Genomic DNA, 115932 nt, shown 5'->3' with positions numbered 1-115932 from the left:
ACTCTTCTTCTTCTCATAAAGCTGAGATAACAGCAAATAGTGAACTGTGTGGCATCAATCTGCTCTGAGTAACAGAGCAGGAGGACTCCTCACCTTCAGTCATCATGAATCACGAACCATCTGCTCCTCAAGGTTGTGTGTGTGTGTGTGTGTGTGTGTGTGTGTGTGTGTGGGAGACAGAAGAAAGTGTGATAACAGCCCGTGAAGAGGAGACACTGAATCACTCTCACAGCATCTTTCTGCTTCTATGCAGTATCCGCAGCCTTTGACTCCAATTTTTAGCCTCTGAGGACGACTCTATTCTCTATTTAGAAGCTAAATAGAGCACTTCAAACTGTTTTTCTTTACACAGTTTGAAGCTGAAATGTAAAACCTTGTCTTCTCTTGGTAACTAGGTTGAGAGTAAAACCTCTTGGCCATCAGTGAAATTGTGTTTCACAAAAGTTGTATTTTACAGCCTATTTTAATCTACAGGCTTTTATTAACACTGAAGTTTAAAACCTGTTAAACTTTCATTTTAAGTTGAAATATGCGCAGGAAATGCGACACCAAACATTTAACTTGGTCATTTCTGGACAAAATTGGAGCCTTAAATGTTGTTTGTGCCTCTCAATCTGCCTTTACATTAGTTAAGAGTCCACTAAAAGTAAGGGTGTGAAATTCAGCAATAAAGACCATCTGAAAAATCCACACAGTTGCTTTTTTATCATTTCATTCAGTTTTATTACAAACAAAAAAAAAAAGAAAGAAAGAAAAAAAAAGCGTCATCATTGACATGTTTCACTGCCACTCATCATTGGATCGGCACCACTACATACACAGTGACACAAGATACTCAGAAATTAACACAAAAAGTCTGGAGAGAGGACAAAGTAAAAGTGGAAAAAGAACTAAGTGCTTGTTTTTGACACAACGTTTTAGTTCAGGGGTTGCAAAACCTTTGCAGGAAACATAATTTGTAAAATGGACTATTTCCTGGGAAGATCCGTGTAAAATGTCCGGGATTTATGGGATAAATGAACTCCTACAGTAGCTATCTTCTTTTGATTTTTTAACTTAAATCAGACTCTGACTAGGATTTACAGGTTGACATCAGGTTCTTAATTCAGTTTGATGACTTTACATTTGTTCAGCTATGTTTATTAAGGCGTTTTTTAATGATGCGTTATATAAAATGGATTTCCAGCCTCTGATGTTCCAGATAATAACCAAGTATTTTTTACTGGGGTTAGATAGTATACATTTTCTTTTTGCTCAGAGAAGCATTTAGGGTTACATATGGCCTAGTTTCTATATATGCATATGTCATTTGCAAGCCCCAAATCTAAAACGTAAGCAAGAAAAATTAGATTCTTGTAATATATCTACCTCTGAAGTTAGCTCAACTTCTTCGTTTGCGTTCTCTTGTAATTATAGGACAAACATGGCAAAGAGGTGCATTGTGTGTCGCACATACTGTATCGTATTTTTTTTTCATAGTTACAAAAAAATGTCTCTTTTGGTAGAAGCTCTTTCTCAAATAGCAACGGCGAGAACAACAGCAACATCGACGACAACAATACTCATAATCGCGAGAGTAGAAACACAAGAGAACACGAATGAGCTGTTTAAATATGCAAAGTATATCACAGGAGTTTGTAGAAAGGAATAGAAACTTGGAAAGAAAAAAAAACAGGAAAACAGATTGATTGAGAGAGAGGGAGGGGAGGGAAGGAGGGAGGCGTCAAGAGGAGTGATCAATAGGTTTTAATAACACTGACTTGCTTATGAAAGGTTATAAACATTCATAGGAGGTTTCTGAAAAATAGCGTTGTCGCGAGGCCTTTTCTGGAACAAACCCCCAAAATACCTCAGAGCTCTGTACATACACTTGAACCGGGGCGGCGGGATGGGATGGCAACAAATACTTAAGGTGGAGTCCTGAATATAATTATCATATCATACTTTTGCTGCGTGTGTTTATCTGAACGTGTACCATCGAAAAAGAAGCAAAACAAAAAGCTGGAGCTGTGCTTGGAGCTGCTTGGACTGAGAAATAAGAGGGTCAGCCTCTCTGGGAGAATCAGAAACAGTATTTAAAACGACTGTAGGCACAGCTTGACACCACTTTATTTTATTTTTTTTTTCCGTTCCACGAGACAGCATTATTGTGATTAGAGCATGCTTCAGGGGATGGAGTGCGGCGGTAGAAATGATTTTCACATGCAGCTTCCTGTCAAGAGTTTAAGGACCAGGCGAGGAGGAGGAGGAAGTTTACATGGTCTATTGAGAGATCTAAAGGTTTCTAGGATTGAGGTCGGTGTGTGTAAGTGTGTGTGTGGTGTGTGTGTGTGTGTCGATGAGGTTAGAAGCATCCCAAGAGGAGGAGGAGGAGGAGGCCTGTGTGAAGAGGTCGCTTATGAGGAATATAATGGTTTGAGGCAGACAAGAAAAGGTCACAAGAAGTTATGAGACAATGAGGACTGTATGTACTGCTGGTGTGTGTGTTTGTGTGTGTGTGTGTGTGTTCATGGACAGTAAGTGCACATGTGCGTGAGTGTGCTGTATGTGTGTGACTGTAGTTTTTTGGGGAGGACCAGTCAGCAGAGTAAAGTTTTAGAAGACTTCTTGGAGAGAAATTGAAGATATGGTTGCAGCAGATGGGTTTCAGTGTGTGTGTGTGTGTGTGTGTGTGTGTGTGTGTGTGTGTGAGTGTGTATGTATGTGTAGTCTAGTCGTCGATACAGATGACCTCTCCGCTGCGCTGCTCCCGCCGGTTGATTAGCAGCTCTGCTTCTCGCTCCTTCTTTACAGACATGGGAGGCCCGTTCAGCACTGCAGGGGAGGAGAGAGACGCCAGAGTTCAGTTCTGTAACTTTGTTTTCAAATGTTTTCTCGCTCAGACTGAAAACAGAAATACATACCAACAAAATAAAAACTTTGTAGAGACCGTCCTACTCTGTACCTCTTTTGGAGACGTATGGATGTAGGAGTATGTGGATCTATGGATGTAAGAACACCAAGGCTTGACTGCAAATCCCCTCTGTTAGGTGCACAGGTTTCCAAGTAATCAATTACAGTAAATCAGACCATTAGAGAGGGGTTAAATATGCTCGTCGTTTTTTTATTCTTATTTTAAATATGGTTATTTATCTGTGTACTTTAAATATTAAATGCATTGGTGAAAGAATCTGGAAATTAAAATAGAAAAAAATCATAAAACTACAATTTGTAGCTCAAACACTCAGTAGTTTAACAATTTCTTCTTTTTCGCTTGTTTAACGTGTTTCACGAGTTTAAACCAAACCAAACTTTTATTGGAACTCAATGAAAACTACTGGCCTTTTTTCAAGGTTCGTACAGCTTTATAAGAGTTAAATTCAAGCACTTTTCAAGTACTTTCAAGGTACCTAAACCATAAATTTCCTTTCTGAGAGCAGATGGTTGATTTTTGGGTTCACACGTGATTATTTCCAAACTTTCTCTTCATGAAATCAACAGAGAAATATTTTGTAGTGGAGCTGACAAGGGTGACAAGAAGTAATATCCTCTTTTGCAAAGAGCTAAAAGGAGAGAAAGTTCATGGGAAATACTGCCTCAGTTTTATTTTGGCCTCAACAATAAAAATATCTCTGGCGCTGAGAGGGAACCTGCCAATCATCTCACTCTTGTTTATTTATGATAATGAAACTAAGGTATCAGAATTCATTATTAAAAAATACAAAAAAGTAGCACCTTTAAAATTATTATTTTGCCACAAATAAGCAAACAAACTGCATCCAGGCTTGCTTGATAATACTTTGATAATCTTTTTAATGAGCAAACTTGCATAATACAGTACGTCAATATATCATATTACATATACAGTATCATGTTTACAATTATGATAAAACCCCAGAATGCATAACTGTTAACCTGGAGAAAGTGAGGCCAGCAATGAGTACACACACACACACACACACACACAGGCAAATAAGGTCACAGACACACAAACGCACACATGCATGGAAATTAACTTCTCTCTACACGACTGCACAGCTGGCCAGCAAAGGGATCTGTGCTTCCCACATTTGTGCACGATTATGAATCTGCTCGGGGAGTGGAACGGCGAGTTTAGCGCTCCTTTCAAAACAAAGCCAGGAATAGAGTAACAGCGTACTTCTCTCGCGCCATGGGGAAAGATAAACTGTCATAACACCCCTGTGCAGATCAAAGATGTGATAAGGAGTGTATTGAGCTGAAGACGTTTGTGGGGGGGGGGGGGGGGGGGGCTGTAAATGTGTGTGTGTGTCTAGAACCAGAGGGGGGACCACTTATGGGAAAACGTATGGCATTTCGCCAGTGGAGGCCAACAGAGGGGATGGAGGGAAAGACGAAGAAGAGAGTCAATCAGTGTGTATGTGAGTGTGGGGGGGCAGACCAAATCTGATAAGAAGCAAAACAAATCGAGGTAAAGACTGGGTGAAAGAGCAGGAGGAATTATGGGTGCATGGAGGAAAAAATAGGGAAAATAGAGACGTGGACGAGCGATGAAAAAAAACAGTGCTCTGAAACGGAAGAGTCCAAAAAAACAGAGCCTGACCGACACGTCGATATTACAACAGTAAGAAATTGCAGCACAGAAATGCCAAAGATGTGTTTGAGGTCATTTAGAAGCAGTGTCACCATTACATACTTTGTCCACCAGAGAGCAATGGCGAGTATATTTTTCAAATCTAAACTGTAAAACGCTCAGTTCACATCTAGGTCATAACTGTTCAAAAAGCAAATTTTAAACGATCCTTACTGAAAAAAACCAAAATGAGACAATATATTTTGATCAGATTTTTAAAAAACTTCTTAAAGTTATAATCCTTAAGAACCCCACTTTTGATACTATTTATGACCCATATTTTTCCAATAATATCCATTCAATGTATTTACATTCTCTAATTACCTCTCTACATAGCAGTTTTCAATGTTAGTGGCGGAGTACGCCATTCCCGCACTGGATTCAAATGACCCATCTACACACAAGGGATTCACAGGAAACAACGCAGCATCCAGTTTAGACATTAAAGACATTGATATCAGCCTCACTGTTTACTCTCAACCACAACTATAATCTATGCTTTTGCTCCGAAGCAGTCACATGAAACGCAATGTATTTGTCACCGAGGTTAGCGCTGACTGCAATGTTTCATCAAAAATGTGTCTACAAAACAAGACATTTTCAGCAGTTTTTGAGAGCGGGTCCGTTTATTATTGACTGACCTTTTTTATGAAAACAATGTGAGTTTGTTTGGCTGCACTGTAAACAGATAGACCAGGCCTCAGAAATATCCAGTATGAGTTGGGCATATAAGGTAAAGAAGCTGTGAAGATAAAACCGGAGGAGGAATTCAATGAGGCACTTGTATTACACCAGATAACAGATTCCCTCTGCGATGTCCAACATCGTACATTTCACTCTGCCACCAAATTCACTCTTTTCTTCATACAGATGCCTCGCTCTCTCCAGCCTGCCTGCAGCTTCACAGTAGCAGCTACATTGTTAGACAGATAACATTTTCTTGTTACCAAACCAAATTAGGTTGGCAGTGATATTTATTACAGTAAAAATGATAAATCCAACAGCCTACACCTGGATATATCTCTATGAATTCCTAAAACTTAAAACCGTTTTATTCGTCTACTAGGCCTAAAACTCTGGGACTGCACTGGATGGATCATCTCGAGTCCAGAGAGGCAATAAAAAACATTCCTGGCCGACATGACAGCCTGTGTCTCTCCCTTGTAGGTCCTGCCTACTATCTGATAGAAGTGAACGCTGCCATCTTGGCAGGAAACGCTGCATTTTTGCTTGCTAAAAAGCTTTGCGTGAGTGTATGAATGCCAAAACCTTCTGTCTCTGAACTGTCAACTGTTCAGGAACTTAAAAAGCACAGGCTTGATTTTAGAATTAAGAGTCTGTCCAACTGAGACTTGAAAGGAGTTTCATAAATCCATGTGTTGCAAGAGTTTGGAGGTAAAAAATGTTTTTGCATTCATGTCTCTGCTCCGCTGTGTGCATGCACACGTGTGTCATGTTTTCTTTTAAAGCAAGGTATCGCACCACAATACCTTTTAAAATACAGATCAAAGTGTGAAATATGAGTATTGAAAACTATATTGAGAGTTGGCATAAAATGCTCAGATTTTTAGTCTTGGTTTTTCTTCTTTGATCAGATATTTAAGGATTTAAACCTGCATTATCCAGTAGACACAGCACAATAGCTTAGCATTCATTTGGAGTCATGTTTCTCATGCACTCTCATGTAAGTGCAATATTCTCTCCTTTTAGCTCTATTTTGGTGTCCACCAACTCCTGAAGGAATTATCTGGCCCGTTAGCTGCTAAATGCTCCGCTATATTCACCAGCTAGTCGCTAACCTTGTTTGGTGCTGGGCAGGTAGCATACAGTGGGTCTATCAGAGCTTTTTCACTGACAGCAGCTGCCTGCAGCTGGAAATGATATTGATGAGAGCGGTGAGACTGAACCAAAACAGTTAAGTTGCGGGCTGTAAAACCAAAATAATGAGTGGAAAGATGCTAAAATGTTCTATAAAGCTGAGAGGAACTGCAGCATTGGGTGATGACTCAATGTCGGTTTGTCACTATGAGGGTCTCCTTTCACATTACACCAAGTAATATGACCCATTGTTAATATAAAATAATCATATTCAGGCAAAATTCCCGTTGAAAAAATGAAATGTTTGAGAAGTTTAGCCTATTTTGTGTAATAGAAAAAAGTATTTTTTCAGTAAAACATTCTCCTCAAAGTAATATATCCAAAAATGTATTGTTTTGGAATTGGTTAAGAAACCATATTGGCACCAATATCGAAACATTTTAAACGATACCTAATGGCAGTGCTACCATTCAAACAAACACATGTACACAAAAAACACACACATGCAGCATTTCTCAACATACACACATACAGTATAATTCTCATTGCAGGCCGCACCACTGCCACACGTCTCTGGTCTTTACACTTCAAGCTTAAAGGGAAATACCACTCAATTTTAGCTTAAAAATATGTCCTAGAAAAGTTTGGACAGTGTCAGCGGTTGTTCACTTCACTTTCCTCCAGAAAACGAAGCAGAGGAGTTCGTCCTGCTCTCTAGTCTGGGATGTCACGCTGATGTACAGCTCTACTGCACACACACTGAGCTGGAAAAACGATGACCAGAGTGTTTTATTTTCTCGGGGATCGGGGGACATTTTCCAGCGTGGAATCCATCACGCTGTCACAATAAAGAAGCTTAAAGAACAAAGCGAGTCTCCCTTTTTCTATCAATGACAGATAACAGTCTTTAGCTTTGGGGAAGAGCTGCTCATAAATACTGATTTCTGCTGTGATGAGGCCTAAAAACAGGAAATGGAGTGATATTCCCCTTTAAGTGACCCCCACAAAAAAGGTGCAATAGTAAATATGCTTTGTAATACAGTACATATCTCAACACCAGTCCGTCAGACTGGGTCAGAGCAATGTTGCTACTGATTGTTGGACAAAGGCAACGTCTAAGTTTTTTTTTTATATCTAAGGTTCTTGCTTCTATGCTTGGTTGGACTCAGGAATGCTAGGGCAAAAAAGTCCATGGGAAGTAGTGTTTTATACTTAGAAAACTCTCTTTTTTTCCCCCTGCTTTTCTTTTTTGCAAGATAATCTGAGTCCAGTTCGTCCCTTTCTATTTCGAGTTTCATCTGCCTGTGCTCAGCAGATAAATTAAGTTCTTTGCAGGTTTCTAGGTTGTGTGTGAGGTCCATAGTGTACATTTTTGTGTGTGTGTGTGTGTGTGTGTTTGAGTGTTAGACTGAGAAAGAGAGACGGAGGAGTGGAGGACTGTGGAGGAATGAGGGAGTACAGGGTCAGAGTGAGGGGACAGGCTTGTTCAGTCAGCCGACAGATGAAGAATTGATCCGGGGGGAAATCTTTCCGCCGCAGAGGGAGAAGAAGAAAAAGAAGTCTCGAGAAATCTGTCTGAGGAGGTATTAAAGGAAAAAAAAAATCTTCCTTTGTTGCATTTCTCTCCATTCCATCCTTCATATCTGAATTCCTGAAAACCTGTGATTGCATTAACATGCAGTCCGTCCCCCCCCCCCCCCCCCCCCTTCGGTCTCGAAGTAAGATTTTTGAGCTTTTTTTCAGTAGCGCCTTTTCTCTTTGCTCGAGGATTTGTTTGCTCCAGACAGGTCATCTCTCTTTTTATTCTATTTCTATGCCTCATTTTCCCCCCACGCATCATTAGCGCTTCATCTCGAGGCCAGCTTTTCACCTCTCCCTTCTTATTTTGGACCTCCCCCCCCCCGTCTCTGTAGTTGATTGCTTGTTTTCTTTTATGGATCAAAGTGCCGCCACTTCTTTTTCACTTTTCATGTCCCCTCCCTTTTTGCCTCCCGTCCTCATTCGATCCTTCCAGTGAGCTTCACCTCTCCCTTTATATTCCTCACATTCTAGCAGTGTCAAAGTGCTCTGTCCTTGGGTCCTTTTTGGTCAGGTTTTTGTCTCCTTTTCAGCATCCACTGTCTCTTTTTCAGTCTCCATTTTTGTTACATTCCTGGATGTTTTATCCAAATGTTCTGTCTTCTTTCCCCTCCGTGAGTCCCTCCTCCCCCTCAGGGTTTCTTTGGTCGCCCATTGCGCGGCAAGTTCTCCACCGTGTTGCTCAGCCGGTACTTGACGATGATGCTGTGCACCGTGGACTTGGGCATCCTCAGCTCCTGCCCGATGGCCCCCTCTGACTTGCCGTCCTTCCAGAGGTCCACCACTCGCTGCCGCTGCACCACATCATGCTCCTTGGTCTTCTGGCAAGCAGCAGTTGGCCCTCCGGCGGCTCCCCATGCAGCTAACCCGGTGGCCCCAGCAGCGGCGGCGGCTTCTGTGGGGGCAGACAAGCGGCAGACTGTAGTGGAGACTCGGAGAGGGGAGCAGGATAATGTGACACTTTACTGGTCCCCGTAGGGAGTTCTCTTTTAGTTTGCCTCCCTCCTCTGCAGGGAGGTCAGAGGTCAGGGGGGAGCTACTGGAGCTGGCGGGGTTCAGTGTCCTGCTCAAGGACACTTCAGCAGGGCAGGTGCTTGCAGTCATGAGGGCTTGAACCAGTGTGCTCCAGTTGAAGGGCAATCTCCCTAATTGCTACGCCCCTAAAAGATGAAGTTTTGTCTAGAATGTGGGACTCCTTTTAGTGCAGATGAGTAGCTTCCTCATGGCAGTACTGATGGCTGAAACAGGTTTTCCAAAATGCAATTCAAGATATTGAGCAAATGCTGAGATATTGCCATGTGTGAGACAGCACAAAACAATCCTTCATTGGAGCATTTGGTGTATCATTACATTTTGTAGCAAAGTTCACAGAGTGCAGCTTAAGTAGTAGATGTGAAGTTAAGAAGTGGCACGGCAGAAATGCGTATTTCTGGACATGTTTTGTGTACTCAAGTGAGGGAGCTTCTCTCAGGAGAGGGCTATTAATGGAGGAAAGCTAGGAGGTCGCAGAATCAGAGATTTTTGTTGTTTTAACTCCGTCCATTTCTCCTGCTCACTTTTTTCCCCTCCCTGGCTGAGTCTAAAAGGGTCAGGAACCAGCGCGACCCCAATCAAGACCATAAATGTGGCCTCATTTGCTGCATGCTTGCGCCCTGCCAGAGTTCAGGATGTTCAGACTGCACTCGGCTCAGGTCGGCCTGTGCTCAGCTCAGCTGCTCGCCGCGAGGCCCCCGCAAGCAAAAACCCACAGAGCAACACAACTCGCGCACGACTATTTCTGAACAGCCGGCGCTGGGGCCCAGCCCTCCGCCGGTTCACAAGTCACAACACGACGTTTACACAACCAAACTCCTTCTGCGGTTTCTGTCGCTCTCAAAATACCTTGGTACAAAGTCCGAATGTTTTCTTGGCACGGCTGGATTCAGACAGGCTGAGCATAATGACATTTTCAGAGATAGGCCCTGGCTCTCTAAAATGCAATGCCTTTGACAGATGTCTCAGTCTACAATTACATAAATCAAGATACAGCGAGTGAGAGGCAGGCACAGCACCGAGAGAGCTGGGTGTTGTGGTTTTTAGGGCAAAGCTATTGGGGAATATCAGGTTTTACCAGTTATCTCTGCCACATCTCTGCTATCTAAACATCTCCGAACACGAATACACATGCAGAGCGGAGAGTTCGTCTGGAGAGCATATGCTGTTACCAAACTAATTATGAGAAAATAAATTCACAAACTGCCAGTGTGCTCTGATAGACTGCAGGCGAGGGGAGTTGGACAAGAGGCCAAAACAGAACAGATTTTTTTTTTTATGATTTTAATTCTAAAGCTTTTAACTCAATAAGTAATGAGAGCCACAACAGGACTTTAAAAGAGAAAATAAATATGCTTGAAAAAGAAAATACTCCTCAGACAGGTTTGATAGCACTCCAGGCTTTGCTTTATTGTTGCACAATGTGCCGAGTATTGAGGTTTTGAGGTTGGACATGTTAAGGGATGAAAATGCCTTAATATAGCAGAGCAGCACGTTTGTGTTTGATTCTGGTAATGTCTATTTCAGGTGTCTCTCTGGCAGCCACATCAGAAACTCTGCTACAGATGTTTTTTTTCCAATATGGACTCCTTTCTGGATTTTGAAGGTTTCACAACTTAAGCTGCTCAGGGAGATAAAGTGTCTATTCAAAGTGCTTAAAACGGTGCTGCTTTAGAAGCCATCAGGTAGTTCTTTACGCCACACATTTAAGGACCATATTGACATTTAGGAGTTAAATAACACTGTATTTAAACACAAAACTATAATACATAGATTTTTTCCTGAAATACACAATTCCCAGAGTCAGTTAAATTGATGAAGCCTGAACATTTTTTATTTTCTTTGCTTAAATGTTTTTCCACAGCAACATAACCATATAAAGATGGAATTCCACAGATGATATCTTTAAATAGAAGCAACATTTTGGACTGGTTTTGCCCATCATCAGAACAAGTTGCCAAGTAATCAAGTCCAGATCTCTAAAGCTGGATTTGTGCTTCTCTGTCAGGGTGTCGTGGAGGCCCTGTAGCTCTGCTGGAGCTGATGTGCACCCTCTCAAAAATGTAACTGCACTGAAGATACAGAGACCACAAGAACTGTGATTAGCGAGCTTGGTCTGCTTGTCTTTTTTTCATACAGATTTCCGATGAAGTGAAGTTAAAGGAGCAGATTTAGTATTTCACCTACACAAAGCTGTGAGACTTATAAGAGATGCATTGTTAGTATGGCTCAAGCTCCAAAAACACTGGATCCTACTTTTCCCATAATGCAACACAGTCTTTCGTTAGGCCCTCCTCACCTGGTAAATGCCTGAATCTTTCAAACTCCCTGTAATGCAGGCTTTCTGCTAAATTGGCAGTCTCCAGGCCCAAGCTGAGATAACCCTGATGACATCACTATGATGTCACCAGGGTTGTTTTCTCCTCCGGAGCCACAGAAAACATTATACAGCAGTTTTCACGGCTCCTAGTAGTGCGAGTAAACAGAACTTCATGTGTAATATTGGCATTTTAACATGAGTACTCCGATACATTTCCTGTCCAAATCTTTCCATAATCACTCTAAATTAACCGGAAAGACTGTACACGGGCATCCTTCAGGTTTACAATATATGCACAACATGACCTTAATAAAGCACTAAATATACTGTTACTGTGGAGCTACAACAATCAACAGGTTCAATTCTCTGCTGAGCTATGAATCGGTTCCCGTGCCAGAGGCAGCTACAGTGAGATTGCAAAAACACCTCCCCACAGAAGCATAAATCTGGCTTAAATTGCCAGCTTGCCAAGTGTCAGATCAAACAAGCCGGTATTCTTGTGTAAATGACCTTGAATACTATAATTACGGATGCCTTAATACTTTATGATGTTACTGCTTGTAACAACTCTCTTTCTCTCACACTCACAGATTCACAGCACTTGCACTGGCAGGTGAAGCCTAATGTTCCCGAAATTACTCTTAACTGACACCTTAAGTAGTTTCAAAGTAAGATAAAACTTTTTTCAGCACACAAACAGTGTATATTTAAACCTGCTTGTGGTAGCTCTTCAAATCAAAAGTATATCGACTGACTATTAAAACCCAAGCATGGCATTTTTTATAGCTACGCCTTCATACAAGATGACGTCCAGATTTATCTGTAATTCAGTCTAACATATTTCATATATTTGAAACCCTTGAGATCTTAAATTCTCCGGGTTTGAGTGACAGTCGTCTGCACAACTTCAGTTTGTAACGATAGATCCAACTCCTGACCAAGCCACTATTTACAGTAGTAAAGGATGTCAATGGAGTTTCAAACACTGACCTGATAGGAAGGATCCGGGCGGCATCTGACTGTAGTTGGCCCCTCCCATGTGTAGGGTGCTCGGGGGGGCGGGGGTGAAGGGGGCTCCGTAGTTCTGAGGGGTTGCGTAAGGTCCTGGAGGTATGGGCTGCACAGAGGAAGAGGAATTATGTGCATGTAGGATGGAATTAATAAAAATAGAACATATAACAATAAGTGTAACGACGTGACAGTGATCCGACGGCATTGCTCTCCTTCCCTGGAAACCTTTTTCATAAACTGTAAACCTTACTACTCCCCCCGTGAGTTCGCTTCATTCATTCTGGTCGGTGTTTACATTCCACCGGAGGCCAACGTGCAGGACGCACAGCGCGCACTCGCCGACCAGATACTGGAAACGGAGCAGACCAACCCAGACTCCTTAGTTATTGTCCTCGGTGACTTTAACAAAAGTAACCTCAGACATGAACTCCCAAAATACAAACAGTTTATTAAATGCCCCACCAGGGAGGGGAACACTCTGGATCACTGTTACACCACAGTCAGTAACGCTTTTCACGCCGTCACCCGCGCTGCACTGGGACACTCTGACCACGACATGGTCCACCTGATTCCCGCATACAGGCAGAAATTAAAACTTTCTAAGCCTGTTGTGAGAACTTCGAAGAAGTGGACCAGTGAAGCTGCAGAGGACCTGAAGGCGTGTTTGGACTGTACTGACTGGGATGTTTTCAGGACTGCTACCAACAGTCTGGATGAGTACACAGAGGCTGTGACGTCATATATCAGCTTCTGTGAGGACTGCTGTGTACCAACTCAGACCAGGGTGAGTTACAACAACGACAAACCCTGGTTCACAGCAAGACTGCGACAGCTGAGGTTGGAAAAGGAAGAGGCGTTTAAGAGTGGCAACAGAGCAGAGTTTAAGGAAGCCAAGTACAAGTTTAGCAAGGCGGTGAGGGAAGCTAAACGACTGTACTCAGAGAGACTACAAGACCAGTTCTCCTCCAACGACTCTGCTTCTGTGTGGAGGGGGCTCAGGCAGATCACCAACTACAAGCCAAGAGCCCCCAACTCTGCTAACGACCGACGCCTCGCCAACAGCCTCAACGACTTCTACTGTCGCTTTGAAAGACAATGGGACAGTCCTGACACCATCCCCCACACCATCACCCACCAGCTCCAGCCCAACAGCCCCAACCTCCTCATCACATCTGGGGCTGAACTCTCACACCTCCTACCACCACAGCTGCCCCCCACTCCTCCAGCATCGACACCTCTGTCTGTCCTTGAAAGAGATGTGAACAGGCTCTTCAAGAGACAAAACCCCCAGAAAGCTGCTGGACCAGACTCCATCTCTCCATCCTGCCTGAAGCGCTGCGCCGATCAGCTGTCTCCGGTGTTCACGGACATCTTCAACACCTCACTGGAGACATGCCACGTGCCAGCCTGCTTCAAGGCCTCCACCATCATCCCTGTCCCCAAAAAAACAGGGCCCACAGGATTAAATGACTACAGACCCGTCGCCCTGACCTCTGTGGTCATGAAATCATTTGAACGCCTGGTCCTGTCCCACCTCAAATCCATCACAGACTCTCTGCTGGACCCCCTGCAGTTCGCCTACAGAGCCAACAGGTCTGTAGACGACGCCGTCAACCTGGCTCTACACTTCATCCTCCAGCACCTGGACTCCGCAGGATCCTATGCCAGGATCCTGTTTGTGGACTTCAGCTCTGCCTTCAACACGATCGTCCCGGCTCTTCTTCAGGACAAGCTCTCCCAGCTCAACGTGCCTGACCCCACCTGCAGGTGGATCACAGATTTCCTGTCTGACAGGAAGCAGCACGTGAAGCTGGGGAAACACGTCTCAGACTCGCGGACGATCAGCACCGGCTCCCCTCAAGGCTATGTTCTTTCTCCCCTACTCTTCTCCCTCTACACCAACAGCTGCACTTCCAGTCACCAGTCCGTCAAGCTCCTGAAGTTCGCGGACGACACCACCCTCATCGGACTCATCTCTGGTGAGGATGAGTCTGCCTACAGGTGGGAGATTGACCATCTGGTGACCTGGTGCAACAGCAACAACCTGGAGCTTAACGCTTCAAAGACAGTGGAGATGGTTGTAGACTTCAGGAAGAGCGCAGCCCCACCCGCCCCCATCACCCTGTGTGACTCTCCAGTGGACACTGTGGAGTCCTTCTGTTTCCTGGGCTATATCATCAGCCAGGACCTCCGATGGGAGCTGAACATCAGCTCCCTCATCAAGAAAGCCCAACAGAGGATGTACTTCCTGAGGCAGCTGAGGAAGTTTAACCTGCCACAAACAATGCTGGTTCACTTCTACACTGCCATCATAGAGTCCATCCTCACCTCCTCCATCACCGTCTGGTACGCTGCTGCCTCCACCAAGGACAGACGCAGACTGCAGCGTATCATCCGCTCTGCAGAGAGGGTGATCGGCTGCAACCTCCCATCTCTTCAGGACCTGTGCTCCTCCAGGACCCTGAGGAGAGCAGGGAAGATCGCTGCCGACCCCTCCCACCCCGGACACCATCTGTTCGACCCCCTCCCCAGGAGGCTGCGGTCCATCAGGACCAAAACCTCCCGCCAAAAAAACAGTTTCTTCCCCTCTGCAGTCAACCTGACGAACATACCCCCCCGAACACAAACACTACTTATACGTTATATTAACGTACATCACCCCTGTCCCCCCTGCGTTACATTAACACACCCACCCCCTACTGGACACTTTACTTTATTCTGGTCACTGCACTGTTGTTATTTATCTTATCTTATTTTAATTTTTATTCTTATTTTAGCTTTTATATTCTACTTATTTGTTATCAATACAATAGCACCTTCAGACCACAGCAAATTCCTTGTAATGTATGTTACTTGGCAATAAACAGTTTCTGATTCTGAAGAAAACTAAGACGAACCACTTTTAAAGTTATGTAAACTGACAAAAAAACCTGCTGACTAAAGAGTTGAGGAGTGAAAAACCACAGGTGGGTGACAAGATAATGGGCTCTGTATTTTCATTGGCCGTCCTCCATCTATTATTTTTCCACTGAGCGCAGGCAGCTCGAGCAGGTTTCAGCTTGTGAATGTGGCAGGGTTTTTTTTGTGTGTGTGTGTGTTTAAAAGCAGGCTGCTGACCGGGGGGGTGTGCGTCTCAGTGCCCTTGCTGGCCAGTCGGCTGAGGATGCTCCTCTCGGACATTTGGAGGCGGGCGGCGATGGGCGTGACTCTGGCCAGCGTGGCCGGTAGCCGGGTCACGTCAGCCTTCATGTCACTCAGGAGCTCCTCCAGCTGGTTCAACACTGCAATGACAACAACAAACATCAACAACTACTGACTCACTGGAAGAAAGACCTGATGCTTCACTTCTGATCCATATGTTCACATTTTAGCTTCTACTTCCTGCTTCTTTTGTGCCTGTTATTAATCATTTGACAATTTATCAGGATACTTTATTGATTAATGCAGAAAAATGTGTCTTTGTTTCCTTCTGAAGGTTGATGCTCGGGAGTTGGTATGTATTTAGTTACTTCTGTATCATCATTAGAGAGGTAATATTATTTAACTTAATGTCCAGGGTCACTTCAACTCAAGAAGCTGTTGGAAATGACTGTTTCTGCACTAAAAAGTAATAAAAAAAATGTCAATATGTGGCTTACTATCATTTATAGGGTCTAAAAACTATAAATAGTCTGTTTAAAAGTCTCAACTTTACAGAGTTTGGGGGGTTTTTCTTTCCAAAAAAAGCACACTCTATTTTTACAAGAGATTTCTGTTCCCATCCTTTATTATCTCGCCACTCTGTCACCACATCCCTACATGGACTTAATCACTGATTAGAAACAAGCAGAGTAGCTTTGCAATTTGATTAAGTTCACATCCGCTATGTGCAGAAATACAAGACAGGAACAAGAACAGTAGTGCAGTATGTATCGAGCATGTTATCCTTTCTACAGAACAATATAAACATGGACAGACTTGCCAGGCAGCCAGTGAAGAAATGTTTGGAACTATCACTTAACATGGTGTAAGCTTATCTGCTGCTTGGCTTTACTAAAGTCAGCTTCAGGCAGAGTGATATGGTCGCTGCAACAGGAAAGACTGATTGCACAACAGATGAGATGTCTTGATGTGTATCTCTCTTTTTATTGTGATTATCGGTCTTCCAATCTTTCCTCAGTTTCTCTGTTTGCTTCTTTCACGCACATTGAATTTGTTTCTTATTAACTGTACAGACAGATATGAAAAAGAGATATCTTTAAAACAAATTATTGGCATCACCCCCAACCTTTGTGCAGGACAGCGTTGGCCGGTTTGTTGCCCGCTAGTGACTCCTTGCTGAGGTGCTGGTGTGACTCCGCGAGGCACTCCACCTCAGCAAAGCGTGCATTGAGCGCCATGGCTGGGTGGCTGGGGTCCTGGGTCATGTTCAGGTAGGCCGCCCGTCGCAACTGCTCCTCTATCACCAGCGCCTGCTCCAACAGCTGGACAAGAAAGACTGAGTGGATAAATGGCACTGAAATGAATGCCTGGGCGTCTATTATAAATTTCTATAAACAAACGGTGTCCCAATTCAAACTGTTTTCGCAGTTCATTTTCTTTCTGAACTAAAAGGAAATGATGCTGTACTTGTGGTGATGTACGTCAAAAAACGGTGACTTTGGATTTAAAAATCCAGCATAACATATATGCTACTATTTTAATTTCACACTTTGCTGATATTGATGTCAATTGCACGTTTAGTAGAAATGAAACGAAATTATTCACTCTTTCAGTTGTAATTTCAATGCATTTGGTCAGATTTTATGTGATGTTGCAGCCATATCATTGCATTTTATTTTTGTTTGTCTGTTAAAGATGTCATAATGTACTAAACATAAGGACCAAGAGATTACTTTCATTGTAAATGTTATGATGACAAGCGTCAATTTGCTAAAACAATACCGTTGTTTCCTTCAAGACTTCCTTTTGTTTAACTCTTTAAAAGTAAAAAAAACAAAAATCTTCCCATCAAACACACAAAATTCTCAACATGGCCTTTTATTGTACAAAGATGTTTTTTCTAGTTTATTTTTATTTATAAGCCATTTTCTCTGTTGTTTTACACCATTTTATATGATAAATATAAAAAAGAAATGTCTTAATCAATTTAGTTTGAAGAAAAGTTTTTAAAAAGTCAAAAAAGAGACAGAAACCAAAATGTTTTACATGTTATCCTTGGTTTTTTTTGCTCTAAGATCATCCTCAGCTGTTTCACCACTATCAATGATTTGTTTTAATGTTTTACAGCTGTGAGAAGCTCCTCCATTTCCGTTGTGCATTGCATTGTGGGATACTACTGTCATTTTTCCAGTGTGAACACACTACATACTCTAAACCTGCTTAGAATTAGTATCAAGTATAGAACTGGGTCTTACAGTAAAGTTGCAGTTAAAGGGTGATAACAAACATTGCAGTTTTATTTTGGCAAATAGGGAGAATTCATCGGGCCTTATTTATTGTTGTCCCAATTTGTGATTTATACTAATATGTACAATATCCATCTTGCCAAGAAAAAATGAAAAACAGCAAGAGAATGAGAGAGAGAGAGAGTGAAAGATGTGAGACACATCTTGTGCACGTATATCACAGAAGAGCTCAGTATCTTGTACAAAACTAGATTCCTGCACGCTGCGCTTGCATTCATCAAATCAGTACCTCAAACTAACATTTCAGTATCTTCAGAGAATGAGCTCTAGAGACTCTATATAACTTAAGCTCCTCCCCTGCACAGCTGACACCACTGATTGCATTGAGAGGCGTCAGATACCGTTCATGATCTGAGTGAAAACAAAGACAAAAAACGAGACAAAAAAAGCCTTATGACCAATGAAGAAATTAAATTCACTCACACGAAAAATCCTAACATGAGCTACTTGGTGTATTCGACAAAAAAACAGGAACCATAAAGTAAAAAGTAAAAATCATAAAGGAGCCAATTTTAGATTGAACTCAATCAAAGGAAAATTGAAAAACAAATGTATATTCCTTACGTTTCATGTAAACACAGATAAAAGAGACAAAAATGGTAAAACAGGTCTTAAAAAGCTCTCATAAATCTGTTTCTTCCCTCTGCCCCCTACTCTTATTATATTTTGTTTGAAAACGGCTCCAATCATCTCTTTCTCATACTTTTCAGTAATATATCAGTGTCTTGTTGGCATGGCAACAGTAATGCAAGCATTTCAAGGGAAATTAAGCTTCATACAGTGATTCTGTAATGGGTGCGTGTCCCGTAAAAGTGGTTGTAACTAAAACAAACTAAGGTGAAATTGGTGTGAAAGAGTTTCAGCTGTCTTGTGTGTTCTTGTTGGCTTTATTTAAAAAAGAGATAACAAGAAATGAAGAGAGTAAAAGAGACAGAGATGCAGTAAATGAGGATGTTGAGGGCAGGATCTGAAACATGTGAGCGGCTCAAAAACAGGATGAGTACCAGAAAAGCAGCGGTCAGCAATACCATCCAGCCAATATGTGGGTCCAGGGGCATCTGTCATCCAACCATCAAAGTCAGGTGATGGAAGTAGGGCTAGGTTTTAAACCTTAAGACTATTTTGATAGCAACCTACATGTCAGATGCACTGAGTATTGAAAAATCAATCAAAACTTTGCCCCTATTTTATTTGGGCAAAGTTCTTGTATTTAATGTTTGGGGTTTTGTACATTGTACATTAAAAGGGTTTTGTACATGTTTGTATGGGAAAAAAGATCATGTTATTAGTACAAATAAAACAAAATAAAAGAGCTGAAGTAGGTGTCTCTACTTCTGAAAGTTGAAGTGCAGCCTTACCTTGAAGCGACGAGCCAGGAACTTGTTCTTCATCTCCAGGAAGTTGCCTTTATTCGCCTGCGATTTGAAAGGCTCATTGACGATGGCAAACTGGGGATCGTTCTGGATGTCCTGCCACCGGGCGTAGCCGTGACTGACACAGGGGTCAAGGGTCAACACTTTGGGTAGAGATAGCGTGAAGCAGCACTGTGTGGGCCGAAGTTTTTTTGGCAATGCAGAAGTAAAATCACGTAAAAATTAAAGGAGTTCAACATTTTTGAAAGTATGTTTATTTGCTTTCGTGCCTTGAGTTAAATGAGAAGATCCACACCGCTCAAGTCTGTGTGTTAAGTATAGAACTGGAGCCAGGAGGGAATTAGCATGACTTAGCATAAAGCCTAGCATAAAGAGCAAGGGAAAACAGCTAGCCTAGCTCTGCCCATAGTTCAAAAATATGCGTCCCAGCTAAAGCTCACAAATTAATTTTTTGTATCTTGTTTGTTTTATTTGTACACAACCAGAAATGACAGGGAATTACGTGTTGTAGCTATTTTGTGGAATAGGTCTCTGTAAATGAACGATAGTAGTAAACACCTGCAACTCCTGGGAAGAAGAAGCTACAGCATGTAACTCCTCCTTAAATGAAGTGTCATTTCTATTTTTGCATGGATTAATCAAATGAGATATAAAATGTTAATTTGTGAGCTTTAGGAAGTGTTGGAAGGCCTATTTTTAAACTTTGGATAAAGCCAAGCTAGCTGTTTCCCGCTCCTTCCACTCTTTATGCCAAGCTTACCTAAACGCCTCCCGCCTCCAGCTCTAGCTCGCTTTCTTAGCGTTTCACTTTCTTAGAGTTAGGTGAGAAGATATTCAATATAAAGTTATAGCCAGCAGCCAGATGGCTAACAGCTACACTGGACAGCAGGGCTAGCTGTTTCCATCTGCCCCCAGTCTCTATGCTAAGTTAAGCAACAGACATGAGGATGCTATCTGCTCATCTAACCTTCAGAAAGAAAGAAAAAATGTTTATTTTCCCAAAATGTTAAGATCATTCTTTAAGCTGATGTTATTAAGCAGTTATTTTCGTACAAAATAGGTTTCAGGCAGCTTCTGAACAAAGCATTTCTAACCTTTTAGTTCAGTCTAACTGGGCCTCTGCATTAGCTCGCAGAATAATGAAAACAGAGTTTTATGTGAATGCTGCATGGCCTTAATTATCATAATAGAGGGAACAACATGAACTAAATGAGCCACTACATCAGCTTCCAGCAGACACAGTTTGCTGTTTACTGAGCTCTGGCTGGCTTGTTGACTTATTACACTGGGCTTCTGCCGGCTGATAGAAAAATAAACACACCGGGGTCATCGCCCGGGCAACTGCCGTCAAGGATACATCACGATTCCCGCCAGCAGCCAAAAGTCGTGTCGTCGGTGCCAGATCTCGTTCATCTTCCCCGAGGAGATGGCAGCCCGCTCCTCATTCTGCCAGAGAGTGTGCAGCTCTGCGGGGTGAAGCCAACACAAAGTAAAAATGAGGTTTGGTCTCAATGTGCTTAGCTAGCTGAAACCTGGCTGCAGGTGTTTCCACCGCACAAAGAGCTTTTCTGGGTTTGTGATCAAGGTGAAGATAATGTTGGAAAACTAGGGGAATGTTTTTTTGTATTAGTTGTGAATTTTATGTTGTTTAGACTGTTTAGTGACTTGTTTGGACAACGTAATAAGTAATTTTCACCTTTTCACCTTTCTCTCTTCATCTTTCAGGGATTCTCTTGTATTTTCTTAAAAAATCTTAAAGTAGAAGTGTCTAAGCTACATTGCATTTATTTATTGAATAATGCAAACAGTTCTTTGTATTGTTCTTTAAATTCTGTACGTCCACTACCACATGGGTCAGTTAAATCTACTCCACTACCACAGCAGGTAAATCAGTACTGACCGGTGAAGCCGCCATCTGCGATGTTGAACATAAAGCGAGGTCGCTCAATGGGAGGCTTCCCGTTACCCTTGGGCGCCTCTTCCTTCGCTGCTTTGACTTCTTTCCCAGCATCCTTTTCACCTTTGACTTCCTCTGTTAGCAAGAAAGACAGCAAAGGTGTAATTTAGCCAAATAAATCGTGCTTATGTATTTATGGCAGCTTACTATCACAGACAGTGAGACGTACCTTTCTTCACGTCAGACACCTCTGTCTTCTCCTTGGCATCTGTCGCCTCCGTTGCTGTTTGTGTTTCTTCACGCTTTTCTTTGTCTTTTTCCTTCTCTTCCCCCACCTTTTCTCCTTCTGCAGGAAAAAAACATTACAATTATGTTAGCAAGGCCTCCACAAAAAACCTGCTTCATCTGTTTGTGACATATCAGCTTATTATCAGGTTGTTGTTTTTACCTGATTTCTCTTCTTTGACCTCTGTGTCTTCCTTTGTCTCGTCTTTACTTTCCTCTTGTACTTTTTTCTCCTCCGTTGTGTCAGTTGTTTCTTTCTTCTCCTCCTCTTTCAGGTCACTCTCTTCTTTGCCTTCGTTTTTTTGACTAGGGGAGGTATTTTGTGATGTGTCTTTTGTTGAAGAGGAAAGCTATGGAAAGTAGCACAACATGCTGTCACTCGCAGAGTCTTCAACTTTTCATCAGTTAACTGAGAAAAACTGTAGAATCGAATTATCATTCATGATTGATGGCCACACAATTTATTCAGTTTATTACATTCATATTTATTTGTAGTTAATTTAACAGCCTTTTTGCTATTAATTCCATATATTTATCATTTTGGATGACCATTTTCCAGAGCATACTGTAGTGGTTTTGTTTGTGTTTTCCTATCTTACAGGCAGCCATTGATTTTCACATGGTATGAAAGCATGGATTATTTCAAGTCTGTACTGTTTGCCACTTAATAACAACGTCATTTTTGATTTTCGCGACCAGAGAACTTGACTGGAAGGGAGAAAAAATATACAAAACCGATGTCATGCCTTAGATAATTGTTGAAAGTAACAGGTAACACAGGACTGTGACTTAAAAGGAGGTAGTAAAGCTTTAAAACCTTCAAGATAAAATTGAGATTTCATGAAATGGAATTTTGCAGAGATGCAAAAACAGAAACATATATTAAAATGTAATGTTAAAATGCATTCATTGGCTGATTAAGAAAACACTGTAATTGGCATCTGAAAACCACAGAATGTACATGTTTTAGCTGTTTGTTTGAGTTTGTTTGTTTTGTGTCCCACCTCCTCAGGGTCTGCAATCCTGTTGCTGTCCACCTCCTTCCCTTCATCCTTCTCTTTCTCCTTCACTTTCTCTTTCTCAGATGGGGCCTCGCTTTCTTCTTTGTCCTCCTCCTTCTCCCCCTCTTTTCCGTTCTTTTCTAGCTTGTCTGCAGGAGCAGGGGTCGCTGCGCACGTCCGGGCAAATAAAAACACATTCAGATTCAACTCCAACTTTATAACTGGTGCCATTTACACATAGCGCCCCCTGCTGGATGTGGTGAGTGTGCTTGCGTATGTTTGGTTACCTGGCTTGGAGGTGCAAGGTGTGTTGTTATAGCTGGCTTCAGGGGTGGGCGTGGAGGTCTTCACGACAGGAGAGGAGGCCCTGGAGGAGGTTTTGTCTATGCTGACCTCAGGTTTGAGCTCTGGAAGACTCCACCGCCCGTTGATGTGCTCAAACTCCTGGATCTGGACACAAAACACTCAGCAAAATAAAAATCTTGGCACACACTCACTTTACCTAATACCACCTTATTTAAACTCACCACCCACATGCCCTGTTTGCCTGGCAGTATATCATACATTCCCCCTGGCATAGATAGCAGATCAGGATGTCAGCAGGTTTCAACAAGTTGGACTGAAAACTGGATTGAAGATTCAAGTAAACTGGCAAACTCTGTAGTAGGGTAATCTGAACATCTTTCAAGATGTCATGGGTGATTTCTTCACTAAAAAAGACCCCTGACATTTTATTTAAAGTCTCAAGACTATATTATCTTTGTCGTTTATTGATTTAAAGATATCTTACTACTTCATATGGGCCAGTAGACACCCTGCTGATATAGAGGCACCCTATCAAAGTTCTATCTTTAAGATTTCAATGAAAGCAAACCCTATTTTGCAATAGCCTTTCAATGTATTTATATTTAGTAACTATCTCTCTATATATCAGTTTTCATTGTTAGTGGCGGAGTCCACCACTCCAGCACTGGATTCTAACTGATTACCTACAAATGGGGGATTCACAGAAAATGTTTGTAATCCAGCATTAGTGTTTTTAATTTTATACTTTTATTGTGAAGCAATCACAGGAAATGCAATGTATTTGTCACTGAGATCAGCGCTGACAGCAATTACAACTTTAAATTTGCACAGCTTTCGGTCTGACCTTCTTCTTGACGAGAGACATGACGCCGATTCGGGTGAGGACCGGCTGCCGACACAGGCCCTCCCTCGGCACGCCATCTGCGAACGTCTCTGCCCCATCAGCCACTGGCTCGCATAAGTGACGCATAAAGAGAGACACGTAAGCTCTGGCGAAGAAGAAGAGGAGAAATATGTGGTTCAAAGGACGGATAGAAATGGAGAAAGGTTACGTCTGAACACTTTAGAGCAATACAGTTTTTCCTTACTTGAATTCTTTCTCGGTCTTGCCCCTGAGGTCTCTGACCAGCCACTGAGAGGAGAAGGCGTCCTGAGACGGCATCCCCCAGCGCATCACTGCGTTCAGGAAAGCCTTTCGCTGGCGAGTGTTAAAGCCCAGCACCTATTGATGGAAATTACAGTCTCTGTTAGATATTCCTGAGCAAAGCTGGCACTGTCAGGACGGTGGAAATAGAGCTGCACTGTTAAAATGTGTCTGTCAATTGTTATTATTCTGGAAGACCTTAGATGAAATTGACAAGGAGATAACATTTCTTTCATTTTCCTGCAGACGTCCGTGTATTTCTCAAACTTCCCAAGGCCTTATTTGAAAAGGTCTAATAATGCTAAAATAAACGTTGAGACCTCGCTTGAACAATGCAGGCAGTAATAATCTCGTCCACTATTATCAGGATGATAAATGAGCTTGGAAGGTTCAGAGTTGTTGGAGATGTAATAGCTTTGCTGCCATCTCCAATTTAAGATTGTTAGAAAAATATCTGAGTTCAAGTTCAACTTAACACAAAGCTGACAGATTCCAGTAATACCACAATAAAAGAAACCCACAAAAATGAAAGCAGAACTGATTCCAGAGAGTTGTACAAACCTCAAGGTTGCCTCCCACTCTGGCCAGAAGAGGAGGTAGAGGTTTATCCCTCTCGTTCCTCAACTGGCGACGCGACTGCCTTCGACCTGCAGGTAACAGGAGGAGACAGAAAGGATGGTAAGACCTTTCTTAAAATGTATAGTTAGTAGATTATTTGTACATCAACCAAGAATCAAAAACTTCAGAAATGCTTCGAGCATTTTCCTCCAACTGTCTGAAGCATAGGGGGAGGAGGTGGATGGCGGTTTGCTTTCTGGCAATCTAACTTGTCCGACTCTGCCAGGCAACTGTAACAACTAAATCAATTTCAACCTGTAATTCAGCACAGACCCGAGTGTGTGCGTGTCTGTTACAAGCAGCACTGCTCGGTTTGATGTCTCTCTCCTTACCTTCTGGCCGATCGTCAAAGTCCTCGTCCTCCTCCTCGGAGCCCACTGAATACTCGGACTGGTTATCTGAAATGTCAGCATGCCACTCTGAAACAGCACATGGTGGTCTGTCAATAGGCCAGGCCCATTCACTTCCACTGTGCAAGCAATAACTCAAGACATGTCATCTAAAATCCTACTATTTCTACTAAAATCATAAGATAAGAATAATAAATCTGTACAATAAATTAAAAATATAGTCTTTACTTTCATGTTAGAAATCATTCTCAGATCATGTGAGATTTTAAATCCAGGGCTTCCCAAAAGAATCTAAGCTCCTCTTGTGGTGCTAACATGATCCTTATACTGGTGTGATTGATATAAAACAACTTACAGGAGTTCACTCGGCTTACTTGAGCTTTTTAAAGACTACCAGGTCCAAACCTGGTCCCTACCTTGGTCTTCCTGCGCAGCGTCGTTGTAGTTGACAGGCTTGCGGTTCCTCTTGCCTTTACCCAGTTTGCTCGCCAGGTCCTCCTGCTGCTGCTCGTAGTGATGCCGCAACAGTTTCTCCCAATAATCCGGATCCACGTTCTCCTCCTGTTTGATGATCTCCCGCTCGATCTCCTCAATCTGGAGCATCAGAAAAGTACACGGCAGTTTTCTCAGATAGATTGTACGCACACACGGACACGGGCAGATTCTTCAGAGGTTTCTCACTCTTCCACCTGCGCTGAATTTATGCTGCAACAAACTATTGGCAGACTTCTGAGCAAAGATCTAATGTCTCTAAAATTACTCTCATATTACAACAACATACATACATTTTCATATTAAAACAAAACGCCCTACTGACAATACAATTCAAGAGCTACACCATGTACACAGGCCTTTGAACATTTGCTACTGGGCTGCAAGGAAACGATATGATTCGACAAAAACAGCTAATTTACAATTAAACTTTATAGGCGAGTGGTAATTATATTGAACTTGGTGCTGCATCGTTCCCCCACAGATTTCCTTCCTTATATCATCAGTAAACTAAGTAACCAGTCCAGCAGCACCACCTCTCAGCTTTCAGCAGTAGGTAGATTATTGTCTTGATTAACTGATTCATCATTTGGACAATAACAATTCAGAAAATAGTACAAAAAATTCCCAAAGCCCAAGTTGATATCTTCAAATTGTCTGTTCTGTTTTTGCTCTATTCAGCAATACATGAAATCAGTGTGAGGACTCTACCTGAGAGTTGCTGAGACGCCTGTGTATTTCTTCATTTAGTGAGTAACCACAACAAAACACAGACATTTTCTCGCTCTTTCTGTCATTTTCTGACTCGTATCAGTGCTAAAAAGGCTGCATTCACATAGTGCTTTTTGCTTTTATCCAAAACAGACCACTTCGACATGTGGACCACAGCCACCCCTACAAAAAGAGAGAGAGATCATGCCAGAACTGAAATGAACATGATTTGTGAACATGCATGTGAACCTGCAGACAATATGGGAGTCCCATTGTCTACATTATCTTCCAGTGTGTGTAACTATGGTATGTGGAGAACAACACACTCTGAAATAAAGCCCCAGTCCTCGTCCACCGTCCACAGGATAATATTTGTAACATTCTCCTCCCTCTCACCTTATCCTCCTCTCGGACCATGTACCGGGCCACTTTAAAGGAGCTGAGGTACTCGTTCATGTTCTGGACGTCCGAGTCGTCTGTGGCGTCTTGGCTCCGGTCCAGCAGCCTCTCGATGGCAGTGCTGTCGTAGTGGATCACGCTGCCCTCGTCCTCCACTTTATCCCTCGAACTATTCTTCATACCTGCCACATGTGGAGTTAAAAAGTGGTAGCGATTTGTCCAAATTTCACAAATAAAATGTTTCTTGTCAACCAATTGTATCATCAATAACACAAAAAGAAGCCAAGCATGTCCTGTGGCCAAATTCCTCAAGATGAAAGGACATTAAAGTGAGTGTTTTTGACAAAATAATTTCATGCAGAAGAAGAAGCCTGCCAACTCTTCCCTATTAGAATCGATCCCACTCCAACTTTCACCCAAACATTAAAGCTCCAAATTCCTACATTATTATATTTTACTGAAAATCCTGATTTCCCTAGACAGATTATTCATGTGTAGTTGTTATTTTCACATTGAAAGAATAACCTCACCTTCTATTTCGTCCTTGAAGAGCTCTTCGGTTCCAAACTTGAGGATGTCGTCCAGTTCCTGTTTGGTCATGGAGCCAGCTTTGGATCCCAGGCCCGGCCGGACCACCAGGTGGGTCAGCATCATCTTCCTCTTGGCCACCTGGGTGATGCGCTCCTCCACGCTGGCTCGCGTCACAAAGCGGTAGATCATCACCTTGTTGGCCTGCCCGATTCGGTGGGCTCGACTGAACGCCTGCGCAGAGACGGGAAAAAGCCAAAAGATTAAGCATTTAATCATTTCCCTCGTCAGCGGCTACCAGTTTATAGTACCTGTATGTCATTGTGAGGGTTCCAGTCAGAGTCAAAGATGACGACCGTGTCCGCTGTGGCCAAGTTGATGCCTAAACCTCCTGCTCTGGTGGAGAGCAAGAAACAAAACTGACAAGCACCCGGAGCTGCAGGCAGAGAGACAGACCGAGTGTGAGCTAGTAATATCATCTTTATATGCAGTATATATATATATATATATATATATATATTGTCATCTTTAAGGTGGCCATACATTTTTCACTTCAGGAGACGTTGAGGACATGTGATGCGGCAGTTCCTCTGTACAACTACAGTTACATTTCCTACATTTTTGTGCGAGGATTTTTCTTCCCCATGTCATTGTTTCTGGTCAGTGGGGTCTAGTTTGTGCAGTGCCATGTCATGCAGCAGCGCTCTTTTTTAATGCTTAAAATATTCATATTTATTCAAATATTTTGTGTATTTCTGTGATATCTAGAACCTCTGCGCAACTATTTTGACTTTTGAAAATAGATTTGGAGGGTCATATTGTAAGTGCATTAAAACTGATTTTATGCCTATACTTTCTCTTGTCACGTTGGTCATTTGCCAAGTTTTAGTAAAGGTCCCTAATAATACAGTATTAAGTTCATAAATACAATTTTTAGTAAGAGTAGTAAGTAGTAGTAAGTGTTTTTAGCAGTTTGACAGGGTCATTGATAAAGACCACTGATTTAGCGATCACTTCACATGGTGCTTTATAAGATTTAAATCTTGCTAAATTCACCTACAGCCTCTGTTCTGTTCACTAGGCATGGGCATTGAAAGTATTATATCAACCACGCCTATTGATCTAATTCTTTATTGATTGCTATATCATTCCCTTATTGATCAAGGAAAATCACACATAAACGTTTAATGGTATTAATTTAGATTTCTGGCAAAATCTAGTTTTGTTTAGTCTATATTAAAGTGATAATAGGGAAAATTCTAACAATTTGTTTGCAAAAAAAGTTTTCTATTTAGTTATTTCTATCCAAGAAGTTTCCTGGTGCGGCCCTAATGGCTCGTTATATTTTAATATTAGATTACCTGGGGTAGTGAATGTACCCGCTTCAGGGAATGCAGTATTATTCAGGCTGTATAATTTAATGCCATTTGTTGCCAACAACTGCTTAGTGAACACAGCCAAGTTCCACATGAAAACAAACTCAGCATGCGACCCAGTGCTTATCATCCTTTGTAGCTCTCAGACATCAATAACTACAGTGACTGGTGTTACAGCTAAATCCTTCTCAGGAATCTGTCCGTTTGGCATCAACTCAGTTCTCATCCTGCTGCCTGACCCCCCATCTACTTGCATTTCCATCTTCTCAGCAGTGAAGAACAGCAAACTGGAAGTCTAAAAAAAACCCACAAAAAAACCCAGCAATGCAGTATTGCTACAGTATTTCCATTATGATAAATCTTCATTACATGTTTCTTTTAGATTTCTGTTTTATTTAGCTAGCTGTTACTGTTTACTAGCGTTAAGTTCCAATATTTTTTGTACAGGTTAGGAGGAACTCTTATTGTGAAGAAACAGTAAGTTCTGCTGTTGTCTGCTTGTAGTGAGCATAAAGTAGTTGTCTGTCACTCTAAACAGTGTTTTCTTGCAGATTAAAATGCATGATTTCTGTCAGTTTCAGGGAACTACTTGATAATGGTGATAATGATGTAAATGCTACTCAGTAAGGCCAATGTAGAGCTTACTGCACCTTTAATGACTCCACATCATCCAGTATCTCACCATTGAAGCGGTCAATGGCCTCTTGTCTCAGCGCTCCTGTGACGCCTCCATCAATTCTTTCATACTTGTAACCTTCATGGTCCAAGAAATCTTCTAGTAAGTCCAGCATTTTAGTCATCTGTGAATGGAGGAGAGACAGAAAGCTGGTCATGAGCGTTTGCATTCATCTTAACTTGATTACCCACGCACAGTTGGAATCAGTCTGCTGCTGAGCCTTCTGGAGGTGTCATGGAACTAATTCAACATCTGTGGAAGGGGGGGGCGTCCATCTGGTGTGTGTCCATGTGAGTGTGTACCTGTGAGAAGACCAGTACTCGGTGCCCCTGCTCTTTCAGTTTCCTCAGCATCTTCTGCAACAGCGTCAGCTTCCCAGAGGCTTTTGTGAGAGCTGACCCCTCGTAAGCACCGTTGGGGGTTTTTTGGGCTTCCTTCAAGAACACACAGAAACAAACCACAGGGTTTAATGGGGTAAATAATAGTACACGGCACATGAGTCTCTGCTGTATGATGTGACAACAATTCTTTTACTTGCTGCCTTATGTGATGTCTCATAAAAATAAATAAAAACTATAATTTTAACCATATGCTACATCTTAAAAGTAAAAATATGATACAAAAGCATTACTGAACATAACCACAAGGTGTCACTGTTCTGTAATTCAGGAACAAACAGAAGGTACATTGTTTGAATTTAACGTAAGGAATTATGTAGCATTGATTTTTTCCTAATTTTCTTTGTATTTGTGAAGAGTGTGTGCCTGTGTGTTCTCACCATGGAGGCAACAGGGAAGAGGTAGGGGTGGTTGCAGCACTTCTTTAGGTCCATCATGATGTTGAGCAGGGAGACCTGGTTTCCTCCGCCTTTCGAGTTCAGAGCCTCAAAGTTCTTGGTCAGAATCAGCTTGTAGTATTTCCTGTATTTAAAAACACACAAGGACGACTGATAAAATGATAACCTAAGGGCCATAAATATTTGATGTAAACCACGTATCACACAAAGAGAAGATAAACCTCCTTCCTTTGTCTCCTCTCCGCCCTCCATTGTTCAATTTTTAATGAAAATATCAAACATCCTGAAGAGTTGCTGAGGAATTGTCTAATTTTCTACTTCAATATTACATTAGATTTACAATTTATGATGTGATGAAGAAATTAAAGAGACCAATTATTATACATGCAGACTCTCTGACTGCTGCTAAATATAAGTATAAAGATCGCTATGAATCCCTTTAAACCACATGAATCAGTGGCAAATATGGAATTTTTGATTGATTAACTACATTACATCTTATATTTATGCCATTTTCAGTGTAAGGCTACTTTCATAGCACATTTTTAGCTGACATAGCAGCCGTTGGTCTTTTCAAAATTAAAATAATCACAGCTAATTAACCACGGTTTATGTTATTTGCAGGTAAAAAGAGAAACAATGGTTAAATGTAACCCAGATGTCTCTAACTTTTCAACCAACTTTTGCCCAGTTTTCACCCAGATGTCCAGATGTTTTGACATGCACAAACAAACCCATGCTTACTGGGAATTTGAAAATTTCTCTACTGCTAGCTAGAGGGAAACGTTCCCCAGTTTTTTCCCAGTTAAAAATCCCCAGCCTATATCCTCATTTCCCCCTAAACCCTCTCGTGTGTCGTACTTCTGCATGGGGCTCAGCTCCACTCTGACAATCAGCTCGGTCTTGGCGGGCATGTTCTTGAAGACGTCAGCCTTCAGCCTCCGCAGCATGTGAGGCCCCAGCAGGTCGTGGAGCTTCTTGATCTGGTCCTCCTTGGAAATGTCGGCAAACTCTTCCAGGAAGCCCTCAAGGTTGCTGTACAGAGAGATGGACTGGGTGAAGGACCGGTAAATAATATGTCTTAAGCAGATAAATTAATACGATTATTACGCTTATCGTGTATGTGAGTGTGAGAAGTCGTACTTGAAGCGGTTGGGTGTGAGGAAGTTGAGCAGGTGAAACAGCTCCTCCAGGTTGTTCTGCAGAGGAGTTCCTGTCAGCAGCAGCTTGTGGTCGATCTTATAGTCATTCAGACGCCTGAAAAACTGCAGAGACAAGAAAAGTTAAACTCCGTCATACATCTGCAATTATTTTTAGAAACATGTTTAACAACATTATTCTTTTCTTCACTGGATGTAAAGGCTGTAAAAGTGATACATGAGACAAACAAAAAATAAACATATAACTGTAATGTATTTGACATAATTAATTTATTGTCATTATAACTATATATTATAACAAACATAGTTTATATATATAATCACACTTGTCACTATTGTTAACAGTTATACTAGAAGCCAGTTGTTACATCCGCATGGTGTATTACTGTTTAAAATTATTATAGGTTTATTGTTTGTTTTCCAAACCTTTCCAATGCCAAAAATATGTTCAAGATGCGGTTTGGGGAGTGTTGCCATTACATAGTTTGTCCACCAGAGAGCGCTTACAAGTTTACTTTCCAACTATAAAATGTCCCACTCAGTGCATATCTTTGTCATCATACTTTAAAAACCAAATTTAATGACTCTCAAAAATGTATGTATTAAATTATATACTGTAATTTTTCTTACTCAAATATCTGTGGCTTTAAGTTGCATTACGGTATATTAACATTGACACACACATACACACACTAGCTACAGCACCTTGGACTGGTTGTTCTTAAGGCGGTGAGCCTCGTCCACCACCAGACAGGCCCAGTCGATGGACTTGAGCGCCGTCTGGTCGATGGTTACCAACTCGTAGGAGGTCAGCAGCACGTGGAATTTGATGGGAGCTTCTCTCTGCAGGAGGATGAGAGGGAAACGAAAGAGGAAGGCGGATGTGATATTATGTGAAGATTATTCCATTATTTGTTTTTTCATGTTATGATATTGATATATTAATGTTTGATGCTATGGTAACAGGTTTAAATTTGGCAGATGTACTGAAAAAGAGGTCAAAGGAATCTTGTTTTATTCTCCATGTCCCTTCAGGGCTTTTGTAGGAGGTGATGAGAACATTATTATCACAATATTAATGAGAATATTTTTCCAATATCAATATATATCAGATTATGGCAAATTGTCAAATGGTTTCCATGGTGTTACACTGTTAAACGGCACTACATCAGATTTAACTCGTCACGTATGTAAAACAAACTAATTCTGTTACTTCTGAGTTATATTTTGCCAGGAATTATTAAGAGTTTTCAGAAACAATAACATGATGTGATCATATAATTATAAAAACTCACCCTCAGTTTGAAGGCCTTCTTCCCTCCTTTGACTGCCGTGTCGTCGAAGGAGAACTCGTTCTCTCTGATGATGGCTCGGCTGTCCTTGTCACCCGTGTACGTCACCACGTAGAAGTCGGGAGCCCACATTTCAAACTCCCTCTCCCAGTTGATGATGGTGGACAGCGGAGCGCTGACCAGGAACGGACCTTTAGTGTGACCCTGAGGGGCCGAGGAGAAGGCAGAATTCATACAATCTGTCAGTGTCTGTCTTCTAAACAAGAGAATAACAGAACCAACGGACTCCACTACCTCTTTGAAGAGCGAGTAGAGGAAGACGATGGTCTGGATGGTCTTGCCAAGGCCCATCTCATCTGCCAGGATGGTGTCTGTGCCCTGAGCCCAGGAAAATCGAAGCCAGTTTAGACCCTCCAGCTGGTACAGGTGCAGCGTCCCACCCGTCGATGTGACAAAGTCTGGCTGCTCCTCGTACTTTATCGTAGGCTGAGGGGACAAAGAGGAGTAATTTGAAAAACCTGACTGGGACACAATTAATTGTAGTTATACCAGTATGAGACGTTTGTGACAACATTACAGTATTATGAGTTTTGTTTAAAGAGAATATGGTTTCACTTTATAGGGAATGGGTATCTTTTGAGAGTGAAGGCGACATATAAGTAGTATGCGTAAGAGTCAATTCAAAACATTAAAAACAAAACTAGTACCCTCAATTTCAAACAAAACAAAACCTGACTGTAACACTGAAAAAAGCCCCAGAGAGTCCGCAACAAAAAAGCAAAAGTCAAACATCCGGTTTGGTGTAAAATACTGACAGGAGGCAGCCATGAATCAGACTTTATGAAACAGAAACTGAAGTTACAGTTGACTCACATCAGTAACCGGTGAGGCAGGAGACTCCTCTTCACCCTCCTGACTCTTGCTCCTCATCCTCCTGGGTTTGTCTGGGTCCTCCTTCATTATTGCATCTCTGTTGGACGGCAAGAAGTTATCACTGAGTTAATACGTTAATCAGCCAAGCAACAGGGGAGGGCATGTGTAAATGTGAGGAACAAATGTGGATATTTCCAACAGGTCATACCTGTGCCTCCAGTAGTTGCCCTTGTAAATTGCAAAGTCAGGGATGTCCAGGTCATCTCTCTCCCAGGTACACTGGTCATAGGTCAGGTCTCTCCATTTGACAAGGTAGTGGTACGTCCCCTTCTTATCCACGCTGGCAGGGAGACACACACCGTACAGTGAGTGCTTACATTATGTGTACAAATGTAGCAACTCTTATAAACATAAATAAATCCCATTGGCTGACCCTGGATTGCACTATAAATCAATGACAATATACTCAAAAGGATTCAAGGACTTAATATAAGTAATGAAATACACACAGAAGACCAGATGCTGCACGCTCACACACAAACAGAGTCTCTCACCTGTGGTTGATGATGCGGTGGATCATCATCCACTCAGGCTTGATGCCATATTTGTAGTACTTGTCTTCCAGGATGGCGTACTGGGGGTCCTTGGCCCTCCTCTTCTCGCTCTTTCCTACGCCGTTTTCGTCCTCTCCGCCCGACCCGTAATCCAGACTGGGAGGCTCGTCCATGTCGGTCTTCCTCTGGTAGTTTCTGTACATCACCGAGTGGAAGATCTCCAGCTGGAAGGAAGGAGAGAGCATCGGAGCCATTTACTAGAGGCAGCTTGAATTCTTCTGCCAAAATTCTGCATGCTCCTCACTCTTGACTCTCTCTCACCTGCAGCTCTGTGATCCAGGTGCAGTGCCAGAAGGACTGCCCTGTCAACTTGACAAAGAACTCCCTCTCGGCTCTGCCCTTCATGGGTGGCGGCAGGGGGGCATCAGGTGGGGCGTCAGGAGCCGGGGGAACGGGGATGGGAGGCGGAGGTTCACCCCATCGCCAGTGGAGGATCTTCTGGACACGACCTTTGATTGGCGGACACTAGAGGGAGAACACACTTACTAATTAATCCTGGAAACCAAGAGCTAGATATGTCAAATAAATTAAGCTTTGTTGGTCATATACCTCACATTTACAAGATCAGATTAATGCTAAAAACAGACTGTAACCCTGTTGCTTGAGTTCATTTAAAGGCACTAACATACAGTTATCATATCAATCATACAGCTTTATGTGACAGAAGGAAAACAACAATGTAAAAACTCCAACGTGAAAGTCCAAAAAATAGGAATCTCTAACAGAATGGACTCCTTCCATCATATATCAATACGTCAACAATTAAACTAGAGAGAGAACACAGAGAGAGAGAACACAGAGTCCTGAATAAGATATAAACAGCAATGAAATGAAACAGACGCAGCTCACCGTGCACCGTGGACACAGCCACTCTCCGTTGGGGATCTCTGGCAGCGGCGGGTTTAGACAGTGGATGTGGTACGAGGAGGTGCAGGTGTCACAGCACAACAGCTCACCTCCGTCTTTACACACCCGGCAGAACTCCATGTGGTCGTCGTCCTCCTCCTCCGCCCCAGCGGCAACCCCCGCACTGACCTCTGATATCACTCTGTCCTCGCTATCCTCCTCGAAATCCTCAAAGTCCTCGTCCTTCGCTTCCCACTGGATTCCCTCTTTTTCCTGGTAAAGGATGAACATAAGGAGACATTTGATTGATTGGCATCTAAATTGTCCTTGAGCAAGGCACGCAACTAGCTGATTTACATAACACTATTCCAGCAGAGGGCGATGTCAGGAGATGTTAAACAGATTTGTGGTCCCCTTTTCCTGCACACAAAAAGCCTATTTATGCGTAATGGAGTATATTTTTTATATATATAAGTATATATTCAAGTCTTGAGGAAAGGAAGTATTTAACGGTGGCAGCTGATGGACCTTTCCTTTGTGCAGAATAAAAGGTGAGCTTGTGGTCCCCCTTTCACAAATTTGCAGCATCTACGTATACAAAGATCTAAGCATCTCCTGCACCTCCTCGTACCACATCCAATGTCTAAACCCGCCGCTGGACTACAATTTATTTGTTTTCAACAGTGTTTTTTCAAAACTATCCAGTAAAATGCATAAAGAAAAGCTAAATTTTGTTTTACGTATTTTGCCGGCACATGCACACAACAACTCCACTAATCATTACTGCACCCTGCATTCTCCACCCACAGCACCACTTCAGGTATCTGTCTTTGTCTGGGCAGGATTGAGTGTGTCTAAACGCAGCCAACTTTCCACTGAGATTTGTGATGCAGCTACAAAGCGTCTATTCATCTGGCGCTCCAAGCAAGTAAAAACAAACCACTTTTAACTGTTTTTCTTTTTTTGTCAGGTAGACATGTCGCTTGGAGATAAATATGCGAATAAGGATGCTAAGCGAAATCATACATAGAAAGCAGGAACAGACGTGTTCAGCTGTACTCACGCAGTGCGGGCAGCTCCACTTGCCCTCGGGGGCCTTGTCCAGCTCGGGCTCGAGGCAGACAAGGTGGTAAGCTCGAGGGCAAGTGTCACACAGGATGATCTCTCCCCCCTGCTGACACACCTCACAGTAGTCCTGATGATCAGTCTCATAGCCGTCCCCCTCCTCTTCACCTGGGACTGGAGGGTGTGAGACAACACGGGTAGAAAGACAGAAATGTCTGAAACATGTCTGAAATTTTGTTTTGTTTGTTTGTTTTTGCTTTGTGCTTACTTTTCTTCTTTTTCTTGGCCGGCCGTCCACGCTTGTTCTTCTTGACACGGCCTGAGCTGTCGGAGCGAACCGAGGAGCTGTGAACGCTGGAGTCCTCCTGCTCGGACTCATCCTCATCCATATCCTCGCTCTGACAAAGGGAAAAGGAAGAGTCAAGGAAGTGAAAGATAGAAAGATAAAAGGCGGTAAACAGGTAACAGAAACAGGAAAAAGAACGCAGAGGCTTTGTACTCACTGAGCAACTCTTCTTCCTCTTGGCACCTATAGGCGATAGTTTGATACGGATGGGTGCCATCTTTTTAGCCTTTGCTGCAGCCTTTTTCTTGTCTGAGACTCGAGGACTTTTACTGCGCTTCTTGTAGCCAGGGCCTGGACGAATGAGATCATGTGCAACATTTGACATAAAAGAAAGACAAAGTAGTGTTAACAAAGGAGTAAGAGTACATGAGATGTCTGTGACCCATGGTACACTCAGTGTATTGTCTTTCATTAGTGTGTAAACCACAATGAAAGCAAACAACAGCTGTTCACGAGGCATCAGCATGAGTTAAAGATGATTATTGTTGTTGTGTCACACGCTGTCCTGGTGGTCTAGTCAGTTTTCACTGGAGACTATTTTCCCACATCCCAACAATCAAAACTGACACACAAGCAAAAGGAGTACAGGGAGAGGAAGGCAGGTCAAAAGCCCACCACTGACCTTTGCCCTCTTTCGTCTTGGCCTTTCTGATCGGTGGCGGCTGCGGTGGTGGCTCAGGCGAGGCGGTGGCTGCGGAGACCTGCTCTGCGACAGCGATCGCGGCAGCTGCAGCGGCCGCCGCGACAGCAGCGCCGTTGCCCTTGAAGGGGTTGTTAGAGCTGAACTCCCTCCACTTGGCCCCCAGGATGGTCATCATCTTTGACATGGGGATCTTAGGATTCTTTTTGGCTATCATCGGCCTGGGGGCGAGAGGTTAGGGATTCATTTACAACTGCTTTGGAGAGAGAAACCACATAGGCAAAACTCAGAAATTTAGACTTTTTCAGTTTACTTTGTTAACTAATAATGTTTTCATTTTTGCTGAGTTATATTTATACGTATTAGTCACAGGAATGGTTTGTATATAAAATCTGCAGTACTTGTTATTGATATAACTGCAGTCATTTGGTGAAAGAAATACAGGGAGATTTTCACTACAGCTCAGTCTGCCAGTGGAGATGAGACAGCCAACATATACATGCAGTGGACATTATGGATTACTTATCAGAGTCGAAGCAGATGAGTCAGCCACTGAAAACACTGACAGCACTAAAAAGCACAACTAGCTGGGCTGATAAAGACACAGCTGCCAGAGGAAGACAGAGGCAAGTAACAGTACTTCAACCCACGCCACCTGTATCTGTGTTAATACGCTGCTGGTAGTTTCACCACGGACAGTTTTTGTTGAATGGTGCTGTCAGTGCAGAAGGAGGCTTTTAATCATAAATTCTATATTTCATAGTTTAAATACACGCTGTTTTTTAACATGTACATATCATCCTCATCATCATTGTCAATCATAAATCTAAGAATACTGTATATACTATACTGTATATGTAGACATGTATACATGCATATACTGTACATAGCCACCTACTTAATGTATATAAAGTAACCTTCTACATGAATCATTCAATATCTCTTTTTGCACTCTGCATTATTGTATTCTTGTTTACAAATTACAGTCACAGTTTGACTTGTATATAGACATTGTATGCTGTTGTTCATTGCTGCTTTTTATATACATATTGATCTATTTTTTCACCTACTTGTATGTACATAATAGTTCTATGTTTATTTTTTACCTATGTTTGTTCGGCTTTGTCTATTTCTATCTGTCTTCCTGAACATAGAGATCAATTTAAAACCAGAGTCCAATTCCTTGTTTGTGTACACATACTTGGCCAACAAAGCTGATTCAGATTCAGATTCTGAAATACATGCGTTCAATAAGCAGACCTGAAAAGTAGAACCATAAACAAGCTCACACTCCAAACTGGCAGTGACATTTAACCTTGCACCCTGTGCACAGAAGTACATGTAGGAACTGCGGGACTCAGAAGAAGAGATGTGGGACTATAACGATCACAAACAAAACAAAAACTTTCCTTTACTTCCTGAATCCTCAATCCTGTTCTGAGCAACAGCATATTTAACAATAAAATCATGAAAACTATAAAAAAACAGATATTAAGGGACATTTGAACACCCCATCCTGCTACCTCAATGTATGTCAGTAGTAAGTATGTGATGTTTGCGTGTTTTGATTTCAGCAACAGCAACAGAAAACAGTCCACGTCAACACAAACAAGAGAGAAATACTGTACCTCATGAACTGGCTGAAGGCTTTGTAGTTGGTGAGTTCCCTGTAGTCCTCCTCTGTGAAGGTATGATCAACATCCTCCAGACCCCACTCCTTCGCCAGCTGGGCCGAGGTCTTCTGCTCCATCGGTTGCTGAGGGGAAACCACCAATCAGACCAGAAACATGATGGATCAAAGAAGCGTGGACCTGTCAAAGATGATTTAGATTCTTTACCTTTGTTGTTTCCTCCTGACTGCTGTCACGATCCCCATCGTCTTTTTTCTTCTTCTTGGTTTTCTTCTCTTTCCTTTCTTTATGTTTCTTCTTTTTCTTTTTCTCTCCTGATCCATAGTCGCTGGCTACGCTGTCCGAATTCTCGCCGTAGTCTCTTTCTCTTTCTCTTTCTGAGTCTCTCTCTACATCGCTGTCCTGAAGAGGAGAAAATAAAGATGGTGAAATGTAGTCAGGAATGTAAATAAAAATCAAAAGTATCACAGCTTAACAAACTTACAATCTTCTTGCGTTTTTTTGCTTTGACAGGTTTCCCCTCTTTGTCTTTCTTCTTTGTGTCCTTCTTTTTCTTCGGCCGTCCTTTCTTCCTGCACGGGACCTCTCTGTCTGATATCTCTACCTCTTCGTCTGGGAGGAAGAACAGAGGAGAGACTGAAGCGTGAAAGAAAGACAGCTATCAGAATCAGATGAACAATAATCTTCTCAAACGCTTCCCAACACCCAGCTAATCCCCTACTGAGCATAATTACACACAACAAAAGCTGCACGATAGCCACGGCGGCTTCGGCGACCTCTGACCTCTTCTGAGTTGTGACACATGCTACATTAGATGCAGTTTGTCAGAAGGGCTGTAAGTACATTTGACAGCTTGGTGGTTCCATAACTTAGAGATGATTAGTTTATGGTGATGCAAAAGTGAACGGCACCTTTTGTAAACAAACTATCTCTGCTGTTATTTTGCTGAAAAGCTAGTGTTACTATATTTTTAAAACTTTTCATTTAAGGGAATACAAATATTTAAAAACCTCCCTCCTGTCTTATATCATAGGAGACTCACAGCCACAGATTTCATCTAAAATACATGAGTGTATCTCTGCTTTCAGGGAGCAAATGATGTGAAAATATCAGGCCACTTATTCCCCATGGGGTCCTGTGCAATATCACAACTGCGGGCAAAGCAATTTAACCTGCAACCTGACCTGGCTTGGAGTAGAAAATGAGAAAGACAAAGAGAAACAGTCCCAGCCTCAAAAGACAGAACGCAGCAAAGCATTAAAGCAGAACCAAATTGTGGGCTGCGGTCTGAGCCGTGCAACCAGCCGGTTTGATGGGCTGCAGTTTGTCGGATTTTATTGTCTGCCTGCCTTTGTTGGTGAGCGCTCCCACCAGCAGCAGCAGCAACAGCAACAGCCCCCCACCTCCTCCTCCTCACTCCCACCCCGTCCAACAACCAGCCCCGCTTCCCGCGTATCCGTGCAGCGCGCAGCCGCCGAAGAGACGCCGGGGGCGGCGGCAGCACGCACGCAGGGCTCGGTGATTCAGAGGCCGCCAGCGGGACGGTGCGGTGAACTGGAACGACTTCTATCCCGCTGTGCAATTCCCACACCGGGACCCCGACCACCGCTGCTAGAGGTCATAGGGGGGTTAAGGTCCTCGTCTAGAAGCCCGACACTAATTTATCTGTCTGGCACGGCATGGCGGCGGTCCGTAGTCGAGCTAATTAGGTATAAAGACAATGCAATGGATGACTCCTGTAATATTCACATTAGTGTCCCGTTTATCTTTAATAATCTCATATTTTCTCCCTCATGACATCTGCATTGTGACCTTTAGGTATTTCTCTTACATCTGCATTGCATCCAAACCAGATTATTACCAGTTATTATATGCTTTTTAAATAATAAACTGCAACCTTAAGGTTGCTGCACTGCTATTTTTTTTTTTTTTTTTTTACTTCTGCTGTTGCAGTGTGGTTAACCAACCAACCACTTTCTGCACCCTTTACTTTCCCTGCAAACATCATGCAGCTCCACATTGTCACAGAAACTTCCAGAATGTCATATGCATTCAGTCAATCATCATTTTGACAAGATCAATCCTGGACACTGCTGCCGAGAGGATCAACTCATGCAGCAAAAGAGAAAAAACACTCTTCTGTTTCTGTTGAGTAAAATACTTGGATACACATTTAATAAAGCTGTTATTCAGCTAATTAGTATGCTAAGCTATCAGAGAGAGCTAAACAGTCACACCTTTCTGGCCTGTAAGTGAGCAGCATGCAGCAGCAGTAGTGTCCTATTTTGACCTGTCATAGAGACAATGAGGTAGGGGGGCAAGTTTCTGTCTCGCACCACGATTTCACACTTATCGCCCAGCTTTCATGTCTGCACAGCAAAAACGCATCATCTCCTCCCGAGATGGGTATCAAATATATATATAGCCTCCGGCCAGGAGGAGTCCATGTTTTTTTGCCAGCCTTTCTCGCCGTGAGCTTTCCTTACCCTTCAGGGCGACATTATTACCCTGCAGACCGAGCTCATTTACATGTACATGGCATGCATGTCTGGGAGCTGTCAAAGGGGGTTGAAGGGACAAAAACAAGCAGCAACTTCTGATGGTGGAGAAGTGAGCTTGCGACGAAAAGCAGCTGTGGCAAGTTTAGTTTAAACTTTGTTGGGATGAGCTGGAGGTGGGAGAGGAAGCGGAGTGAGAGAAAATGAGCACATAGCCCGCCACAACAACATCAACAACACAGAAACACATCTGGTCGGCTGTGTTTTTATTTTATCATTTTGTTGCAAACTGGAGAGGAGTTGTGTTTATTTTCCAAAGCGCGCACTCGTCTTTTATTGCCTCTCTTGTAGCTGCAAATATGGCACCTACGGCAACCTATAGCTGCAATAACAGGGGGAGATATAGCGGTTTCATGTGGTGAAACATAAAAGAAATCTGGAGCAGTAGGCTAAGTATGTTTCTATTTTGTATGCGCGCACCCGAGTCCTCGCTGGTCTCTACTGTACCGTACTGGACCTGGTGAAGCTCAGATATGGGGGCACAAACTGCGGGTTTCGGCTACTTCCAACGTGCCCTTTCTCCCATTTTTTTTTTTTTACTGCTACTTAGTGTGTTTTTATTTCGTGTGCGCGCTCCCGACTTTGTCCGCCAGTTTTCTTTACTGTACCTGGCGCGGCTGGTGTTGCAGTTTCCCGAGGCGCCGCCGGCGAGTTTATGTCGCTTGCGTTCTCGTCTAGGTCTCCGTCGTCGTCTTCTTCATCAAAATCTCCTCCCTCGGAATTAACCACCATGCCCTCGTCTTCCTCACAGGACCGGACGGGAGAGGACATTATATCCCTGTCATTGGATCCGTCCTTGTATTGAAAAAAGCGTATTCTTGCGCGAATGTATGATATTTATTTAATATTCAAATCGGCACAGAAAAAAGTGGGGGGCGTTTTGAAATATTTTACACTAGGCAGAGCAACAAAGATGGCCGCCCTCTTATATTTATTTTTTAACAACCCCCCCAATAAGAAAAAATCCCCTTACATAAAAAATGGCTGACTATATTATTTCAGAACGCACCCCCCTCCTCCTTTCTCTATCTCTCTCCGTCTCTCTTTCTCCCTCTGCGCGCCCCCTCCCTCCTTAAAAACGTACACATTGTTACAAGAAAAAAGGGGTGTGTGGCTGCATGTAAGTTACATTGTTACTTGTTTGTTTCTTTTCTGTCTGCCCCCCCTCCCTTCTCCCTCCCTCTCCTCTTTTCTCTCTCTCCCTCCCCAAGTCCGGATCAGTCACGAATCCGACAGACTCGCCTGGTGTCACTGTCACTTGCAAGATCACACGCAACAACTCTCGCTTTCTGCATTGCAGAGCCCGACACAAATCTATCAAATATGGCCACCTTATATTCTCCGGAGCCCCCACCGTTGTATAAAAAAGTATTTTGGAGCAGCAGCAGCAGGGTTGTGTGTGTGTGTGTGTGTGTGTGTGAGTGTGAGTGCTGGGGAGGGATTGAGAGAGGGGGGTTGGGAAAATCTGCCGCAGCCATGCCCAGACTTACATCAGATTGTATTGCTTAAAAATTAACTACTTGTGGTGGGGATGAAAACAATTCAGAGTATGCAAACTATACCCCCCCCTTTATAAACCACCACATTAAACAGCTCAAAGTGCATAATCCATCTCTGATATAGAGGTTAAAAACAAACAGGAGAGATTTTGTGAGTGCTTACTGTAAAAATCATAAGCAGCAGGCTGTCGACTGGATGGCAGTAAGGCCATGGGAATCCCTCCGTCCCATCCAGCCCTCAGTGGCTGCTCAGGGCACTTTTGTTTTGACAAAAGGAATTTCGATTTGCCCGTCACGTTCAAACCTCTCAACGAAATAGGGGTCAGACGGGAGAAGCTGTGGCACCTCGGGGGGATAAAATCTGGAAAATGATCTGCGCTGGATTCAAACGTCTGCATCCTGATGAGCTTCTGGAACATTTTACGCAGTTGAACTATTCATAACTAATTTTATTGCATTTATTCACTTAAAAAAAGAAAAAAGCAACAGCAATGCAATAATCATATTTCTCATAATGACTGAATGTATTTCCTCGATGCAGCAAAGGTCCATTTATTATTAGTAAGAGGCCTTTAAAGCCATGAATCACATGAATATCTCAGCACAGGTGACAATAAGCTCTTCAGTTATAAAATATTGAATTCACTTGAGCTGAGAGTTCATTCGGGACCTTGTAAATAGTAGTTGGAGATAAAAAGAAATCTCAACACAAAGGTCCACTTCTGGAGCTTTTAATAGCACCTAACAGCCTTAAGAGCAAATCAGAAGCCTGTGAGATGCTGTTGAAACCTCAGGGAAAAACTAAGTAAGTGGACCATGTCACATTTTATTTACTGATGACAATCATATCATGTCTTAGAGGTCAGCACAGGGTTAATAGGTCTTTTTCACAGATGACAATTTGACATGTCACAGTAGGAAAAGCACAAAGTGTAAATAATAACATTAATTATGGATAAATTCCATTTAGCTTCAGGGTCCTGGTGTTGTGCACGCTAGCTCACTGTCACGGCTTACTCAGACAATTGAATACAACGGAGCCATCGTTATATTTATAAGTATGTTTTACTTTAATATGTAATACATGTGTAGGCCTACACTACTTTTTACAGCATAATCATGTCAGGCCAGTCACTGCATCTATTAATGACACAATTACTTAACTGGAAACAGCTGGTGATGGAGCAACACTCACCGAGCCTGAACTCACAGCAAAAATGTAAAAAGTTCTGTGTCTTAACTTCTAAGATATGTATGCAGTTTTAAATGCCATTGTAAGCTAGCACTACTTTTTTAGTATTTAACTAAGAATAAGCCAAAGCCTTATTGTACCCTTAAACTAAATAATTTAACCCACAAAAAGGAGTTAACAAATATGCAAATTTGTAATTGTGTTAGGAGGGAGGGTGCCATCACTTTCATGGGATATTGTATGAACCATCCAGAGACCACCTTGGATTCGAGTTTTCTAAGGTATTTTTGCTTTTTCCGACAAGAAACAGGAGAGCAGCGACAAGCGTGTGACTTGTGGCATCCTGAGCACATGGCCGACAGCCCAGCCTGCATCACCGCCACAACACCATGTGAAGCATCACTGTTTGGTTTTGTATCCTCTCTGCATTCTGCCTGAGCGTGTTGCTCTGTCAGCTGCGGCTTTTACGCCAATAACTGCACATCATGTAAACAAGCATTTCAATTACTCCTCTCTCCGCTGCAACAGGTGCCTGAACCTCTCCGGCTCGGCTTCCCCCGCGCCCACAAATGAGAAGAGAGGAATTTGTTAGTGCCTGATCCAACGGCCACATCTGCCAAGAGAGACACCGTGCCCTGCAAGACACACGGGGGGGTGGGTGCATCTGTGCAGGGAAAGTGCATCTGACTCCCCCACTAAGCCTGTCTGCTGTTACCAGATTGCGTGGCTGGCGAGACAGTGGCAGCATGCGTGTGTGTAGTCTATATACCCACATCCATGTGTGTGTGCCATGACTGTGCATGTGTCTCACTATGCGTCTGCAAAAAAAAAGAAAAAGAAAAAGGGTGAAACTAGCCAGGGCTCTCTCGTATGCCGCAGGCCCTGACACACTGCACTACTGTGCTGTGACTACCCTCCCCTCCCACACCCCCCGTGTCCGTTTGGCAGGGAGACATGTCGAGGATGAGAGGGAAAAGCGCCTCCCCTGGGTGCTGCGCTTTAGCTAACCCAGATTTTATGCAGTGTGACACAGAGGAAGACACCGGCTCCTGTGCTCCATTCAGAGCTGAGCTGTCTGAGCCGAGGCAACCCGGAGAGAAGATAATGCTAAAATAACATGCATGCAGCGGCGGAAAGGTTAGCTTTACACATCCCAATAAAAATTTTTAGCAAAAGTATGACATTTTCTTTTTGAGTTTTGTCTCGCATGAACATTATCGGTCTTGTGCCCTTTGAGACTTGAAGCTTCTGAGGGAGTTTCATCAGTGTTTAATTTGCTTGAGAATCTTTCATCAGGTATCAGGTGTCCGCATACATTATGTGAATTTTGAGATTAATTTGTGTAACATTTTTGGTGAGGAACTGCAAAAGTTTACAAAATGTTTAGAAATAATTTACTGAAACCTGTAAGCAAACTTCTTTTGCATGTTTTTGGAGTCATCAAAACAAAAAGATTGCAATCCAGCAAATGCTACTCACCTCCAGCTGTAACAGTGTGATGTCATGGTGTTAATTTATGTCTAAAGCAGCCCCACCTCGTGTGTGTCCTCCCTCCTCGGAGCCTGAGGAAACAAGATGTTAAAAACACATTATTTGTCTGCAAAACGAGTTAGGGATCCATAGGAGGTGGAGTTATCGTTGTAAAAAAATGTCTGCTTACAACTACATTGTAGTTTTTAATAATCCATGTATTGACTGTTTACTGCATATGAATGCTCAATTTAAAATGCCATGTGTAGCAGTCCTTGGCATCAACAATCACAGCAGAGAGTCTCTAATGGGTGCAATCATTTACTCATATGGCATTATGATGACCAGCATGACCAGCATCACTCCTAGCACAGTGAAAACTAAAAATAAACCAAAAAAATTGCTGTTTATTATTCTTTAGGTTAACAGAAGGTAGTAAACAAATCCTTGATTTGTTTTACAGTGTAACATTTTCATTTACACACCTATACACTGCACATTAAATAATTTCTTAAGCAACTCAAAATAACCAAACATGTATATAGACAATAATTAATAATTACTGCTGCTCAATTAGCATATGCAACATTTTCTGGTACCAGATACTATAACACAGTAGCCTTCATTAACACTGCTGTAAACATTTTACAGCTTTTGAGTTTCTTAACCGTTTGTACACGGACAAGTATTACATACCTCGCGCCACTTACCAAGGGTGCAATACTTGGGGAAACGTCACAGACTTGGCTGCTTTCACCTGTAGTGCTGCTAGCTTGACGGACACACTGTTTCTCTGAGCTAAAAACAGCACATAAATGAGCCGAACGTAAGACAATGAAGTTCACAAACAGTGTGTATAAATGTTAATACAAAACCACGCAGTTATGAGGAGTACGTGACACTAAAGTTATAACTAAATATTATGCTAATTTACATGTTCCACGGAGATTTAGTGAGGTTGATGAAAATCTGGCGGGTGATATTCTGCATTCAGCTATACAGGTTCCCGGTTTCACAGCGCGAGGTTCAGGAACGTCTGTTTCAGCTCCAATCTCATCGTCCAATCGTGATGTTCACTGTCCAACGTGAGATTGGATGTAGGCCAATCACGCCGCGGGATGACATTGGACATCTTGTCACGGCCAATGTGTGATTGGATCATGTGAGAGCTGTGCTCCACCTGTCAGGAGCACAACTCGTCAAAGAAAGTGTTAATTCAATGTTTTTATTTTCTTATTAATAGTCATTAGTCAATAGTCGTTATATTCCCATCGGTCACACAAACTAATTTTATCATTTTGTTGTCGAGTGTCACTTTAGTTATACAGCAACTTCACTCAGCATAGCTAGCAATCGCTAACGCTAATTTAACTTACCTAGCTAATTTAGTTTAGGAAAACTGTCGTTTTCTCTGATTTGGGCCCGACGTAGACGAAGGCCTACTGCAAATGAATGCTCAATGCTATGATTAAAGTTTCTGCCATATTTTTTAACTTAACTTTTGGCAGTAAATGCAAGTGGGAGGCGTTTAAATTGGAAGCCACGCCCCCTCCCACCCGACTCGTCTCTGTGGCGCAATCGGTTAGCGCGTTCGGCTGTTAACCGAAAGGTTGGTGGTTCGAGCCCACCCAGGGACGTACTGTTTTGTATTTACATAATAGTTAACTTGCCGTAAATGATCACGTTTTCCGTGATTAGTGGTATGGCTCCACATACAAACTCCCAGGCTGTAAACGTTTCTTCGACACTGTTTGGAGTAGCGATGATAGATGATAGACCTTACAGCTGTGTTATATTGTAATTCATTATCTTTCTGGAGGTAATTACTTCTGTATCTATCCCTGTTTTGTGTTTTCCATTCCGGGATCACTTATTATCTTGTTTTATCATATTTTGTCTTAACTTGTCTTACCTTATCTTTTCATCTCTTGCCCAGGAATGAATGACGCCCACAAATCATTCTTTGTCTAACTGCCCAAAATTTTGTTTCTGCATTAAAATGGCAGAAGAGACAAAATAACTATTCTTTTTTTTTTTTTCAAGAAACAGAGAGAAAGATTTGAAATCGCCTTGTTTAGTCATACAAAGAAAATAAAGGCTGCTCCACATATTACAGGTATAAAGTACCACGTATACAACATTTGGGCAAGTCAGTAAACAAATACACCACAACAGGAGAATTTGTGGTATTTTTGTATTGTTTTAGTTAATAACCTTTCTGGGTATTCATTGTTTTAGCCTTAAATTCTTACATTAAATAAGGTTGTCTCTTCTTTCAACTGTAATATGCTACCGATGTATCCTAATGTTTTACTTAATTTAAAATTTTCATGCTTAATCAGAATGTAATATATTAGCGTTATATTATACTCTATAAGTATCTTGATGGTGTCGCTCCCTTTAAAAAAACGGATACTGTGCTTCCGGTTTAGCTGGTCCGTCAGAAAAATTGCTCCGTAAGCAAATGTAAGAGAAGAAGAAGGTGTTATGGCAACAATGATTGAGGAAAATGGTCCTTCGACTCATGTACGTATGGTTTTAGTATTTTACATGATTTTTCACGCTGTTTGACGTGTCATGACGGAGAGAAACCTGAAACATTTCTTCTTGAAACATTTTACCATCATTAAGGCTTCAGTTGTAGCTTAACGTTAGCCGCTGGCTAACCAATTGGCTAGCTAATACAACTGATCTGTCTCTTGTTAAAACTATATAACGTTAGCCTCTGTTTACCAGATAATATTTGCAGACCTAACGCTACTGAACGTTAGCATCTTTACTGGCAAAATCAGCATACAGTGTCCTGAATGCATGTATGAATAATAACGTCTAACTGAAACGCTAGCCTGACAGCAAAACCAGGTTAACTTTTTAGGGTTGCAAGTAAAATTTGTCTTTATGGTCTTTAATATAACGTCCAAATCACTGTCTTAATATTGCTCACTTTGTCTGACCAGCAGAAAGCAACTGCAAACAAATGTATTAGTATTATTACGAGATGAAAGTGTTAAATCAAACATAATTTTGTTTATCAGCTGATCAATTAATTAAATTAATTAATGGTCGTTTAGTTTGTTGCCTTTTTGTCCACACTCAGGAGCAGTCTGAAGTGTCCTCGTCGTCCCAGGCCAGGCAGAAACTAGAGGGGCTCCTGAACAAGAACATGAGGATCCGCATGACAGACGGACGGACTCTGGTGGGGCTTTTTCTCTGCACGGACCGAGACTGCAACGTCATCCTCGGATCAGCTCAGGAGTTCCTTAAATCCACAGGTAGGTGAAGAGTAAAGATGGCCGAGCAGGATGAAGACAAGAACAAACTTATTTAATCATGCTAAAAACACTGACATCAGTGTGTCACCATCAAACAGCATAACATGCCAGTTAAAGTTGTTGGGAAAAAGTTACACAAGAACATACTATTAAGCATCCTGGTACCTGATAAAATGCTTCTTTTTCTTCAAAGTACCTAGTTTCCTTTGTGGCTGTGAAATATCTTATTTTTGCTGATATCTTATCACTGTAGGAAACAAGTTCACACAAAGTCTTTTTCCAGGAAGCTTTGTTATATGATTTACTTGCTTCACCAACTTGCCCTCTTGACAGCTAGATATTCACACTGATAATATGTGGCTAAAAAACAGAAGTAACGCTTCTTAGGATTTTTAGGATAGCCAATTTAACAGCCTATTTATATTGATTTGCTTTACATTAGTTTGTTGCACTTTTAGTTGTTATGTTGAGCTATTTCAAAATCATATCTTAAAAAGGAAAATTACTTTTTATTGGTTTTAACATATCTTCTTCATGATTCATTGCTGTGATTGGCTTCTTTACTGCTCTCCTCCAAGTTATTTCTTGTAAGGTGACAAATGGTATTAAGGGCAGAGAGGAAAGGATTAGTTGGAAACACAAACAAGTTGTATTCAAAGTTTGTTAGGACATTTATGAACGGATTAATGGTCTTGGCCTGAAGAGCTTTTCTAATCACAGGACGGCACTCTCATATGACTGCCATGTAACCGCAGTGTGTCTCATGTGACATTGTGTGAAATCACCATCAGAGGTTAAATGGAGGTCATCTTCTCAACACTCATCTTCTAGTCTTCCACTGGTGTTTGGTTATTATTATTATTATTTAAATTGCCACAAACATCTTGGTGACTATTCCAGAGGGGATGTTTACTGAAGTTAAATGGCATTTCTACACATTCACATGGAGCAATAACATTTTCTCATAAGATTAAACCCTAAAATCATGGAACATTTGTGTTAGGCACTTTTAATACAGCGGTATTTCCCACAATAGTCTCTTTGACAAAAAGAAGAGAGATCTGACAGGGAGATTCACACCAACAACAACCTGTGATTGTTTTTTTTTTTTTCCCCCTTTCTGTCTTCAGACACATTCTCCCAGGGCGAACCCAGAGTCCTAGGCCTGGCCATGATCCCCGGTCACCACGTGGTATCCATCGAGGTGGAGGCAGACAGTCTGGAAGACGCACAAGGATTCGGAGCTAACCATTGATGAAGCCCTGCCTGTTTGGACGACACTCAGCACTCAGCGTGACTGTCTCTCAGCGAGCCAGCTTGCATGGCCGCGGCTGAGCTCAAAGGAGAATGGACATCTTCGTTGGAGGATTCTATCAGCCGCTTCACCTCTACAGATACAGAACTCCTGTGTCAATATTCTGGATTTAGCCATTCCCTCTATGCTTGAAGATATGTCCATTGCAGTGGCAGCTGTACAACACAGCATGTGTGTAAATTTCCTGGGTGTGTGTGCCATGTGTGTATGAGCAGCTACCTGGATATGTGTGGAAATGGATGTTTCAGTTCCGTGTACAGCAAATGTCTTTGTTTCATGATGTTTTAAAATATATCGCTGTGTTTGAGACTGTGTTGAATCATCCTTGAAAAAAATGGATAGAAAGTTGACATAAATTATCGCTTATATTTTGGCTCAGTTGGAAGTGTTCTATATAATAATGTGTCAGGTGGTACATGTTTATTAGATGGAAACTCTTTTTAGGGCCAAGATGTATTGTGGGTAATGCAGGCACAAGAAAAAGGTAAAAAAGACATCTCTGGTTCTACTGCATCGATTTGAGATTAGATTTTTTTTTAACTGTTGAGAGTGAGTCTGACAATGTTATGAAAGTGCAATGATAAATTGGTGGAGTACTCTTTTAGGGTTAGTGAAGGAGGGACGTTAAGACTGTCCTTAAATTGTAGGACTCTGGGTCAAATACCCTAACGTCTAGCATCTCAAACAATCCACGACCAAGCTTGTAGCTGCAGGGGCAGCTGTTCTGTAGCCGTCCCTTGTATCATGTATTAGTATGCATTACCAAGCATAAAGAAATTAGGACAAAATTAGTTTGTTTCAATATTTTAATACACTTGAGCATGTCAGCTGAGTTCAGTTTGGCAACAGTAAAATTGAAGCCACAAACAGAGCAGAAAACCCTAAAAAGAAAACCCAGAAACAAAACTGTCCCAGTTGATTTAAATACTAAGAGCCTGTCACATTTGGTTCACACAGTCGAGCAGTAGATAGGATTCAAAGCAATCAGTCACTATCTTTAAGCTATTATTGATAAAATAACTTAGTTTGTGCTCAAAAAGAATGTCATCTTAGTTTATGGTTAAGCTGCTGTGTGTCTTTCCTGGCTATAAAACTGGAGCCTCATTTACAAAGTTGCACTTTGATTTTATCTGCAACTTAATATTTTAGTTTTCAAATTGCACAAATATTATCCAAATATACAGTTTATGAATTACAATATGTCGCAGGAATTGCCTAGATGTGTAACTAATGTACAGCACCAGCTTCTGATCAGTATTAACATTTAACATGTGAAGACCTTTTTAAGAAACGAGGCTCTCAGATAGCCATTGAAGACACACTTGGTTTGTAAAGAGTCTTTGAAAGGCTTTTAAAAAGCCTGCAGTAACAATGTCAGGAGTGGAGAAGATGTGGAGTGGTTTTTCAAACAAAGGTTAAAAGTGCAAGTTTTTAAAGACGTGTTTCAAAATGAGTGAAAAGGGAAAAGAGCAAAATACTACAACTCTTGATTCAGTCAATTGCTATACTTTTGTCCAGAATATTGAATTTTTTTTCTTTCTTTCAGTTGACCATGTAAATTTGTAGGTTTTCATTATAAGTTAACATCCACAATGTTTGAAGCTGGATATACAGCCTGCTGAAGATAGAATATTTCCACCCAAACACAGAATTCACACATTATTCCGATTAGAAAGCTGTAGAAAACAAAAAGGGAATTTAAAACAAAAACAATCACAGAATGGCATTGATTTAAGATCCATAGGATTTCAAAACTTTAACACCCACAAGTTTCCTTTAATAGTGCTGTAGTCTCACCTACCTACCATTAATGTAGAAGCTCAACAAAATGCCTCCCTATGTCACCATGTATAAAAATGTTGGTTCTCTAGTACAGAGAAGGTTTGGTCAAAAATATAGACTGAGATCAGTAAACATGTAATTCCTTTTAAAGAATACTGCGAGCAGAAACCGACACAGCGACAGTCCTCCTATGTAATGTCCGAGCAGGAGCTACTGCATTAAAAACAAAAGGAGTCCCTTGATAAAAAGGTTAAAGAATGGCACAAAGAAAGAAATGAGTAATAAGAGTAGACACCCCAAATGTCCCACATCGACTGCTTTCAACCATCACCTTTACATTCCTAAGGATCTGAAGTGTTGATGCATGACTTCATGTTCTTCATTCAAGAGTAGCCACAGTTGGGTCCTTAGTTTTTGTGGTAAGAAGTCCAGATTTTCTCACTGTACAGCTCAAGCCTCTGCTGTGCACGCAGAGCATTAAAAATCAAAAAGGTTCAAGTAACCGACAAAACTGTGTCCAAGCTGGAGCACGAGTTCTGAGGAAGACTTCTCCATAAATCCGCCATTGATCTTCCCCCCCAAAGTCCCATCCAGCCCACAATGTCCCCTTCCACCCCCCTTGTGTTCGTCAAGTCCTCCTCTCTAGTTTTGGTGGAACTTGAAGTGGAAGCTGCCGCCAGACTGAAAGGGGTCGAAGTGGAAAGGCCAGCCCTGTCCTCCACCTCCACCTTGCTGGTTTTCCGGGTCCAGGGGATCCTCGCCGGCGTCAAACTTCTGTCTCATTTCTGGCAAGACAATAGGAAGAATGGAGGGACAAATTTAAGACAGCGGAAGCTAAATCATAGCTTAACATGATGCATAGTGAGAATGAGTTCAAGAGAGACCAGAGAACAGACTCACTGAGGTTCCCTTAAAAAAGACACTAAAACTGTTCCTGCTCATTTGTTCAAAGTGTCCACTAAATTGCTAAAATTATGAAGTAATAATGCCATCTCAGCTCCTGACCTGGATCAGTGAGGACCTCTTTAGCTGACGCAATGTCGATAAACTTCTTTTCCGCTTCTTTCTTCTCCGTCTCGGACTGGAAGTTGTCCGGGTGCCACTGCTGCGCCAGCTTCCTGTACGCCTTGATGATCTCCTGCTTATTTGCATTCCTGAGGAAAACCGAGTAAGTGAGAGTTTAGTTGGAGAGTTTAGATCTGCTCGATAAAGGCGTCTACAATAGATGGCTTAGTGTTTGATGTCAGACCCGCTGGTTGGACTGGTTACCTGTTGACGCCGAGGATCTTGTAGTAGTCCCTCTTCCGAGAGATTTTTAGCAGTTTGTGCGCTCGTTCCAGCCCTTCTTTGATATCGATACTGTCGCTGTCAAACTCTTTCGCCTCTTGGTAGTCCTCCACAGCTGAAGCGAGGCAGATATTAAAAAGACGTTTAAAAAAAATTTATAAATTACAAAATAATAATTGTCTACCACACTTTTGCTGTGATTGTATCTGGACGATACTAAATTTTGTTTTAAAATAACTTATTTTTAAAATCCAGTCTTGTTTTCTTTTCATAAAACAATAAAATCCCAAATTACATAATGGTGAAGATGGGAGCAGCAAGACAGCGTTTTTTTGGACTGAACAAGTTTTACCTGATTATATTCTGAATCTATTAATTAATCCTCTGTATCTGTGTTTTGCTTTCAGTATCATTGATATCCCAGACCTGTTAAAATGGACATAATACATCTATTTTTATATGTGCATGCAAATGCACATTCATTTACACAAGTGTGTGTAGTTCAAGAATCAAAGGCATGCATTATGACTGCTCTGCTACTTGTTAAACCACTTTTTCTATTTTACAAACAGGGCTTATGACAGTTTACTGCAGTGAATTGTCCCTGAGAAGGGTGAGTCCTATCACCTTTCTCGTACTCCTGGTTGAGGATGTAAGCCTCGGCTCGGTCTCGGAGGACGTTGGCATTGCGGGGGTCTCTCTGGTGAGCCTCTGAACACACATCAATCGCCTCCAGAGCCAACTTTATCTAGAAGTGGCAAGACAGAGGGATGATGTGTTGGCAGAGCATTGGGATTATAATTTTAAATCTTTAACTGACCAAACGTCACATCTTCTGTACCATTTATCTGTCTACTGAGCCATTATATGCGGGCAACAAATGACCATCACTTGGCTGGAAATCTGACACCAGAGCTTTAAATGTACAGACCAAAGGTTCCATTCTCTCTCTCACCTTGACAAGGCAGAAGCAGATCCTCTCTTTGGCCAGGTTGGTGTAGTACGGGACATTCGGCTCTGTCTTCATCACTGATTCATACTTATCAATGGCTTCCTGATACCTAATTGTGTGTAAAGAGAAAATTCAGTAAGAGTAATTAAGTAGTTAGGTTGCAAATGCTACTTTTTCTATCTGAAACAGACGCATATTTTAAAGCACACATCTTATAAATATATGCTAGATGGAGGGAAAAGTGTACCAGTCCTACAGAAGCACTTACCTCTCCATGTGAATGAGCTCTTCAGCTGAGTCCAACTGCTTGCTGAGCTTTTTCACCTGCTTGTAGTGGCTGAAACACTCTTTGTCATCCTGGTCCAGCTTCAGACACTCTCGGATGTGACTGCACAGAAACAGACACATTTTGACTTCAGCAAACCATTGCTCTCCAGATGAAAATCAGCCTCATTTGCATGACTCTGCCGGTGAAATCAACGTAGTTTGTTTATTCCAGCTCACTTGAGTGACTCGTGGTGTTCTCCGAGGCTGTAGTGCAGCATGCTGAGCTTCAGGAAGGCAGCGCGGTTGTCGTTGCGTAGCCGCGTGGTCGGCGTCAGATCCTGGATGGCTTTCTGTGGATCCCCCATTCGGATGTAACATTCTGCACGAAGCTCCCGCGACTCAGGATCCCAAGGAGAGATCTGGAGAAAGATGGTGTGAACAGTCATGTGCAAACTGATTCAGCTAAACTGCATAATTATTTACATTAAAATCATTTTTTAAACACATTTTTGTCAGATAATCCAACAATCCAACAAGGAACATAAGATAACAACAGACAAAATGCATGGAAAGGGTTTTTGTTTTTGTTTTTATTTCAGGCGACTCAAAACTACACTTCATTGCAGAGCTGACACACACCTCAATGACTCTCTCTAGCATGGTGATGGTAGCACTATAGTCCCCTTGGTGGTATGAAGCATGGGCCACCTCCTGCAGCTCCTCCAGCTCGTTTGCTCTCATCAGCTGGTCCTGAGCTTCTTCGTGGTCTGGGGAGCGCTGCAGCTAAAACAACAGGTAGATTCCTCCTTTAACCAGATGCATTATTCTGGCAAGCTGCTGTTTCAAAACACTAAAAAAAGGACAGAAGCAAGGATTTAGGATTTAAACTTACCACTGCTTCAAAGTCCTCCCTGGCCTCCTGTGTGTTGCCCTGCTTTAACAGGATATTTCCTCTCTGCAACCTGGCCTGAAAATGCAGAGAAGAAGAAGAAGGAGATGTAGGAGAGCAAGAGAGAGACCCAAGATACAGGAAGAAATATGATGAGCAGATGGACACAAAATAAGGACACAATAAACTTAAGACTACTAGTTTTTTTGGTTGTGATCTGGTGAACTTACGGCCAGGAAGTCAGGCTTGAGTTGGATGGCTCTGGTCAGGTCAGGCAGGGCAGATTTGGATTTTCCCATAGCCAGGAACACTGCAGCTCGCTTGTAGTAGGTCAGGTAATTCTTAGAGTCTCCCTCTGTGAAATATCAACAACACTACATTTCTTGTTTGTAAAAGACATGACTTTGTGGCAAGTACGGAAGAGGACGGGCATTATTGGAGCAGAGACACAGGCTGAAAATGTCAGCCAGTGGTGAGAGTATACATGTGTGTCAGTGTGTGTGTGTGTGTGTGTGTGTGTGTGTGTGTGTGTGTAACCTTACCCACAGCAGAGTGGTAGTGGGACAAGGCTTCAGCCAGCTGACCAGCAGCCAGAAGTTTGCGGCCCATCTCCAAGTGGTGCTCGATCTCGACATGAGTTGCCCCCAAGACCCCTGTAACATAATACGGTGCTAGAAATATACCACTGACAAAGATAGGGCGACTCAATTATAACAGCAGACCAAGTTGTAGCTTAATTTTGTCTGTTGTTTTTGTTTTGTTTTTTTAAGATTCACACTACTTTTCACATTACCGTCGTACATCATAAGAATTACAACACTTTGTTAAGAACACACAAATGATCACAGAATGAATAAACTGCTCATTTATACTGATTTATTGATTTACTTTATACTGTACGTTCAGTGTACATTCATAAATGTATTAATGTAATAAATTATTTTATAGCTTTGAGCAATATAACGATATATACCATGACATGATATTAATTTGCTTAACATCAGAGATTTTGCCGTACTGTTTACACCCAGGAAGCCATTTCTTTATCTCTTGCAAATCAGTGAGCAAGGCTGTTTCATGGCAATAATGAATTTGAATATGATTTTAGGATCAATGTGATGAAGTTCCACAATTTGTCTTTGGTATGTAATTTGCTACATTAGCCAAAACAGACACTCCTGTCAGTTTCTCTATATATCTTGAAAACAAGATTATGCATCTCAACAGGCTTATCCTCAAATTAAAAAGAAAATGTCTTAAATCACTATACATTGACACCACTATATAACATTAATGTAAATTCATTGTTTAAGTCATTCAATAAGAAAATGTTTTTTTTGTAAATGTATTGTTCATTTGAATATCTTGGAGGTGTCCCCTTAGACTTTTTAGACATTTTTTTTCTATTTTCAGACATTTTAAATGATCGGTCGACTTAAAAGAAATAATCAGAAAACAGATTAAACCCTAATTAAAATAAGTATAATCATGCAGCCCAAATGTAATCCATATCACCCTCTCCTAATATTTCATTAATAATTTGTATTAGTATGTACACAGGTAGACAATTATGTTTTTCTTTACAGAGGTAACAATGGAGGTGTGGACTCCTGATGACAGGAAAGGGGGTCGCAAGCAGCGCCTGAAATTACTGTAATTCCACAAACTGTTAGCTATTACGACAACTCCTAAACACCCTTTTACGCTGTTAAGTTTAGCTTTAACAACCTAAATTAGTTTTATATTAGTGTTACAATTTGGCAGCGACTTTAATTTTAAGCAAATCTTGGAGGGGCGGAACCTAATGCAACCCAGGTAAGCTAACGTGCCATGGAGGTTTGGGAGACTTTTAACGGCTAGAAACAATAAACAAGCTAGAGACGTCTAGAAACGTCTGTACTTGTGTTTGAGAAGGCTTTTAAAGGACTTGTTTTTGAATGTAAAGCCAGCCTTACCGTCCAGCTGGATGTCCAGGATGACACACAGCAGTGACAGGGAGCACAGGACCCCGCTGAGTCCTGTCCGCCGACACGAATCCATCACTGAAGGTATTCACACTTTCACACCGGAACCAGCAAACTTAACGGCTCTGCTTTCACGTCGAGTGAAAATACCGATTTGTTTCATTGAAACGGTGATATTCGTTATTAAATCTTCATCTTTTTCCTCTGCCGGACAGTAGGAACGGCTACGACGGTATATTTACGGTCCCAGTTTGACAGTACTCCGTGTGGAAATCAGGTACGCAGCACAAAGGTTCCCCCTAAAATGACAACGATTTAGCAGCACTTTCCCACCTTGTCGGGGACTCACTGGCCTTAACTTGAACTTAAAACATCTTCACGTAACACGATGATGGATAACTTGAACAGCTGACGGCTTGTACACTTTGTACACTAACCTTTTCTGCCTCTGGTATCGGCGTCCCCTCCCTTTCTGCCCTACATTTCCGTGGTTGGCCCAAACACCGCACATCCGTGTTCGCCTGGAAACGTGGGCTGCTCTCATTGGAGAGACTATTTTAACACTGATGGCACTCCCATACCCCTGCATGGGTCAGGCGGGCAGTAACTAAGCTTCGCCACTGTGCATGACGATAGCGTATTACAGCGTGTTTAATGGAAATACCTAGATCAAATAGAACAGGTTGCTCTTGTTAATTCTGCATCTTTACTGAAGAGAAACCGGAAGTTAACTTTATCACTGTGGCTGTTGTTCTGGTGTGGAGGCCTGTTGCTGCCAAATAAAAAACTCAATGCGAGCATTTTTTTTAAAAATATACTACTGTCTCAAAATTGTGAGATAGTTTGACAGAATCCCAAAGATAATCTATATATGTCAATCTTAAAGGTATTTTAACTAAGATATTTTGTCTAAAAATATCAGAATATGCCTTAAAAACATGCCTAATATGGGTGTACTTGAAAAAGGTGAATTGTCATTATTTCCCCAAATTCGTAGAAATATTCATGAGGCATGACCCAGTAAATACCTAATAATTATGACTTAGTATCTTATAATTATGTGACATTTTTTTCATATATATGACAGTGTCTCAGTGTACTTTTTATATGCGGAAAGACAAAACCCTACTTTTGTAGCAAATTTAAATTGCTATTGTTTGAAAAAAGTATTTTATTGACTAAAGAAATACAAAGTCAAACCAAAATGTTTAGCATTACACATTTTATTGTGTGAAATCGTAAAAAACAACAAACAAAAAAGCATAAAAATGAAGATAACTTGCCCTTCACCCTCTTTCGCTATCTATAAAACTGTACAAAACAACACACACAAATATCTGGATCATCACAGTTTTGACCTTCTCGTTACAAATGTCTAGAAGTGTGTCTGCAGATCATCAAATGATTGGATTCCTTTGAACCTAAGTGGCCGTATGTAAATGTATGGTACTAACATCATCGGGGAAACATAAATAGGATCATTGCAAGCATACAGTATGATGACGCGGTGACACAGTGATAAGTAGCTTAGCTTTTTACAACTTTTACAACTTGAATGCTATCATTTCAATGCTATGATCTTTACAGAATACACACTTGATATTGTGATTATATACAGTTCAGTGGTGCTATGTTACTTCCATCAGTGAACATTTGATGGACCTGTTCCACATAGTTGTGGACAGAAAGTGTAAAACCTGAGTATTAGGACATGTTAGATGCATTTTTTCCTCTTTTTTTTTGGACAAAGTTCAGTTTTTACATCCTGCTCAAACATAAGCATTTCGGCCGTAAGTGCTGTTAGCCACGCTTCTGGTCGGTGCAGCTCCAGAATATACAGTTCCCCTGGTTTGATAAGGCAAAGGACTGCAAAACAAGTGAAAACATCAGTCACTGAGGTTGGATGCCTAAATCACCTTATGTCCACAAATCATCAATCTTGAAAGCATTTCATACTGTAGGCCTTTATCACAGCAGACATTTTGACTTGTCATAGCAGGAAAAGGTGTTAGTAAAACATTAACAATGGCTCTTGTTCTACTCATGTGTCCCATGGCATTGAGCCAGAAATACCAGGACCCTGAAACTGAAGCAGCTAAATGGAATTCATCATTCATTTTATTATTTACACCTGTGTTTTTCCTACTGTGACATGTTAATGGAATGTAACACAAAAATAGAGCCTCAATAAAACTTTCCATATGTCTGAAACAAGGGCACTTAGATGGGTGGCTACTACGAACAAGCTCAGGTGATGATGTCCAGTGAGAGCTCCTGTTAAATCCCACAGGTAAATTAATATAGTTTCGCCACAACGAGGCGCCAGAGTGCCATGAATTTATTTCTAAATTAATTTCAAGTTTATCTGGTTCCCTTGTCTAAACTGTATCGTTAAAATGATTTATGTATGTTGCTATTCATTTCCCTTTTAAAACTGTATGTTGATTTTTAAAGCCGACTAACTACTTAGATATTAAATATTCTAGCTTGACGTTATTTATTTATTAATTGTTTAATGTAATTATTTGTAATTTGATTAATTTATACATTTATACATTCACACTGTATATTCATTATTTTATTAGTCCATCTCTTTTAGATTTATATCTATGGTATGGAGGATCTAGAGAGCAATGCAAACAATTGTAAAGCAATGCATCAATTATTACAAGCAATTGCACTCACTATTTTTCTTCTGTGCCCATTTTGCAAGAGCAGGTGAGACAGGCTCCTCCGGCGATGGCGAGCACAGCGGAGCACCAGCCAATGTAAAGTCCTTCTCCTATTTCATACCTGCCACACACAGCAGAGTTTCAGTCAGCCAACACTCGTGTGAGGCCTTTAAGTCATCCCTCTCCACTCCCCTAACCATCACCACCACCATTAGCTTACCTTATCCCAGGATAGAAAGGATCAAAGAATTCCTGAGTGATGTTGAAGGCGTACCAAGACACTGCGACCATTGTGCACACACCTTTTGATAGAAAAAGAAATTCTCTTTAATCATTGAGGAAACGGCTGAGAAGCTGCCAGACAGGTACACAGAGGTCCAAAGTCATGCAGGAGATCAGGAGGAAGTGTAAGGAGGATTGATCAATTTATCATTTATTATCATTTTGGAGAAGTTCCTTTATCTTTTTATAGGGTAGTGTATTAAGGGGTCATCACAGTTCAGACAAACAGCCAAACTTTTCTTAACTTTGGACTCAGTTTCACTGGTTTACACTCACTAAAATACACTTTTTTTCTTGTCTTTGTTACCTTGAAGTATGAAAAGGACTCCAGCTGTGCCAGCAATCCTCCCTTTGAGCACATAGTTTTCCCCTCCAGCCTTCGAACACTGCACTCCTATCAGGGCCGCCACCAGTCCAAGGGTACCCAACACTATCGATGTGATCATCAAGGCACGAGACGCCTGGACGTAACCTGAACGCAGTGTGGGAACAAACAGAAACGGTCACTGAATTCACCATCTTGTCATGAGATTCTGACGTGTTTGTCAGATTTGATGTTGGCCTGTTAACATGTCTTGTTATGAACATTTAAAGTTCAACAGAGCAAAAGTTCAGGGTGTCCAAGGACCCATAAAATCTTGAATTGTCCTTTCTGTACAAAGCAACATCAGTGTTTCATGTAATATAGCTACTTTTGCAAGATAATATGATCTATGATTGATGTTTTGTGCATCAAAGAAAAATATTGTGTAAGTATAACATACCACTCAAAGCTAGCAGCGAAGGGAACTCCCTGCAGTTATGCACCCCGGTCGAATCGGTTGCACATGACATCCACAGGTTTTCGTAGATGGTGGAGGTGGTGATCACGTTCCCGTCGACGGTGGAGGTCCTCCAGTAACGGTTCGGCAGGGCGACCCCCACCATCACCCAAGCAATGAACCCCAGCACCAAAGCCACTATTTCCACAACTGGATCCATGACCCCTCCTCGGCCCGGCAGTCAACCAAAAGTGTATATCCAGATCTCAGTATTTTAAATCAATAAAAGTTGTCATAAAGATCAGAACATCTGATTCTGGTGTGATAGAAAGTGAGTGAGTATCTGAGAGTGCGGTGGTCTGGTCTGCCACTGTGAGATGTGTCCAGCTCTACAGATATGTATAATGATTTATAAGACTTGCTTTCTCTCCTCCCCCCTCCCCTCTCACACATGCTCTATCTTCTTCTTTTTCTTTTTTTTTTTGCATTTTACACCCCTGAAACTGAACAGGTGTTTATCAGCTCACTCTCAGGGTCCAATGGTCATCTGTTGCTCTTAATGACACTGCACTGTGTATGTTTATTAGACATATTCAGGCACGTTTTTTTGCTTTCAAAATGCATCTGATCACAGAATTTTATTTTAGATTTTAGAGCAGATTTTCACAAATCATACAATTGTAGAAACAGTCAAATATTATTAGCAGTTCATGAGATGTTTTTAATAGGTTTTTGTGATGGAGTTTTCGCAAAAAAGTTTCAAATGTTTTCACATTTCATACTGAAATGACGTTAAACACAGTACCTTTTGAGTAAAGCGAACTGCACCTTGTTGGTTTTACTGTTACTGTTTCTCAAGGCTACAAGACACAAGGTCACAATCACTGAGCGTCACACCCAGCATTGTGGAACGTTTTGGAAAGATGTCAACATGTAATTGGTCTAATTGAAGGCCCAAAGTCACAGCTAAAAGCAAACGACAAAGGTGTAAAGTTACACAGGTCATCCTGTAGATTCTGTGTTTGTGTGCCTTCATCAATAATCCCCCTGATAGCTGCTGGGTCAGCGTTGCCAAATCCAGGGCACGCTGAGTCCACCAACACCGATAGCATCAAGATAAATCTTAACCTGCATTTCAGACAAAGCCCTCAACGTGTATCGAGGCGAGGAGATTTGTCAACCAGCAACTGGTTTGTGTAAAGGTCAAGAATGAGGTTCCAGAAATAGACACACAGTTAAACCAAAGTGTTTGTTAACTGTAAATCAACACCAGTGACACAGAAATGGTTGTAATGACTGATTTCTTAATCTCTTTTTAAACAATGTTTTTACTATTTGTTGTGTTTTCTTTCATTAGTCACGCAAGCAGTGTGGCTCTATCAATACTAATGTTGATCTATTGGTCCAACACTTTGGTTTATGAAGAAATACCTGCATAATTAATGACCCATCAGCTTCATCTGTACTCTGTTTAGTGCTGATTAGCAAATGTTAGTATGCTAACACGCTAAACTAAGATGGTGAACATGGTAAACATTATACCCACTTAACATCAACATGTTTACATTGTGAGCATGTTAGTGTGAGCATGTTAGCATGCTAACATTAGTACAGGTACAGCTTTATTGCGATTCTACCAAGTGAGATGTTTCACAGGTATCAAGTATCCTATTTTTCCTCTTTTTTAAATATTGTTTAACTATTAACTATTGTTATTGTGACTTTTTAAATCCCAAAGTCCATCTTGTGAATGAATCCATTCCATGAAAAATACATTTATTAACATCATGGACACTGTGAGGGTATCTGGGGTCATTTTTTGGTCCTACAGGATTGTTGTCTCACTTCGGCCATGGTCACAAATATTAATGGAATATAAGTTAAAAAATAAGCTTTTATTTTTAGGGGAAACCCTCCTTTTATCACCTGGACATCACTCTAAAACAAATGCAGAAATTCAAACCACAGGTAAATCTGAACTCATTGGCCTACCTCATCTACTTTCCCTCCACTTGAGCTCCTCTGAAAACTGGATCCTGCCCCGTCATAAATGTCTCAATTTATGGCCGAGCTGTTTGCAAAACCCATTTTTACAGCTCACTTGGCCACAGCATTGGCTGCTAATGAGTTTGTGTTATTAGATTGCTTATGTCTCGGTGGCTTCGTCTGTGAAAGTATATGTGATTTCTTTGATACCTGGAAAGAAGCCCATAACTTTTTTATGTGCTTTTCAAGAATAACTCATTAAAGAGAGGTGGGATAGGTGAGGACAGACAACATGGAAGACTGCACAGAATACATAAATACAATTAAAAAAAGATATATGTGTGTGTGTGTGTGTGTGTGTGTGTGCTGGTTTATTTACAAAAGGCAATATGAGCAACTACTGTTTAACTACTATCTAAACTGAAGTTAGTTCGTTTTAAGAGATAGAAACAGTTATTGCTTAATTCAAAACCCTCTTGTGGTGCAGGCCTATTTTAAACACTTGATTGAGATAAATTGATTTTAGTCAAAATCTCAAATGTCAAAGACACTCACACATCACCTGATATATAGAAAATCATATATTTATGACCATATAGTGGCTATTTTTCTACATATAATGGAAGTGATCAGCTTTAGAAATCTGAAAATGTGTTATAAACAAGTGAAAAGATGCTTAAAGGCCCTGAAAACAGATTTTCTAAATAGGCTTATTACTATGAGCAATGGGGACCAACAGCAAAACATTATTTTCTGCCAAAATTAAAACAGTTTTGGTTATTTCATACAAGAGATTTCTGTGTTTGTGTTTTTTTTCTGTTCTTCTCACTGGTTCGAAGTGGGCGGGGCTCGTTGGAAAAAAGATGACTTGACATACTTTTCTGCACCAATGAGAATGTAGCAATATTTGAATCAAAATATGATGACGGTGGGTTGGTGCTAATGTTGACAGGCAGCCGTCAATCAAATCTGATGAGACCACTCCCACACAATCCTGATGAAGCTTATCTTGATATTATCTGGATTTATGAGTGTAGAACTCTTAACAAATAACACTTATTTTCTCCAAACTTGAACTTTGATTGTTGAAGATCTTTTTTGTCCTCTCAAAGTCCATGAAATGTTGCTTTTCCACTGTTGGTCTTCCCTACAAGTTTTCTTTTTTTTTTTTGCTGCGATATGATTGCATCAAGACATAAGATCAGTGCAATAAAAAGATAACAGGAAATAATCAAAGCCAGAAATAAATATTACACATTAACTGTACATAAAATTGTGACAAAAATCTAAAGTTTACTGTCTCTCGTTGTGTGCCACTGCCTGCAATAAAATAAGGTGACAGACAATAAACTGCTGTTCTACTGGATTATACAGTAACATCAAATTACTGTGTGATGACATGCGTACAGGATGTAACTTAACCAATACAACACGTTCCCAGACGTATTCCCTTTCTTCATGGTGATTACACATTAATATCTCTCACCCATGTGTTTAAACCAGTGGATACTCTATGAACATTGGCCCTCACAACTAAAACTCACTGAAGTCGATCTGAATTACACTAGCTTTGATGAATCATTGATGTTAAAGTGTGTTTGAACTGCACATTGGATGATCCTGAAGATAATGCCAGTTTTGGTTTTAAGTTTGTATTCTGCTCCTGTTTGGATGTTAGATTAATTGTTTGGGGGACGTCCACCCACCCTGACGTCTGGTTTTCTGTTTTCGTTTGCCCACTCAATCACGTCTTTCACACCAAAGAAGATTATTGTTTTCATGGATCTGTCCCTGGGGAGTTTCGGTCCTGTCAGGCGGGTTAATGAGTAACACCCCACGAGGCTGATAACACCACACACAACTGAGCCTTCCTGTAGTAAAACGGCGACTTGAATCACCCCTGGAGGTCAAGATGTGAGGATGATCGACAGTGAGTGAACTAGGCCAGGAACGTTTCTGTTCAAACATGTACGGCCCAACCTTAGCGCTAAAGCGCTCTTACACGGTGTCCACCAAAACCCTGTTGTAAATTTAATGGAGTCAATAAATAACAGTGATAAGGATGGAATTGTATACTGGACTTTGCTCCATCAACAAAAGCTTCTTATGAAAAGGACTTTGATAAATGGATCAGATGCTAGTTGACTTAAATGGAAAATCAGTTTCCTGGTATTTCATAAAGACATACACATATGTCCTTTTTTATGCAGATGATACAGTTTTGTAGGCATTTAGCTCTTCATCCTCAACAATAATTCATAGATTAGTTAGTCATTGAATCTTATAAATACCAAGACAGGGTTAGATTGTCTTACTTTTACATCCATGTGGAGCTACTGGCACAGAAACAAAAAATGGGTTTCTCATATCAGAATATGGAGACCCAAAGTGTCAAATAAACATTATGAAATAAATTATCATATTATAAATAAAGACTTTAAATGTAACCGTAATATGTGAAATTATCCAAGACCTTTTCCAAACTGAGCTTGATATTATGAAAAGCTATTTGATCCAGTTTCTTCTTACAATAACAGAGTTTATTGCAGGTAATTTATCTTTAATTCCAGCTGTTTTTATTTCAAAATTTCCTATTAGATTTCACAAATACATCTTCCCCAATGACCATTTTATTTCATAAAACGAAAGCTTTATCTGTAAATTCTGTTGGTGTATCAGCATTTGTGTAACTATGTTTGTTGTCTTCTTTCTGCACGTATTTATTCTGCTGTACTCAGCTCTCTCTTGCCAAAGACATACATACCTGTGGGTATGGTACTCCAACACTGAGGTAGTTGTCATTGAACAGCTAACAATAATTCCTGTGAACACAAACCTTCTCTCAGTTCAAAATCATTTTATTTAACAAGATGGAAAACACAACCCATTAAATGTGACACAGGTAAATGTTAGGAAATGCATTTAACATGACAAAAGGTATTCGTTTCCAATAAGTGTGTTGCCTCCCCTAACTTAAAGTCAGAACAAATGAAGAGAAACCTCATGCCCAAAATAAAATGCCAACCTCCTCATTTCCTTCACAGCAGCAGCTGGACTTCTACCAGCTGTATGGCAGAGTCACTGCTAATTCACCAGCAAACAAATCACACTGTTGCTTTTGGCCACTTCCTACTGCACCAATAACACTTTCCTTAACAATACATTTGTTTATGTCAACAATAATTAAACAGACAGTTACAGAACCACATCTGCACTTTAATAAAGATATTTTTTACAAAATGAAAATAGGAAGTTTAGGCTGAGGTCCATACAAACTGAAAAATTAAATAAAATTGAGCTGCACCTCGACTATTCTAATTTATTTACACAAATAATGAGAAAGTGCCATGCTCTGGTGTGTGAATAAACAAGCTAAGTAATGTCATATGTTTGTTGAATCTCAATCCTGTTAAAATGTGAAAACAGGTTATTCACTGGCATTAATCAAACCCTTTAATGTGTTGCAGTACATATTCAACTTCAAACCAAAATGTTGCATCCCTCAAGCTTTTTGCAGTTTTAATTGTTTATAAAGAGGAAGAGTCAGTGTTTCAGTCCAGCAAAAAGAAGACATGTTGTCCCATGTCCAGGTTAGGATTTAGCAGCTCCCTTTGACACGGCCAAGCCGATGAGGCCCGCTAGACCGGCCACGCCAAGGCCGATTCCCCCAACGATCGCCATGCCAACCAAGCCATCTAGATGACAACATGTGAGTGTCAGCATTGTGGATTTATTCCCTCAAACAACAGGGTCAAATAACTGATCAAATTCTGTTATTATGTCACGACTCACCTTTCTTTAAAGCTTTGTCGATGAGTTTCTCCAGCTCCATAGCCTGCTTGTTGCCCGGCTCATTCTTTAGAAGGTTTCGGATGTACTTCAGGGCTTTCTCATACTCCTGGAAGAAGAACAGCAGGAGAGGAGGGGAAATAGAAAGCACTCTTAGATGTGTGCACATTTTAAATAATGCAATCAAATGTGAGGCCACAATGTCAATATTGACTTCAGGAATGATACTCACTTTGAGTCTGTAGTTGGCAACTGCAAGGTAGAACAGGAAGTCCCGGGAGTCATCCTTTGATGCTTTCTGAACAAGTTCTAAGACAAAACAAACAACAAAAAAACATTGATTCAAACTGTTAAATTATGAAAACATACAAGCTCATATGTTACAGCAATCCTCCCTTTGCAAATAGTGAGGTTGCCATGTCTCAAATCAAAGCCATTATTTGTTTAGTAATTGTAACCAGAGCCTGATGGATACATTTTCACAATTAATATTATATGGTTTAATTTAGTATTGTTGCATATGACAGCTGATACATTACAAGAAGTCGCAATACAGATATACAAAAACATGTTTACAGTAAATTAGAAACAGTGTCACCTTTACCGATCATTTATTTTAACATTATGCATCTGATATATTAGATTTTTTTAAACTAGCAAATATCAATATCAGCCTCAAAACCACAGTATCAGTCGGGCTATAATTATGTGAAATTCAGTACTGCAACATATAATATTATAAGAACATTTTGCTTATCATCTTACCCTCCAAGAGTGCAATGCCCTTCTTGATATCCTCAGTGTATTTACTCCTGATCAGACACCAAGCATATTCAAACTTTGTTTCTTTGGAGACGGATCCCTTCACCAGCTCATTCTTATATTTCTTCTCAAATTTCTGTCAAAGCAAAGCAGAAATCATCCATGAAGCGACCACGGAATGAATTAGTGTAATATTAAATTAAATTATATGTTACAGGAAGGGAGTGAAACCGTTTACCAAGATCACGTCTTTTATTGTGTAATGTTTCCTGAGTAAACAAGGGCGAAATTAGTAGTTCCTCTCCAGCTGTTATGGCAGTAAGTTCACAAAAGTACACATCGTTCCTAAACAGTTTTCAGCATGAGTCACACAATAATATTAGCGGACACAACGATGACAGCTTCTGATCATAAACATGGCCATTAGCATTAGCTAGCTAGGTGACGCAACAAAGTATCTTTCCGACACGTCGCTTTTTACCAAAGTTTCAGCATTTACCGAGTGAACACATGCTGTGAGAGCCTCGGCGTGTGTCGCTCATGGGTTTAATATGTGTGTTTTATGAAGTAAAGAGGTTTAATAATGAGAAAACTTACTAAAAGGTCTTCAGGAGCTACCACATCGCTCAGTACAGCCTCCATGTTTCCGGAAGTAGCTTTCAGACCCGCCCACGTTTATCATGTGACATAGATGTTTAAGACGTCATCATCAGATCTTTCTAGTAAAGTCTCGGCTGCATGGTAATAATAATAATAATAATAACAATAATAATAATAATAACGCATGTTTGGGGGGGAAATATGTTTTATTGTTTACCTAATTTGCAGTGTTGCTGTAACACAATTCCAAAATCAAAGGCTAAAAACTACAAAAATACTAAACAGTGATGTCTGAGGATTGCTGTTGAGGCTTCATCAGTTCTTTGCGAGGTGGGCTGGGGTAAAGGCTAGTGGCAACAGTTCACTGAGGCTGGTTTCTTTGTAAGATCCATCCGGCTTGGTCAAGTATACAATCCAGTCTGATCCAAACTGGTGAGAGAGAGAGAGAGATGCAGTGGTGAAGGAGAAAACACAAACATACAAGGTATAGATAGCACCACAGCACCCAAAAAGTATCTCAAATTGAATATAAAAAGTTTCATTTTGTATTTATTATTACCAGCCACGCTCTCCAGCAATAAAATTCTGATGGAGAAATACTAAATCCTTTATATATTTATTTTTGTTTACCTAAAAGTCAAAGACAAAATTTGGAGTTAAATGGTGAGTCTTGTGTTATATTTTACCCAACAAGGACTAAGTGCTTTGTGGTCTCAATCATGGTTTTAAAGGGGTACTTCAGATGGCACACAAAAAACTTAGTAGTAGTATTATATATATTATAAGTATATTAGTTTCAGTGAACCTTCTAAACCACTTACAGTTTTATAATGATAGCAGGAAAAAGACAATAAAGTCATATTCATCTGGAGTACCTTGCCTCAAAATGGTAATTTAATTTACTCTGTGAGGAAGTTTACTGTGCTAGGTTCTTAGTATCAATGTTTAGCATGCCTGTAAAATACAGTGGCTCCTGCTGTACACAAACACACTGCCTACTGAAATATCCAAAGATGGGTCTGACAGGAAAGAGTCAGTGTTCCTGGTTTATACACATTGAAAAAAATCCACTTCTTATCAGGTCAATTTTGTCTGTTATTCAGTCCTTAAAGTGTTTTTTTCTTGTGAAGTTTTTCCTTCAAGATTCTGACATTAATCTCTAGAAGATTTTAAATATTCTCACTCCACTTGTTTTAGGAAAACTAGTTTATGATACACATAAATAACTTGATACGCTGTAAAGATTTTGCAGTGCATCACTTACTGATCACGGGATAATGATCATAAAAGAGATGTCTCACCTCCATGAGAACCTGTCGACATGCTCCACATGGCCCGACAAAACGGTCTTTGATATCACTACGTAGAAGAGAGGAAAGGATGAATGCATGAGAATATGTGCTATATGAAACTCTTAATGTGTCATTAATGCCATTTTACTGAGATTCTCACCACGTCACAGCAATGGCGGTGAACTGTCTGTGTCCTTCCACCACGGCTCTCTGGATGGCCGTCCGCTCAGCGCACACTGTCAGACCGTAGGAGGCGTTCTCCACATTACAGCCTGGAAACACACAAGCATTTAGACTCTGGACTCTTTCACAGTGGTATGAGTTGGACACTTAATTCTCCTTGTTTTTATACTTTGTACATATATTCTATCGCCCTCTTTCCCCTTCTCTTTGTGAGGCACTTCATAATTTCTGTTTTGAAAAGTTTTATATAAATTAAGTATCAAAAGTAAAATCAGAATGGGATCCCTTAGTGTTGTTAGTATTGTTATATATCAGATTATTGTATCATTACTGATGCATTTGTGTGTATGCAGCATTTTTAGACTGTAACAGGCAGAGGTGGCGTTATTTTCAACTATTTCATATACTTTTGGGTCATTTAATCTACTGTATAACTATGCATCGTAATTAACCTCAGAATTGTACTGTAAGATAAGATCACATAAGACAAGGAGCACAAGTACAAGAACAGATGCATAGTACCGATGTCTAACAAAAAGTCACAAGGAAGTTGCAATTAAAAAACTGCAGTGTTTGCAGCATGAGATACAGTTATGACAACTGAAATAAAGGAAATGTCATCACTGCACTTTCAGTTATTTATTAATTATTTTTCATGGTGTACTTTAGAGGTGTTAGACTTTTTCAAATCTTTTACTTAGTAAGTAAAAATACCCAAACCACAACTATACAATTACAATAAATCTTACATTCATAATCTTAGTTGAGTAAATCCACATCCGTATTATCAGCAAAAAACATACTTTTATTTGTAAAAAATACTTGTTATGCAGGAAATTGGCCTCTTTGACTTTATTATTTATTGTTGTATCATTAATACTGATGCATTAATGTGTAAGCTGAGTTTTACTGTTGGTTGAGGTTGCAGTTTAACATAATGAACATTTTGATCTGCAAAGTAGGTAGCTTTAGCTAACTTTATCTGTACAGTTAATGTAGTTGAGTAAAAAGTATTAGTAATTAAGAAGTGCAAAAACATCCAATGGAATTCAACTACAAGTACCTCAAAATTGTACTTGAGTGAGTGTACTCCTTCCACCTCTACACTTTCAGTTTTCAGTCAGTTTTGATGGGTGCACTTGAAAGACGAGAGAAGTCACCTGTTGGGGTGTTACCTGTGATTATAGCGCCATCTGTTGTTAAAATGGCGGCACCGACAGGGAACCGGCTGTATGGACAGTATGCCATGTCCCGGGCCTGCAGGCACTTTGAAACGAGCTCTTTAACTTTATCTGCGCATAACAGAAACCACCAGGATTTAACAACACAGTTAGTTAGCAGAGACGTTTTAGTGTGAGACACAGAGGTGGACTTGCCTGTCATTGCAGAAGAAGACTGTTCGCAGATTTTGGTGGACAGTTTTGGAGCGTTTACAGCTGGACCGTCATGTGACCAAAACAAAAAATGCTTGGTAGTTCTCCTGTTAATGTTTTAAAATGAATTTTGATTCAGCCTACCAGGTTTGACGACAGGAGCGAGAACAACAGGGTTCATGACAGCTGCACGCGCATTGTTTACTTTGAAGTTATTGGCTGGTTGACCGGAGCGTCATCGACCAGTGTTGGGACTGTTGTGACCAGATGGGACCTGAATTTTTGTCAAAATTTCTCGCGAGAAAAGGGGGATGTTGAACTAACGGTAACTCCAAAGCCCAAATAAATTAACTTCAACCAAAATAACTCGTCATAACCTCATTGGTGCACTGCTGAATGACGTCATATTTTGAAGGTTGGGACCAAATTGTAAAATATTTTAATTTGCTCAGTGTCCATGATGTTGTTACATTTCACTTCACAAAGATTTAACCAACAATATACACCTTTATTTAAAACTGACATTCCAGAAAAAACAAATATTACACATTAGTATCACAATTAAAGACAAATAGCACATAAATAAACATAATACTACAATAACCAAGTTTCGAATGAAACTACAAGTTTAGAGCTGGAATGATTAGTTGATTGATAACTGTCATTGTAATTGATTGAATCATTTCTCTAGCAAAAACACCAGTCATTTATACTTTTCATTGTCTTATGTGATATTAAACTGAATATCTTTATTCAAACAAAGAAAGAATATAATTTTCCCACTGCACAAATGATGATAAAAATGCCTGAAAAGCACAATATCTGTTGGGGTTTTTACGCATGCAGATAATTATATCAACCTTTGATCCGTCCGTCTCATACATTCCTGTAAAAGTCTCTGTTTGCTGGTGCAGGCCTCATCATCACACAACACAGTAGTCCTTTGCAGAGTTTGGCCAGGAAGACCCAAATCCCAAAGGTCTCCCATACTGCATTCCAGAAAGCAAACGTGTACAGGGTCTTATCACAGTACAGACCATCAGCAGCTGTAGGATCATAGTTGGGCTGATAGGCTGAGAAGACCCACACATCACCTGTACAGGAGGCACATGGGACAAAAGCATTAAGTTGTAGTTTTTTATATTTATATTTAATAAGAGCGTCTGTGACATTTTCCCTCCTTACCTGCCAGGATCCATATGTAGATAAACAGGCTTATTAAACACATCAGACAGGCTTTGAAACCCCTGGGCTGCCCCTGTGGCTGAGCTGCATGGCTGTCACAGGGGAGGATCACAAATGGTATCATCAGCAGGGGTATCAAAGCCAGCCCCAACAGGTAGCTGGGAATGTTGGGTTGCTGAGGGCAGTCCTTGAAATACACAACACCTGCGGTGGTGGGAGCAATGTGTGGTTAGAAAACAGTTGAGACATTTTAGAAAAGCATGTTGAAGAAAAAAAGCACACTTACCAAAGATGACTCGTACCAGAGTTAGAACAACCCATATCACTGTGGAAGCACCTGGAGGGGTAAGATTTTTAAAATGTCAGATTCAAATTGGTAATGTGAGAATAATTGCATATTTTGAGTCATGCATATAATACGTATAGAAATTGTAAAAAATAGCAGAAATGTCAGTTTTTTTCTGTGAAGCACTTTATAACTTTATTTTGAAAAGCTCTAAACTCTCTATAATAATGATAATGATAATAATATATGTGTCGTTGAATTTGATACGAGAACAAGAACCAAGACTGTAATATAAACTGCTGTGAGAACATGTTGTTTCACAGCATGTCATCTGTATTTTCTATTTATGGATTTGTTTTTGTTACTAAAATGTGTTACAGATTTGCTCTCAGTTGTCCGTTTATTAGGTACACCAAGCTGAAACCAGTGCTGTCTAAAGCTACAGCCCTGCAATAAATCCAACCTCCATGAAGGTTATAATGTTGTATAATGTAAAGTTTTGTTTAAACTGTTTTAAATAGGTGGGGATTTAACTGTATGGTCATTTTTGGAGGCTGTAGTTGTATTTCGCTGTGTGGGGTTTGTAATGTGTTTTCACACAATTTAATCACTCAAAATGACCTTCATGTTTTATATTGAATGTAAGAAGTATTCCAGGGCTGTTGTATTAGACTACATTAGTTCTTGCTGGGTGTACCTCATAAACTGGCAACTGAGTCTTTATTATACTCACCAGATATTCTTGGAGGTCTGGATGGTGGGGGTTCCACTTGAAACCTCCATACGACACCCACAGTTATTGTGACTGGGCGGCCTGTGGATGGGGCTAAACATATAAACTGGTTTTATTCTCCCACAGTTTCTACACTGGATGAAGTAACACGTCATATATATGTTTTTACATATAGATAGATAGACCACTTAAAGAACACATCTTTCATATTTATGGAACACATTTCAGCAACAACAAAAAATATCTATAGTAAATTTCATGTCAATCCATCTGATAGTTGTATTGTAAGATATTTCACTCTGAAACACAAATGTCAACCTCATGGTAGTGCTAGAGGTTAAGTCAGGGGGCACCAAAGTCAGTAGGAGTCATCCTCTGGGGACTATATATGTCTGCACAGTCTGGACCAAATTGGTGGACCGATGGACTGACACATCCATCCCCAGAGAGCTGCCACTCTCTCGGCTAAAACATCGATAGATGGATGGAAGTGAAATTTAGATTTAGGAAGTGATTCAAAAATTTGAGAATTTGCTTTATGTTTCAGGCTAAATACAATATGGAGGAAGTTAGAAGAGGGAGGAATAAAATAAAAGGGAAAGTAAAGAGGACCTGGGAGAGGAGTGGCAGGACACAAGTGCACACATTTTCACAGGAGAGATGTAATGCATGTCTAAACTCATTACTATTAATATGATTGTTGTGTTGTTTTCATACTCAATCCAAAAGTGAAACTGTGGGCGACAGTTTCAGCTGACACTTGGTTAGTAAATATCACCCCATCAGACCATTTGTTGGACTCATGTTGGATGTTTTTATTAAAGCATTGCGCTACAATCAAACAGCTTTCTATAATTAAATGTAGAATTTGTGCACACAAATAACCTGAGACTTAAATAATAGTGTGCTTTGTTCAAATTTACCACAGATCACCTGAAATACCTGACACAGGCTGCACGTACAGTTCCAGCATATTAAATATATTTTTATGCAATCATACAAGAACACACTCACCTGCCATTACTGCTGAAGCACTTTCCTCTCCCTGGATGCTTCGTCAAATGACTTAACTAGCGCACTAGGCACTTAGTGGAACAGCTGGGGATTTCTACAAGCTGATGTTTTGATACTATGGTCAATGCTGAACTGGATGAGCCTGTTATCACATGGGAAGGCATGCCATGTCATTCTTAAAATCTAACACATGCAAACAAAGTGAAAGTGAAATTATTCCTCTGCAGGGGTTTTCTTATGTACTGATTCTATTGATTCTCTGAAATTGAGAACATTTAGAATAATTACTATTAAATGTGTTCAGAATCAGATTATTAAGAAACTGTATCCAACTATGTAAACTCCTCCATACTCTAATTAATGTAGCCTATCATTTATTTACTTTATGCAGGGCTGTGACCACCATGGTAAAAACACTGATGTCAAGAGACTGGAGTGGGGTATTTCTATCACCTTTATTTTTTTACTTTTTATTTATTTTTATTAAGATATGGTTGTGAAAATATGAATGTCCCACCCAAAGGAACTGTGTTGTGACAAGTAGAAAATGGCCAGAAAAAACAGAAATTGAGGTGTCCTCAACATGTCCCCAACGATTGTTACAGCCCTGATTTCAGAACAAAACTGAAAGCTTTAAAGGGCCCAAGAAGGCCCTTATTTACCCCTCTGTGCACTGTGTATCCTGTTGCCTCTAAGTAAAGAGCACACAGCAGACTACACCTGGCATCATTTTATTTTCCCCAAGCTAACATACGTTTAAAGCAAATAACATAAATAATAAAATCAGTTACTAAGTTTATTAGTTTATAAATAGAGTCATTAAGACTACAGAAATTTGCAGACGATAATATTTAATTTTTGCTAAATTCTCCAAAGGAAGGGACAGATTTTTATTTACATATTCCTCATATCTGTGACGCTTTAAATGAACCATTCACACACAAACAGGCTCATTGATTTTCACGTCATAATGTACCAGTTAGTTAGATTTTATATCTTTTGGTCGACCAAGCTTTTCTTAAGACGTACTGTAGGCCAGGCCCTCTCCTGTGTTTGCAATGGGCCATAAATAGAACAAACAGACTGATATCAACAGGTTACAAAGGGCATCCAGCTGCATGAGCCCCCTAAACACACACACACAGATACCCCCCTCATTTGTTTGTTTACGTTAAATGTTTGTCCTGCATTTTAACTTTGACATTTGTAGACGAGTAGATGTTTTTCTTCCCCAGTTGAGGATTTTCATCTTTACCAGAAACGCATGAAAAGATTCACAGGTCTGAAATCAGATTGCAGGCAGCCACACCAGGACTTGGCCTTTGTTCCCTCTCTCCTTCCTGCTTTAACTGTCACTGGCTGTGTTTGACTTTCGCAGTGTGCGAGCTGTCAGTGGTGAGCTTCTCATACGCCTCCTTTAGTTGTTTCATTTCATTTCACTGACTTAAAGCGAGGGAAAGACCCTCGGAGAGAGAGTATAAAAAGAGAGGGAGCAGCAAATAAGAGCAAAATAAGGTAAAACCATGTGTTGTACGGGGAAGTGTGCCCGCCTGGTGGGCCTGATCCTGCTGCCTTCAGCGTTCGTCTGCATGATCGCCAACCTGCTGCTGTTCTTCCCTGACGGGCAGAGTCTGGACAACGATCAGGTCTCCCTCCAGGTCTGGCTCATGGGGGGGCTCATCGGAGGAGGCCTCTTTGTGAGTAAAAGATCTGTGTACATCTACAAAGTCTGGTTTGATGTTTATTGTGTGTTTTATTGGGTTTTTCAGTCATTAACTCCACTCTGTGTAAACCTATAAAAGCTCAGTGCTTGCTTTTATTGAGTTTTATTGAGTATTGTTATTTTGGGGGGAATAACACAATATAAAATCATTCAAATTATATTACTAAAATGATTTTATGGAATAATATAATATAAAGTATTTCTGATTCTGATTCTGATTTGATACCTGGATTCTTCCCAGTAAATAACTCTTAAACTGTACCTGTCCCACCGGTGGTGCATTATTTTAAGTATTGCGCTATCAATCAAAATCTAGATCATAAACTATCCAAACATAAAAAAATATTTCATGCTGAGTTACAGGGAAACATCAATGAACACATGTACAGGACATCGAGGTTTTCCCATTTAATGTAACGGACAGTCATCTTAAAACTAAATATTAAACTTGATATAAGTAAGATTTAGCTTGAAACAAACATAAAGTATAAAGTACATTAACAAAAGTGCAATTTTAAGATACTTGTTCTTAAGTATTTCTATTTGATGAAAATTCTGCGTTGAGTACATTTACTTTTGATATTTTTGGTACATTTATTTGATAATACTTAGGTAACATTTTCAAGGCTTTTACTTGTAATGGAGTATGTTTACATTGTGGTATTGCTACTTCAACTTAAGTAAAGGATCTGAATACTACCTCCACCACTGTATATGTGCCACGGAGTCTTATAGTGTAAAAAAACATGTTTTACTATAAGGAGAACCTTTAGGGAAACTTGAACGCTCTTGACCTTTAAGAGATTCAAGCATTGTCCGATCTCCTGTACTTCCTCACCAAGGACAACACATCTGAATATGTGAGTTTCCACCAACATTATCTTGATGTTTTATAGGTTAACAAGGACAATAAATAATTCATAATCTCATAAATGGATCTGAGAGACCTTTGGGCCTTGTGGAAGGACATGTCTTTATTGCTGTGATATTACAGTTTGGAACAGAGACCAGGAAGTTGGATGTCTTTCCTTCCCCACCTCTAACTGTGTGGATGTCGTTGCCTGCTGGGACAAGAGAGTAAAACTCGATTCAGGATTCACAAATATTTGGTTTCAGAGATAAGAGAACACACACACACACACAGACACACTCATATGCAGGCATGTGTGTACATTTATGCAGACACAAACACACACCTACACAATAAATGCTTTTGAGAAACTCTGCCCTGCGTTTAAAATACTTAAAAGTAAAATATCACTTGCGATTCTCTATGAAAACTAAACGTCTTGCTCGATAAATTTCTACTTTCAACTTTTCAGATGCTGTGCCCGAGCTGTTCAGCTATCAGGGCCGGGGGCAAGGGTTGCTGCGGAACAGGTTGCTGTGGCAACCGTTGCCGGGTGAGTAAAGGCATTTGAAGGATTTACATTTATATGTCACTGTTGGGACCGGACTGATAATGATGGGTGGTAAAAGGCAATGTCATATCAGAGACAAACATGAATCATGTGTATTTTATCTGTAATTCACCGTGTGGACAGCACCATCATATTATTAGGATTATATTTACTGTACTGTGAATTACTATTTAAAGTCAATATTTTGTGTTAAATATGTTTTACAGAAGTAGGGCTATGAATCTGCTCCTTCACAGAGTGAACAGTACTCACCTCTCTTTAATTATCCGGAACTAAACTGCTAATTAGCTAGTTGTGGCTTTAATTTGTGTATTTTATTTTGTAATGTTGTAGTTTTTCTTATTAAATATTGGTTTGAACTCTATTTAATTTCCTCGTTGTTGTTTTATAATGTTTATTTTAGTTTTTGTTTTGTGTGAAAGTTGAAAACAGTAGTTTGATGAAAAGAAATCTTCACTCAAGGTCCCCTTACTCGCTTTTCTGAAAGCAGCATTCAACCACATTTCACGGTCTCCCTCAATGCAAGGCGTTAGCTCAGTTGTCATGGAGGTAGCTCAATATCTATCCAAGCTCAGTGTCAAACTATTAGTTTTATTTTTTGTTTATTTTTAGATCTGTTTACAACCTTGTATACTCTTTTATTTACTGATATTTTCAGATAAAGCGAAACAAAAAACAAAACCAGCCTTTAAGGGCAACATAGACCCACTTTAGACAACATAATAGGACAGAAAATAAAGACAGATGAGGGAAAAAAACTCTCAAAAAAGGACCCTCTGAAGAGAAACCCCACTTTTAGGGCTTACAGATGCCAGTAATTCACATACTCTTTGACAAATGACGAAATATCAAAATAATAATGGAGTGTGTTCCCATCTCTTCTCCAGATGCTGAACTCTGTGTTCTCCTCTGCTTTCGGTCTGGTGGGAGCGATCTACTGCACCAGTGTGGCCTCAGCCGGTCTGGCTATTGGACCCAAGTGTCGGGTGGCCGGTGACAAATGGGAATACCCCTTTGAAAACCTCGGCACGTGAGTGTTTCTCCCATCATCACTCAGTTACATGTACTTTTTCTAGGCGTATAGGTGATGCTGTAGAAATTAAGTATTTTGCAGCACTTCCTCATATTTTCCCTGTACTTCTCTGTTACCTTCATCTTCTATATTGACTTAATTATCTTTGCAGAAAAGTTTCAGTTCTTGATTATAAGAATAAGAAATGCAATATGTTTTAAATCCAATAGGTGGCAGACTGGATCAGCATTTTCTGTTTCTGTGGTGGTGAATAAGTCTTCTTGTCTTTTTAAAACTTTGCTTTAGACAATAATGTAAAACCTTACTAATGCTTGGAGGGCAATTCTTTTTATCTTAATCACAGATTAAGATTCTTGGATTTTTCAATTGAGGAACAGTCGATTTCGTACTTTGTCTCTTTGTTTTCCGACTGAAGAATTTTACAAGCTTAGGCAGGTAAAACTGAATCACCTGATAGAGGCCCATCATAATGAATATGAGCTTGTAATGTAGGCTATTAGTTTAAGGGACACACGTGTTTACAGGGAGGGAACCAAGTTTGATTACACAATGCATGATGGGATATTAATATTCAACCTCAGATTGTCCTTCCCCCAGCAAACCTCAATTTCCCCTTTTTTCTATGTGGGGTTCTGCTATGTTGAACTCCTGTTTACTGTCCATTCTACTGTGCACAGTGAACAGACTTACAGAAAAAAAACTTGGTCAGGTCTCCCTGGCAAAAGAGGTTTTGACTTTGATGAGACGTGTAAAGTTAAACCTGGTTGAATGAAGGTTAAAAGTTAAAAAGAAGAGGTTACAAATGTCCATGTTTTTGAGCACTTTCAGGACTTCTCAATAACATTAATCAGTTTTAGTATAGTAATAGTTCAACATTTTTGCTTTCTTGCTGAGAGTTAGATGAGAAGATTGACACCACTCTCATGTCTCTACGGTAGCTATAAAGCTACAGCTAGCAGCCGGTTAGCTTAGCTTAGCAAAAAGACTGGAAACAGAGACAAACAGCTAGCCTTACTCTCTCCAAAGTGACAAAACCACATAATGCGTCGTCGTTACTGTACGAATGAAACAAATGAAACACAACATGTTAATTAGTCAGCTGTAGAGGTGCTGATAGGTAGATTTTCTTACCTTTGCACAGAGCCAGGCTAACTGTTTCCCCCTGTTTCCAGTCTTATTGTTAAGCTAAGCTAACCGACTTCTGGCTACACATCTACTGTACAGACATGTGAGTGGTATCAATCTTCTCGGCAAGAAAATTAGAAAGTGTATTTCCCAAAATGTCATACCATTCCTGCAATTTTCCACTGTTAATAGTGTTTTCCTACAAAACAAGGACTTCTCTCTCAGTTCCCCTCCTTTGTATTTTCCATGTGCTTTCTTTCTCCACTCCTCACTTGTTCCATTCACCTTCTTACTGACACATTCTTCCTCAACTCAGTCATCACACTTTTTCTTCCTGCACCCAAAACCTGACCTGCTTCACACATATTTTCATTAATGCTGTGTGTATCTTGGACAATGCTTATGCTCTACTGCTGTTCTCCCTTGCAGGGGTAATAGCAGCTACCTTGTAAACCAGACTCTGTGGACAATCTGCGAGTACCCTAACAATGCAGTCATGTGGCACGTCGTCCTGTTCTCCATCCTGCTGTCTATGGGGTTGGTGCAGCTGGTGCTCTGCGGCATCCAGGTGGTCAATGGCTGCCTGGGGTGCATCTGTGGGGACTGTCGTGACAGCAAAGATGTAGGTGAACAAATCCTGGGAATGCATGCAAATCTTTGAAATGACACAATGAGATTTGGGAGCCTGGGAGGTCATGAAAGCTACAGAGGATCTGGAGTGGCAATAAAAGGGGGAAGCAGTAAAATTTGAAACAATTCTATCAAACTGGCCCAATCTAACGTGAAGAAAGATGTTCTGTACTGGTTTGGTTGCTGGAAGTGAGCCAGCTATTCTTAGTAGCTTGTAGAATGACTTGGCCATATAGCAGCTTCCTACAGTGTTACTTCAGTACTATTTTATTTGCAATTCTGGATTTCTATCAGATTTGCCACTGATGGAAAACAGGAAAGGGAAAAGGTTTTGTAGTTTTGATCCTGTGTTGATAATATGTGTGCAAGTAAGTGGGAAGTGTATCAAGAGTTGTGCCACTAAACAGGAAAATGGCTCCCACTGGTGAAAGGAACTGCACTCATTTAAAGGAATAGTTTGTCATTGTGGTACCACACCGTTAATTAAACAAGATATGGCTTGTTAATTCGTGACGTGTGCTGGTCAGTGGATTTTGCTACCTTTGGACAAAGCCAGACTAGCCGTTAGCTAAACTGGCTGTAGCTTAAAATTTAGCATACAAACATGACAGTGGTATCAATCATTTCATCCAACTCTTGGCAAGAAAGTGAATAAGCAAATTTTCCAAAATGTTAAACTTTTCTTTTAAAGGAATTGGCTTTTTTAGCCCGGCTAACTGTTCCCCCAGCTTTTGCGCAAAGCTAACTGGTGGCTAGCTTAGCTTAAATTTAGCGTACAATCCTGAGAGTGATATCAATCTTCTCATCTTACTCTGGGCAAGAAAGAGAATAAGCATAAACCCAAAATGTCAAACTATTCTTTTATATAATTTACATTTCATGTCTGTGCAATCAGTGACTGTAAACACACAAAGTAAGACACGGAGATTAAAGGCTAAAACCTCAGATGCCATCAAGTTTCAATAGTTGGAATTTCTTTAAAAGAAAACTTTTTATATTCAGAAAAATGCTCAGGATGCTTCTCATGTTAACTATGATTATATTTTCCAATTCTTTCTCAAACAATGTCCTATATTTATTTAGCTCTGTTGAAATGTTTACTGAAAATAACCATGACACAACATGGTGGTTGATTTGACTTTATAAAGGTACAATAAATAAAAAATAAACTGGCAAGAAAACTTTAGAAAACATTAGAAAACTAATGGTCAAAGATCTTTTACAATTTTGAACATGTACTTTTGAACGGAAATATCTACACAGGTTGAAGATTAAGCTAAGATTTAGTGCATGGTTGAACAAATAGTGAGAACAGCAAAAAATGTTTTTGCTGACTTGCATTTGGACTTAATCATAATTACGCTAATAAGGGACATAAGTTGATTTGAAGGACAAAGCAGTTAACTGTACAGGATTCACAAACATTATAGTATCCCAAACATCATCTATCATTGTACTACATTTGTGACATCGCTCAGGAAATGCTGACACATCCACATGTGTCTTGTATCAACAAATGTCTACACATTAACATGATGCTCAGATTTATTAACAGCTCAGTCAGTCATCTGAGAGCCCTCTTCCTGTCCCAAACATGAAATAAACATGTGACTTCTGTCCTGTTGCAGGATGAAGGTGGACTGTAAAAGTGAAGAAGATCGCCCGGTTGTGACACACCTTCACAGGGGCCAGGAGACATTTCTGCATTTCATTTCATTTGTTTCTGTGTCTTGGATGGCTTTTTGAAATACATCAGCCATATTCCATTATTGTAATTTTATTCTAGCTGATGGTTTGTGTGTATTACCAGACTTGTTTTTGGTTGAATTCTTCATTAAAATAATTACCGAATTAATATGTAATTTACATACTTAAGACTCCAGAAGGAACATATATGGATAACGTCTAATTGTAAATAATTATTTGTTTGTTTTATGTGCATCTACTTGTATACTGTATATCAGGCGAATGTGACAACACAACAAGAGCTGATGAAATAAAAAGTATTATAAACATTATTTATGAGTTAGCCATGTTTTTAAGATTGGATTTGAGCATAATTAGTGACATTTCTCAAGTCTGCGTGACTATCAACATTAAAAACTTATTGTCCTTATCAGTTTTTATGTGAACTTTGCTGCAGTTTTCTGGCTTTGCCTCCCCCCAAAACATTTTATGATATTTATGGAAATTGGTTCACCAACTTCGTCACTCTATAACTCTGATTATCCAGTTGAAGAACTTCTGCAGAATCTCTGTTAGGATCTCTGTCAATTACTCACCTCACGCTGTGCCCATGCAGCCAGACAGCCAGATCTAACAGGATTACCATGTGTCGAGACAAGGTCAGAGGTCAGAACGCCCCCTGTGGACACAGTGAACACTGCAGCTGCATCAACAGTACACAATCTGGACCAGCATCGCCTGCTAGCATAGGTGCAGGTTAAGCTCATAATCTTTTGTTGCCATGGAGCTGCTTCGTGGTAATTGTTACCTAACTTTTAAGTTAAAAGCCTGTTGCAGAGCTGCACCCAGGTAAATATAGACACAGTCTCTTGAGACAGACCAAATAACCCAAAGCTGTTAAAGCCAAAGTCTCTGGCAGTACAGATAAATACATTTAGGCGTCTTTTTTACTTCAACTCCTTTTTGGTAACAGCCTGATTACAACTCTTTGCAAATCTAAAGTTATTTTCTTTTTCAACATGTTTCTGTGTTCACATACTTCCAGGACAGGGAGCGGAAATTATGTAGCTGTGGGAATATGGCCTGTGCCCAACACCGTGACGATCTTAACTAACTGATTGGCCGGTGTTGTGCAGCTCTCTTATATAATGCACAGCACAAAGCGAGGAAGGAGCATAAGTGAGAAGAATTTGGAATAAAAGAATGGTGGGACAAAGGGAGGAAAACGGGAAAGGGGCCCAGTCTCAGCCACTTCTCATGCAAATTGTAGCCACTCTGAAAGAATCCAGAGAGGACAAACACTGATGTAAGTGCATGCATGCACCAAGGGAGCCTTAAAAGACAGAGAGGGGTTCCTCAAAATAATAGAGGAGGAGAGGAGAGGAACAAGAGGGAATCACAACAGGTCAAAAAGACAGTTATTCAAGCACAAAATTCTTCTGTTATATCCGCCTTGTGAACTCGTTTAGACCCTGCGGTGAGGCCATTATTTAGAAATGTACCCCTTTCCCAAAATTGAGCCCCTCCTCTCTGCTTGGTCTTTTTCAGGCTTGACTGGAATAACAAAGAGGAGGCAGAAGAGGAAAAAAGGGTGACATGAAGCAGAACTGGCCAGTATGGGCCAAGTGAACACAGAATTAGGAGAGAGCAGGACAATGGTACAAATCAATCTGTGCAAGATGATAAAAGCTTTTAATTGAACTAACATTTCTACAACGGTTTGTATGTGCTCGTCTTTCACTTTTCTCGCCTGTACCTTGGTTGAAACCTCCTCAGCACACCCACAACCGCAGCCTCATTTAAAAGCAACAGTCATGCTGTAAACAGTGGCACAAATTTCAACTCAGACGCACGTAAGTCATAACTCACTAGTGTCAACCACCCAGTAATTATGTTAACCGCATTATGAATGACCCAAGCCGAGCCACAAAGTAGACAGTCAGGCACATTCAGCAGGTCTGCAAGCTTATTTACGACTCTGTCAGCATGCCCGAAATTGATTAATTTCTACTGTTTACTTAACTGTCCGATGATTTAATTGTACTTTTACACCTCTCTGTAAAAGCATCTCGGAGTTGTTTTTAAAAGTACATGTAAGTATAAATATATTGACTCGACTTAATTGCTGACCACACTTCACTGATATTCAGCCAAATGAAAATTACATTTTATAGTCAGACCAAACCAAAAACATTTTATAGTTGGACCAACCAAAAAAGCCTGAAAGGTATGAAGATGGAGCTTCTTCGTCAGGTCTTACTTTGAGTCAAGCTACTTCTGCTAAGGTAACAATTGCTTAAAGATGCTGACAGCAGCTGTGTTACTGGCACTATATTATCATATAACCCTGAAACGTGATATTTTACACTTGGACCACACATTATTAGCCTTCCAACAAGACATAGCGTCACTTTTTGTTTTGCAACATAGCTTGATGGCAACAGACACACAAAATTAGCTATACAAAGTGTTGTAAAACTGAATAAAGTATTGAAGAAAACCTACTAGCTTTGTTCTGTGTAGCTGAGAGGTTTCAGTCCAGTAGGTTAAATCAAGTCATGCACAAAGAAAGCACCCTCAAATCTGCCCTATAAGGGCAACAGGGAGTCACTACATATTTGGTCAAAATTGAGTTGAGTCCTGAGTCCTGATATTTTTATTTTTTGCCACAGAGAGACAGCCAACTAGCCAGCCAGAACACTATAATGTTAGCTAGCTGGTGAGATAGTCCCAGGCAGTTAGCCTTAGCTAAATCTAAAACTAAATGTACTTTTCCTGAGCGTTAGCTGTTATCTGTAGATGAAACATATCCATTTTCATGAATATCATCTTGGTAATTCAGTTACTCCACATAAATATGGAGTAAACCCCAGCTTAACTCTTGCTAACTGTAACTAGCTTAGCGTTAGCAGATCTCAGTAGCTGCCAGCTTAGCTAGATTTATAAATGTATTAGGTTGAAAATAGTAATAACAGAAAGACCATCAGACACCTCGCAAAACAACACATTTTACTTTGTAAAGTATGAACTGTAAATAATGAAAATAAAGTTTATTTTCATAAACAAACTACTTAAAATCAACAAAAAATCTGAAAGTTCAATATCTGCATGTTTAGGTATTATTTATGTTTTGTGGCAATGTTTTTTGGGGTAAAATTACAACCTTTCTATCTGTTGTGCAGTTTGCCAGCCAACCAGAAAATCTTCCACCCTTTTTTCTCCATTTCACTGCTTCTGTAGTAAAGCCAGTCTGCTCTTTGCCCTCAGATTGTCTAGTTAGCACAGCCAGCATTATCATCTGATTTGCATGGTATGTAGGATACAACCGTGATTAGACCCTTTCCTCCGTGCACTTCTGGATTAGTGTTATCACTGAGAAGGATGAATGTGTCAGGATTTCTCTTGATGATGTAAAGAGGTAAATGTTAAAGAAGCATGAGATAAGTGACATACTGTGCAGAGGGGGGAGCAGGCTGAGGAGAATAAAGGAGGCTGACAGACGGCTGGAACCAGCCATGAGTGACCTCAGCCAGTCAGTCCCGGTCCCGGCTCCGCAGAGGCATGCCAACTTCAACAGAAAATCAACAAACTCTGGGTGTGGGAATGTCTGGAGGTCTGAGGGAGGAGGGAGGGAACAAGAAACAGGGGAGCAGTAAACATTCACACAGAGTACTAGACTGGTTTGACCCTGCATGTGACTTGATTTGAGTTTGTTTACACAGTATTTTAATTAAGGTCTCTGATTTTAATGCCTTTATCTTGAAATATTTTTTACATCTGTGCTGAAGAGTAACTTAGTGTCTGGAGAGACATTAGGCATCTAAAGACATGAGCTGCATAGGTGGAAAAACTATTATTAAAGCAAATAAATATTTGTCTCACAGGCATGGAAGCAATTTTAAAATCCAATCACCCTGGATTTAGATGTCATTAGATGGGTGGGACTGCACTAATAAACCTTTTTCTCAGGCTCATGAACTTCCACATAAAATAGGGAGGCTGGAGAAAAGAAGTCATCCTCAGCACTCTTAGGATTTAAACAAGGGGGTTTCAATCTGGGAGTCCAGACCCCAAAAAGGCGTCGCAACACAAATCTGAAGAGTTGTGAAATCAAATCAAAAATGTTTCTCTCAAATTTTCCATCTATAATGCTGCTTTTACCTCTTCTGTTCTTGAGAAGGGAATATAACCTTTTGGTTGAAGTGCACAATTTCATTTTATCTTTTTTTTCTGCCTTTAGTTAATAGCGAATAGTGAATATAGAAGTGACAGTAAATAAGGGAAGAGAAACCTTTGCTCCCTGCTGAGACTCTAACTGGAGAGTTGCTTACAATACAATTACAGTATACCTTGGGGGAAGCTACTTTTTCAATGTTAATTTTCTTCATTGTCTCATGAATGAACTCTGCAACAAATATACTTTTTGCTGTAACTTACACATTGCTCTTTTTTTGTACACGATTTCAACTCTTTCTCTTAAAAAGGATTTTCTTACTCAATTACTTCAGTACAATTTGGAGTTTGTGCCAATTTATTTGAATACCTCCATTTTGTGAGACTTCATTACATTTTCTTCGTAATTTGGCAAATTCTTTTGTCCAAAACAACTTACATTTCCCCCCAAATATACTCACCCATTAGGAGCATTTTTCTTTATTGTTGATTTTTAATTATGCATACATGAGGAGCCACAAATCCTAGTATATCTATATGATTAATGGCTAACTACTTTTGCTCCATTACATTTCAGGGAGATCTACATCCATACTTTTACTAAATGTCTTTTACCTGAGTATTTTTAGATTATGGACGGTCTACTTTTGACCCTCTCCAGTCTCTGGCCTTGCTGCACGTTCGCAGCGCTGCTATTCCTGTCTCTCTGCCAGTGGAGCAGTGGCACTGAGGGTTTAAATTACCAGAGGGGCAAAAATTCACAGGGGATGATGTCAGTGTTATGACAATGTCGCTTTCCACTCGCCATCCAGTTTGTGCCCCCGGCTGAAAGTGTCTGATATCACGATGGCACTTGAGGCCAATGGGACAGTGGGAGTGGTTCAGTTCCTGATATTTGATCCTCCACGTGAGCTCAGAGGAAGCTACTGTGTTGGCTCATAATCATATTCGGGGGGCCACCGGCAGACTGGCAGGGACACTTGTCACCTTACAAGGAGAGGAACGAGTGCGTGAATGCACGGAGGTGACACCGCAGAGGGACCACTTGACTCTCTGTGAAGGCATGACAATAACACACACAAGAAAGAATAGGGATGTTATTTAATACGCTTTCATGATTCCTTATTTACAGTTCACGAAATGAATGGAAAAGAATTTGAAAACACATCATAAAAAGTTAGAAAACTTTGCTAAGTTAGTCAATTAGAATGACTATTAACAATATGTCTATACTTTAAAAGCAATACTTTTCTTCCTTGATGGCATCAGATGTATGTTTGTTTAATTCAAAACTAACTCTGTGCAACTACTAATGTCCAAGTCTGTTGCTCTGCTGTTAATCATCCACACAGAGTCGATTTGAAATTAGAGACGATGTCCCACCGAAGTATGTCCGTCCTTCACCCACATTTGCAGGTGTAAATCTGTACGTGTGAGTGTGCACATGCGTGTGTTGAATGGGTAAGACTGGATGTTCACACAGGCGGCAGAAATTTTGAAGCATGCCGTAAAATATGCAACAGTTGGAGATCTAACCTTTCATCAACGCTGACAGATTGGCTTCAGTACATCTCTTACTTTCAGTCCAAATAACAGATCTAGCTCATGCTCCCATTGCAGGCTAATCTCCTACTCTAGTACTCAGGGCTTATTTTGCATTTTATCACTTACACTGTGATTAAAAACTAACATGATGAAGCAGGGAAAGTATAATAAAGAATGTGGAATACTAATGATCACTAATGGTGTGTTTAGCCTTCGCTAGCTAGATGCTTTTGGCCTATGAATGTCAAACAAGCCTTAATTATGAATAAACCATTAATTGTACTTGTGCCATGGGACACAATCTGTGCAACCTGGTGTGAATACAACCTGTAAATGGTAATTCATGTATTTCCATTATATTGAACAAAGCAGACGTTCCCATATGTGAGAAAATGACTCCTTATGGGTGAGTCCCTGTTCACAGTACAGAATCAGAAGCTTTAGAAATGTGCCTGCTGTTACACAGACTGTTTCCTGGGTGATTTCTAACCAGCAGGCGCAGACTCACTCTGAGAACTCATCTGGGTAAATTTCCACCAGGACAAATCCCTCCAGCCAGTGAGCTGCCCTAAATAAGCCTTAAACACAGAGCAGAGAGCTAATAAACAGCAATAGATCATCTAATGGGACAAGAGAAGCCACAGTTCCCTCCGTCCATCTGTCTTTATCTGTCTTTATAGACAGCAAATATTCTTGTTCAGAACTGTTAGATTTTTAATTTTGCCTCCTGACAACATGACAAACACTTTGGTGTCCAGCTTCACGTTGTTAACAAACAATGGCTGTCTTGCATCCTGACTTCAGGCACAACTTCAGTGTAACATAGGTTGATGTTTTGAGTTGATTCAATTTAGGACATTTTGAGGTAGACCTTGTCTTTGCACGTACAGTACACAGACATGAGGGTAAAACAGCAGGCTGCAACCAGCTCTGTGTGACGCCAGATAGGAAGCAACACCTTTATTCCTTGAAAGCATAATTTACCTCGACCAAGAACGTTATGTGTATGCCCCTTTGTCACTTTGTATGGCTCTCCGTATGATATCTCAAAACACTGAACAGCTTTCCATGAAATTTGTTGAACATGAGCCAAGAAACAAGTGATTACATGTTGTTATTGATTCAGATCTTGGATTTCTTCCATTAGATACTGTGGGTATATTTGCATGAACATGAAAACTATTTAAATGAATAAGTTCTCACAAAGGGCCTTTTGTTCCATAAGGTGGGTCTTGATGGGCATCTGTGACTTTTGCATGTTAATTCTTCTCGGTAGGTTTGAGACTAAACTTCATAATAAAAACCTCTCACTCTAGCAGTATTGGTAGGTAGTTCCTCCACAGTCTCCCTTTCCTTCAATGCTCAAAAACTGCTGTCTCACGTTCACATTTTTAGAAATAAGCACAAAAACAAACTGAATTACAGATATGAGTTTCAGACATTGTGTGGTGAAGGTCACACTGAGGATTTGCTTGTGGTTAAATAAGAAATACTGGAATCTTGTTCACACGAATCGGGAACTGAGTGTCACTTAAGGTGAAGGTAATGTACACACCCATCCACCATCCACCCAATACCAGCTGTTTTGCATTAGATTTGCTGATGTAGAGGTATACATCAATTTAATTGTATAGTCCCATGAAAATAATAATAACAGTAATAAGCGTTATTTATTATCTTTCATACATAAAATGCAGCTCAAAGTGCTTCACAAAACAACAAAGAATAGAGCAGACTATTTAAACAGTTAAAATATGAAAATAACAATCCTACCATCCCCAGGGATGACGTCCTACAGCTGATGGTGACCTCTGACCTCTCTACAGGGGAAGAAAATGGATGAGGATGAGGTAAAAAGATCACTTCATCAGTGAGTAATGCACTTTTACAGCCAGCAATGACAAACAATGGTTAAAATGAGTACCTCTTGTGGATCACAGTTTAAAAGGTCAAATCACCTTGAATTCATGATCTTAGTGAGTAAATCTGACCTGCTGTCCATGCACACATATGACTTCATCCCTCATGACTTGAACTAGCTATTTATACGCTAGAAGCTATTTCTGATAAAATTCTGTGTTATCCTTATCAACAAATATGTGAACGAGGTAGAGGCAAAACAAAGCATGCAGACAGGTGTGTGTGTGTGTGTGTGTGTGTGTGCAACGTGTGTGTACGTGGGATGGGTGAGAGGCAGCATGAAAGGAGAGTCGGGAGCTCAGAGGGAGGGAGGGTGAGAGAAAGCAGGCGTGTCCACTCACTCGCCATGCTCCCGGGATTAGCTATTTAAAGTTCAGTCGCTCCGCGCCACAGAAAACCTCTCCGTGCTGCCAGCAAGGACGCACCGGGACGCGGAGCTCAGGACGCGGAGAACCGGGCAGCGCTCCGAGGACACACACCGAAACACGTTTTAATGAGGGAGGCGACAAGTGAAGTGAGAAAGGTCGTGTTTCAGTGGGGAAGTTATCAAGAATATCCATTTTCCACTGCCTGTCTTCAAGCCTAACTGTATTTCACCAGGTAGGTAATGCCATTTAACCTACTTAAACCTCAAATGAAAGGGTTTGTATGAGACTGCTGCTCTCTGAACACAACCTGACTGCAGCTCAGGATTTCTAAAGCTCTGTCGAGGGTCTCTCTTATCTGAACAGCTCAAGTGGAAGCGTTGCTTTTTTGGTTTTGGAGCAGGAGGTGTGTCAGCGGGAGGGATCCTGGTCATAAAGAAGCCTATTTGTGGGCTACTGTCTGAAAACCACTTGTCAAACTTCATTCTGCACGCCTCAATAAATCACCTATTGTTCTCTTTCACTGTCCAGTCGGCCAGTTTAATTGACATCACTGAATAACGTGATTTATGAGCAAGTCAAGCCCTCAAATGTCTCATCTTCAGGCTTTACTTCTCACCTGAATAAGCAGGTAATGACTGTTTCCGCCTCTGGCCCGTCAGATGTAAACAAGCAGTTAATCGGCGCAGACAGAGGAGATGAGTGGTGCTCTGGATGAAGGCTCAGATTATCTTGTCTGGCGCAGTTTCTCATTCAACCTTCCACCTGCACGCGCACAGAGGCTTCCGTCACGCGCACCTGAAACTGTAAACTAAAGGTGTGTTAATCAGCCAAACACGACGAAACTAGTGGTGGAAGAAGTGATTCGTTTCTTTATTTAAGTAAAAGTGCAGGAATATTCAATTACAGGTTAGGGACTGTTCGAAAATTATTACAGGGGTAGAGAGGCCTCATTTTTTTCGCCTTTTCTTTTGGCTTTAGTCTGACTTTTCTTGGAAAGTAGGAGAGAGTCTTTCAGTTCCTCCCCGTCCGAAACTTGTATTTTATTTCAGCTTTTCTTTGCGATATGGTTTATAGTCAAAAAGACAACTTTCATTTGCACTGTGGTTCATGAAAGGTGCATTTTCTATTTGCAGAGGACAACAATTCTGTGTCTGTGTCGGGCTTTTATTAATGTGTACAGTAGTGGCACACATGAGAAGTCCCATTGAGATATTAAAGTTTAAATTGAGGCACACGATTGAACAAGTTGTACCAATTAACGGTGGGGACGGTGTTGCAGCATTTCTTACAAAGTGAAAAATCATTTTCATACAGTCCCTAAAAGTCCTGCATCTAAGCAAAACTACAGAATTATTATTAGCAATTACCCTAACCCTATCAGAAGTCCTCATTTTGCAGAATAACCCCTAATCCCCTATATAACAAAACATCATGTATCATAAGCTGAGCTCATGCTTTGTTTGTAAAATCTTTATCAGTAAAAAGTACAATATTTGCCTCTGAAATGTAGTGAAGTAGAAGTATAAAGTAGCATAAAATGGAAGTACAAGTATCTTAAAAGCACAGTACTTGAGCCATGTACTTAATTACTTTCCACCACTGACAATAACCAACATTATTGCCATTATGTTATATGAGATCTCTATAGAAACACATTAAAAGCTGCTTTATCCATTAGCTGGAATGAATATGAATGAAAGCGGATTGCATGCTGCTATTAATGGACACACACACTTGTGCAGGTATACATGCACAGAGGAGTGTGTGCGTCATCTAGCCTGGCAGACCTGTGTGAGGCTTTGTGTTGAGGGCAGTGACACAGGACTGCACTTTTTTTTTCTCCCATAAAGCCTCAGGGAGCAACTTGGAAAAGGGGAGCTCAGTAGGAAATGTGGAGCAGTGGGAAGATTGCTATCACGTTACTGTAAGTGTGTGCATGCTCCGCTGCTTGCTTTAACATTATTTACAAAGCAGATAAGGGGCTGAGTGTGGACTGGTGAGGGGGTTTGCAGAGATGAAAGTTTGACTGACGTTTAGACATGGAGAACTGTGTAGGGATCATGCTCGGCAAACACGTAAACATCGCTTAACTCTCCCACAAACATGCACTCAAAACTATGAAAAAACCTCAAGCCGAAGGACACTTTTGTACAAATTTCAGCTCCATCAGCGAGCCACCACTGATTGAACAAGTAAAGCCACATTATTCAGGTGCTGCACGTGGCTCGTATCAGCTGCCTGCAGGCTGGAGACTCTAGTCTGAGAAAAACATGAAGAGAAAAAGAGGTCAAGGCACAACTTCAGACCAGTGTCCCCTCTTTTTCCACTCTCACAATATCTTCTGCTCTTCCCCCTCTGCATCCTCTACCTCCTGTCTATTTCTTCTTCTCCCTCACTCTCTGTGGTCAATACGGTCTCTGTGCTTTCTGGGTGTGTTTGTGTATGTGTGTGTTTGCCATCTGAGGTTGTTTTTCTCCTCCAGGCTCCCAGGCTGCTATGTGCTGCCAGACCCCCACAGCCAATCATGATCTGGGCCCAGAATTCCTCACCACTGACCCGGGCCTTAATGTTGTGTGTGTGTGTGGAACTGCTTGGCACACTTGTTTTTATGAGGAGAAAAACTTGCAGAGTTATTAATACATAAGGAATTTATATTATAATGCTATAATGAAACTAGAAAAACATGGTCAGCCGGTCCTGTCCCTGTTCCTTTTCCTTCACAATGTGTACTATACTGTGAGTTCTCATTTCACAGGCAGAACCTCTAAATTGACCTAAACATAATGGATTCACTGTGTCTGTAAATGGGATAGAGTTTCACAGCCACACCTGAGTGGAAATGAGAAGGGAGGTGCATTAGATGGTTAAGAAATGGAGGAGGGGAAAAAAAGAGCTTTTGCTGTGTGAATTTATCCAAAAAAAGAGAGACGGTGAAATCCGCGATTACAGAGAGTTTTTCACTTTGTGGACTCAAGTCCACGCTCGTCTGTAATGTGCTGCAGCAGCTCTGTGACTCTGTGTGTATGTGTGAGCCGTCACGTCGCCATGAAAATTGCCTCACTGAATCAAGCAGCGCGAGGAATCAGCAGCAAACAGTGAAAAATAAGGAAAACATTGTTAGCCGAACACTGTTCTCCTGTGTGTTGCGATCACAGTTCACTGTTTGTCATCAGATATCCAAATCTTTCCGTCTGTGATTAATGAACAAAGGAGCTTAGTGCTTTATCGCACGGTTGGTTTTTCTCATCAGACTGTAGTGTTTGATTCAGGCCGCTGTGTCTCTCTGTTGTCATTTTGCATCTCTTTGTAGATGTTTTGTGTCTCTTTGTGGTCATTTTGCATCTCTTTGTAGTAGTTTTACATCTCTTTTTAGTAACCTTGTGTCTCTTTTGGGTCATCATGCATCTCTTTCTAGAAACACTGGTATGTGCTCTCTATAAAACCATCCATCCCATCCTGTCACCTGACAATTTATCACCTCCTGCCATAAAGTGACCCAAGAGCTATTTTAGTGTTTTTTTTATGAGGGAAGGACTCTCTGGTTTATATAGTGTGTTATGCCTTTGTTCACTTGGGAAAGGAGTAATTTCACTGTTTGGTCGGCTGTTGCTGTGGCTGTTCATCATGTAAAGGTTATACATACAAGTGTAGGTCATTGCAGCAGAAACATTAAAGCTACACAATTATTCTTTTACCCCAAAGCACATGTACAATAGAAACCATCGAGATCCATCAGGTCCCTCTGCTCCATTTCACCTGACCTGTTTCTTAACCTGATTAGACTAAAATAAATACCTTTTTTTTCCCCCACTAAACACATCTCTGTGCCGGCATGTGGCCCTGGCTTTATCTCATCATTCACAAGTGTCACAGATAGCGGGACAATCCTCGGGGGACATTATGAATTTGAGTGACTTGTGGCTCAATGGATCAGATCTACAGTGCCTGCAGCATTAGATCAAAGATTGGGCGTATATTCAAGGCAGATCTAGGTCTCAGTGGAAAGCACAATTGCTGGCGGAGAGGGAAAAGTTCAGAAACAAAAGCTTTTAGTGTTCTCAAGATGAAAACAATAACTTTAGCTTCAGTTGAGCTATGCGCCTGTCTGCCTATTAGTCATAACTTGAATACATCAGATGACCTCTATGTAATCTGTTTGGTTGTCAGAAGAGGGCTTAACAATTTCTCTGGCTGCCGGAGACCATTGACGTCCTTTTCCGGGATTAGGTGGCGTGGATGATGATGATGATGATGGCATGGTACATACTGACTGATTGGCTTGTTGCTGGGACATCGTGCCATTCAGTGATATTGTCAGCTTACATTAGACTGTCACGTCTCTGAAGTGCAGGATCATAATTCCATTAAACTGTGACCTGGTGATGAGACAAGGAGCTGTCAGCGGCCCGGGCACTCAGACCTGCTGTCATTGTGATAAGGCAGCTTAAATGGAAGCTGCAGGAGAAGTGAGCCTCCTGGAAAATGTTGTATCATGTGTTTAAAGCACTGTTTATTTCATATTTGAGAGAAGGTTTGACGGTCTCAAATGGAGCCCTGTGCATTAAAAGGACTATAACTTTGTTTTTGTCCATATTTCTGTTGATTTCTTCGTCAACTATCTTATATTTATGTATCTGTTCACTCTCCTCTCTCTATAGACGTTGCTGCCATGGGTGTGAAGATGCTGCAGTGTTTTCCTTTCTACAGACGCTGTAAAGAGCGCTGCAAGAGCCGGCAGTGCCCCCCAGCTGCAGGTTAGACGCAACTACACTCTGACTATTTAAGAAAATCAAACATCGACCCAATAAACAGCCATTTCATGACAGTACAGCCTGATAAAGCCTGACTTTCTATCCCTGTCTTCCCATCCCTTAGTTCCCATTGAGGAGATGAGCCCCCGTCTGTCATCCACTGCATCCTGGGGTAGTGACAGCGAAGGAGCAGGAAGCCTGAGTCGGGGCTCCCAGATATACTTCTCCACGAAGGCCAGGCTGTCTTTTAGACACCAGCTGGACAGCAACATCAACGCAGTGGACGCCACCTACTGAGGAAGACTACAGAAGAGATAAATGGACTCCAGTATCAAAGTTTTCTTATTCACGCTTGAGCCTGTGGTACAGACCTGGGGGCCTGATAGCTGAGCAAACCCATCCGTCATCACCTTCAGGTGTGATCAACAGTAGTTGCGCACAGTTTTAACCCCTCGTTGCTCGCTGCCCACAAAGAACTCTCAATGATTCATCAGATTCAACAAATGACAGAGGAAAACAGACTGAAACAGACTTGGTTTTCAATCTCCGTGCATTAAGATTTCATGTGGATCCACTGCCCAAACGGACATGATGAGAGAAGACAACATAGAGACTTGTTTACAGCTTTCACAACCAAAACGTGCATTACTTTTTTCTTTTGTACTGTTTCTCTTCTTAATTTCCATTTTTGACGACATTTGTGAGAAAAAAAAATGCTGATTTTTCAATTTGCTGTTTAAATAATGGCCCATGTGAAATAGTTTTCAGGTTGTTTCACAAAGCAGGATGAGGGAGTTAACCTTCAAAGTATGACGATAAGTATCTCTATATAAACCTCATCGTTAGCCGTCATCATGATGAGAGACTGAATCATATTTCTAAACCTTACTGTTGACATTTCTTTTTTCTTTCTGATCCTGCTCTGTGACAAAACCCCTGTACACTGACAGTGAAAAACTAAGTTTCATCAAAAGGCATTAACCCTAATCCTAGAACGAAAGCATAGGAGTCATGTTGAGTCTATGTATAATATTTGCTTACCAGGTTTGAGGATGCTCAGCAGCTGTTAGGTAGTTCCTCGTTGGAAAGCATTAAGTAAACTGAGCTGCACAGGTATTCAGGTATTCATGTTTGGCTTCAGTTCACTCTGGCTAATTTCTTCTCTTTAATATTTTTATAATTAAATAAACTCATGGTTGCATTCGATATTAAAATGCATGTATTTTTTTTTAAAAACAGATTCTAACGGCAGATCAGAACCGGGTTCTGTATTCACCTAAAAAGATATGAATGTAAGCGCTGATCCCAAACAACTGTGAAAAACATGCTGACATTTGAAACTTCAATGTCCTTTGATGCAAAAATAATTATCAGCTATTCAAATCTACAGTGCGTCAAAACCAGTTAACTTTATTCTTTACTAACAAAATAACAAAACATTTACAATGAAATGAACTGAATGTCTCCTGTGTTTTTGTTGATGATCGTTTGCAGCATTAAATGTGGGGATCACATACAGTAATGTGCAGAAATTATGAAAACACTGCTCCAAAAGTAATTCACATTATTTCTTCACGTGAAGAATCATTTCCTAACCAAGACACAGACAATGTATCTTGTTGACAACATTTATTTTAAAAAATGGTTCACTGGTATAAAAAAAACAAACAAGTCTTTAGACAAACTCCTCCAAAACTGTGACCACTGTTAAAGTCCTCACTGCATGTTTTTGGGTTTGGAGATGACGCCGTCTGGATAACGCTTCTTAAAGCGAGCCACGACTTCAGGATCCAAGAGATGAATGCCATCGAGCTGGTTTCCAAGAGTTACCCTAGTAGTGGAGGGTAAAAGATCAATCGGTATGTGTAGAATAAGTAGAACTGTTACTGTGCCTTTAAATGAAAGCATGATGGTATGTTACCAGTTGGGCTGGACGTTGTGGGGTCGACCGAAAAGCTCAATCTTCCTGGTGCCGGGTGAGAGTCTCTCTATCATGCCGTAGATCTCATCCGGTTTGTGGCTGGTGGAGCGGACCTGGAAGAGAGTGTTTGAGACGCAGTGAAGAGATGGAAGCAATGTTTTCATGCTGTAGAAATAATACAGGGGTAAATACAATAAATACAACAGACGATGTAATCATTTACCTCGGCCACGATGACGTCACAGTCCAAACCTCTGTTGAACCCCTGAGGGTTTCCCTTCACACCCACCTGAAGAGAAACAAATCACATGGTGTGTTTCACATTTTTTATCTGCATCACTTTCTGCAGGAATATTCACAATTCTATGGGGAGGCCTTTCTGACTACCAAGAATGCAAAAAGTAGAAACTCCTACATAAGAACAGACGCAAGCAAACATACCAGGCAGTGCTCCTTCCCGTGGTTCAGCCAATGGCCTGTCCGTCCTGTGCGGATGATTCTCTGAAGCTGGTTGGTTTTCACCCAAATGATTTCATCGACATGCTCATAGCTGAAAAACAACAACAACAACAACATCAACAAATATATAAGAAATGAAATCGGATGGTGTCCTAACAAAATTATCACTTTATGGTAGTCGATTTAAGAGAAGGACAGACTTACCCCCAAAGACTGAGACACTCTCTGCCCAGCTCCATAGCCCTGTAAGAAGAGAGGTTGGGCAGATATAGTTTGACAAGCACAGATATGTGAGGAGGTGCAGAACTAGGACCCTGACTAGTATTACCATGCAGGTTCAACCTGTATAAAAATGTTTTGTTAGATATGATAAATCCCACCACTACTACTTGATTTAACTGAGTAAGCTTTAACTTTTGGGGAGAAAAACTTGAAAATGGGAACAGGGAACAGCTTTTCTGTCAAATACAGAGAATACTGTACAGAAAAGTGAAAATAAATACTAGTATACACAAAGTATTATCCAAATTTAGATTTTTGGTTCCAGGACATTTTGAGACCGTTTGCATTGTTGTAGTTACCTGCCAGTGACCCAGAGAAAGAGGAAACCGTCATCTTGCAGGATGGGGATGTTGAGTTTTCTCATCTCGTCGTCAGTCAGTGTACCGTACGGTAGCTCCATGTGGATGTCCCACGGAGGGTCGGCCATCACCACAGCAAACTTGCCGAGGATGGATACGTCCAAGTAGCGGATATCACAGCAGATCCACTGCAAACAAAAAAGCAACATCCGTCAATTTTAAAAACTGCCAAAGATATCAACATCCATCTGCCTCTCAGAATCAGAATCAGAAATACTTTATCTCTCTTAATATCTCTTTATATCTCTCGCTCTCCTACCCCATGTTCTTTCCTCATCCCTCCTCCTCCTCTCTCTTCCTCACCTGTGAGGGAAACAGTTTCCCCACGTTGCTGTCGGCGTCCCCTGGATGAAGTCCGAGCTCCGTGGTCCCGGCCTGGGGCCCCAGCAGGCTCCCCTCGGTCTCTGGGGGGCTGTCGATCTCATAGTGGACGTATTTGCAGGTGTCCATGTGGAAACACGTGTTGAGGAAGGAGCAGTCGCCGAGGCTCTCGTCTGTGTGCTTGTTGATGATGCGACTGAACGAGAAAATAAAATATTGCAGCATAAACATGTTTGTGTCATTTTATTTGAACAGCTTCAGGTTTGAATAAAAATCTACTCTACTTTAACACAAAGGTTAAAATACAAAAATATTTACCCTGTGTAAAAAATGTACCCTCTATCCTTAGACCAGCCTTTTTGTGCCCCCATTAAAACAAAGACTACTTTGTTTATATTATTTTGAGACCACTTTGGGGGTTCCCAACCACCAGGTAGGGAACCACTACGGTAAACCATCATTTAGGATGAGGAGAAACATAAATCCTTTATTTATTTAAAAAAGTAACAAGATGCATCATCCTTTTCCATTTGATTAAAATGAAAGTAATGTTGTAGCAATAAGGTCTTTCTAAGTTTTAAATTTAGACCTCATTTACATAACTTGCATTAGGCAACTGTCATAAAGTGGCATTTCATGTCTTTATTCGATAGTAGATAGTAGAGAGATGACAGGAAATCAGGAGACAGACAGAGGGAAAAACGCTGAACTGCAATGCAAATTCATCATTAATCTGAATTAATTTGAGAGAGAGGAAGATTTTATCATGCGCGTGACATAAATACAGAAAAAAATGTTTTTAGAGCATGCTGAGAAACACTGACCGGAAATGTAACTTTGTGCACGGCTGAGGTGTGTCTCCAGAGCGCACACACTCCTCTTTGGTCCCGTGGTCGCAGAACTCTTGGACCTGAGCACGACCTCGAGACCGGAACTTTTCCACGATGGACTGCTCCTTGGCTGTGCTGGCATTGAGCAGCTCCAGAATCTCTCTGCTCACCTAGACATGAATAACATCCAATCACACCTCCAAACTATGTAGCTGGTTATAATAATTCTGGATGCTGCACGAGACAAGAGGAGGTACTGGTGGGTCTACCTTCTTGCTCTGCTGCTCTTTAGTGGACTGTTGGTTCAGGAGGCTCTCTATCTCCATGTCCATGTGAGACGACTGGCTTTTACTGCTCCTGCCCTTCTTGTCGGCCCCGCTCCCCGATGCCGAAGGCCCCGCCAGCTGTGAGGAGGAAGCCGCCGGCGTCAGAGAGGTGAAGGAAGTGTGGGGAGGAGAGGCAGAGCTCTGAAGTGAGGGCGAGAAGCCCGGAGCTCTTTTGTGGTGAGTTGGATCTTCTGCTTTTCTCTTGACTCCAGCCCGTTGGGCTCCAGCCCCAGACCCGATCATGGCCCATAGTTTCGTGTGGTCCACTGCCACCACGACTGAGGAGGACGAAGTCGTAGAAGAGGAGGCTGAGGTGGGCTGCCGGACCTCGATGAGCTCCTGAGCGGAGAATTTTAGCAGCAGACTCTGGATGCATCTGTGACTGACGGCTGTTTCAGACTGTGAGTGAGAATCAAACAGAAGAGAGAGAATTAAAAAAATTATGAAGTTGTAAATACGATACAGCCAAACTCAATATAACATGTTTTTACTATTTAAAATCCGTGTACGATTTTCCACAAGCATTTCTGTGATTAAGACAAAGACTCACACTGTTGAGGTCATTTGTGATGGCAAGGGAGTCCGTTGGCATTGGAAGACTCAGGTCAGACAGATATCCCAGCAGTCTCTTCTCTAGTTCAGGGTCTGGTGGTTTTTCCGTCTCTTCCTGAGGGGGGAACAGTGCTGACGGAGCCGGGCTGTCACTCCTGGCTGCGGAACCCTCTGTACTGCTTCCAGCGTCTGACCGGGAGGAAACAACACCCTCATTTTGAAAAGGCTTTTAAGCTTGACAAAGATTTCCAGATAATTTTGATATCAAATTAAAAGAGTTTTCCATAACTTAACAGTTTTGTTGGATAAAATTCTGGGACCCAAAATTGGCATTTCCAATCGTGACAATGTGCAGTCAAAAAATGACATGAAACATTAAATCAAAGCCAGCTATTACAGGCATTTCATCTGGAAGTGAGATTTTGATGAGAGAGAAAGAGAGGTCAAGAAAGCAAACTGATGAATTATGGATGTTCAAGGACATTCATTCATCTTAAAAAGCTTTTAATATATTGCTTCATGTTTCAAGGACTTTCAAAGCCCCCTCGAACATGGCTGAGCAACATCTTGTAGTATTTACTAGTTGGCTAATCTTTCTATTTGTATTTTTTAATATAGAAAAACTACACAAAACTGATGGAAACATTGATCATGTTGTGACACACACATTGGTGTTTCACGTTTCAGTCCTCCCACTGTTGCACAAACAGTTCAAGAGAATTAATTAAAAATAAAAATAATTAGTTTTACAGCCCGGCCCATACAAACTTCTACTAACTTATCTTCAATTGAAAGTAGCCACTTATATTATTATACAATATTTATACTACAATTGCTAATTAATCTTTTAACTGATCGGTAGCTACCAGATTGCTGTTATCGTTTGTCATTAATTATCCGTAACATTTGCAGGTAAAAGTTTGTAAGACATCACTGGCAGTTGTCTTCATTCTTGAACATGTATGGACGTAATAATTAACTGATTAAACGGATGAACACTCCATTGATTACTTGGTAACAAAAACAATGGTTAGTTGCCGCCCTGCTGGTACCCGCACTCTGGTGTGAACGTACCCGCGGACAGTTGTGCGGGGTCTTTCCGCCGCCGCTGCAGCCTCTCGCGCAGAGAGTCCAGCTGCTTCTTGTGCGCCTGAATGTTGCTCCATGTGTCCGACATGACGAGCTGGATTCAACAGCAATACCAACGCCGACAACGGCCACACTGAACAGTATTTAGAGAAAAGTTGACCACCGTCCGCCTTGTTAGGAGCGAAGAATGTATGGTACACGGCGAAAAAATGTCGGGCAAGCATCTTGATTGAGATTGAGCGTTCCGGCTGACCGGTGCCGTGTTAACGAATGATCCTGGTGATTATATTATCTGAATAAATACATTATCATACTTGTATCCGCTTATACTGAAAGCTGTATTTTAGGAACAAAAAACTACACAATAAAGGTATCTCTGTTAACTTGTGAAGAGGTTCCTTGTCGGGTTCATTTTTGGTACGGACTACGCCAATTTCCGGCGTCACTGAAAATTAAAAGCCTGTTTCCCGTGTGCTAAACTTAATTGCATTCGTGCTGTTTCAGAAAAGAAATGACAGTTTCTATCAGCATATTAACATCAGAACTTCACATTTAATACCCGTTTCGTAACTTGGTGCATTTTGCTCCTCTCAAGTAGCTGCTCTTCAAGCTACCAGGCTGTTGCTGCCCTAAGCTAACGCAAAGATGGCGGAAGACGAGAAGAGTGGCGAGCCTGCGAAAGACAAAAACGAACTGCAAATTATGAAGGTACTTATTCCCGATTACATTAACGTTACACGAATATTTAAATACACCAAGTGTCCGAGCTTTTGTGTTTTGTTGACTACTCGTGAGGTTAGAGTCGTGTTTCGTCTTAGTTTTCTCGCTGGACATCTTCTGATAGAGTCGTTACTATAACAACTGGCTGCAACTGTCAGGCTAACAGACCTTTCTTGGCGTTCAGCCTTAATGTTTGATATAGTGCGATATTTATGTGTGCCACTGTTCTCGTTTTATGTGTAGAATGACCTCCTACCTTTTTAATTTTTATACATTACACTGCCTACAAAATTACTTAAATATGCATGCTTTGGTTGCTTCCATTCTACTTATTGCTGAGTCACCAGATTGTCAGTCTGCCTGAAGACTTGTTAAAGCACCAAGCAGGGATGCGTTAGTATGTTCTTTTAAGCCAATATGTTTTTTACACCTGAACCATTAGTCATTAGTTCAAATGCAGGTGCATAGATGGTTACACTTTCTAGAAATGCCTATCATTAATATAAATGTTTTATTTTCTAAAACGACAACGGTACATTTATTCTGTTAATGATTTGACAGTTAATTTAAAGGGAACCTCCAGAAACGTAGTATTGCACTTCCATAAAGCTGAACAAAATCAAAGCAAGAGAGACTCTGAGTATGGGTCAAGCACCAAAAACACTGAATCCTACAATTCCCATAATGCCATTCAGTAGCTTCGTTCATAAGACCCTCTCTGTCTGGTAAACGCCCACATGCTCCCAGTTTGTATGGCAGGTTTTCTGTTAAATAAAAAAGTCTTAAGCGCAAGTCCAGATAAACCAGATGACTTGAGTTATTTTCTCAGACTTGACAAAGGTCCTCCAGAGACTTTATGTAACAGTTTAACACGGCTGAGCAGTACTCCTCGTGATGGGTAAACTGATCTTGATGTGTTAAATCTAACCCTACCACCTTTAATTAAGGAGGCAAAGGTTACACAGTGGCTGATTAGCTTTCTTACATAGGATATGGATATCTCAATTCATTGTTTTATGCTTTACATATTATATACAGTTGAATTGATTATTTCCTCTGAGTGACTTCTTTGAAAAAAATATTCAGTTTTCCAATTTTTAGTTCCTAGCTTCCAATATTTCTTTGGTCTGACATTAAATGCCTGTCTCCATCTTGCTAGAGGTTGGTGGACAGAGAGACGACAGAAATAAGTCAAGGACTTCATGGTTCTATCCCTGACAAAGAATGATGTGTTGTATTTTATAAAATATCTGCAAGTTGTCAATAAACCAGATAGTATGCTGGTATATTGGTGCATCTCTACTGGGTATGGAGTCCCAGATTTTTAGTATAAATAGTCCCAGAAGTAAGAATCGTACTACAGGCAGATTTAGCTGTGAGAAATGTGCCTTTGGTCTATTTTTAATTTGCTTGCTTTTTTTACACCCTCCCCCTCCCTGCCCATTACAGGAGCTCGTGGATGAACTTTATAATTTCAGGGATTGCTATTTTGAGACTCACAGTGTGGAGGAAGCTGGGAGGAAACAAAGTGATGTCGCACAGGAGATAGAAAAGACTCTGAAGAAGCTGGAGGAGAAAGAAGGTGAGTGTTGTCTTTACACAACATCATTTCAGTCTTTAATTTGCAGAACATCGTTCACACCCGCTGTGTCTCTTTGTTTACAATTTTCCCATAGATCATTTTAAACACAAAGCAGAGTTTCTGCTGCAGAAGGGCAGGTGTCTGAACGTAGCCCCTGACTTCAGTGCTGTAGCAGAAGAGTGCCTTTCCCGCGCTGTGAAGCTGGAGCCTGGCCTGGTCGAGGGCTGGAACACATTAGGGGAGCAGTACTGGAAAAAAGGAGACCTGATCGGTGCCAAGAACTGCTTCACTGGAGCCTTGCAACAGGTACAGAAAGAAGAGAGGGACATGTTTTCAACTCAGTGAAGCATTGTTTTTCATGGCTTTCCACATAAAAAGCCACAATTCAAGCACCACATTCCTTGATATTCTTTAGAAACGTGTAGGTGCTCATCTGTCTTGTGGTTCATCTTCCACCTCTTAGAGCAAGAACAAAGTGTCTTTACGCAACCTGTCCATGGTGCTGAGACAGCTTCCAGCGGCGGACAGCGACGCACATGGCAAGCAGGTGCTGGAGAGTGTGGACATGGCACGACAAGCCGTCCAGCTGGACGTCACAGACGGGACGTCCTGGTGTGAGTGGAGCTAAAATAATAATAATAAAAGTGTACTTATGATCGGATTGCATGCTCAAATAGTAATAGTTTTGTTGTCAATGTACTTCCATATCCTAAAATTGTGTTTGTTGTTTTTACAGATATCCTGGGAAATGCCAATGTGTCTCTGTTTTTCACCTGCGGACAGAATCCACAGTTGTCTCAACAAGCTCTAAGTGCCTATGCACAATCTGTGAGTATTTAGAATTGAACATGTTAAAATCCATCAGCACTAATTGCACTATTGTTTTAATATTTTTCTCCTCTCTTCCCCATGTGTAGGAGAAAGTGGACAGAGCTGCCTCTTGTTACCCGGAGCTGCATTTCAACCGATCCACTCTGTTCCAGTACGAGGAGATGTTCGGGTCTGCGCTTTCCGGCTACAGCCGAGCCGCGGCACTGGACCCGGGCTGGGAGGAGCCTCCAGAGAGGGAGAAGCAGCTGCTGGAGTATCTGAGAAAAGTCACAGAACTCATACAGAACAAGGTAGGAGACATCTGACCAGTTTAGTAACCATTTACAAATGATTACAATAATACTGGCAATTCAAAATGTATCATAACATACAGCAGCAGATTTTCAGTGTTTCGTAATGTTTGGAGAAATATATTTTCTATTTGTTTATTTGTTCTATAAAATGTAATCTTTGCGATTGTTGGCAAATACATTGAATGTCAAAGATTTCATTTTTCACCACAAGGTGGCAGCAAAGCACAGCCATAGCTCTTGTTTTGCTCCTAAGCTTCAGTCTCTCCATCTCTTTAGGGGAAGGTGAAGGCGCGTCGGTTACGGACGATGCTCTCTAATCTCAACACGTCGACCTTGGGTCCCTGCTCCTCCCCTCAGTTCCGCTCCCCAACTGGGCGCGTCGGCAGCCTGGAGCCTCGAACTCTTTCCTCCCTCACGCACGGTCACAACGCCGGGGTGGCCGCCCTGGGCAAGGTGGTGTTCAGCCTGGCATCTGAGGGTCGCATGGCTTTGTGAGTGCAGCTTATGTTATCATTAATAGTAATCGCTCATCCACATGCTGTTTGTTTCAGTCTTGGTGTGATCGTGGAGAAAAATTGGATTTTTGGAGTGGTGTTGTAAAATCATTTTTTTCCCTCCAGTACGTTTGGCATGGTGGACAGCGAGGAGACATGTATAGTGGTGATGGTATACAACACAGCGGACAGCTGGGGCGTCCTGATAGGAGACACTGTAGTCATTCCTGAACCTCAGGTCAAACGAAACAGTATAACACATAAAGATGAGGTCAGTGTTTCGTGTGTGGTTTAAAATGTATATAATTTATGTCTTTGTAAATGGTCTGACTTTCACATTTCCTCTCTCCGGCAGTCGTTTGACTTCAGAAGTATACGAGTGGACTCTCCTCTGCTGCTCATTGTGAACGGCAAGAAACAAAATGCCCAAAGTCAGATTGCTGCGTCTGTCAGCTACAAGCCCCAGAGCGAATGAGCTGAACAAGAAGCGAGAGGACCAATTTTTTGTCTGGATTTTGAAGAAGAGTTTGAATAATTATGGAAGTTTCCAAAGTTTGTGCCTGTTTTATGTGTTGTTTTGTAAATAGAGGTCACCCTGTTACTTTGTCTTTAGAGACAGTTTGTTTATATTTATAAATATTTCTTTTTTTGTATTCTGTTGTTGTGCGGACAACATGGAGTTCTTTAGTAAACGAATGAAACTGTGATGATGAGGATGTGATGTCAGAATTGTGACTTAAGTTTACCCTGAAAGAGAACCCTTTTACTGTAAACCTAATGCGTTTGCATGGTGTCTTCAAACAGCAGTTTTCAAAGTGGGGTCTCGGGGCCACCAGGGGTCCCCAAAATGTTGTTTGAAATGTACTACAGTTGCATTTCATTCATTCAACAATAGGCCTTTTTTACAGCGGACATTACAGCATGCACAATACCATCACCCTGAAACTGAAGCAGCTAAATGGATCGTTCATTTTATTATTTACAGCTGTGCTTTTCCTACTGTGACATGTCAAAAACATCTACTGTTAAAAAGGCCTATTGATCAGAGGTTTCACTACACTGTATCTGTACAAACAACACTTATTCTTGCGGTCTGAGTTGGCCAGTTTACCAGCTGGGTCTCCTTATACTCCCAATCAACAAGCAACCAACCAATTGGTCAGGTTTAACACTACAAATCAAACTGTCCACACAGTGTGTATGACGGACCACCTACTGTTATTCATTCAGTAATGTGTACTGTATCAGTAAAGGAGAATGTATTAATTAATTATTTTTGGCTCAACACAAGCTACCCATTGTCTTTGCTTAGGGTTATGGTAAGATTAACCCCTTAACTTCATATATTTTTCAGATATATATCACACCTGAAAACACTGAAATCAACACGGTGGAGTGCTCCTGATTACATTAATTCCTTTAAATCTGTGTTTTTGATAAGAAACAGGTGTTCTGTTACAATCTACTTTAACAGATAAGACTGGAAGGTGGGGCTCTGCGTAAACAAAGAGTTTAGGCTGTATTTACACTGTCAAAGTACTTCTTAACACTAATGTGTGCTTAGATAGACACCAGGACTAAAAGTTGAACAGTTGTAGTTTGTTATTATTGGTCAAAAACATATTTAGAGTTCAAAATGACAATAAATATTCCCAAAATGCACTCAGGGAAAGCAACTAAACTAATACTAAAACAACATAACTCTATGTTAACGTATATAAATAAATGTAGTTAAGTTAATGTGCTACAGTCACTATGAAACCTGTTCCTGTCTCAGTGCTTCTTGATGAAGGTTCGGCCTGTCTCCCTTGCGGGAGAGCTGAACTGGAAGAAGGTCTTGGCTCCGTCGGCCTCCAGGCAGGAGAAGAATCTGCTGTCCCCATCGTGGCCCACAGAGAGGAACTGAGGGCTTCTCTGGGGAGTTGCCTGCCTTGCCACCCCTGGGTGACACACAGGGGGTTGACGGATGTCTCTCATTGTTATACGGAGTAAAATTCCCTTACATAGACAATCAGCTCATTACTCCTACTGTTCTTTCTTGATGACCACTTCTTGACAAAACACCTACAGCTGTGTCTCCCTTTGTGCCATCGAACATTATTCTCTCTGTGCTTCCTTCCTATTCTCATTAATCAGTGTGGGCACAACGCGACAACTGATTTAATAAAAGCTTTCAATTCTAAGGCAGAGACAGAAAAGCACATTATTTATCTTTCACATCTGTGCTGAATGAAAGGGATATTTTCTACATATCAAAGGTTAATATGGTTTAAAGGAGAAGCTGCCCTCTGGATCTCCATGGTGACGTCCTCATGTTGCTTGTGTCCGACCAACAGTCTACAATCCAAAGGTACTCAACTCACTTAATTTCTGCGTAATATATTACTTTGCAATTACTTTATCAGAAATGTTGCTTATAAAGAGTTGTGTTTTAAACATTTTCAAAAAGTTTGTATATATGGAACAAAATCTGTGTTCTGATCATTCAAAAACTCCTGCTCTCATTGTGAAATATCAATTTAGAGTGTACACTAAGTTTAAACTGTTGTTCTTACCGGTGTTGAAGTTGTGATGTCCTGGCTGTGGCAGCGTGTCTCTTTCCCCCACACCTACCACCATGTTGCGCAGCCTCAGAGAGTCGTACAGCCCCTGTAGTTTCTGGTACTGCCTGTTCCTCTCCATCAGCCTCTCGGACACCTCGCTGTACTTCCTTTTATACTCCTCCATCACCTGAAGGATAAAGGCTTTTATATATTTCTATATATTCTTCTGAACTTCTGTCTTTCTGAATCGAACCCTAAAACCACCATGTGTACCTAAAAGTTAAGATTTCAAGATGTTGAGCACAGATGAGTTAAGAAAGAGGGAGAGATAATGACCATAGACCTGATGCTTCCCCCCAAAGGCCCTTTGTACAATCTTATCTCGGGTGTAACACATTACAGTATGGCAACGGTATTTCTTAGCAGGTCAGAGGGCATGCTTGAAAACAGTCTTAGGGGCTTGTTTCAAATCTAGTGCTTTGAGTCTGCACTTGAGTTTAAAAATGGTGGTTTACTTTCTTCAGGGAGGCAATTTCGCCCCTCATGGCGGTGAGCTCCAGTTCTCTGCTCTGGTTCTGCTGGGTCAACACCTTCTCCATCTGCTTCAGCTGTGCCTCTGCCCGTGACAGACTGTACTCTTGGTACATATGCTCCTGATGGACCTGTTTACAAAGAGAAGGAAAGAGAGAGACATTTACATGTCAAGACAAGCAGATACAGAGCTACACTATGTTCCTATACATACAGAAGATATTTGACCTGGTAGCTCCAGAAGGCCAGAGCACGGGCACTGATGTCCAGAACTATGTCTGGTCGCAGACCTGCCAGCACCATGGCTTTGTACTCCTCAGAGGGCGACAGCTCCGTCCTCACAATGTCCAGCTTCCCAGACAGCGCAGAAGAGCAGGCTGGGCAGATGGCGGGGGAGCGGCTGAACTCACCGGACCCGTGCTGATCACAGAAAACATGTGAGCAAGCTGTGACCCAGGCGAAGCCGCTCAGCTTGGTCCGACACTTTGGGAAGTTACATAGGAGTGTGTCGTCGCAGAGAGACATAGTCCTGACTGTGGAAAGTACAGTAATGGAGTTCAGTGCAAGAGGCAAATTAACTGAAGCTTCTATGAAGCAATCACATCCCTTTTGACTTTGAAAGACCTTAACTGTATCACAATTAAAGCAAATAAAAAATCAATTTGGCACTAGATGCTTTCAAATTAGCATCTCTTGACAGTGTGGGGTTCTCACACATCACACTGTCTTGAGCACCAACTTTTAGGAGGTTTCAAGAAGGTCCAACGTAGTGAAATTTGAGAACGTGAAATCACCAGGTTTGGGTCTCTAATGTTTGTGTGTGTGTGTGTGTGTGAATAATGAATGACATTATATTGGTTAGACATAGAAGCAATATTTTGGCCACAACACATGAAACACATAAAAAGAAAATACTGGGCTAACTCTGCTTTTCAGTCCTCTTTAATCCTAACATTGAGAGCTGAAGCAAACAGACATATTCATGCTATATTTGTTAAATTTCAAACCCTTTTAAGGCCACCCACTGGTTGTCAAAAACATCCAAAAATTTTATTTTCTGCTGGTGTCTTGTTAACTAGTTTAGTTCGTAAACCCACATCAAATAATAATGCGCCATTGTTTTTACTGGCATCTCTATACTTGTAAGTTGTAGCCACTGCACTAGTAATTTTCTTTCTCTAACAATCTGATGTAACCTTCCACTCAGTTTGACTTCTAGTTAATATTAAATTATCAATGAGAATACAAGAAAATACTCCAAATGTCCTAACTTGGTTGTATGAAGAAGTAACGTTATGTATGTAACTAGGTTTAGGTTGCATAGTTAGCTTAATGTTACCAACTACCATTAAATGTTAGCATTAGTTAGCTTGTAAACTGATGAGCTCTCAGGCTAAACCGTTGCGTTAAGGGCTGCTTTTGAGGAAAAAAAACAACTTTGACTTTTAAAGCGACATTTTCAATTAAACTTAAAAGGACACTTTAACCATAACGGGACACGGTGTTATTCCTTTTCGTTTTTACGGTTAATTTCGGGAGATACATAACCTACCAGCTAGTTCTTCCCTCCGCAGGTGGCAGCAGGTGACGTGAATGAATACTGTAATCTGATTGGCTGATTGCAACTCAAAATCGCAACGGTAAAACTTCAAAATACGTAGGCATAAACCCTACTTCGTACTTCACACTCGCTTCTCACTTAAATGACCAACAACACGTCTGTGAATACGCAATTTGAGACGTGTTTGTGACAAAGAGAGAAAATGTAGTTTATAGTTTTTCTTGGGAGCCAGAGTACTTTGACTAAGTAGCCTAAATAACTTATTATGACACTCAAGGCGACCTGGACTTTGACTTTACATCACCATTTTGTAGGCTATTTATTTTCCAGGTGATGCTAATGAGAATGAATGAAGTCAGACACTTTATTGAGCAGCCCAAACTGTAACCCTTTAGATAAACATGGCAGTCATTTCCCTCAAATCAAATGATGCCCTATTTTCTTTCACAGCCTCTTAGTGGGTATATATGTATAATGTGAGACACCTAGGCCTACTTAAATATGGCCCCCCTTCCTTCTCCTCCTCCCACTTTTCTCTCTCTCTCTCTCTCTCTCTCTCTTTTATCCATTTCTCCACGTGGTACAGGAGTAAAGGCGGGGGGTGAAAGAGGGGCATTGTGCTGTGCAGCAGTGGATCCGGGGGTTCATAGTGAGAGAGGGGAGATGCTCACTCAACTGTGTCCAGCACGCCATTGTCAAAGATTCCCATCTATTCTCTGCCTTTTAAATAGAGCTCCAGTGTAAGATGCTTTTTTGGGGGGGTGGGATGGGGGGTATTATGCGCTTGGTGATAACACACGAAATACATGCATGCATGTGGAAAGGCTGTGTGGCCCCACTTGCACACAACAGTCACTCACTGCACTGTTGTTGATAATTGGCCCTATGGAAATCAAAGGGGAGAAATATCGCCTGTTCTCCCCTCATCCGGCACAATAACACCACTGGGAAGACGGGTTTTTTGACTCTTGCTGATGGAAACCACCTGCCAGTCAGTTATTATGGCTATGATTTCATCAGGCTATTTATCCACTTTGCTGAGAATTCGAAAGTAAATGCAGTACACCTGGAGGTCCTAAACAGATGTCACCTGATTGATGTGTCACCTGTTAGACTTCATTTAGTCATGGTATTGCGTCTTAATTTGGCTCATGAGGATTTTATTCTCTTCCAAGAATGATTAAAACATTTATCTTTAGCAAAATAGCCAATTCTAACGCCCATTTAAAGTTGTTTTTAGGCATCCAACGGCTTTGACACCTAATTGTCATGTTTTATTGAAAGTTTATAGCTGCTGCGTGAGTGTGTAAAGAAAAATAACGCTGGGGAGAAAGAGAAAGAGAGAACCAGAGAGGCTGTGTGTTACACGCCATTGAAATGCAAATATCATTGAAGAACAAGGAGTGGTTCTGTGTGTGTGTGTGTGTGTGTGTGTGTTCCCTGTATGTGCATGCAGTGGGGCAGCAGTGGGAGAGGAGGGGCGCAAATTGGACAAGTTTTTTGTGGGAGAAGAGACTTTAGAAAACAGCCCCACACACGCACTCACGGCAGCTTCATATGACACGGTGCAGACGTGCGGATTTCCAAACACATATGTCCTATTTTTTTGAAACTTTCTTTCATTAAAAATTCACCAAGAAGTGATCTCACAGATTTTTTGAAATTTCCTTTTTATCCCGGGACTTGCGGGATTTGCGCGACTGCTGAACTTTAGATGCTTGGATGGTTTCAGGAGCGCTTCCAAGTGCGCAAAAACGTGCCTGGTGTCATTCAACCGACTGATGCCCCCCTCTCTGTCTGACTCGCCGTGAATCATGTCACGCCGGAAGCAGAAGCGACCCCAGCATCTCGTTAACGCGGATCCGGGGGGCCCAAGGCTGCTGTCTCAAGGTGAGAAAACATCTTTACGAGTGTGCATGCATGTTTGTCTTGAATTTCTTGAAAGAGTGCAACCCAGTGGTGCTCATCGCTGCATGCGGAATTGACTTTCAGAGTCTGAAAATCTTCAAAGAACTTTTCAAAAGCAATTGTTTCGATTTAGACTTAAATGAATTGTATATTTATTGTGTGGTTTCTCGTTGATTACGGTCGTTTCCGTAAGTTTATTTATGCATGGCCACATTCCAACAAACGCACCTGATTTAACAGACAAAAGTTTAAGATCTGAGTTTGTCAACTAAAGAAATCCCTCCTGCTTAGTCATTCATTGTAATGGGCCCCACTAAATGGAGGCCTTAGGCACTTTGGTTGGGGCCAATAAACTTGTCCCTGTGAAGTGAATAGAGTAGGATTAACTAACATACATCTGTGGCCATTTTCATGTGCTGTTTGTCCTCTAGGAAACCAACAGGCTGCTCAGCGCTGACTGCTGGAGGTCTTTGATTAGTATAGAGCACTCTCTTATTTGCTAACAATAAGGTGCATGGGTGGGGGGAAGGGAAGGCAGTGTTTTTGGTAAAGATTAATCTTCCACCCTTCTATTCTCTTCTTTTGCTCTTCGTCCATGCTTTTCTCTCTTATGCACCCCTCTTCCCCCATTTTCCACCTTCTCAATACTTCCCTCCCCTTTCTTTCTCCCTGTTTCTTGCCCCCCAACCCTATTGACTGTATACCCCTACACACTTGGGGGGTGGTGGCGAGAAACAGGGAGAAAAAAAAGATTCAGATAGGATAGAGAGATTGCTCTCACACTGGGTTATATCTCTAAGTGCATGCACCTTAAACTCTCTGCAGGTAAACTTCCACAAATGAAAGTGGAAGTTTAGTCACTTTTGTGTTTCCTGCAGGGTCAGGTTTATTTATAAGTCACAGGGAAGGAATTTCACAGAGGTACAGTCTTTCATTCCATCACTATATCTCTCCAGGAGGGAATAGTTAGTTTGTCTCTCCATTGTTGTTACCCTCCCCCCTTCTTTTTCTTTTACTCTTTCTCACTCTGTGCTCAAGATTCTGAAAGAATTTGACCCCCGAGCAGCAGAGGTCAGATTAGTTGACCAATCAGAGTGTCTGGACAGTGCCCAGAACCCTTAGCATGGCCTGACCCTTGACCTCCACTGTGACGTAAGGGGGGAAGGGTGAATAGGGAGATGAAAGACGTAACTGCTGTAGGGAGGGGGTGGGTTAAGAGGGGTTATGGGTTGTCTTGGTGATGCCCATTGTCCTCTAAAATGTGTTGCCATAGCAGCAAGGTGGTCTGTAAGCTTTTTTGTGTGTGCAAGATGTTTGAGGAGTTTTGCTCCGGAGAGCACAGATTGAGACAAGACATTACAAAGACTCATAGACTGCAGAGTTTCTTTCACTTGTTTATTTTTTTTGTTTGAGGCCATTTCTTTTGAAGTCGTAACAGGATCTTTTGGTATGCGCACAAATTTGCAAACTAAATTTGTAAACAATAACTGGAAGCATTGAAATAAACACTCCCTGTAACTGAAGCAGAATGTTTTAATGAATTTACATAACTGGGCTGATATTGGAGATTGAGTATTGCATAATAATGCCCTTGCAAAGAAACAAACAGAAAGTAAAATTTACTGTTTTAAGAATTACTCTTATTCTCCTTTTTTGTTGTCTTTCCTCAGATGACCACCTGGGCATGAAGTCACCATCCACATCTCTTGGCTCAGAAGTGACCTCATCAGGGTCCTCCTCCTCATCCCCCACCTCTCTCCAAGACTGCCAGCCGCCTCTGGCCCCTCGCCCATCCCCTGGTGGGCTCCACGCGCCCTCCTTACCCAGCGAGAGCTCTCCTCCTCCCCACTGGCCCAGCCACATTGCCCCATTCACCACCTCACTCCCCAACACCCACTCTTCCCTTTCCCCAGACTTTCCTCACCCCTCACTGTCATCCCAGGCTCACTCACCACCTCCCCTGGGTCAAACCTCAGGTTCCCACAGCATGTCCCACCAAGGAAACTCTCACTCCACCATGACCTCCCCACCAATGGGAAGCTCAGCCATCACCACTACCTCCTCCTCCTCTTCCTCCTCCTCATCCTCTCAGTGTGTGCCGCCTCACCGCGACAGCTCCAGTCCAGGTCATCTGCAGGCCTCCAGCTCTCCGGGGCAGCAGGGACAGATTCAGGTGCCGCCGACCCTAGCGGTACTCCTAGAGGAGCTGAGGGTTTTACAGCAGAGGCAAATCCACCAGATGCAGATAACAGAGGAGATCTGTAGGCACGTTCTAAGGCTAGGAGGAGCTGTCTTTGGCCAAGATAATAATACGCAGGCCGGTGGTGCAGACAACAACCAGAAGTCTACAAGAGCAGCATCTTCATCACCAACACACCCCTCGACTGCCACACCAGTAACCACAGCCTCGTCGCTTTTGACTGGCCTTCCATCTTCCCTCTTCCCCCAGCCATCCATCTCCAAATCAGGTGCTTCACATGTCAATGGCAGCAGAGCTCCACCCTCCTCTACCTCTTCCTCATCTATTTCATCCACTATCAGCTCCTCTGTTGCCTCCCTACACCCTCTGTCCTTGTCATTGGGCCTACCACCGCGCTACCTCCATGAGAAATCGTCCAACACCTCCTCGTTTGGTCATAGCAATGGTATCAGTTTCCCGACTCCACCCCTTCCTACCACCAGCCATTCCCAGGATCTCCAGCCCAGCTCCTCTCTGGGCTCTGCCTCCTCATCAGGACGCCCTCAACATGTGTGCCGTTTTTGTGGGAAGGTGTTAAGCAGCGATTCATCACTCCAGATACATCTGAGGTCGCATACAGGTGAAAGGCCCTACCAGTGTCCAGTCTGCTTGAGCCGTTTTACAACCAGAGGGAACCTCAAAGCCCATTTCCTGCGACACAGAGAGCAGAACCCAGAGCTGTCCCTCTCCCTGCTGCCCCCAGCACTGTCGGAGCAAATGCAGAGCACCTCTGCTCCCCCTGCCATCCAGAGAAGGAGAAAACGGCGGGCTGATGATGACGAGCCATTTAATGGAGTGAAAGGAAGCATTCCCGGGATGACAGAGAACATGGCTTTAGGATTCCTGTCTGGTGCGTCTGCTCGGCCCTCGCCTTCCTCTCTACCTCTGCCCCCCTCGGTGGATATGGCGTTGCTGTCCACAGCCCATTCATTGTTGCAGCTGAACAGAGCCTCAGCTGCAGCTGCTGCCAGCGCATCTAGCACTGTACTGCCTTCTTCTTCGTCCTCGTCTTCCTCCTCCATGGGCAGCCAGTTCAAAGGAGCAAAGCAGCAGCGATTTGATGAAAACACACCCCCTCACTCTGGCCTCCATACAACCTCCCCATACTCCCAACTGGCCCACCTCCCCAAGATTCTCTTCCCTGGAGGTACCTCCCCTCACCACCTTGCACTTCTCCGGCCCCCAGGTCACCCATCCACCTCCCACCTCACTTCGCCTCATCAGCTACCCTTCCCCTTTCCACCTTTCCCCAAACCATCAACCTCCTCCCCCTCTTCATCCTCTCCCACCACCTCTACCCAGACCTCAGACACCTCCAAGTTGCAGCGCCTGGTACAGAAGCTTGAAAAGCAGCCACAGGGAGGTGCTTCTTCTTCCTCCACCTCCTCACAAATGGGCAATGAAGCAAATGGGGACACACATGGCCATGACTTAACCACCACTTCCAGTGCATATCGCAGGGAAATGTTAGCTGCTCTCGGCCTGAGCCCAAGTGCAAATGCTGCTGGACAAGTGACCAGTCAGGGAATCTCAGGTTCTGGCACGACAACTACCACAACTACCCTTTCTCTGCCTACTGCCCAGGCTGCTAATCAGTGTGGAGTGTGTCTGCGTGTCCTCAGCTGCCCCAGAGCTTTGCGTTTGCACCAGGCCACACATCTGGGAGAGCGCCCATTCCCTTGTAAGCTGTGTGGTCGTTCCTTCTCCACAAAGGGCAGCCTTAGGGCCCACCTGGCCACTCACCGTGCAAGACCGGCCAACTCCCGTGCCTTGAACTCCTGCCCATTGTGCCCGCGCAAGTTCACCAATGCCTTGGTTCTTCAGCATCATATCCGCTTGCACCTCGGAGGGCAAATTCCACCTGACGAAGATATGCCTCCTGAAGACGGCGGAGAAACCCAGAATGCAGTCTTCACTGATGGTGAGAATGACTCCATAGGCTCATCTAAAGCCCAACAACTAATTCCTCTGGCCTTAACAACAAGCTCCAAGTCTCCAATTGATGCTCTCAACTCAGGGTCCACTTCTAAGCAATCCACAGCTGCTGATGCCACGTCTGTGAAGACAGAGGAATCAGAGAACTCAACACCCAGTATTAGCCCACCCCTGACCCGTAATCCCCCCTCAGTGGAACCCGAGGACCCCCTGCGTTTGGGAGCCCTAGCTGATGGTAGCCCCATGAACTCTGAGGAGGAGACCCATGCTGACCTGGGCAACACCAGCCCTTTCAAAGCACCCTTAGCCAGTTCTCATTCAGCTGTAGTGAATGGAGATGCAGAGGCAGATGACACCCCTCTTTCCCTCTGTGTTTCGAAGCCTGTAGTAGAAAATGATATGCTGCATAGAGGAGTTAATAATGATGAAGACTGCGCCACAGACAAACCCACTATGAGTCCTGATTCTAACCCAAAACCCCCAGCTGCAAACCGCTTACCTGCACTCACCCCACCTGCCAGCCCCAAAGCTATTCCTGTAGCAGAAGAGGCCTGTGGCAGTGTACCACAGGAGTCACAAGAGAGAGATGCTGCCCAACGCAAAGGCAAGAGTGAGACCACCACACCCAGAGAGCCTTTGCCAGAGAAGGACACTCCAATGGAGGAGGGTTATGGTGTGCCAGAAAAGCCTTCAGAGGACCAGGAGCCCTCTGTCCCAGCCCCAGCACTGCACACCCAGCCTCCTCGCCCAGACAAACCGTACAGCTGCTCCCAGTGTGGAAAGGCATACGCCAGCCGTAGCGGACTTAAGGTAAGGGTTGAAGATATTGTGGATTTACACTGTTCTTGAGTCAAAAGTCAATTATTTTGATGTCGCAATATGAAGTTATTCATGTGGTAATACATTTTTATGTCAAGAGAAGATTTCATCCTTCTGGACTTGTGTGTAAATTACTATTCTCTTGTGTCTCCTAGGGCCATATGAAAACTCATCCTGGAGCATTGACCAATACCCCCTCCAAGGCTCAAACCAATGACAATGACACTGCGGAGGATCACAGTTCACATTCAGCCAATAAGAATGCGGGACAGCAGGAAGAAAAGCAGGGATTGGCTAAATCCCCTGAGAAAGGTGACAGCACAGATCCTCTACCAATCAGTGTTGTTTCTAGTGTGGCGGGCGAGCCTATGGACACTACTG

The 115932-nt window shown here is 41.4% G+C and overlaps 13 protein-coding genes and 1 non-coding gene across 16 annotated transcripts in view; 6 read left to right on the top strand and 8 right to left on the bottom strand.

Moving 5' to 3' along the window:
- Positions 1 to 8455: 8455 nt before the first annotated feature.
- Positions 8456 to 41681, bottom strand: chd3 (chromodomain helicase DNA binding protein 3). Its single transcript, XM_070930095.1, has 40 exons — positions 41383 to 41681; positions 38701 to 38828; positions 38424 to 38618; positions 38214 to 38341; positions 36568 to 36806; positions 36103 to 36236; positions 35868 to 35997; positions 35598 to 35773; positions 34538 to 34807; positions 33950 to 34153; positions 33629 to 33852; positions 33283 to 33414; positions 33075 to 33171; positions 32496 to 32687; positions 32205 to 32405; positions 31615 to 31752; positions 30893 to 31014; positions 30611 to 30784; positions 29732 to 29873; positions 29256 to 29387; positions 28960 to 29077; positions 27213 to 27337; positions 26904 to 27135; positions 26371 to 26555; positions 25188 to 25365; positions 24754 to 24840; positions 24365 to 24450; positions 23748 to 23881; positions 23504 to 23648; positions 22641 to 22803; positions 22357 to 22520; positions 21516 to 21702; positions 21297 to 21413; positions 21071 to 21202; positions 20528 to 20636; positions 19156 to 19288; positions 16618 to 16813; positions 15468 to 15631; positions 12330 to 12456; positions 8456 to 8882 (listed from the first exon to the last, which is right to left on the bottom strand). Exons 1-40 carry the CDS (start codon positions 41543 to 41545, stop codon positions 8620 to 8622), a joined length of 6366 nt encoding a protein of 2121 aa, XP_070786196.1. The 5' UTR covers positions 41546 to 41681; the 3' UTR covers positions 8456 to 8619.
- Positions 41682 to 46498: 4817 nt separating this feature from the next.
- On the top strand, positions 46499 to 46572 carry trnan-guu (transfer RNA asparagine (anticodon GUU)). Its single transcript has one exon. It is a non-coding gene; the product is annotated as a tRNA-Asn (tRNA).
- An 828-nt stretch (positions 46573 to 47400) lies between these two features.
- On the top strand, positions 47401 to 49998 carry naa38 (N-alpha-acetyltransferase 38, NatC auxiliary subunit). 3 transcript variants are annotated; one of them, XM_070929994.1, is made up of 3 exons: positions 47401 to 47461; positions 48033 to 48207; positions 49338 to 49998. In XM_070929994.1, exons 1-3 carry the CDS (start codon positions 47423 to 47425, stop codon positions 49460 to 49462), a joined length of 339 nt encoding a protein of 112 aa, XP_070786095.1. In that variant the 5' UTR covers positions 47401 to 47422; the 3' UTR covers positions 49463 to 49998. The 3 variants fall into 3 exon arrangements, with proteins under 3 accessions (XP_070786095.1, XP_070786096.1, XP_070786097.1); XM_070929995.1 differs by having other exon boundaries at positions 47402 to 47461; positions 48036 to 48207; XM_070929996.1 differs by having other exon boundaries at positions 47423 to 47470; positions 48036 to 48207.
- Positions 49999 to 51916: 1918 nt separating this feature from the next.
- Positions 51917 to 56949, bottom strand: dnajc3b (DnaJ (Hsp40) homolog, subfamily C, member 3b). Its single transcript, XM_070929597.1, has 12 exons — positions 56655 to 56949; positions 55242 to 55352; positions 54930 to 55054; positions 54703 to 54777; positions 54450 to 54593; positions 54048 to 54229; positions 53812 to 53931; positions 53547 to 53652; positions 53219 to 53339; positions 52574 to 52706; positions 52310 to 52458; positions 51917 to 52089 (listed from the first exon to the last, which is right to left on the bottom strand). The coding sequence occupies exons 1-12, from the start codon at positions 56737 to 56739 to the stop codon at positions 51947 to 51949; spliced, it is 1494 nt and encodes a 497-aa protein (XP_070785698.1). The 5' UTR covers positions 56740 to 56949; the 3' UTR covers positions 51917 to 51946.
- A 1483-nt stretch (positions 56950 to 58432) lies between these two features.
- cldn15a (claudin 15a) lies at positions 58433 to 60598 on the bottom strand. The gene is made up of 5 exons (XM_070929598.1): positions 60382 to 60598; positions 59925 to 60089; positions 59556 to 59637; positions 59349 to 59456; positions 58433 to 58529 (listed from the first exon to the last, which is right to left on the bottom strand). Exons 1-5 carry the CDS (start codon positions 60596 to 60598, stop codon positions 58433 to 58435), a joined length of 669 nt encoding a protein of 222 aa, XP_070785699.1.
- A 4603-nt stretch (positions 60599 to 65201) lies between these two features.
- Positions 65202 to 67572, bottom strand: fis1 (fission, mitochondrial 1). The gene is made up of 5 exons (XM_070929851.1): positions 67513 to 67572; positions 66919 to 67051; positions 66386 to 66462; positions 66157 to 66262; positions 65202 to 66059 (listed from the first exon to the last, which is right to left on the bottom strand). The coding sequence occupies exons 1-5, from the start codon at positions 67555 to 67557 to the stop codon at positions 65956 to 65958; spliced, it is 465 nt and encodes a 154-aa protein (XP_070785952.1). The 5' UTR covers positions 67558 to 67572; the 3' UTR covers positions 65202 to 65955.
- A 258-nt stretch (positions 67573 to 67830) lies between these two features.
- On the bottom strand, positions 67831 to 70544 carry LOC139306265 (cytidine deaminase). The gene is made up of 5 exons (XM_070930213.1): positions 70508 to 70544; positions 70166 to 70282; positions 68968 to 69079; positions 68817 to 68874; positions 67831 to 67944 (listed from the first exon to the last, which is right to left on the bottom strand). Exons 1-5 carry the CDS (start codon positions 70542 to 70544, stop codon positions 67831 to 67833), a joined length of 438 nt encoding a protein of 145 aa, XP_070786314.1.
- A 403-nt stretch (positions 70545 to 70947) lies between these two features.
- Positions 70948 to 73624, bottom strand: LOC139306190 (transmembrane protein 272-like). Its single transcript, XM_070930148.1, has 5 exons — positions 73582 to 73624; positions 72568 to 72660; positions 71835 to 71885; positions 71549 to 71752; positions 70948 to 71457 (listed from the first exon to the last, which is right to left on the bottom strand). The coding sequence occupies exons 1-5, from the start codon at positions 73586 to 73588 to the stop codon at positions 71240 to 71242; spliced, it is 573 nt and encodes a 190-aa protein (XP_070786249.1). The 5' UTR covers positions 73589 to 73624; the 3' UTR covers positions 70948 to 71239.
- A 1480-nt stretch (positions 73625 to 75104) lies between these two features.
- tm4sf5 (transmembrane 4 L six family member 5) lies at positions 75105 to 81159 on the top strand. The gene is made up of 5 exons (XM_070930114.1): positions 75105 to 75278; positions 76627 to 76707; positions 77613 to 77755; positions 79313 to 79505; positions 81142 to 81159. The coding sequence occupies exons 1-5, from the start codon at positions 75105 to 75107 to the stop codon at positions 81157 to 81159; spliced, it is 609 nt and encodes a 202-aa protein (XP_070786215.1).
- Positions 81160 to 89268: 8109 nt separating this feature from the next.
- LOC139306348 (uncharacterized protein C17orf114) lies at positions 89269 to 94341 on the top strand. Its single transcript, XM_070930285.1, has 3 exons — positions 89269 to 89437; positions 93864 to 93959; positions 94081 to 94341. Exons 2-3 carry the CDS (start codon positions 93875 to 93877, stop codon positions 94251 to 94253), a joined length of 258 nt encoding a protein of 85 aa, XP_070786386.1. The 5' UTR covers positions 89269 to 89437; positions 93864 to 93874; the 3' UTR covers positions 94254 to 94341.
- A 1011-nt stretch (positions 94342 to 95352) lies between these two features.
- Positions 95353 to 100266, bottom strand: mettl3 (methyltransferase like 3). The gene is made up of 11 exons (XM_070929609.1): positions 100081 to 100266; positions 99005 to 99195; positions 98398 to 98853; positions 98123 to 98298; positions 97281 to 97494; positions 96918 to 97105; positions 96541 to 96579; positions 96319 to 96427; positions 96101 to 96166; positions 95878 to 95990; positions 95353 to 95787 (listed from the first exon to the last, which is right to left on the bottom strand). The coding sequence occupies exons 1-11, from the start codon at positions 100181 to 100183 to the stop codon at positions 95673 to 95675; spliced, it is 1770 nt and encodes a 589-aa protein (XP_070785710.1). The 5' UTR covers positions 100184 to 100266; the 3' UTR covers positions 95353 to 95672.
- A 364-nt stretch (positions 100267 to 100630) lies between these two features.
- Positions 100631 to 104788, top strand: ttc5 (tetratricopeptide repeat domain 5). Its single transcript, XM_070929610.1, has 9 exons — positions 100631 to 100803; positions 102265 to 102397; positions 102492 to 102703; positions 102861 to 103011; positions 103134 to 103225; positions 103315 to 103518; positions 103798 to 104012; positions 104142 to 104286; positions 104371 to 104788. The coding sequence occupies exons 1-9, from the start codon at positions 100741 to 100743 to the stop codon at positions 104488 to 104490; spliced, it is 1335 nt and encodes a 444-aa protein (XP_070785711.1). The 5' UTR covers positions 100631 to 100740; the 3' UTR covers positions 104491 to 104788.
- A 998-nt stretch (positions 104789 to 105786) lies between these two features.
- Positions 105787 to 108657, bottom strand: LOC139305688 (E3 ubiquitin-protein ligase CCNB1IP1). The gene is made up of 5 exons (XM_070929611.1): positions 108642 to 108657; positions 107318 to 107622; positions 107074 to 107220; positions 106571 to 106745; positions 105787 to 105955 (listed from the first exon to the last, which is right to left on the bottom strand). The coding sequence occupies exons 2-5, from the start codon at positions 107612 to 107614 to the stop codon at positions 105789 to 105791; spliced, it is 786 nt and encodes a 261-aa protein (XP_070785712.1). The 5' UTR covers positions 107615 to 107622; positions 108642 to 108657; the 3' UTR covers positions 105787 to 105788.
- Positions 108658 to 110464: 1807 nt separating this feature from the next.
- Positions 110465 to 115932, top strand: part of LOC139306264 (sal-like protein 2) — a 5473-nt gene continuing 5 nt past the window's right edge. The window contains exons 1-3 of the mRNA XM_070930212.1: positions 110465 to 110540; positions 112229 to 115542; positions 115707 to 115932. The exon at positions 115707 to 115932 is cut by the window's right edge and continues 5 nt beyond it. Of these exons, the coding sequence (XP_070786313.1) occupies positions 110465 to 110540; positions 112229 to 115542; positions 115707 to 115932 (3616 nt within the window). The remainder of the gene's footprint in view (positions 110541 to 112228; positions 115543 to 115706) is intronic.

Source organism: Enoplosus armatus, chromosome 23 (genome assembly GCF_043641665.1).
Source record: "Enoplosus armatus isolate fEnoArm2 chromosome 23, fEnoArm2.hap1, whole genome shotgun sequence".
Taxonomy (NCBI): Eukaryota; Metazoa; Chordata; class Actinopteri; order Centrarchiformes; family Enoplosidae; genus Enoplosus; species Enoplosus armatus.
This window is presented reverse-complemented; position numbering and strand designations above follow the sequence as displayed.

Coding starts and splice junctions, on each gene's coding strand:
- chd3 (XM_070930095.1), bottom strand. CDS start 41,545: ATGTCCTCTCCCGTCCGGTCCTGTGAGGAAGACGAGGGCATGGTGGTT. Junction 31,753..32,204: donor AGAAGGCCTTCAAACTGAGG/GTGAGTTTTTAT, acceptor ATCCTCCTGCAG/AGAGAAGCTCCCATCAAATT. Junction 19,289..20,527: donor CTGCTGGCGGGAATCGTGAT/GTATCCTTGACG, acceptor CCCCTGTGTCAG/TCACGGCTACGCCCGGTGGC.
- naa38 (XM_070929996.1), top strand. CDS start 47,423: ATGGCAACAATGATTGAGGAAAATGGTCCTTCGACTCATGTACGTATG. Junction 47,471..48,035: donor CTTCGACTCATGTACGTATG/GTTTTAGTATTT, acceptor CACACTCAGGAG/CAGTCTGAAGTGTCCTCGTC. Junction 48,208..49,337: donor GGAGTTCCTTAAATCCACAG/GTAGGTGAAGAG, acceptor TTCTGTCTTCAG/ACACATTCTCCCAGGGCGAA.
- dnajc3b (XM_070929597.1), bottom strand. CDS start 56,739: ATGGATTCGTGTCGGCGGACAGGACTCAGCGGGGTCCTGTGCTCCCTG. Junction 54,594..54,702: donor GGGAGGACTTTGAAGCAGTG/GTAAGTTTAAAT, acceptor CTGTTGTTTTAG/CTGCAGCGCTCCCCAGACCA. Junction 52,090..52,309: donor AGAGGTCCTCACTGATCCAG/GTCAGGAGCTGA, acceptor TTGTCTTGCCAG/AAATGAGACAGAAGTTTGAC.
- cldn15a (XM_070929598.1), bottom strand. CDS start 60,598: ATGGATCCAGTTGTGGAAATAGTGGCTTTGGTGCTGGGGTTCATTGCT. Junction 59,638..59,924: donor AGTCCTTTTCATACTTCAAG/GTAACAAAGACA, acceptor TTCTATCAAAAG/GTGTGTGCACAATGGTCGCA. Junction 58,530..59,348: donor ATGGGCACAGAAGAAAAATA/GTGAGTGCAATT, acceptor CTTGTTTTGCAG/TCCTTTGCCTTATCAAACCA.
- fis1 (XM_070929851.1), bottom strand. CDS start 67,557: ATGGAGGCTGTACTGAGCGATGTGGTAGCTCCTGAAGACCTTTTA. Junction 67,052..67,512: donor TAGCTCCTGAAGACCTTTTA/GTAAGTTTTCTC, acceptor TTGCTTTGACAG/AAATTTGAGAAGAAATATAA. Junction 66,263..66,385: donor TTGCCAACTACAGACTCAAA/GTGAGTATCATT, acceptor TTCTTCTTCCAG/GAGTATGAGAAAGCCCTGAA.
- LOC139306265 (XM_070930213.1), bottom strand. CDS start 70,544: ATGAACCCTGTTGTTCTCGCTCCTGTCGTCAAACCTG. Junction 68,875..68,967: donor ACCGCCATTGCTGTGACGTG/GTGAGAATCTCA, acceptor TCTTCTACGTAG/TGATATCAAAGACCGTTTTG. Junction 67,945..68,816: donor GTCGACAGGTTCTCATGGAG/GTGAGACATCTC, acceptor CTCTCTCACCAG/TTTGGATCAGACTGGATTGT.
- LOC139306190 (XM_070930148.1), bottom strand. Junction 71,886..72,567: donor CAGACCTCCAAGAATATCTG/GTGAGTATAATA, acceptor TTACCCCTCCAG/GTGCTTCCACAGTGATATGG. Junction 71,753..71,834: donor TCTGGTACGAGTCATCTTTG/GTAAGTGTGCTT, acceptor CCACCACCGCAG/GTGTTGTGTATTTCAAGGAC.
- tm4sf5 (XM_070930114.1), top strand. CDS start 75,105: ATGTGTTGTACGGGGAAGTGTGCCCGCCTGGTGGGCCTGATCCTGCTG. Junction 75,279..76,626: donor TCATCGGAGGAGGCCTCTTT/GTGAGTAAAAGA, acceptor TCAACTTTTCAG/ATGCTGTGCCCGAGCTGTTC. Junction 77,756..79,312: donor CCCTTTGAAAACCTCGGCAC/GTGAGTGTTTCT, acceptor TCTCCCTTGCAG/GGGTAATAGCAGCTACCTTG.
- LOC139306348 (XM_070930285.1), top strand. CDS start 93,875: ATGGGTGTGAAGATGCTGCAGTGTTTTCCTTTCTACAGACGCTGTAAA. Junction 93,960..94,080: donor GCAGTGCCCCCCAGCTGCAG/GTTAGACGCAAC, acceptor CCCATCCCTTAG/TTCCCATTGAGGAGATGAGC.
- mettl3 (XM_070929609.1), bottom strand. CDS start 100,183: ATGTCGGACACATGGAGCAACATTCAGGCGCACAAGAAGCAGCTGGAC. Junction 98,299..98,397: donor AAGAGCAGCAGAGCAAGAAG/GTAGACCCACCA, acceptor ATTCATGTCTAG/GTGAGCAGAGAGATTCTGGA. Junction 96,428..96,540: donor GAGTGTCTCAGTCTTTGGGG/GTAAGTCTGTCC, acceptor GTTGTTTTTCAG/CTATGAGCATGTCGATGAAA.
- ttc5 (XM_070929610.1), top strand. CDS start 100,741: ATGGCGGAAGACGAGAAGAGTGGCGAGCCTGCGAAAGACAAAAACGAA. Junction 102,398..102,491: donor GAAGCTGGAGGAGAAAGAAG/GTGAGTGTTGTC, acceptor ATTTTCCCATAG/ATCATTTTAAACACAAAGCA. Junction 103,519..103,797: donor CAGAACTCATACAGAACAAG/GTAGGAGACATC, acceptor CCATCTCTTTAG/GGGAAGGTGAAGGCGCGTCG.
- LOC139305688 (XM_070929611.1), bottom strand. CDS start 107,614: ATGTCTCTCTGCGACGACACACTCCTATGTAACTTCCCAAAGTGTCGG. Junction 107,221..107,317: donor TGGCCTTCTGGAGCTACCAG/GTCAAATATCTT, acceptor CTTTGTAAACAG/GTCCATCAGGAGCATATGTA. Junction 106,746..107,073: donor AAATTGCCTCCCTGAAGAAA/GTAAACCACCAT, acceptor TTTATCCTTCAG/GTGATGGAGGAGTATAAAAG.